Source organism: Plecotus auritus (assembly GCF_963455305.1).
Source record: "Plecotus auritus genome assembly, chromosome: 7".
Lineage (NCBI taxonomy): Eukaryota > Metazoa > Chordata > Mammalia > Chiroptera > Vespertilionidae > Plecotus > Plecotus auritus.
In genome coordinates this window covers 30,333,149-30,471,986 of record NC_137774.1, presented here as the reverse complement: position 1 = coordinate 30,471,986, position 138,838 = coordinate 30,333,149, and the positions used below count along the sequence as shown (strand labels likewise).

Below are 138,838 nucleotides of genomic sequence, written 5' to 3'. Positions count from 1 at the left end.
GGTTAACCTCTCCTCTAGAATGGACACTCCGCGAGGGCAATGCCTTGGTTTTGTTTGCTTACAGCAGTGTCTTTGACTCCTAGGACTGTTCTTGGCACATGAAGGTTCCCAAAAAGTGGTTGCTCAGTGAACAGACCTGTTCTATTTCTCCTCTCCAGGCCCAGAGGTCAGAATTCCGGAAGCCTCAGCATCTTGCCCGATAGGGCTTCCTTGGGACCGCCTTTTGGGGAAGAATGTCAGTTAATCCAGCACCTGCTCCGTGAGGGGCCACGGGGAAGAATGCCTGGGGGTCCCCGAGGCAGGCTTTCAGACGAGGAGGACACACAGCAGCAGCAGCAAGTATCCTGGAGCTCCATCTCCAGTGTGGCAAGTGGCAACCAGCGCCAGGGAGCCAGCCCTGAGCAGAAATGCGGCAGCAGGAGCAACAGCAGCAGAAGCTGCCTGGGAGCGCCAGGCAGAGGAGTGAGGCAGCGGGCACTCAAATCTGCTACTTCCACCTCCCAGCCACACAGCCCGAGCGAGGCTGTGAGAACTTCTGGGTGCACATTGTAAATACCATCTGTCACACCGCCTGCCCAGATGCGGCCTTCCTCCCTGGGAGGGAAACATGCTTTATTATTGATGCAGAAGGCACCCTACTTAAGTGCCACCAGGAAAGGGAAAGAGAAGCCTGGAAGAGCCAGGACTCCAGAGACCTGCTCCTCTGATAGCAGCTGGTCCGGAGGACATGGCCATCACCTTCCTGGGGAATGAGGAGGCCTCATTCTGCCCCCCGCTTGCTGTGTGACCTTGGGCAAAGTACCTCAACCCTCTGGACCTCCATTTTCTTATCTGCAAATGCAGAGGTTGGACTAGATGGCCGAGACATCTCCTCCAGCTCTAACACCCCCTTGGCATCGTTCTGACCCTTCTCCTTCCTGCCACTGGCCCAGAGCCCATTCGTTTCCCATCAGCCCTTCCACTGAGGCTGGATTGAGGAACCAGACCAGGATGTCAGACCTGGGTTCCTGTCCAAACTCGGCCACGATTTAGCCGTGTGATCCTGGGCAAGGCACTGTTTCCTAACCTCAGTCCTGTCTAGTATAAAACTAGGTGGGACTAGGAGATTTCAGTAGGAGACTAATCTCTAAATCCCACGATCTCCAATCTTCCCTTACAAAACACTGCCGATAAATATCTGTACGGACTGAGGTGAATGAGACACAGTCTCTGCCCTCAATGAGCTCAGGTGGAGACATGCTTTAAAAACCTGCAGGTAGCCCAGCCGGTGTGGCTCAGTGTTTGAGCATTGACCTATGAACCAGGAGGTCATGGTTCAATTCCTGGTCAGGGCACATGCCTGGGTTGTGGGCTCGATCCATAGTGTGGGGCGTGCAAGAGGCGCCGATCAATGATTCCCTCTCATCATTGATGTTTCTATCTCTCCCTCTCCCTTCCTCTCTGAAATCAATAAAAAATAAATTAAAAACACCTGCAGGTACAATATGATAGGCTCTGAGTTGAGTAGAGATGTATGCAAAGCATGTGGCAGAGAGGGGTGTCCAAGTAGTTGGTGCTGGAGCTGAACCCTAAAAGACCAAGTAGGAGTTCACCAGGTGGATGAGGCTTCATGTATTCAAGTCAGAGGGAGCTGCATGTACTTAGGCAGGGAAGTGGGAATTGTGTGAAGCTGCAGAGAAACTGCCCGTGCCTTATTAGGGCGATGGTGACATTTGGGGGTCTTTGCACTGACTGTTTCCTCTCCCACCCCTTAGGAGCAATCCAGTTCTCCCTGGATGGAGGTAAGGGAGCTGATGGTTGATGGCTCTTCCCGGCCTCCCTGTCCATAAAGCATATCACCAAGCAGATGAGAGACTAACAGGTGTCTCCCTTCCCATCTCCTGCTTTTATCTGTTCTCTGAGTTAATATCAGTGAAGCAGTCTGGAAATCGAGGGCTGTCTCAGGTCACCCCAAGGTGACCCCAAATTCTCCAGCCTTGTACATCATTAGGCTGAGTCAGAGGAGGAACGTGGCTTTGTGCAGGGTGGGGTCCAGCGGGCGGCTGGCTGGCGTGGGCAGTCTGGGTTTGCTGAGCATCCTCCTGTGTGTGGTCAGACACGTGGTCTCTCCTACAGCTGTGGCGGCCCGTGTGGCTCCTTGGGGAGCTGTCCAAGTCCTCTGCAGAGAAGTGGAGTTAACCTGTCCCTTCTCCGTGAAGGACATCCTGCAACGGAAATGTGCTTTCCCCCCGGCCTCTCGATGTGGTTGCTGCAGCTCTGGTCTGCAGCCCACACGCCTGCTCTGCATACTCCAGTATACACGTGAACAGCAGAGAGGAGAAACGCATACATCCAAGACATCCATTAGCTGAGAGCAGTCTCATAGGCTGAGAACCATGGGGTTAACCAGGCTTAGGGAAAGCCTGTGAAGGGCCGGTAGCTTTCTGCTGTCTTGGCTTGCTGCAACAATTTATATCCCGGAAAAAGGGGCTGCGAGTCAGGAAAATACCAGAAATGCTAAAAGGACGGTCACATTTGTCAGATGGCTCTCGGGGCATGACTGTATTTGCAGAGGGATGGCCTCTCACTGGAGAGTAAAGCCATCCCCTGAAGGCTAATTCATTATCCTGGGCTCGTTCGGAGGAGGGCGGCGGCTTGAAGCACACCCACCCACGCCTGTCCTCTTCCCAGAACCTTGACACTGTGATTGCCTGAGGTTGAAGTCGTGTTCAGGATTGGATCTCCCCAAACACTCCTAGCTTTGCTTCTTTAGACACCTGCCACCTGTGTCTTCTTTCCCAGCTGAAGCCGATTAGTCCATTCTCCCAGCTGCCAGCTGTCATTCTCTCCCCTGAATGTAACTGACCGCACTTAGTCAATTATACAGCGTGGGCTCTTATGTGCATGCTATTGTGTCCCCAGGGCTGAGCTAGGAGGCAATAGGAAGGAGGCTGGGAGTGGGTTCGAAAATATAAATAACTGGAAGGGCATTTAAAATTATTAGCTACAGAATTTTAAAAAACTCATTGTTTTTGCCTGACAACCAACGTGTCTGCCTTTGTCTTCCTCCTGGAAACCACAGATCGCGAGTGGTGGGGGCTACGTCTGGCTTGGCTTTGCCACGGACTCCAGGTGGATTGGTGGTCATAGCTTGAGCCACCCAGATGCCCCTAAAAGCCTTGGTCATAGGGCAGGTAGGCTGAGGGGGAGTGGACAGTCAACATAAAGATACCGCTCCTGCAGAGCCCCAGTGATGCCCTGTTACTAGTGGTCAGTGCCCCCTGCCCTTCCGAGGGACAGCATCCCAGCGGCAGCAGCAGGCTGTGTGTCCTGAGGGGGCGCACGCATTAGGGGCCTGTAATTATCTGTCCATTTGTTGAAACTTCCGTGTCAAGTCATGACCGCCATAAGGATAGGATGCCTCTGTAATCGCCTCACTTTCTCTATTTCCTAGGACCATGCTGTCAGTGTGGCAATGAGGGTTTAGTGGAAAACACACATATTTACTCATGCAGACCTCCATTTGCATCTGGCAAGATAACCTGCAGTCCACTTAGGCTCAACAAGACTCAGTTTCCTTGGATTTAAATGAGGCTAATTATGACACATCTTGCTAGGATGTAGGTGAAAGGATGGGACAGTGCCTGGCAGATAGTAGCTTTGGGTAATATCAGTTCCCCTCCCTTTTCCCCGGATACTCAGTACAGTGTTGAATAAATGAATAAATTATTTCAGAAATGAATACACTTTGGCATCTTTCTTGGATACATTTACATTCCAAAAGGCCCATATATTGCAGCTGTGTGTTTTTTTTTTTTTAATCTAACACCAAATAACCAAATTGGTCGTTTACAGCAGGAGGCTAACGTGGTTTCCAACAGCTGGAGGAGGACCTCTGTTGATTTTTAAAGGAAAATACAAAGAAACTCCCTTGGGAAGCAGTGGCGGCACAGGACTTTGTATCTGACCTGTTCCATCACTCCCCTCCATATAAGAGGCACACAGTTGGCGCCTTAATGCACAAGGAAGGCTTGGCCTTCAGAGTGGCCTTGGAGTTGCAGGACTGGCTGGGAACCACATGACGTCCTGGAGCCACAGTGTCCTCTAGTGGTCAATAACCACCACAACACCCCGCAGCGCTGCCAGATACACAAAGCCCAGGGGGCACTGGTTCCCTGAAGTGCCCTGGACCAGCCCAGGGTGCAGCCACCAGGGCAGACTTCCAGGGCTGTGGTCATGACTGGGAAACAACAAACAATACACTTTTCAAGAAATGCTTTTCTGAATGTGTTAGCCATTGCAGCCACATTTGTTTCTTAAAATTCATTAGGCATCAGTCAATTAATGGGGTCTAGGCAATGATCTCAGGCCGCTAACATCACAAAGAGAAACCAGGCATTCACCACCTCCGAGGGAAGTACACAGCACCAGTGATGAAGTATTTTTGTCAAAGACTTGAAACTGAGTCCGATTAAGTCTCTAGATCTAACCACCAATTTACAGGACACAAATTGGTACTGGTTAACAGAAATAAATTTATAGAGGAATATGTTGAACAACACTACAGGGATGCGATTAGAAAAATCCAGACTGTGGAAAACTCTACAAGACAAATGACCGGTTTCTTCAGCGATAAATTGCCAAGGAGAGAGGGGAAGAGATAAACTTTCTTTTGGATCCTGATTAAAATGAAGAGGGGGGAAAAAAAAAAACACTTGTTTAGTCAATTAGGAAAATCTGAACACTGTATATTTGACCTTAAGAATTTTTTTTTTTACTGTGAAGATGATATTATGCTTGTTAATTTTATAAAGATTCCCTCTATTTTAGAGGCATGCACTAAAATATTTTCAAATGAAATGATGTGCTAAGATTTCAAAATAATTTGAGTGGGCGGGGGAGCAGATGAAACAGGACTGACCATGTGGGTCACTGTTGAAGCTGGGTGATGGGCATATGAGGACTCATTATACTAAGGGCTTTACTTTTGCTTATATTTTAAATTTAATAGTTAAATGTAAAAAAAATCTACTAAAAAAAGAGAGCCCACAGCTGACTCCTTTGAAAGCTTTATTCTGCTCTGGCTGGTGTGCTCAATGGTTAGAGCATCAGCCCGTTAGCCAAAGGGTCTTGGGTTCCATTCCCATACCTGGGTTGCAAGTTCAATCCCCATCCCCAGTCGGGGGGCATGGGTGAGGCAACCAATCAATGTGTCTCTCTCACTTTGATGTTTCTCTGTCTCTCTCTGTCTCTCTATCCCCCAGTCTCTCTAAAAATCAGTGGGAAAAATATCCTCAAGTGAGGATTAACAAAAACAAATTCTGTTGCCTTTATGAGAAAACGGGATCCCATTATTTGACAACTTCTGTAGTACCGTAAGATGTGTCAGGGATTGCTTTCACTGGCACACCTGAGCAATATGGCCAAATCAGATGAATATGCTTTATAGCTGTACCCTTTGAATGAGCTTGTGTGCTATTCTTTTCTCCTTGGTAGTAGGGTGGGAAGAGGCCAAGAACTAGTGGGCAGATCTTCTAAGGGACCACTTTGACTCGGGGGATTCCGTTGCTCCCATGCTCTCTGCGATCTCCACACTATCTGCATGACCTCTCTCCTTAGCCATACCTGCTGACTCACAACTGCCCAACAGAAGGCTTTGGACATCAGAGCGCATCAGCAAGTGCATAGGTGGACTCAGCACCTCCTGCCTCCTTTCTAACCTCATGCTCTCCTCTGCCACCCGCTTACATAAGCACAGCTGTATCAGCAACCCGCCAGCTGCCAACTCTCCTAGAAGATATGCGGCGCTTTTCCCTTTCTGGCTAAAAATAAGTCCCAGGCTCTCCTGGGCATCTGCAGGTGGTGTGCTGCTAGAGTTTTCTTAGGATGCTCTAACTCAGAAATGTGGGGTTGCTTGCACCGAGTCCGTGGCAGAAGCTCTGCTCCGTCCCTTGGGAAATGGTCATAAGCAAAGTCAAAGCAGAAAGGAGCTTAAGGTCGGTCCCTTAAGGCCGTTGCTGACTGGGTACTAACCTCAATCATGGCATCTGGCAGAGGGCGTGGGTTCAAGTCTCACTCCTGCTACTTAGCTGGGTCTGTGGCTGGTTATTCAAACTCCTTTAGCCATAGATGTTATATTTAAAAATGGGAATGATGGTCATACCACACGTTTTGGTTATGATCATTAAATATGTGAACGGGACTTTGGAAATGGCTCTATAAAATGCGCTGATTTCCCCCTTTTTTATTACACTCTCCCACCCACCAACAGGCTCTTACTTATGCATTCCCTCAATAAATATCTGAGTGGTTACCATGTGCCAGGTACTCTGCTAAGAGCTAAGAGTAAAGCAGTGAAAAAGAACAGACCAAAATCCTGCCCTCATAGAGCTTACAGTGTTGAAGAGATGAAGGACAACAAAAGTAATTATATGAAAGAGTACAGTATGTAAGATGGTGAGAAGAGCTGTAGAGAAAATTAAAGCAAGGACGCAGGAGAGGAAGTACCTGTATGAGCAGAGATGGAAGTTTTAAATGCGGTAAAAGGGAAGACCTCGTTGAGAAGGTGACATTGGAGGAAGACCCTGAAGGAGATAAGGGGTAAGGCATGTGGAGATGTGGGAGATGAGCATTTCTGGCAGAGCTAAAAGCAAGTGGAAAGGCCCTGGGTGGAAGCATACCGCACACATTCCAGGAACAGAAGGGTATCACAGTAGATAGAGAGAAGTGAGGGTAGGAGATAAAACCAGAGAAGTAATGGATGAAGTCATGCAGGGCCTTGTCAGTCTTTTTTAAAACTATGGCTTTTTATCTAAATGAGATGAGAAGCCACTGGGAAGTTCTGAGCCAGGGAATATAGCAAGTGACATTTTAACAGAACCAGTCTGGCTGTGTTGAGAAAAGCCTCAACATGGGCAAGGTGAAAGAAGGGAGGCTTTGAAGATATAAAAAAAACAACACATCCTGAATTTAATTTCTAGAGATAAAAACTACAATGTCTAGATGAGCAATATACTGGGTAGCATTAACATAAGAAAAAGAAAAAAAGTGACTGAACTTGAAGACAGTAATAGGAGCTAAAATGTAATACAGAGGGGAAAATGAAAACATTAATAGAGTATCAGTGAGCAGTGGAAAGACATCAAGCATATATAGTCTCAGGAAAAGTGGGGAACAGAAAAAATATTGGAAGGAATAATGGTTAAAATTCTAAATTTGCTGAAAACTGTAAATGCACAAGAACCTCCATGAATCCCAAGTGCAAGAAATATGAAGAAAAAGACACAAAGGTACTTCCTAATCAGATAAATTAAAACCAGTTATAAAGAGAAAATCATAAAAGCAGCTTGTGGGAAAAGACACATTATGTACATTGAAATAAAAATAAGACGACAGCAGAGTTATAAACAGAAATAGTGCAAACCAGGAGGTGGTGGAGCAAGATCTTTACAATTCTGAAAAACAAACACACTGACACTAGAACAGAAGGCGACATAAAGACTTTCGAGATATACAAAAGCTGAAAGAATTCATCACCAGCAGACCTGCACCCTGGGACATGTTAAAAGAAGACATTCAGACAGAAGGAGAATGATATCAAATAGAAATATGGCTCTTATACAAAGGAACAGAGAACACCAGGAATAACAGATGGGCACTTAAGTATGGGTCTTTTTTCTTACTTAAATACCTTTAAAAGATAATCAATTTCTTAAAACAAAAATAATAATAATGAATCATGAGGCTTATTACATGTGAAAGTAAAATATATGATGACAATAGCCCAAAGGCCGGGAGGGGAGAAATGGAAGTATACAGTTGTAAGACTCTTATCCGATATAATAAAAGCCTAATATGCAAAGCGACTGAACGGAGGAACGACTGGTGCAACGACTGGTCCCTATGACGTGCACTGACCACCAGGGGGCAGACGCTCAATGCAGGAGCTGCCCCCAGCCCACAGGCCTCAGGCCAGCCAAAGCGGGTGCCAGCAGAGTTCCTCCCCCCTCCCCGCCCGCATCACCCTGTCGGTTGCCCCACAGAGGGAGGCGACCGGCAGTGGTGGCAGGGGGTGGGGCCAGCGAGTGGGCGATGCCAGGCCGGCCAAGGCAGGTGCCAGTGGAGGGGGGCCCCCGATTGCCCTGCCAGTCACCCCACAGATTGGCCCTGATCGCCAGCCAGGCCTAGGGACCCTACCCGTGCATGAATTTCGTGTACCGGGCCTCTAGTATAATATAATATGTGAAGTGGTATATAATATCACTTAAAGACAGATGCAGATAAGCTAAAGATATATACTATAAAGCCTAAAGCAACCAGTAAATTAAAGCAAAGAAATATTGTTAGATTTGATAAAAAAAACCTACAACCCAATTATATGCTATCTATAAGAAATTTACTTCAAATATAAAGGCAGGCTAAAAGTAAATATCAATTCTACATATTTTATTTTCAGATAATTGAAGAGGAAGGAACACTTTTCAACTAATTCTAAGAGCCCAGTATTACCCTGACCAAAACCAGAAAAATGAATTGTAAGAAAAAAATTATACCCCAATATCCTTCATGAATATAGGTTCGCACATTTTTGTTGTTGTTGTCAATCCTCACCAGAGAGAGTGGAAGGGAGGGAAGGAGAGAGAGAGAGAGAGAGAGAGAGAGAGAGAGAGAGAGAGAGAAACATTGATGTGAAAGAGACACATCAACTGGTTGCCTCATGTGCCCCAACCAGGGCCAGGGATCGAACCTGCAACCCTTCCGTGTGTAGATCAACGCTCTAACCACTGAATACACTGCCAGGGCAGGTTGGCTGATTCTTAAAATGTTGGCAAATCAACTCTAACATATATGAGAAGGATAATGCAACATGACCAAATGAGGTTAATCCCAGGAAGACAAAGCTGGTCTAACATTTGAAAATCAATGTCATTTTACCACATTACCAGACAAAAAAAGAAAAATAAATAATAATCTCAAATAGATGCAGAAAATCATCTGACAAAATTCAACATCTGTGCACGATAAAATTCTCAGGTGGTTGCTGCATTGAGAACACACCGAAGGAAGGCAAAGGGGGAGGCAGGGAGCTCAGTCAGAAGCTGTTACAACAATCCCAGCTGGAGAAAGGCCAGGGAATGGGGAGGGAGGGAGAGAAGGAAAGGAGCCAAGAAGGATGACTCCAAGATTTTTGGTCTGAACAACTGGAAGGATACAGTTGCAGTTAATGGTGATGGGGAAGATGGTGGGAGCAGCAGGTTTTGGTGGGACAGATCAAAAGTTGGCTTTTGGACATGTTAAGTCTGAGATGTGCATTCAACATCCACGTGACGTCCAGTAGACAGTAGACATATGAATCCAGAGATAAAGAGAGAGAATCCAAATTTGAAAGTCTTCAGCGTACAGCTGGTGTTTAAATTCAGGGAAGCAAATGATATCACCAAGAAGTCTGAGAAAAGATAGAAAAATATCAAGGATGCAACCCTGGCGCCCTCTGTTATTAAATGATTGGATAGAGGAGGAGAATCCAGCAAAGGAGAGAGTGGCCAGTGAGGCAGAAAGAAAATTAAAGAGTGTAGGAGCCATGAAGAGAGTGTGTTTCAAAAAGGAAGCAAATGTGCCAAATGCTCCTGATGAGTGGAAAATGATGGCCAAGTTGCCCCCGCTGGTGTGGCTCAGGTGGTTGAGCGTTGTCCTGTGCACTGAAGGGTTGCCGGTTCGATTCCAGTCGGGGCACGTGCCTGGGTTTTGGGCTCGATTCTGGGTGGGGGATGTTTGGGAGGCAGCCGATGGATGATTCACTCTCATCATTGATGTTCTATCTCTCTCCCTCTCCCTTCCTCTCTGAAATCAATAAAAATAAATAAATAAATATATATATATATATATATATATTTTTTTTTTTAAGAAAAAGAGGTGGAGTTTGATTCTCTCCCCCTTAAGTATGGGCTGGATTTAGTGACTCATTTTTCCCCCCCTTAATCTTCATCTGAGGATATGTTTTTATTGATTTTAGAGAGAAGGGAAGGGAAAAGTGAGAGAGAAAGAGAGAGAGAGAGAGAGAGAGAAAGAGAGAGAGAGAGAGAGAGAGAAAGAGAGAGAGAGAGAGAGAGAGAGAGAGAGAGAGAGAGAGAGAGAGAAACATCAACCAGGTGCCTCCCATAAGCTCCCTGACTCGGAACCGAACCCGCAAGCTTTTGGTGCATGGGACCACACTCCAACCAACTGAGCCACACGGCCCGGGCGTGACTCACTTCTAACCAGTAGAATATAGCAGAAGCAATGTGTGTCCTCTGAGACTAGGACATAAAAGACAATGCGGCTTCCTCCCTGTCCTCCATCTCTGGGGTGAAGGGAACTGCCATGCCCCTCAAGCAGCCTGATGGAGCGAGGCCCCTGTGGGGAGAACCGAGGCCTCTAGCCAACAGGCCATGTGAGCGAGACATCTTGGAGAGGGACCCTAAAGCCCTGGTCAAGTTTTCAGATGACTGTAGCCACGGCTGGCAGTTTGGCTGCAACCTCATGAGAGACCCTGAACCAGAACCACCCAACTAAACTGCCCCCAAATTTCTGACCCACTGAAACCATGAGATAATACACTTGTGTAAGACAAATGTGTCCTATCCCCCCATCTTCCCATTTCTTTTTTAAAAAATACATTTTTATTGATTTCAGAGAGGAAGAGAGAGATAGAAACATCAACGATGAGAGAGAATCATTGATCGGCTGCCTCCTGCAGGCCCCACACTGGGGATCGAGCCCGCAACCTGGGCATGTGCCCTGACCGGGAATTGAACCGTGACCTCCTGGTTCATAGGTCGATGCTCAACCACTGAGCCACACCCATTTCATTATAAAAAGTCCCCATCTTCCCATTACATTATGAAAAGTCCCCTGGCAAACACAACGCACACCATGAATATAAAATACAATGCCTCCCTGTCCCATTGTCTCTCCCTGCCTGCCAGAGGTGATCAGCGCATACATCTGAATTTGCTCGAACCGCGCGTTGCTCTGCAGTAAGAGTGCGGCATGCGGGCTCTGAACCGGCTGTGCTGGCCCAGCTCCTGGGACGATTCCTCCAGAGAAATCTTCGGTGCTCCCAGCTGGTCAATGTGAGAGTCCCGTCCTTTCACGTTTGTGAAATGTTCCCACTTTGGAAAGTAAGGTCAGCTAAGAAACAAACCTGGCTCTAGGAGCCTTCCCATCTCTGCTCCTGATCTGGGCAGGCCTCCTGCAGCGAGGAGAGGACCTGTCAACTGGTGAAGACTGAGAAACAAGTCTTTTCCCTGGAGTGGGGAGGCAGCTAATAGCATTCAGATATTTTGAGATGAAACTGTTACCATGGGAATGTTTCCATATCGCTCCCTTAATAATGATGGGTAGAAACAGTGAACAGCGCAGCTCTCAGGATTCTAGAAATAGAGGAAGGGAAGGAAAATGGAGCTGGAAGAACAGGTCCCAAAGGATTGATTTGTTTAATCAAAGCTGCATTCTGGGGGAATGGGTGTAGTTGTAGGTCAGCAGTTTTCCTCCGAGGGTCAGGATTCCCATAGAGGCTGCAGGTGGGTGATCCTGAGGCGCGTGTGTATTGGGGGTATTCTTCAGTATTGCTGATAGGGGTTAATTAAGTTGCTCTTTCCTTCTGGGGCTTTGTGTATGGGGCAGGGAAACCTGACACCTAACAAATCCTGGTGCTTCTAAACACTTCTCCATCGTCCTGGCAACAGGTCAAAAGGCTGGAGGTCCTTGGACTGCACCCTAAAGGCGGAAGCACACGGGCACACAGACCTTTCATCTTGCAAACCAGGATTTCCTGTGCTGTACTGCCCTCTGCAAGGCTTGGGAATCTTTTCTCTTCCCCCACCCTCCCTCTCTCCCTCCCTCCCTCCCTCCCTCCCTTCCTCCCTCCCTCCCCTTTCTTTCTCTTTTATTTTTACCTTTCTTTGAATTTATTGGTTAGTAAAATGATACAGGTTTCAGGTGTACAAGTCTATAACACATCATCAGTATATTGTATTATACAGTCACCACCCCAAGTCAAGTCTCCTTCCATCACCATTTATCCCCCTTTACCCTCCTCTACCAGGAATCATTTATTTCTTTCTTTCTTTCTTTCTTTCTTTCTTTCTTTCTTTCTTTCTTTCTTTCTTATTTTTTTTTTTTAAGATTTTGTTTATTTTAGAGAGGCATACTGGGGAAAACAGAGCTATGCTTATTTTCTTTTTTAACAAATATATTTTTATTGATTCCAGAGAGGAAGGGAGAGGGAGAGATAGAAACATCAATGATGAGAGAATCACTGATCGGCTGCTTCCTGTACTTCCCCTACTGGGAATCGAGCCTGCAACCCGGTGACTGGAATAAAACCTGGGACCCTTCAGTCCGCAGGCCAATGCTCTCTCTATCCACTGAGCCAAACCAGCTAGAGCAGGAATCATTTCTTAATCAAGGGATCACTACCTTGGTCTCCATTCCAAACTGCTCACTGCTTGAAGCACATGTAGGGCTCCCCCCAACCCCAGCTCACTGCCAGCCAGGCTTCTGTTACTCCAGGACCTTGAGAAGTCAAAGGATAGGTGACTCATTAATAAGCAAAATAGGTTATCTTTGTGACAAGCATTTTACCCTTGTCTGCTATAACCCCATGCCCTCTCTCGGAAGGATTTGTTGCCTTTTTTGTTGTTGCTATTTTTTGAGAAGGGGCACCCTAATAGAGCCATCCTGCCTACAAAATAAATGGGAATTCAAGCTGCTGGTTGGGAATTTAAGAACGAATATGGCTGAGTGGGTAAAGCACCTCTGAAATCTCATACAAAGAGGAAAGAAATGGCTACCACCCACCAAGCATCCCTGCACATGTGAACTGACGTGAGGTGAGTGCCTGCTCCCCTAAATCCTTATCTGTCAATGCCCCAGACCTAGATTTGCTTGGGTGTCAGAATCTAGGGATTTCTTTTATGTCCATTTTTTTTAATTTTTAAAAATTAATTTCAGAGAGGGAGGGTGGGAGGGAAGAGAGAAAGAAAACAGAGAAACATCAATTTGTTGTTCCACCCACTTATGCATTCATTGGTTGATTCTTGTATGTGCCTGGACCAGGGATCGAACCCACAACATTGGCGTATCGGTGTAACACTCTAACCAACTGACTTACCCAATCAGGGCTCCTTATGTTCTTGAGATCTTTAGTTAAAATACACTGTAAGCAGCACTTGGACTGTCCCCTGGACATAGCAGGTGAACACTAACCCTTCTAGGAATGCAGCTTCAAGACCAGAAACCAGCTTGGGTTGGTGACCAAAAGACAGTGTCTTCCTTCTCTAAAGCAGCACCCAGTGAAGCAACTGCAGCTGTCCCTGTCTCTCACGCCTTCCAGAACCACACATGTCCTGTCCTAAAAGGTATGATTCACAAAGAGAAACTACATTTAAAAATTTGATTCAGCACAAATATAAGCTCAGCCAAGACAGTGCAGCAGGGCGCTCTAAAGATAGGTGGCTCCCCTGGCAGAGAGAGAGACCAGCCAGAGACACCGGAGGGCAAGCGGCCTTGGCCGGCTTTCCAGGTCCCTTGTTGTGGGGTCTCCACTGCCCTGGCCACATAGAAAGGCTCTCTCTGGCCAGTGACATGCTTCTCTTCATTCTTTCTCACCAATTGCTGGGCAGGCAGAGCTGCTCAATTTGGGCTTTGAAAGTCACTTCTGGTAAATAGGAACTCCCACTCCCAAAATGTGAATCCCAAAATGTTGCAGGGTCCTAGATTGTGATGTAAGATGCTCCATCTGCCTTCAACTTATAATCGGGTACATGTTTCCACGGCCACTTCTACCTAACAGGTGAACACAGTTTTCATGATGCTTGAGGTGAACCCCTGTTCTAAGTCCATTTCAAATTCAGCTGCTATTTTGACATTAAAAAAAAATATTTTTATTGATTTCAGAGAGGAAGGGAGAGGGAGAGAGAGATAGAAACATCAATGATGAGAATCATTGATTGGCTGCCTCCTGCACGCCCCCTTCTGGGAACTGAACCCGCAACCTGGGCATGTGCCCTTGACCAGAATCGAATCCAGAACTCTTCAGTCCACAGGTCGATGCTCTATCCACTGAGCAAAACCAGCTAGGGCCTACTTTGACGTTTTTTTATGGAAGTGTGTGTCTAAGTTTTTACACACAACACTGGAGGAAATTTCTTCGAGGAAGTGATTGCTGATCTCCAGCCACAGTAGTACAAGGCACATAGGCACCTGAATTCCTTCAAGGGAAACTAACTAAATACTTATGTATGAATTGTTCAAGGTCCAAGTTGAACAGAACCTCTTCCATAAAGCTTTTTGGGAGTTCCTCAATCTGAGAACATTGCCCTTTGCTTGATTTCCCATTATATTTGATTTCATCTCTTATAGTTCTTATCCTTTTCCACCTAAATAGTAGACACTTATTTACATATTACCTCTTAGAAGATAAAAATCTTCCTATATAGCACACTCCCCCACCATAACTATTTCATTTTTATTTCTCATGACACCCAGCCCAGCACTTTATACACAGGAGCTTCCAAATATGCGTTTCTGAATGACCAAGCAGTATAGAATCCTCCTTAGTAGCAGTAGGAAAGAAATCATTGACTTCAGACCAAAGAGTCTTGTCGACCAGATAACTAGAAGAAAAGTTCAGAGGCCTATGATCACTGGATCAGAATTATCTTAGTCCCTGTCATTCTGCAGTTGATTTTGCTGAGGCCATAGCTCAGCTGTCAAGAGGTATCTCATTACAGAATATTTGGGTTTCACTTGAGTTTTACTAGTATATCCTCACTCAATCCAATAAGCTGCACTGATTTCCATAGAGTTTTAAGACAAATAGCCTTAAGTTCATTTATTTGCCTGTTCATTCATTCATTCATTCATTCATTCAGAAATATTTATTGAGCACCAACTATACACCAAGTATTGCTATAGGCACTAAGTACAGAGGAATCAGATACCTGACATTAGTCTTGGTGCGGATTTTTAAATCTGACACCAAAATCAAAGGCAACAAAGCAAAAATAAGCAAGTGGGACTACATCAAACTAAAAACTTTATGCAGAGCAACAACAAAAAAATCACCAAGAAAATGAAAAGGCAACCCACTGAATGGGGGAAAATCTTTGCAAATCATGTATCTGATAATGGGTTAATATCCAAAATATATAAAGAACTCATGTAATTCAATAGCAAAAACAAACAAAAACAAAAAACCCCACAAACACTAATTTAAAAATGAGCAGAAGAGCTGAACAAACATTTTTCCAAAGAAGACATACATATGGCCAACAGGTACATGAAAAGATGCTCAATTTCACTAATCATCAAGAAAATGCAAATCAAGACCTCAATGAGGTATCACCTCACACCTATTAAAATGGCTAATATAAAAAAGATAAGAAATAACAAATGTTGGCAAGGAAGTGGAGAAAAGGGAATCCTTGTACTAGTACATTGATGGTGGGACTGTAAGTGGTGCAGCTACTATGGAAAACAGTAAGGAGGTTCCTTAATAAATTCAAACTAGAACTACCACATGGTCTAGAAATTCCACTTATGGAGCCCTGGCTAATGTGGCTCAGTGGATAGAGCGTCAGCCTATGGACTGAGGAGTCCTGGGTTCGATTCTGGTCAAGCTCGATCCTCAGTAGGGGGCATGCATGAGGCAGCTGATCTAGGATTCTCTCTCATCATGTTTCTATCTCTCCCTCTCCCTTCCTCTCTGAAATCAATAATTATATATATATATATATATATATATATATATGTATATGTATATATATATATATATGTATATGTATATATATATATATTTCCACTTCTGGGTATTTATCCAAAGGAAAATGAAACCACTAACTTGAAAATATATATACACCCCTATGTTCACTGCATTATTTATAATAGCCAAGCCCTAACTGGTTTGGCTCAATGGACAGAGCGTTGGCCTGCGGACTGAAGCGTCCTGGATTCGATTTCAGTCAAGGGCACATGCCTGGGTTGTGGGCTCAATCCCCAGTAGGGGGCGTGCAGGAGGCAGCCAATCAGTGATTCTTTCTCATCATTGATGTTTCAATCTCTCTCTCCCTCTCTGAAATCAATAAAAATTAAAATAGAGGATAAGAAAACTCAGAACAGAACCCTGGGGTGTGCCGACACTTCATAGGTTGAGCAGAGGTAGAACAGCCAGGAAGAGACTGAGAAAGTAGGCAGCAGGATAGGAAATTCAGCGACTTGTGCTGCCTGCCAAGACAATGGGGTGAGGGACATTTTATTGGCCCCAATACTCAAGACAGCTTAATCAAGGCATTTTTTTCAAACACCTGGGGAAAAGAAAACCCTGGCTGTCACCCATGTCTCTCCAGCTTGCCCAGATGCAATGGTGCAGCTCTGCTCAAGTATAGAAGGGGTAGAAGCGTGCTACCCTGTGGTGTGTGCGGTGGGACAAAGTTCCTATTCTGGGGAAGGAGGAAGGTGAAATAACACCCTCCAAGGACAGAGCTCGGTGAATGTGCACAATAATCCTACTCTTCATTCTATAAAGAGAAAAACAGAGCCAGAAAAATCAAGTAATTTGCACAGCGAATGTGGCCAAGTTGGGATTCAAACTTGGGTTTTAGCTCAAGTCCACGTGTTTCTTCTCTACCTGTAACGCAGTGAATTCCCAATACCACTAAGAGATCACTTAGTTTTCAGGGCTGCTAGCCAGTGTTTCCACAATGGCTGCAGTGACTGAGTCTAGTTGCTTCTCAAGAAAGGGTTGCATAAATCAAGAAAATCAAGTTAGACACAAGCAAGATAGCTATGTAACCACCCCGCCCCCCGGTCCTTGAGGCAGGACTGTGGCAGGTGAGGCAAAGATCTGAGCCTCAGTAAGGCACAGCCAGGCAGGATGGAGACTGGTCGGCTACCCTAGGTTCAATTTTTTCAGGGCAGGGGAAAGGACAATTTGCCAAGACCTGCCTTGTATGTCATCCTTCTATTTACAAACCTTTAATGGAATCTCTAGAGTCAAGAAGATGGTCTCTGGACAAAGCACAGGTGAGGGCAGGAATGCCATGCTGAGAACAGGGGCATGAAGTGGACAGGTGCAGCCTAAACACCAAGATGCAGCTCCTGGAAACTGGCAGCCTGGCCTTGATCTCCTGAGACCCAGAGGAGAGGAGTTGGGAGGAGAGGGTTTAAGACCAAGGGAGCATCTACAAGGCGCTCAATAGAGTGAACAAGGTGCATCTTTAGGGCCGAAAGACTTGACTAGAGTGTAGTATATGGGAGAGTGCAGATTTGGCAACAAAGAAATTCTGGGGCTGGTCTGCAGGGTCCTGTAAACCACCTTAAGATTTAAGTTTTGGTGCTCGTTTTGACAGCACATATAATAAAATTGAAAGATTTATAAGTGGAAAGGGGAAGACATTAGTTTGTTCTTTTTTAAAAAAATAAAAATTATGCTTATGGTCCTGCCGTGTGACTCAGTGGTTAAGCGTTGACCTATGAACCAGGTCACAGTTCCATTCCTGGTCAGGGCACATGCCCGGGCTGTGGGATTGATCCCCAGTAGGGGGGTGCAGGAGGCAGCTGATCAATGATTCTCTCTCATCATTGATGTTTCTCTCTCTCCCTTCCTCTCTGAAATCAATAAAAAAATATTTCAACCCTCCGGTTCCCTTTCCCATCAGATCTGAACACCGATCTTGGTGGTCGCAGAGGAGGAAAAGTAATCGTGAAGCTGGCCTCACAGTGCTTGTCACCTGTGGGCTACTTTCAAACAAGGTTGAATTAAAAAAAAATAAAAAAAAATATTTCAAAAAAATCAAAATAAGACTATACTGTTACAAGTGGAAATTACATGACATTCAAAATTCAGTGCTTATAAGTAAAGTTTTATTGAAATGCAGTCAGGCGCTGGTATGGCTCAGTTGGCTGGGTGTCATCCTGTCCACTGAAATGTTGCCGGTTTGATTCCCAGTCAGGGTACATGCCCAGGATGCAGGGCATGCAGGAGGCAGCCGATCGACGTTTCACTCTCCCTCTCCCTTCCTCTCTCTCTAAAAATCAATTAAAAAGAGGGTGGGCTGGAGGAGGTCAATGGGGGGAAAAGAGAGACATATGTAATACTTTCAACAATAAAGAATTATTAAAAAAATAAAATTAAAAAAAATCAATTAAAAAAAAAGAATGCAGTCAAACTTATTTGCTTACATGGTGTCTTTCTCACGGACAGAATTGAGTAGCTGCAAGTCTCTAATGTTTACTCTCTGACCCTTTACAGAGAAAGTCCGCAACCCATAAGTTACTACATTACAGCATATATACCCATATCATTCCAATAAACATTTGCAAGGATTATTTGATTATAAAAGACTTACATGTAAACCAGGAATAGGAAAATGCTGAAAGAGGAAAACATGTTTTTGTGGCATTTGGGTTTTTCAGTGTATGAAGACAACACTGTCAATTCCTCTTGGGTGTGCATCAATAGGCAGCTTCCAAACCCAGAAGGAATGACAATGTCTGTTTCACTGTCTGACTTCTGCAAGTGTCTCTGCTAAAGGAGAAAATAAAATCAACAGACCAAACACTATCATTGGAAAATACAGCTAGGAACCAGACGGCCCTATACAGTTAGTGTTTCCTAAGGATGTCAACATCTCGCCTTCTCATAAGGTGCCCACACTTTCCAAATAAAAAATAACTGGAACAAATGGTCTGACAAGTGTGGGTGTGCCATGGAGGCTAAGGGGACAGTTTTTGAATTTGGGACGTACTAGAGAAATCGACATACACTACTGTGATACTCACAGGTGGAGACTTCCATAGAGCGGAGGGCCAGACAGGTTAACAGACATTTGCTCTCACTGATGGAGACTTTTGATAGCGTTATAAGAATTACTTGCAAGCTTATATGTTTAATAAGTGGGCTACTGGGGCTGTGAATCTGGGGGTCGAGGTTTTTGGAGTGAGGCTACCTGTGTGGAGCATTCTCATACTCTAAACATAAATAAATTTAGCCTCTTGACATGTGATATTTCTCAAAAAGTATCTAGCCTCCAATCAATTTCCTAAAAACACATGGGACTATTAAAAATTAAAGGATGAGCCCTAGCTGGTTTTGCTCGTTGGATAGAGCGTCAGCCTGCGGACTGAAGGGTCCTGGGTTCGATTTCAGTTAAGGGCACATGCCTGGGTTGTGGGCTTGATCCCGAGTAGAGGGCATGCAGGATATAGAAAATCAATGATTCTCTCTCATCATGGATGTTTCTAGCTTTCTCCCTTCCTCTCTGAAATCAATAAAAATAAAAATATACTTAAAAACATTTAAAGGATGAGAACCAACCAATGAATGCATTTATAAGTGGAACAAAAATCCAAGTTTCTCTCTTCCTAAAGTCAACCAATAAAAAAATGAAATAAAAATGAAAGAATGATGCCAAATAAATGTTACTGAAAACTAGGTCACATACTCATTTTGAAGAGTTGTGCATATTTTTTATATTGACTATTATTAGGTCAAATCAAACAAAAGGGCATCAAAGCTAACACCAGGTCAATTCTGAGGGCCTATTTAAGGAAGATTTATGCTCCATCCAGAGTCTGAGTCCTTATCCGTTTCCTCCCTGCTATTCATTGTTCGGTTGCCTTCCCTGAGGTCAGAAAACTGGCCCATCAGTCCATTGTCCATTTGGTGCCTGCCCCTGACAGGTGATGCACACACGTGCACAGAGAAACCCACAGCCCTCCTGCCGCTTCCTCCAGAGGCCATGTCAGAATGGTTATATGCTCCCCAAGCCCCTGACAGCAGAACCTACTCCCACTGCAGCATTTCTAAGCCCCACAATGTGGGCTATTGCTGTTTTTGGTCAAATGTGAAAGAGAAAGCTATATGAATGGAAAGAACGGGCAGACATTTGATGTCCTCAGTAAGGCTAAGCTATTCCATTATGCCACAGGACTGCAAACCTTCAAAGCGATGTTTCTTCACATGACTGCCTCACTATTCAGTAAAATGTTATGGCAAACAGCCTCAGAATTGTCCATTTAAAAGATAATGTAATTGGTGCAAAGTGAAAGATCTCCTATCTTCAAGTTTCCATTTCCTTAGTACTCCTACAGCTTGCATACTCTGAGTAAATGTTAAAGCTGGAAGAATCCTATTACTGTATTTATTCACGCAACTCCCTGCATTACCGAGTCTCTAAAGTGGATGTGAAATGAAAAATATCCGCATGAGCCTGTAGGTTAAAGAGGAGACACCGGTGAGCATTCCCTCTGCAAACCTGCCCCGTCTGGCCTAACTGAAGCAGAGGAGGCTGCCAGGCTGAGCGGGGAGACCTGTCAGGAGCAGCAGGGGAGACCTAGGGCACTGCCTGCCTGTCTTCTGTGAATCGGACATTTAAACTTGCAAATAAAAAGACTGAGAGAGAAAAATCTAAATGAGTAATACAACACTTCCTACCTCTTGGCAAACTACCTTTTTGACCCTGTTTCTCACAAATGCAATAATTTATAAGAAATATTCATAGTTTAGTCTGAACAGGGAAGAACTTGAAAGGGAAGAATTAACTGTCACTGGAAGCTGTGTAACTGACAAATTTATTTGGTAAATGGAATTCTCTCAGAAAATAATGCAAATGAGGAGTTGCCAGATTTTACTTAATTTTACTTTTCCTCAAGTTGGGAATAAAATGGGGGAGGGGAGACCGGGAAATACACAAGTACAGAGGGCACATATTATTTACAAGGTTACAGCCAGTAAATTATGCTGCTAGTAGCTGCTCAAGAAGTGTGTCCTTCAGAGGGAAGGCAGGAGAGGGTGAGATCAATGAACTTGTATGCATATATGCATAACCTGTGGACACAGACAAAGGGGTTGTGAGGGCCTGGGGGAGGTTAATGGGAGAAAAAGAAGGACCTAGACCTATGTGATACTTTCAATAATAAAGATTTAAAAAAAAAGAGAAGTGTGATCTTATAAGAAAACATTTCTCAGAAGAGCAAAGGGTGAAAGTCCATGCTAAAGGAGAAAATAAACATGTGAATCATAGGAGAAACAACACTAGTGAAGTATGTGCAGAGGAAAACAATCTAGTCTTTGATTTCCTATTATACATACAAACCATACTTGTCTTCTTTCCTAATGAGTATTATATTTTTGTATAAAAATAACTTTCAAGGTAAGAAGATAGAAAGCACAGGATTTCACTTACGTCTATACAGTAATATTTACTTTATAAGACACAAAACCCAGGATCACAGTACACAGTGGTTATTTATTTAAATATTTGAAAAGGTCAATGATGGAAAAAATAGGTTTATCATGAGAGTTTATATTCATTAGACTTATTTTACCATTTAAAAAAGTGCTGCTTCTAGGTTATCCCAGCCAGACATAGAACACTTCATGATACATGCAGCTGCTGAAATCACTAGGACAGACACAGCCCTTGTAGAATGATTTACACTTTGGGAGGAAATTCAATTGTTGTAGTGGTGACTGTTTATTTGAACTAAAAACATTGATAATATACAAATCTATTTTTTCTCATTTGATTGAAAGGGCTATAAAATTCAACATCCTGACAAAGGAGGCAACATAATCATGTAGGTAACACCTCTAATTGCCTTTAGCTCCTGCTTCCTTAAAGGTGAGCCTCACACTCAGCTATACAATTGTCTAGCTAGCACGGTGGCTTCAAGGCAGGCCTACCCAAGTGACTGAAAGAAGGTTGTGCTGGTAAGCTGACAATGACTTGTTTGTTTTTAGAAACGGAGAGAAAGTGGTAAATTGTGCCTTGGGTACCTGAAGGACCCAAAGATCATTCTGAGTAAATGTGAAATAAATAAGTGATCCATGAGTAAATACAATCTCTGAGCTGACTTAAGCCTAGGAGAGTGAGCCAACTGAGCACTAACAATACCATGTAGAAACATCTAGAAATATCATTTCTAGAACTCAGTTTGGGAGACCATATCTTGCCTGAATATGTACATTATTTACAAAACATTCCCTTTTGGCCTCTGGAATTTAGCCACTTTAGTCTGGCTGTTAAGCTGTTTCTTTCCATATGCTAGCCAATACTGCAGTTACAACTATCGTTAAAATACTCTTATGCACGACTTACAAATAATTAATAAAGTAACTCTGCATGTACAAATATGCCAATATTTCTAGCGGAATTTAAAGCATTCAGAATGTACATAAAAGTATTTGTTTTTGGTAGGGGCCAGTATTTTTTTGTTTTAAATCATCGCTGTTTCAATAATGCCTTGTACATGGCAAAGCCCAAAACGGCAAAAACAGTAGCACCAAAACTTGCTCGAAGCCAAAACGTGGAGCTCTTGAGGTCAGCTTGTGTCACGTGCCTGTAGTCAGAAAATATAATTAATGTTTAAAATATGACTAGTATGAAAACAACGGCATTAACAGTCTACTTTTAGGGAAGTATTAGCACACTTGTCAGGCTAATTGCATACAGTAATGCTTAACCAAAAACATTTATCAGTATAGCCACATGTACAATGCTTAGATGATCATTATCTTACAATGTGGACATCAATAAAAATAACTGTCTTTACAATGAACTACAATCTGAGAGTAAACAACATTTAAATTTTTATACATTTTCTTCACATGGGAAATGGAGAACTTAGACAAATCATGTACCACTTTTTAATACCACCATGGTCCTTCAAAATGAAAGGGAAGACTGGAATCTCACAATTTTGAGAGTCAATTTCAAGGAACTTAATGTGCAATCTTGAGTCCCCAGGAATTGAAAGCTATCTTGTAAGCAGTTAAGCGACAAGTGACAATACTTTTCTAAGAGCAATGCTTAAAGTCAACTTTGGAAATATTGAGCCCCATAAAAATTTACCCAAAAAATAGCAAAGGGGGTGGGGTGGGGAAGATTTACCAGTATGCATTAATTTGGTTAATGCTGATTTAAAGAAAGGAAAACAAACAAACAAACAAACAAACCTTGATATTAGTTAGACAGGCAGTGACAATGGTATCAACTAAAGGACATAGTGTAATATGATGGAATGAAAAGTAAATGATGTAAAAAAAAAAAAAAAGCCATATTATGCATGACAAGAACAGGGACAGCCTGTACCACAAACTGAGTTTGTGAGCATGCTCAGTTAATAACACTGCTAAGCACCCTCAAGAGTCTCAAGTATGACAGCTTACCATGAAGAGGATAAAGCTTTAAAGCAAAGGTTGGGACATTTTATTCAAGCAGCTCTGAAGTTTTAGTTAAGTGAACACAATTGAGGTGATGTAGAATTAAGAGCTTAGAGAGACTGTCTAGTTCAGGTTATTTTACAACTAAGTTAAACAAACAGATTTGAAGCAAAAATCACACATCATTAAAAGACCAAGACACTGACTGACACATGCAAAAGAGTTAAGAGCCAAGAATAGAAATTGTGTAAAACTACTGTGCCTCAGTAATAGTCAAAGAGTGATCAGATTAGTTATCACAAAATGCAATCTGTGCATTCCTGGAAACAAGACTATACTACAATCCAGAGTGCTCCATGCTTGGCACCCTGGAAAAACAACACTCAGCACTCCGGTTTCTTATCCTCCCCAGTTTCTATTAAAAAAAAAATCACTCCTTACATAATTATTATTTTACAAAGCAACGTGATAACACAGATTCATTCCACCTTTCGAATTAGTCCTTTCAACAGGCAATGTTTTATTTATTGATTTGTTTGTTTAAAGTTAGGGAGGAGACTACTTAGGTTTGAGTTTTTCCAGCTGGAAAAACTCCAACAAGGCCAACAACCCACTGCTTGTGGGAAATGTTACCTGGCTTCAAGAAAAAGTGGACCATGAGATGACTCCATGAAGATGGAATCTTCAACAGAGCTGACGGCGTGCACCTGGTGAGTAATACTGCCTTCGTCGTCTGCTAACAGCATGGCACCCCACTCAGCTACCCGGGCTCTTAACCTTTTATACACATGCACACAGTTTGCAATTCACAGCAGAGCTCACAGAAGAAGGGGACTGAAAATAACGTCTCTCAATTAAACAGCCCACACAGAAATTGAGTTGCCACCCTATATGATACATCTTATGCTTTCTATATTTAAAATAAATGTATTCTATAGCAAATTGCAAAACTTAAAAAAAATCTATATGTACTCTTTAAAACACTCGCATAATAGGCAAGGAAACCCAAGGCTGTAATATACATTCTTTACATATCCCTCAGAGGCTGGTCTTGGTATATCCAAAACACTAAGGGAAGAAGCTCTTGAAACCAATACCTAAGCCAGCGGTCACCAACCAGTGGTCCATGGACCACTGGTGGTCCGTGAGGTCCAAAGGTTGGCAACCGCTGCCCTAAGCAGTACCTGACAACATGTGGTGACCATAAGTATTCATTCAAAATGAGGCTAACAACTATTAATCAGAAGGTTTATAAATGTTTCTAATTTCAGACTACCAAAACCTACAAAACACATCTGTGAAAAACTGAGTCCAACACCCCAAATTCATAGACTGTTATGATCTTATGATGATGGTTTCAAAGTTTACAATTCCAAGTCAATAGAGATGTACAGAATTTAAAGTGAGAACACAGGTTAAACGTGCATTAGAGATTGCTTCGAGCTTTGGTGTCTGTGTGATTTTTGTGCATTTTCACTGATGGAGGATTTTTCTAAAAATTTTTACATTTATTTTTTAACTTAGGGAGAGAAAGGGACTAGGATTAAAGCTGGCTACAATCACATTAAAATCAGTCAAAATAATTTCTCATAAATATTCAAGTATGGAAGCTTATACACACAGCTCCTTTTATTGTATTTTAAGAAAGTAATACCATTAAAAAAATAATGTATTCTGACTAACTTTATTGCTTGGTTTTCTTTTGTATTTTCAGATAGTAATTATTTTCCCCAAGCTGTAGTATAACCTTCAATAGGCAAAACAGTTCATATTTATATACAAACAACATAGACACATGCTCAAGATATAGCTAGTTAAAAACTGAAGGCAACTATTAACTCCAAATATATTTTAATGATTCCATTAATGTTACAGTAGTTGTTTCAGGCACTTTTAGTCATGGAAAACCACACTTCTAGACACAGAAAGCTACTTGGAGAACTATTTCATGCCTTTGCCATGTGCATTTAAAAGCAGCACCAACTAGGCTCTATTTACAGAACAGAAAGCATTTCTAATGGATGGCACATTTGTTGTTGCTTAGGTAACTGAAACATCTGAATAAAGAATAGTGCCATCTTGTGCTAGATGGCGTGCTCAGTGGTTAGTGTCACCCTGTGAACCGAAGGGTCGCAGGTTCGATCCCTGGTTGAGGTGTGTATGTGAGGTAACTGATGGATGATTTTTCTCTCACATTGATGATTCTCTCTCTCTCTCTCTCTCTCTCTCTCTCTCTCTCTCTCTCTCTCTCTCTCATCAATGAAAAACAAATCCTTAGGTGAGGATTAACATATGAAAAAACAAACAAAAAAAGAAGAGTGCCATCTTAATTGTATTTCATAAGTATTAAGAACTGAGTCATGCTTCTCATTTTAGGTCTCAAGTAGAAGCAGAATAACAGTTTCATAAAGCTGCCTCCCAATTCATTTCTAAATTCAAGCAAAAATAATTCTTCCATAATTCCAAAGTATAATTCTTTCAAAATGACTCACATAAAATATCATCTTAGAATTATAACATATAGTATCTTATTGCATATTTTTTCTTTCTTCTTAAAGTATTTTAGTATTAAAAAGGTAATATATGCTCATTGTAAGATATGTGCAAAATAAAGTAGGGGAAAAAATCACCGACAGTCCTATCACCTAAGGCAACTAATTAAAATTTGGGGCATTTCTTTTTAGACTTTTTCTATGTATTTATTTAAAAAATATATTTTTATTGATTTCAGAGAGGAAGGGAGATGGGGAGAGAGAAACAACGATGAAAGAGAATCACTGATCAGCTGCCTCTTGCACACCCCACACTGGGGATCGAGCTTGCAACCTGGGCATATGCCCTGTCCAGGAATCGAACCGTGACCTCCTGGTTCATAGATCGAGACTCATCACTGGGCCACGCCGGTCAGGCTCTATGTATTTCTTACACAGCTGCAAACACAATGTGTGTAATTTATATAATTTTATATCCTTTTAAAAACTATTATGTAAGGACTTTCCCATACATTATAGAAACATAATTTTAAATAGCTACATTATATTCCATTATCCTAATGGTGGCTATTCTTGACTTACTGGTGACTATAACTAAAGTGATGAATAACTTTTTATATAAGATTTCTCTCTATATTTGGAATAGTTTCCTTAAGATAGTTTCCCAAGATGAATATTACAGGGTTAAAAAATGTGTGTGTGCAAGTGTGTGTATAATGGTTCTTTAAAAAAAAAAAAATCTATTGCTATGCCAGAATCATTACATTTTCCTACTCTATTTGGAATAAGATAATTTAGTTTAGCAGTATCTCTTTCATAACATAAGAAATGATGACTAACTGCTGAAATATAACCTTAATCAATCAACTGAACCTTATTAGAGCTTTTAAGTTTGTAGTTGGATGCTGGCTTTGTGTCTGAGAAGTGCTGAAGGCACATATGTCCATCAGATGACAAACACTTCTTGACACAGATGTGGGAGCCGATCACTATATTTGGGCTTGGGTATTATTAAGGCTGCTACTTAATAAGGCAGAGAGAAGGAAATGTTTCAAAATTCAGGCAATAAAGAGTTAAATTAAGAATTTTCTTTGTGGCCCTAGCTGGTTTGGCTCAGTGGACAGAGTGTCAGCCTGTGGACCAAAGGGTCCTGGGTTTGATTCCGGTCAAGGGCATGTACCTTGGTTGAAGGCTCCTCCCTAGCCCGGGCCCTGGTTGGGGCACGTGCAGGAGGCAACCAATTGATGTGTATCTCTCACATTGATGTTTCTCTCTGTCTTTCCCTCTCTCTCCCACTCTCTCTAAAAGATCAATGAAAAAAATATCCTTGAGTGAGGATTAAAAAAAAAAAAATAAAGAATTCTCTTTGTGAAGAGTCACACCAGGCATATAAAAGAGTGACCAAAATTCCCAAGTACCTCTGCACAGAATGCCTTAAAGCAGGCATACAAGATGCTTTTGATTAACTCTGCAATTTATGGTATATATAAGAACATGACTCAAAATCTTTATTGGTTAAATGTATTGAACAAATAATAAAAAAAGGGAATGTTATCAACTGCAATGTTTCAAAACATAAAATAATAAAAACCCAAAGGGTTCAATGGCATTAAACCCATTTTAGCTACTCTCAAATAGGATATGTTTAATTTTTTTATTAGGTGTCACAGGACTATATATCTGGGATATGGAAACTATATTAAAGAGATCTAGGAGAAACCAAGATGGCGGCATAGGTAAACACCTAAACTGCTGCCTTGTACAACAATTTCAAAACTACAACTAAAAGGCAAAACGGACACCATCCAGAACCACAGGGAAGGTGGCTGAGTGGAAATACTACAACTAGAAGGAAAGAGGAAAGCACATTGAGACTCAGAGGAGCTGCAAAAGGCTGAGGTACAGAGACGCGCGCGCGGAGAGGACGGGTGGCTGAATGCACAGGCGGATGAGTGCGCAGCTGGCTTTCTAAAGCGGGAGGGAGACGGAAGCTCCCAACTGCGCTGAACTCCAGTCCCGGGCGAGACTCTGGGAAACCAGATTCATTCGGGGGGAATCTAGACTGTCAGGAAAAGAGAAAGCACACTGAGACTTGGGAGCTGTGGAAGGCAGAGGTCTGGAGGCGCGTGCGCGCATAGAGGACTGACTGCTGAATGCATGGGCGGCTGAGTGCACAGCTGGCTTTCTAAAGCGGGAGGGAGACGGAAGTTCCCGACTGCGCTGAACTCCAGTTCTGGGCGAGACTCTGGGGACCCAGACTCATTCGGGGAGAAATTGGACTGTCTGGCTGCGGGTGAAACTCGAGGGTGGCTTTCTCTCAGAGGTGCTTGCAGCGATTACTGAGGGACACTGAGACCCAGGGGCCTCATAGGGCAGGGCTGACGGGAAGCTAAGGCTGTCGGCTCCTCCCTGAAACTCCGCCCCATCCAAGCTGAGCACAGAGGCTTTTGCAATTTTGCAAGTCTTGTCTCATAAGGGTGTCTCCAGCACAGAAGTTCTCCCATCGTAGACACAGCTGATCCTCACAGCCAATTGGCCTGGAGGTCAATTCCTCCCAGTGATACCAACAACAATCAAGGCTTAACTACAACAAGGCTGAGCACACAGTCCACAAAGGGTGCACCAAGAGTGTCCACCTCAGGTAACTGGGGAGGCTAAGCCACTGTGCCCTAGAGGACACCTACCACACAAAGCTACTCCACCAACTCAGGGAAGCAGTGAAAATGTGGAGACAAAGAAACAGATCACAAATAAAAGAAATGGAGGAAACAACTGGATATAGAGTTCAAAACCACGGTTATAAGGTTTTTCAAGAATTTCCTAGAAAAGGCCGATAAATTTAGTGAGACCCTCGAGGATATAAAAAAAGGACCAACTAGAAATTAAACATACACTGACTGAAATAAAAAATATTATACAGAGACCCAATAGCAGACTAGAGGACCGCAAGAATCAAGTCAAAGATTTGAAATACAAAGAAGCAAAAAACACTCAACTGGAAAAGCAAAAAGCAAAAAGAACCCAAAAATATGAAGACAGTGTAAGGAGCCTCTGGGACAACCTCAAGCGTACCAACATCAGAATTATGGGGGTGCCAGAAGAAGAGAGAGCAAGATACTGAAAACCTATTTGAAGAAATAATGACTGAAAACTTCCCCCACCTGGTGAAAGAAATAGACTTACAAGTCCAGGAAGCACAGAGAATCCCAAACAAAAGGAATCCAAAGAGGACCACACCAAGACACATCATAATTAATATGCCAAGAGCAAAAGACAAAGAGATATTAAAAGCAGCAAGAGAAAAACATTTAGTTACCTACAAGGGAGCACCCATATGATTGTCAGCTGATTTCTCAACAGAAACTATGCAGGCCAGACAGGAGTGGCAAGAAATATTCAAAGTGATGAACAGCAAGAACCTACAACCAAGATTACTCTACCCAGCAAAGCTATCATTCAGAATTGAAGGTCAGATAAAGAGCTTCACAGATAAGGAAAAGCTAAAGGAATTCATCACCACCAAACCAGTATTATATAAAATGCTGAAAGGTATTCTTTAAGAAGAGGAAGAAGAAGAAAAAGGTAAAGATAAAAATTATGAACAACAAATACATATCTATCAACAAGTGAATCTAAAAATCAAGTGAATAAAAAATCTGATGAACAGAATAAACTGGTGAATATAATAGAATCAGGGGCATAGAGAGTGGACTGACAATTCTCGGGGGGAAAAGGGTGTGGGGGGTGCGGGAAGAGACTGGACAAAAATTGTACACCTATGGATGAGGACAGTGCGGGGGAGGTAAGGGCAGAGGGTAGGGTGTGTACTGGGTGGAGGGGAGTATGGGGGAATAAAAGAGGAACAATTGTAATAATCTGAACAATAAAGATTTATTAAATTAAAAAAAATAAAGAGATCTAAAAATCTGCAAAAATTAGAATGTGTGGAAGGGGGAGTATTCAGTGAGATCCAGATAACGATTAACCATGTCTTAGGTTGCAAGCTATTATGCAGAGGACAGAAAAGTATAGTAGAACATACGGAAAAGCGACAAAGCTAAGAGACTGTAGGAAAAGTAGTTCTACCCAGACTTTTTATCAGGCCTCCCCTAAAGCTTGTCAGAAACAAATTTGAATTTCCTATTTTTAATTTTTGTCACTCATCATTTTATCCTTTCCAAACACAACTCAGAGGTGTACAAATGCACTAATGTGAATGATCTTCTAATTTTATAATTCTATCCATCTATGTATCTCAGGTATGAAGTTTTAAGTTAATACTTTGAAACAGCCTATATAATGGTCATGCATGTAACCTAAAGTTACTAGGGCTCATACGTATCATATATAGCTTTTTGCTATTTCAATTACCTAGCCCAAGTTAAAATCTGTATTGAGGTCACCAAAACTATAATTAAGTTTTGTTTTTAATAAGTCACATAAAAAAAATCCAAACCTCCTGCTTTTATTCCTCTAAATGCTTCTTCCTGGTGAAGTATTTTTTAAATATTTATTTCTAATAAAAATGCTTGTATTGTTAATAATAATTTTAATAATGACAATTTTCCTAATTGAATTAGTAGGCATGAATATTCTAATAAGATATTTCTCAAAATAGGTTAAAAAATCAAAATATAGTATGTATCCAACGAAGATGAAGTACAACACAAAAGTCATAAGAAAACTGTTAACTGAGCATGCCTAAATAATAACACACTTTGGAAAAGGACATAGGTGTGCATCAATGTAAAAAAAATGCTTTGCCAAGCATTAGAATAAAAATTTAGATGATCATAGGTACATGGGAATATGCCATGGGAAACATAATATATATGATAACTACTGATACTTAAAGATTAGATTAGGCAAACTCCACCTTGTATGCCCTTTAATATACTAACCAAATGGCAAAAATATTTTATATTATATGCAGTAGCAGCTTACTTCATGAGAATCTATAACACGATCTCCTGTATAATTTTAAACTATGCTAAGTATCCAAATCCAAAGAAAAGCCTTGTAAGGACTTTCATACAAAGGAATATGCAAGTTTCATATAAAACTAAATGCAGGACAGACTTCCTTTCATACAATATGTTACTATAACATAATATCCTAAGAATTCTTATAATCCCAACAGAATCTCTAAAATATTAAGATTTCTAGGAACCTATCCTTTTCATAAAGCAATCCTATGAAAAGGTAGTTCATTTTGGTATGACGAAAGTAAAATTATTTTTTAAAAAGGGGAGGCTATTACATTAAATAACATGATCTAAAACTATGTAAAAGAAGAAATTAGGTGATTATTAAAGCAATATGGGCAAATGAAGTAAGTCATTAACGAATGGCTTAAGTGTCATATACATCCAATTTTAAAAATATATTAAAAATAGGGCAAAAAATACAATGAATATGACTGTCCATCATATCTTTGAGTCTCTGGAAATACTCAGTGTGAACTATCCTCTTGGTTGCTAAAGTAAAATACTGCTACTGAGCTTAAAGTAAAATGCTGCTACTGAGCCCTAGCTGGTTTGGCTCAGTGAATAGAGTATTGGCCTGTGGACTGAAGGGTCCCTGGTTCGATTCCAGTCAAGGACACATGCCTGGATTTTGGGCTCGATCCCCAGTAGGGGGCGTGCAGGAGGAGGCAGCCGATCGATGATCCTCTCTCATCATTGATGTTTCTATCTCTTTCTCCCTCTCCCTTCCTCTCTGAAATCAATATATATTTTTTAAAAAAAGAAGTAACATGAATAAATAATTTAGATGGCTAGTGCAAATAATAAAATGGAATAAAAGAAATCCTAAATCCAAAGTAAATATCAAAGAAAATCTCATCAAAATAATAAATTGTAAAATAAACCATTTTGGTTGAATTATAGGGTAGGATGAGTGGGTATACACAGAAAACTAGCTGGGAAAAAGATTGAGAAGAGTTAAAAAAATGACTAAATGGCACCGACAAACAAATGAAAATGAACACCTAAAGGAAGGGACAAATTAAAGTTCAGAGCACTCTATAGTATAGGAGCGTCTGAAGTCAGAAAAATAATAAACTAAAATCCTGGGTAGTTCAAACCAACAATCAAGCTCACCCCTACATAATCATTTTAATACTTACAAAGGTATTTAAAAATAAAAATATAATCAAAAGACATTTTCCCCCAGTAACATGATTTACACTGATATGAAAGCATTACCAAAGATTAAAATAACATGACCACATTAATCATGCTCCAAATGTATTTAAATCAAAATAATTCTAGTTATTCATAAATTATTCTAAAGAAAAACATAAATTTATCCACATCTGAAGGGTGAGCCTGTAATTACCCAAGTTACATGTCAAACACATAGTTTAACACTTGTCTCAAATGTTGAAATCACTATACATTCAATTAAATTGGTAAAAAAAATTTTATTACTATTTTCTACTTCAAATCTGTATTGCCAGTTAATAAGGTCCAAAAAAGACAATCTTTACTGGTCAAAAACATATATATAGCTAGGGAAAAGATGGACAATTTCAGAAATGAATCTATTAAACTTGCTTAAGTATAAAATAATAGGCTTAAATCCTTTCATGGTGAGGTTCTAGCACTTCCTTTTTTGGCATGGGACTACGTAACCAAAGTTCAAAGAAAAAAAATTTGAACAACATAATATTTAGAAAGAAAGGTACTTAAAGGTAGGTCCATTATTTTCCTCATCTTCATATTTTGCCCCAGCTCACAGCAGATCCTATCCAAAGCAGGTACTTAAATTAACTATTTAAATAAATAAATCAAAAGGAGGGGTTTGAGATAAAGGGAGTATGTGGTCTCAAACATGCGTTATCTCTGGAAGTTATTTCTAGTTCAGGGATCAAAATTTTTATATGCACAATAAAACCGTGCTAACTTGAGATCAACCTATATGTACCAATATTTGTCTACCAATTTCTTTGCAGAAATTTGATGAAACTTTTTGATTAAATCAAAAATTTAAAACTGTTTTTTTCCAAGTTCTAAATAAAAAACTAGGCATGGCAGAGTTATAAAACCAAAGACTTAAGAGTTAGTATTAAGTGAGAATCCCTACTAAATTACAGTGAAAAATTCTTAAATGACTTGTATTCAATTAATCATTATGTAACATTAAGATATATCTAGCCTGGCAAACCAATGGTGACCAACCACCAAAGATGCCAAAACCTGAGAAATACTAGGATAAGGCGATTCCATTCTCACCCCATTGCCCTGCAACTTTTTCAATTTTTTCATGAGAAAGGAGTAAAATGGGGAAGGGGAAGAAGGGTTAAAAGACATTTTCATTTCTTAGGTGTACTTTGTTGTGTGTATACCTACATTTTTACAATTGTAAGCCCTATCTTAAGACTGAGGTTGCAAACTGGTGGCCTGTAAACAGGTTTTGTTTTTTCTGATTTGTACTTCTAAAATTTACTATTTAAATAACAGAAAATTTCACATAAAAACCCTGATTTCTAGTCTCATAGAATCAGAACACCTGGCAACACCAAGTCAGTGCAATAACAAAAGTCCAGAGCTGAGTTGTGGGGGCCTCTTTTAGACAGGGGCTCTCATAGTCCCCACCTCTCTTATTTCTTAAACTTAGCCACCTTCATTCATTTACATTTTCTATCCAGATCCTGTAGGCATTTAATTTGGGCCTCCATTCCCACCAACTTGATTTACATCCTTTTGTAAACTAGAAGAAACTTTAATATACAACTTTTAAATTTCCACTGTACTTCTATGAAATAAATTATTGAAATACTACCAGGGATCAGGAAGGAGTTCTTTAAAGGTTTTCCTCCTCTTCTTTTCCATTCCTTCCATTCTTGATTGTCAGATATCAGTGATGTATCTCAACATTACCATTAAGTTATTTCTAGTTTATAAATAAATATGACAAAATGTACTGATTTCTGCTTGAGGATCACTGTATAAAGTAATATACTATGAGCAGGCTTATCCAATAATGCACACCCAACCTATTTTATTTGGAAGCTGACTAAACTGATCTAAGAATAAAATTGTCATTAAGGTGCAGACAATAAATTAATCAGCAATTCTGGACAATCAAGGATTTCTAGAATAAATAAAATAGATGGTTTGTGATCAGCAGTTACTAGGTGCCAAGGTGGTTCACCAAGAATAAAACACCAAAAAGATGTCACTTCCTATTTAGATGAAATTACCATGCGGGTAGATGAGAGGAATGTGGTAGAGAGTGTATGTTTATTTTAAAAAAGCCCTCCATGAAATCTCTCATAAGATAAACTATAGATTGGATAATAAAATATTTTTAACTCCAAAATAATCTTTCCCCAAGAATTCTGAACCTATGTCACTGAGAAGAGTCCTCCAGTAGAGTGCTTTAGGCTTGCACGCTTTTTTTATTTTTTAGCTCTCTCTCTCTGGGTATTGGACATTATTTTTTATCAACAACTGGAAAGATAATGAAGACATATCTACAAAATTTGCAAATAACACAATGTTGAGAGATACATACAATGGGACAAATGACAAAATAATGTTTGAAATGACTGAGCTAGACCAAATGAATAAAAAAGAATATGACATTTAATAGAGATACATATGTATCTGCAATTAGATTCAAAGAGTCAACTAAAAATGGCAAATACACAATTAGAGAGTAGGGGACACTGCCTTAATAGCACGCTATATGAAAAAAAAAATCTGATTTCAATTAACCCCAAGATTAAAATGCATCAACAGTGGGATGGGGCTGCTAAAACGTTAATTCATGCCATAGACAGGTGCTGTCCTAACCATGGAACACGACTGACCACTGTTCCGGACTAGTCAGGTCACACCTGGAGCGCTGGTCTCCATTCCAGTGGCACCTTTTAAGAGGTACTCTAAAAAACCTAGGGGCTTTGAGATGAGGACAACCAGGAATGATGAAGTCACTAAACCATCTAATTTAAGAAAAGGCTGAAAGAAATGGGGATGTTCTACCTGGAGAAGAGAAAATTAGGGGAGACATGATGGTCGTCTTCAAATGTCTGAAGGATTGCTATGTTGAAGAGGGAGTAGAATAGTCGTATGTTGTTCTAAAGGGCAGAACTAAAACTAAAGGAAAGAAAGTTATAGGGAAATCATTTTAGTTTAAAATAAAATAAAATAAAAAGCAAAAAATCCTCTCCAACGAGGAAAGCCACCAGCAGACAAATAGCACTCTCTCAGGAAGACTTGCAGAAAGGCATCCTAATGGGAGGTTATGTCAGAAGAATATTAGAATCCCTTCCAACTCTACCATGTCCAAATCAGAGCTCCTGAACGTTGTGGTTTGAACTAGCCTGCAGTTTCTCAGACAGGCGCCATGAGAGGATCTGCACCGCTACTTTAGGAGGTGCCATTCACGGGACAGAGGCAGAACTTGACAACCAAATGGGTGTGGATCCCTTCAAAGCAGGCACCTGAGATGGCTGCATTCTTATTCCAGAGCTGCTAGTGCTCAAAGCCTCCCCAAAGCTCATTTTGAAAGATTTCAAAGTCCGTTTCTGGCTCACATAGGCTACAGTCTCCCTGTTTCACAGCCACACCTACTATATTGCTGGTAGACACAAACTATCCTGCTCATCTGGTACAGTCAGAGCCGAGCCCTCAGCAAGAGTCCAATGGTAAACAAAATAACTGACCCATTTCTCATCAAAGTCTACTGAGCTTGATCATCTGTCTTAATCAAGGCCAGTTCCCAATGACATCTGAATGAGTTCAAAATCCTAATTCATCCTCAGACACATAAAAATTTAACATTAGATACAAATTAATATTACATAGGCTCTTAAATGCTCACAAAATGTAAAATAAATCTGAACAAAGGTAGCATGACCAGAATAAGAATATAACCTTCCAAGTTTATTGCTTTGAGGGAATGTATATATCCTACTTTTCTTTCGTTTTTCAAAGTATATTACTTTCTAGGCATATGTCATGTTTTGGACTCAATTATAAAGACCTCAAAAACTAGTACTATAGATCTTTTTCTTTTCCATATTCCTTTGAATCCTTAAAGTTGGTTACTATCCTCATTTCCAAAAATGATGCTCTTTCAAATAAACATTCCAGGCATTTAAACTAGATAATTTGTTCAAACCCAAGGTATTGTTCACATTGGTATGGGTTTAATAAATTGTATTATTTGAATGTATGCTAAATACATTATAACACTTGGGATCAATGTGTCTTTTCCTTACTACGAATGTCCTAATCTATTTCTACAACTCTCAGCCAAAAGCTTTTAATCTCCTTGTACATATTATCCTCTAATATGAAAGATACTTTAGCTTCCTTAATAAAAAAAAAAAACACTAAAATTTTATAGTCCCCTAAATATATCTATGAATTTAGAGACATTACTAAGAATGATTCCAAATCTAAATATTGTCACCACGGTGAGAATTATAATGGAAGTTAGCTGGGCATCAGTCAGCTCATTGTCTTTGTAAGTAAGTATCAGTGTAATAAATAGTTATCCACTATTTCCTTTTGTATTTTAACAGAATGCCTGGTACCCAGTAAATAAAGTTAAGAACCTGTTAAGAACTGCAGTGAAGATTTTGTTCTTTATAGATTGCAGCAAGTCTGAGTTGAGGAAGTTCTGACAGATGCAAAACGTACACCTGTTGCAGGTGCACATACAGCGTAACCGGGCATGGCTGCGAAAACACACAGAAGGACAGGAGTTGAGTTCTTACTTACAAATATGGCACAAGTCAGGGTGTGCCAACTTAAAAAAAATTTAGGCATAAGCAACACTAAGGAAAAGGATAGTGTGGGGCATGCTAAAGTTGTGCAGAATTCCACGTATATAAAAAATATAGTAAACAGCTATAGCTCCCTCCTCCCTCCCTATAGAAAATCTAAGGACAAGGGAGATGGAATTATTATTACAGGAGTTTTAGTGGAATAAATATGCACAGCAATAGCTGGCACCCTCATCTAAATTAAAAAGAAAAACTGAGTAAGCCATAGCACCCACCAAACGGACAAAATTTACTAACATTTAAATAACCATTCCCTCCTCCTCCTCCTCTTCCCTCAGCATACACACATGCCTGAAAACCAGGAAGAAGAAGAGTGACAAATACACACAAAAATCAAAAGACGAGTAATTTCAAACCCTGAGGAGATATGAACATCATCTTTGAAATATTAAGCACCTTGATTCCCAAAGGAAATCAAAGAGCTTCATCTTGAACAAAATATAAGGTTAATTTCATCTGCTACTATGAAATTCTGGGTAAGGATATGAAAATCAACAATGATCCAACTGGTATTAGATATGAAATTTAGGGAGGCTTTCTGATTCCTTTCTGGTTGAGTGGAGTTATACTAGTTGGTACAGGCACATGGGGCAACCCATTTCACCTCCGCCCTAACAACCAAAGTAGGGGGTCTCCAATGACTGCTCAGTGGTCAGAGCCATCAGACACACAAAGCCTGAATCACACTACCCTGAAGAGGCACTGGTGCAGAACCCCACAGAAGAGCACCACCTGATGAATCAATGCCATCACTTCCTGTAACACCTGAACATTTTTGAAAGGCTTCTCAGTCAAAGGACTGGCCCAATCTGAGTTGGCTTAGCTTGTGAGATCGGATGAGACCACAAGGCACAGTGGCATGGTTGTGAAGATTTAGCAGCATCCCAATAATGCCTAATTCCCAACATGAAGAAAAACAAGAATTAATTCAAAACTTGACTTGTGATGATGAACATATCACTGCTACTAAGTCACTGCCAGCTGTCATACTGGAATCCATCTTTTATTTTATAAACTGAGTCAGACTGTTCAACATACACCGGCTCCACCCACCAAAAAGGAAGGGTGCAAAGTATGCTTAGCAACAGGGAGATGCTTCATGAGAAGGAGTTTGGGATTAACCATATAAACAAGTGTCCAAGTATGTACATTTATCATACACACACACACACACACAAAGTGCAGTAAAATATTAAAAGGTACAGATCTAAAAGGTGCAGTTATTTACAAGATTAAAATAGTGCATTTACACAGTAAACAAAGGACACCATAATACACAGTTAGGCAGTAAGCCTGACCAAGCAGTGCGTTTCTGGATAATTACTAAATCTTAATTATGGCAAGAAAGGAGACTTGCTCATCTATAAGAAAATGTCAACAAAATCCCACAGAAGCCATAAAGAAAAAGTAACTTACAAAGCAGTTTTTAGAAAGACCCAGACTTTTCTCAAATTCTCTATTCTATCAGTGTTGCCCATGTCTCGGGAGAGTCTGTCTCTGTAATGATCCTCTCTGTAGATACATATATGAGAGTTTTAAAGCAAAGGTAAAACATAAATAAGGCTGTGCTTATCTTATAGTAATAGAAATGACTTGTCTTCCAACATAAATAGAACTGCAAGGGTTTACTGCATTTTTTAGAAAGTATTAATTAGTTAATGGAATAGCAGTAAAGTTAACTCTGACTTGAAAAATCTGTAACAAATGAACAACTTTCTGAAAAAAAAAATCAGCTTATAGCAATGTTTGATTACTCTTTCATACTGTAGTTTTCATAAGAATAATTTAGATTAGAATAATTATAATAATTATAATTAGAATAAACTATAAAGTCCCGAGAAACGCACTGCCTGAAAACTATCTTGTTACAAAACAGAATTTATACATAGTGCTCGAGGAGAATGCCATTAAGAACCATGCAATTTTAAGGCAGTTAGTAAACTATGAAGATGACCACAGTTATGTGCTTGTGCATATGCATGTATAGATATACAATAAATGTACATAAATGTGGTATAACATAATGTAAAACATTTATATAGCAGGAATTCCAACTACTTTTTACAGCACTTAAAAAAGACATCATATCCTGAACTCAAACATACCCATAATTTAATTTCATAAAAGATTTTAGTATCCCTCACACACTCAAGGTCAATTAATCAACAGAAAAATATAAAAATGAACTTTCTGTTCATATGGAAATACCTTACAAGCATAAAGCAACATGTGCCAACCCCACGTTATTGCAGTAAGACTGTTGTTTTTTAATGCTGGGTGGGGAGCTTAGTTTTATTATACTACCCTAATTAAGATAGTTACAGCATGCTCAAATATATTCAAATACTGTCAGCACTGTTTATATAAATTTATTATGGCACCCAAACCAAACTTGCATTTTCTCAAATTTGAACCTTCTCATTATAATCTCTTTCTGTTGCTGAACAACTTCTATGGACAAAGGTTCCACCCTCATGGCTAATAATGGCATGCAATGTCGTTATGAACCATGCAACATGAAAATGATGGCAGAGTAAGTACTTACGGGTACATGGCCATTGTTGTCAATTTAACAAAGATATCTTTACTGGGTGCCTCAGTGGTATTGCAAGTGAAGGCTTGTGGTGGAGGCATTTTGTGTTTCCTGCAGAAATCAGCAGGTGAAATACTATACTCTTGTTTAACTTCATGCAGGTCTGACTTTGCAGCTATGATTAAGCAAGGTATTCTGCTGTCCATAAAGTGTTGCTATGGAATAAAAAATGAAACAAAAATCTGATGACAAGTTAAAAAATTACTCTGTTTAATTAAATGTATACTAAAATTTTTCTCTGGATAGGCAAAGCAACAATAGTGGTCCAGGTCAGTCTTGTAATACGACCAGGGCCACTTTTCTAATGCTGGTAACAATATAAACCTATAATGCTTCTTCAGATTCATCGAATTTGAATTTTTTTAAATGAAAAAGACGTATTTTGAAATAAAAGAAATCCACATAAAGTCCTCTATCCTAAAACACACTATTTTCTTTTTTCGTATTACCTTCAGTCCTTTTTTTAAAAAAAACCATATATTTTTATTGACTTCAAAGAGGAAGGGAGAGGGAAAGATAGAAACATCAATGATGAGAGAGAATCATGGATTGGTTGCCTCCTGCATGCCCCACACTGGGGATCGAGCCCGCAACCTGGGCATGTGCCCTTGGCCGGAATCAAACCCAGGACCCTTCAGTCCGAAGGTCGACGCTGTATCCACTGAGCCAAACTGGCTAGGGCTACCTTCAGTCCTTAAGCACATGCATTTATATACTACATGTTTATATAGTGGCCGTCATGCTGGATATAAACATTTAAAAATATATAATACCGAATCTCCCATGTTTTCAGAATTCAAAACCATTGTTTCTGTTTAATAGACCACTGGATTATTTTATCTTAATTTGGTAAAGTATCCTCTCCTATTCTTAGACATCTAAATTATTTCTAGTTTTTTGCTATTAAAAATAATGCTAGAATTCCTTTGTACCTATAGTTTTATGTACAAAAGAATTAAATCTTGTTAAAATCTCTGACTAATAACTTCTCAAGCCTCTGGTTTTCCCCCTTGCTCTGTTATTATTCATGATGGACATGGCAATATACAATCCATGTGCCTCCCTAACAGCCAAGAAGACCTTCGATTGATAAAGGGGGTCTTAACCAGGAATGCACATCAGAGTCATGCATGGAAAAAATGTTTTTAAAAATACGGATGTCTGGGACCTTACTACCTCAGAACAAAACCAGAACCTTTAAGGATAGGACACAGATGTATATACTTTTTAAAAGCTCCACAAATGATTTTCTTGGTTAGAAAACACCACATTACAATTCCATTAAACTCCATATAAAGTTAAACTTAGTTATACATCAAAAGAGTAACAAACCTTAAAAATCCTGGCACAGTATTCAAAGGATTTGGGATTACTGACATCATATACAAGGCATACAACATCACAAATGATCTCAGCCTCAGTTAGAAATTCCGATTCTGAGATATCATGCAACTTGTAAAAAGAAAAAAATGAGAAACATAAATATCATAATATCAATGAATAATTAAAGTCATGATGTTTTACTATTTGTTTAACTTAACTTCCTAAATAAAAGATACTAGTTAAGCATAAATTTTCAGACCATTTTTAGAAGTGGGAAGTGCGAATAAGTATCTTCTGATTTTGTGAATTAAAAATGGTGATTAGGATTTACAAAAGCTAACATTTACTGAGTGACTAAAGTACTGGGCAGACCCTTTACCTGCATTCTCTACATTCTATAGATAAGACGACAGGCTATGAGATTAAGTCAACTGCTTAAAATAACACTTCTAACAAATCATTACACCAAAATTTCAACATAGATATGATTCAAAGTCTATTTTCATTCTACCATACTACCTTTTCTCCCCACCAATCAAAAACACAAAGCAAAGAACTTTTCACACTATGCTCCACTTGTTCTACTTTATTGCCTGCACTTTTTTAATGTTAACTATAAAACTTCTAAAGCAATATCTATGATATGATAATAATCCAACAAAGTAAAATTCAGGACTGAGTTATAGAAGATAGTGCCTCTTTGTTGAGGAGTTGAAAGGGGAAGTGTAGAGTCACAAGTGACTCAATATACTCTAAATAAAACACTATGATAACATGAACATTCAGATGTGAAAGATGCTAATTTACAAATAATACTGTAAGAATAAAAACAGGAAAATTAACAGTCAGCAATATTTGCTGAGTACACAGTAGGTAAAGAATAGGAGATAAATAAGGTTTAATGAGAAACTGGCAAAAAACTTTTATCATAGAGTAAAATTCAAGTGATCATTCGTCTGGCAGAATCTGTTAGCAGTTTCTAATATTAGCTAACTTAAGAAATTCAGGCTCAGAGAGAGTAAGCCACTTGCCTGAGGTAACACAGCTAATCAATGGTCAACCAGCGTTCAAAATGAAATCTGACTGGGTCAAAAGAGAACATATAATCTCTTTCTACTGCATTTCATAGTATCTTTTCACTTATATCCTTCTTTCATTCATTTTTCTTAGGCTCACACATTTGTTAAATATACTCCTTCCCTGCTGAACAGATAAAACTCAATTCTGATTATAGATATACTATCAAGCACCTGCACTAAGGTTTTCATATTAATTTCTAATTAACAGTAGAGGATGGTATTTTAAAATAAAAGGGCAAGAAAAAGTAAAGAAGAGTTAATATTTTTACTTTCTTACTGTAATATAACATACAATTAAACACACAAATAGATGAATTTTTACTTATAGCTATACCCTTGTAATCACCATACATATCAAGGGAATTAAAATTAATTCCAATGAGTAAGCCAGGTGGGGAAAAAAAATCACATGAAAGTTCCACATACAGCCATTAAATTAAACCCAATTAGTTTCCAAAGTCTTTTAAAAATATATGTAATAATTAATAATCTTTATATACCAGAAAACTTCTTACCAATAAGTATTTCTCTTGTCCATATACATAAACAGTGTTAATCGCATAGTAGGATTTATGATCATCACGAATTTTCTTCTGCCTCTGAAAACAACCAAAAATTTTAATATTTATAGTAAGATATTACAGCAACTAGTTGTCATCAATACACATACCTGTGGGTCTGTCAAATAAAAGGGCATTCTTCCCTGCACTATGTATTATTTTTCAGTACAAAGGAGGTATTGACTTTATGTTTCTTAGTTCTTAAGGTCTAAAACAAAAGATGCATTTGCTCAGCACTAAGTGAAGGCAGTGCCTGAAAAGGAAGTAAACTACATTATTGAAACTGTATTCCAGGGCCGCCTGCTGGCACTTCTCATTATACTATAATTTTATCTGATATGAGACTCATCTGGAAATATGTCAATCTCCTTACTCAAAGCAGCAGTCAGAATGGGATTTCAGCATTCCATTCTAAGTCTTTATTGTATATTTACTTCATGCCAAGCACTGTTAGGACTTTCACAAGTACATTCATTTAATTCTCATCTAAACACTGGTTAAAAAGAAAAAGAAAAATGATAGCCAACATAAAAAACCAAAGATAGGTTGGTGAACAATAATACAATATACAGATAACGTATTAAATACAATTGTACACCTGAAACCTATATAATTGTATTAACCAATGTCACCCCAATAAATTCAATAAAAAAGAAAAAAGTATATTGAAAATAAATAAATGAACAAGCAAAAATAAAGCCAGTTCAACAGAATTATTGTTACAATTTATTTTTTAAAGAAAAAATTTTATTGATTTTTTACAGAGGAAGGGAGAGGGATAGAGAGTTAGAAACATCAATGAGAGGGAAACATCGATCAGCCGCCTCCTGCACACCCCCCACTGGGGATGTGCCCGCAACCAAGACACATGCCCTTGGCTGGAATTGAACCTGGGACCCTTCAGTCTGCAGGCTGACACTCTATCCACTGAGCCAAACCAGTTAGGGCTATTGTTACACTTTAGATTATACTAATATACTGTACATAGGTCACTGAGTTATATAATTATCTAAAAAGGTTAATACCTATAAAAATTATGTAAACTCATGACTATAAAAATTTGTAGGATAAAATTGTATTTTTCTCACCATTAAGTTTCTTCCAAGAAGGGCCTGAAGAACTCCACTTTTCCCACAGTTTTTCATCCCAATGACATTACATCTGAACACATTTCTTTGAGTCTGTTTTTTCTGAAGGTCTATCTTTTTATCTCTTGTTACTAAAAAGAAAAAAAAAACTAATTATGTACCACTTAGACTCACTGAAGTTCATTTACCTTCTGCAAAATAGGGTATTGCTACTTTTCCCTTATCAATAAATAAACATACTGTACAACAGTCAAGCTCTGTGTGAAATAAAGTACTAAATATGATACAGAAGGGCTTCACTTAGTAGAAAAGATGCATTTCTGAAAAGTTGGCTGCAAAGTGAACTTCTAGTAACCAAATGAAATTTATCCTATATAATGAAAGCCCAGCGACCAAATGGCAGAACGACCGAATGACCGGAACAACTGCAGCCCCCTGACCTGGCCAGCCCCGCCCTCAATCAGCCCCCACTGGGGCAGGCCGACTGGACCCCACCAGTGCACAAAGTCGTGCATTGGGCCTCTAGTTTAATAATAAAATAATACATTTCATAAGGAAAATGATATCTTAAAAATGAATTAAAATTACAATAAATATAGCCAACATTATATCTCACCTATCTTTTTTTCTGTGATAAGTTATTGTCATAACGAGTTGCAAGCTAAAAGATGCTCTCTGGAATCTGCACTCCCTTGGATCTATGAGTGGTAAAGGGATATGCACTCTGGGGTTAACTGGCCTTTCCAATGGAAATCTGTACAAGAGGCAGGCCAGGAAGCAATGCTGTATCAGCAGAGAAATGGGGCATCTCTTCTTGAGGTAAAGAGACCTTAAGCTATAGCTAAAGATTCAATTGCAACAAAGCTCACCAGAGGCAAAAAACTGAAAATGATAAAAAACACACATTAGTTATGGGTTAAATAAGTTATAGAATATCCATATGACACATTATTTAGCATCAAAGATATATAAAAGTCGATTAGTGATATAGAAAGATGTCCACAGTATTTTGTTGCATGAAAAAAACCTCATGCTGGTTAGCAATTAGTTCCTTACTCTTTGACGATGAACTAAACTACTGTTAATTGGTTAAGGATGATGTTAAAGGGCTCCGTCAATTTAAGATGGGCTGTCTTCTTGTGCTGGGGCTTCCTGTAAGATACGGCATTCCCCCCTCCCCCCCAATCCTATATAATAAAAAGGGAATATGCTAATTGACACTCATGCCATTGCAAAGATGGTGGTGCCCATAGCGAATAAGGAGGGGATATGCTAATTGACTGCCACACCCTCAAAGATGAAGGTGCCCACAGTCACAAGATGGCAGTGCCCAGTCTCCTCAGCCCTGCCGGGGCGGCAGGTGTGTGGCAAGGCCAGGCTGCTCTGTGCACCTGCCTCCAGAGTCCCCCAGTCCCCTCAGGCCCCCAGCCGCCCAGGGCCGGCCCGAGGTGCAGGCAAGCCTGGGATGGCGGCTGCCCAGCTGCCCAGGGCCGGCCCGAGGTGCAGTCAAGACTCGGATGGCGGCTGCTCAGCGGCCCAGGGCCGGCCTGAGGTGCAGGCAAGCCTCGGATGGCAGTTGCCCAGCTGCCCAGGCTGGCCCGAGGCATAGGCAAGCCTGGGATGGCAGCTGCCCAGCTGCCCAGGGCCGGCCCGAGGTGCAGTCAAGACTCGGATGGTGGCTGCTCAGCGGCCCAGGGCCGGCCTGAGGTGCAGGCAAGCCTCAGATGGCAGTTGCCCAGCTGCCCAGGCTGGCCCGAGGCATAGGCAAGCCTGGGATGGCAGCTGCCCAGCTGCCCAGGGCCGGCTCGAGGTGCAGTCAAGACTCGGATGGTGGCTGCTCAGCGGCCCAGGGCCGGCCCGAGGTGCAGGCAAGCCTCGGATGGCAGTTGCCCAGCTGCCCAGGCTGGCCCGAGGCATAGGCAAGCCTGGGATGGCAGCTGCCCAGCTGCCCAGGGCCGGCCCGAGGTGCAGTCAAGACTCGGATGGTGGCTGCTCAGCGGCCCAGGGCCGGCCCGAGGTGCAGGCAAGCCTCGGATGGCAGTTGCCCAGCTGCCCAGGCTGGCCCGAGGCATAGGCAAGCCTGGGATGGCAGCTGCCCAGCTGCCCAGGGCCGGCCCGAGGTGCAGTCAAGACTCGGATGGTGGCTGCTCAGCGGCCCAGGGCCGGCCTGAGGTGCAGGCAAGCCTCGGATGGCAGTTGCCCAGCTGCCCAGGCTGGCCCGAGGCATAGGCAAGCCTGGGATGGCAGCTGCCCAGCTGCCCAGGGCCGGCCCGAGGTGCAGGCAAGCCTCGGATGGTGGCTGCCTAGCCGCCCAGGGCTCAGGAAACCAGGGCCGGCCGAGGCTTGCGCTGCCGGCAGTGGCAGCAGCAGAGGTGTGATGGGGCATCACCTTCCCCTGATCGCCAGGTCGCCTCCTGCCCCTGAGGGCTCCTAGACTGTGAGAGGGGGCAGGCTGGGCTGAGGGACCCCTCCTCCAGTGCATGAATTTTCATGCACCAGGCCTCTAGTTGGGATATAAGAAACTCTTGAAATATCAGTGTCCTAATGTGTTATTTTCATTCCTATGGGTTTTCTTTAAGTGGAGGACATTGCTTGGCAAGAATTATAAGATCTGTGAAAAATTTATGAATGTGGAAAATGGTTACAAAGCTGAGAGCTGTACAATCAGTTCAATATCAGGTTCATGTATTAATATGCATTGTTTTAATGTTCGAAGAAAATTAAAACACAGGACAAACTATATTTTTAATGCCTGTGGCTCCCCCTGATTTTCATCAGTGGAGTAGCCTCAGGGGTAAACTAGAAGTAAAACCTATGCTTTCTCTTTTGATAAACAATAAAACCAAGCATCTTAACTCAAAAGGAATGATCAAATCACAGGGAAAAGAAATAAGAGTGTAGACATGGAAGACTAGCAAAGATATATTTATGTTCACTCTTTTTACATATGAAAGTGGAACCTTCAAAATATCTCTAACTTTTTTTACTAATTATATTTACTTACCTGTAATGGCTGAAGCTTGAGACTCTTGTTCAGTCAATATTGAATAGCCTAAGTAGCCCAAATACTCCAGGCACCGCTGTACATCTAAATAGGTCGTGAGCCTAAGAAACAGAAGTGTTTAAAATGTGAAAAGTTCCTCAATGAACATTTATAGGAAAAAAAATTCCAATAGCTCAAATAATTTTACCACCAGGTGCAGATGAGTTTTGTCAGGCTGCTTTAATTTCCCATGGGCCCAGCCATGGCTCTTTCTACAATGCATTCTTAAGACAGGGAAGGGAGGAGAATGCAAGGTGTGGGGGGATTCCATATCTCACCTGCCCACAGAGAGCAAGGCCACATAGATGAGCAGTGAGCTGCTGGTAAATCTAGAGCAGGGATTTTTGAAAACAATTTGCTTCCCAAGTTACATAGTACTCTGCAAATACTGGCTAGTTGAGCACTTAGTGATAATTAACCTGAAAAGGTTTGTGAATAGAGCAAAAATAACTAAAAGGTACAAGTCTTTTTGTGGGATAATACTACTCACACGACATCCTTACCTAATTACTTGAAATTAGGTAGTCTTTTTATGATTTGAAAAAAAAATAGATTCTGGTATTAAGAAAAGTTAGTCTCACCAAGATTAAAGTAATTATGTCCTCATATATGACCAGAAGATTTCCTTAGCACCCTAAATACAATGTCTACTAGGCTATACCCAGACTGTAGACAAACCCTCACTAAGAGTGCGTGACAAACAATGAAAACCCTTAAGTCTTCAGTGCCAAGTAAAATATGCTCTTCCCACATTCTTAAGGTGTAAAGAATTTTGCAATAGCAATGATGTTTCCAATTCTCTTAATAAAAAAGGATTAAAATTTAGCTCACTTTTGATATAAGATTTATTACTGTTTCCATGTACATCATTCAAAAGCAAACAGATCCCTTCACTATCAATCCTGCTTATTATGATTGAAACACCTAGTAAGATCTGAAAAACTTACAAAATGATTAACTTAATGCAACATAATTTTAAAGTAGTGATAATTCTAGAGCAAACAGGTGAGCTCTATACTCACGTCCACTGGGAAAGGAATCCCTGGTAGGTTATCCAACCTCTTTCATTTGTACAAACTGTGTTATTCACATCTGGCCCCCAAGGTATGTAAGGGAAAACTTTAAACAAATCTTTAAGCTCATCAGGTGACAAAGCACAGTCTCTATCCTGAAGATACACAAGGAAGTATACATAATGTTTAGATATCTAAGAGAATAATTCCCAAACACGAAAGCCCCTCATCTAGTAAAACTATGCTTCTAAAAAACTAACATATGAAAAGAAATTTTACATTTTATCAAGAAAATGTCTTACATGTTTATAAGAAAACTTATACAAGAGTCTATAAACTAGACTTTTTTATCTTGAGAAAACAATAAAAATAAGAGTATTTTTGCTAGTTTAACTTAAGAGAGTTTAAGCAATTTTTGGCTACGTGACATGAGTACCCCAAAGCTAAGGGAACAGAGTTAAATCACTTACTGAAAAATATTTTATCATGGAAAATTATAGCTAAGAGCTTACCAAATCATGTTTGTCAAAGGTGCTTTGGAGAAACAAATACGCATGATGATTTAATTCAGTAGTGCAATCAGGAGGTATTTTTAGCCTGTTGATGAAAAAATTTAAGAGTAAAACAAATCATTAATCAAATATTGAAATTTAACTTAAGAAATGAATATAAAACTGCAACAAGTCTTTTTGTGGGTAACACCACTCACACAATATCCTTGCCGGAGACAGGTGGACTTTCCCAGGGAAAGTCACTAGAGTGGCCTGGCAAGCCTCAGGGTCAAAATAATGCTCATTCCGAGTTGACATGTAAAGTATTCTTAAATATCTGAAGGGTAGGTTGAAATAAAAATTTTTATAAATAATACTGATTAAACCATAACAGGTTTGTTCCTCCTCTATAAACAAATTGTGAGTCATAATTGTGTCAACACGGTAATGAGCTGAAAATGATGTAAAGAGATGTTATTTCTGCCTGATTTGACCTTTTTGATTCACTCTAAATTTAGTTCAATAAACATTTATCAAATGCACTGAGCTAGGTACTAGGGATACAAAAACAAGACAGGCTTCTTCCCCTCTAAGTAACCGCATTCAAGTGGGAGATGGACCACAGATAACTTCACTATTGCAACAGAATGGGACAAGTATGGGCAAGCGAAGGATGCTCGGGAAGCCCGCGTGAATTGGAACGTCTCTGGCCTGGGGATGGGAAGGTGTCAGCGCTGCTGAGAGACACTGTCAAATGAATTGAGACTTGAAGGATAAGAGGAATTAATTAGGTTGAGGGGACAGAGAGGGAGAGAGTGGAAATACCATGGGTAGAAAATATGATTGGTGGACTATAAATAGTTTCGTATTTACTTCTAGAATGAAGGCAGGGAGTGAGCATGAGCGGATCAGGAATGACCTCATGTACCATGTTAAGAAGCTTGGGCTTTATTCTGTCTTGAAGGGAAGTGACAAGGTCACATCTGTATTTATATACCTATTCAATCTAGCAACAGTGTGAAGGACAGAGGCAGAGTTTAATAAGAAAGCTAGAAAAATTCAAGTGGTGGCTCTAAATTCAAGGCAGAGAAATAAAGACATTGAAAGAGATAATAGAGCCACAGAGCCATAAGAGATGGGAGTTTTCTCACTGTCATACTTAAGAAAGCAATAAGCAACCCCTTGTAGAATTTATCTACCCACATAAATGGTACAGAAATCTTGACGAAAACGTCATGTACAAATTCATTCATTCATTCAATATAGATTTATTGAAAAAGCTGGAAAATTACTGGAGCCAAAATTTAATTTAATAACTTTGACAAGAGAGGTTTCAAGTTAGAACTGATTAATGGACCAGGAATCCAACCAGAAAGAACTTTGCTTCCTTAATGATAGGGGAAGAAACAAATGACAAAGTCCTTCTGAACCCTTATATACTAGTTCTGCATATTTTATTTTAGCATGGGGTGCTATGCTAAAATGAAAAAGGACAACATGAAGATTACATGCTGCTGAAAAAGTGAAGAAGAAAGGCCAAAGCTTCGAAGGCCAGATCCTGGGAAGTCACTTCGCTGTTACAGGAGTGGCATCCTACAGCAAGGCAGTCTTCTGTTTTGGGGTGACACTGGGCCCATTTTTATTTATTTATCATTATTTTTAAGTCTCACCCAAGGACATGCTTAGAGAGAGGAAGAGTGGGAAGGAGAGAGAGAGAGAGAGAGAGAAACATTGATCGGTTGCCTTTCCATATATGCCCCAACTGGGGACCAAACCGCAACCCAGATATTTGCCCTGACCAGGAATCGAACTGGCAACCTTTTGGTGCATGGGACGATGCTCAACTGACTGAGCCACTCCAGATGGGCTGGGGTCCATTTTTAAACAAACAGAAGTAAACACAGCACTATTTAAAGAAAAATAACCACAAATAGACTGCTTGTTTAGGAAAAAATACTTATTTTATCCTGAGCTAAGAACAGGCTAAAAACCTTAGGAAGGAGAAGGACTAATGAATAAAAAAAAAGTTAACCAATATACCTCTCATCTATTGACTTCAAAAACAGTTTGTCTAGCATCTTTTATCTTTTTTTCTCAGTAGAATATATTTTTAAAAATACTTGTAGACTGGCCGGCGTGGCTCAGTGGTTGAGCGTCCATCTATGAACCAGGAGGTCACAGTTCGATTTCCGGTCAGGGCACATGCCCGGGTTGCAGGCTCGATCCCCAGTGTGTGGCATGCAGGAGGCAGGCAGCTGGTCAATTTCGCCATTGATGATATATATATATCTCCCCCTTTCCCTTCCCTTCCTCTCTGAAATCAATAAAGATATATTAAAGAAATAAAAAATAAAAACACTTGTATTCTCCACGAGAAGAAAAGGAAAGTCTGAGCCATTCTATAAATCAGTGGCTCTCCACTGGGGATAATTTCACTCCTGAGGGAACATTTGGCGACTTCTAGAGATGCTAGACATTTTCACTTGTTACAGTTGGGGGAGGAGGTGTTACTGGCATCTAAGGATGTGCTAAAAATCTTATAATGCATTGGACAGACTCTACAGCAAAGAATCATCCAGACCAAAATGTCAATAGAGCCGAGGTTGAGAATCTCTGTTTCAAATTTCTCTATAAATCTAAATTATTCCTGAGTACCCCAAAGCCTACCTATGTGCTAAATAAAATCAATTTTACTTTGGCAAGTAAAATCAATTAGAAAGCCAAAGGTACATACAAGGGGAATAAATACTCAGGTGTCAAATCCAGGTCATCATCATAACCAAATCGTCGAAGCACAGTCCAAGTAGTTTCATGTCTCCCTCTCTGGATAAAAAGTGTGTGTAAAAAAAGAAAACCTGAAATAAAATGAATTAGTAAGCACAGCTGATATGAAAAAGGGCACAGACTCACATGGGAGAAAAGCATACAACACATAATGGCTAGCACTACATTCATTAACCTAGGCTTAATAGTTTTGCATACTGAAGGTCAAATCGAAACAAAATCCACAAGTGTCTCAATAAAAACAGAGCTGACTTCAGAATCATTTCATATATATACCCAGGTCAGCAAGAGATGGCACAGAAGAAAGGGCCAAAACATAGCCCAAGGAATACACTGACATTCACAAAGTTAGGTGATAAAAACAAAGGAAATTGTGCTATGGATCTTTGCCTTTTATAATGAAAAGTTCTGGTTTTAAATTTCATTTCTTATTTTACTGTGGTTCTATCACACATTCTACAGGGAACATTGTATACTTGGTAAATCTGACTGATAGGCAAAATGTCTTCCCTAAAAATAATTTCTACTTAAAGGATGCTTATGAATCAGAAGAACTTTAAGATAAATTTGTTTGTTCCAGAAATCTTTTTCCTTCAGATGGACATCAGCATTCCTGAGATCCCACCAACTTCCCTTCCTCTAATTTATGCTGACAGTGAAGATAACTATCCCCACCAAATTGCCTGTCTATTCCAACTCCTACATGTCCAAGTTAGGTTTCAGATATATGAGTAAAACTAACATTTCCTTAAAGTATAAATAATGCTATAAAGACCTTATACCAAATTTTGAAATTAATTGAGTTCAAAAAGTGAAAGAACACCATTCACTCACCTTTCAGTGTCAATCCACTATCAGCCACACCATCACTTATATGTTTTCTGACTACATTCTTGACATCTTCTAGAGCTTGAGGAGCTAATGGAGTGTTGAAACAAATTCTCTAGCAAAACAAACAAACAAACAAAACACACAACAAAAATCAGCATTAAATATACAATATATAAAAACATTAGTCTAAAAAGCAATATTAAATCAATGAGTTGCAACCAAAAGAAACAAATTATAAATTAGGATGGTCTCTGCCTTGTATTATTTATGTAAAATATGTCACTTAGAAGGAAAGAAACCTCCCCTACTCTCCCCATCACATTTCTAAAACACAGGGCTCTTTGTGAAGCTATGTTATACAAAACCAAGAAAGAAAAATAACTCAAGAGTTCGTCATCCTTAATACACATCCATTGTGTAACATGAAATAACGCTATCAAAGATTATCCTTGATTCCTATGCATAAGAGAGTTTTATACCCTAAGCCAGTGGTCGGCAAACTCATTAGTCAGCAGAGCCAAATATCAACAGTACAACGATTGAAATTTCTTTTGAGAGCCAAATTTTTAAAACTTAAACTTCTTCTAACTCCACTTCTTCAAAATAGACTCGCCGAGGCCGTGGTATTTTGTGGAAGAGCCACACTCAAGGGGCCAAAGAGCCGCATGTGGCTCGTGAGCCGCAGTTGCTGACCACAGCCCTAAGCAAAGACTTAAATAGCTTGATATGAAAGATCCTTTTTACATGAAACAGACTCAAGTTTATCAACATATCACTGTTTAAACTAATAAATTCTGATAGCTTTTCTCAGCCACCCCCTCCCCGCAAACACACAAAGCAAGGTACACAAGCACCAGAAAAAGAGGAAGGTTACCTGAAAGAAGTTGAGTTCAGCATCATTGAGAGTGCCATCATTGTCTTGATCAGATATTTTAAATATACGAGTAAGGGCTTTTATACAGGCTGGCTTCATCTAGAAGTCAGTGAGAAAAGAAACAATTGTTTTAATTAAAATAGCTTGGATTTTTAAATATGATTTTCATAAGGAAGGCTAAGAATAATTCTGATTGTTCTCACCATCAAATACGTAACAGCAAATACAACCAGCGTGAAAAATGAACTAAAGCAAAGCCGTTTATTTTTATACTCAAACCTTTTTAAGTAAATGAGGACCAATATTTGGAATGATCAAATGCCCCCCCTCAATGACCACAAATCCTCCAAGGATAGGCAAGAGAAGTACATCTTTAGAGAATATTCATTCTTCCAGTCATATCTATATACTAGAGACCTGGTGCACGAATTCTTGCACGGGTGGGGTCTAGCTGGCCTGGCCAAGGGAAGGGGCCGAGGGAGGTTGGCTGGCCAGCCCCGCCCCCTTTGGGGTGAGGGTGGGGGGCTGATTGGGAGCAGGGCCGGCATGGGAGGTTGCCTCCCGTATGCGACTAGGATCAAACCTGCAATCTCTGTATGTGCCCTGACCAGGAATCCAGCTCATAACCCTTTGGGGTACCAACGATGCTCCAACCAACTGAGCCACCTGGCCAGGGGCAGGCTTAATTTTTATTTTTATTATTTTATTTTATTTTTTAAAATATATTTTATTGATATTTTACAGAGAGGAAGGGAGAGGGATAGAGAGCCAGAAACATCGATGAGAGAGAAACATCGATCAGCTGCCTCCTCCACACCTCCCACTGGGGATGTGCCCGCAACCAAGGTACATGCCCCCGACTGGAATCGAACCCAGGACCCTTCAATCCGCAGGCCAACACTCTATCCACTGAGCCAAACCGGCTTCGGCAGGCTTAATTTTTAATATGATCTTTTTGTTGATCCCAATCTGTGTTAAAGGTTGTTATTGTCTAAATAAAAGCTTCTGGTATAGCTTAGACTCAATGCTTGTTCTTGTGTAAAACAAGGGATAGTCTCCAAATTTGCAGATTTGACTTCAAGCAGATCCACCTATGAAATGAATAACAGATGGTGGTATTTTATTCAGGTAATTGGGGAAGGGGCAGGGGTGGGGGTGATTAGCAGGACTAATAGGCCTAAGTAAAAAGCAATTAAAGAACTGAGAACTAACAGAGGCGATTTAATGTACAAGTAGGCTAAGGGCTCAGAGATAAATCTCTATAGTATGAGACTGCTTTCCAAATTTCCTTGATCATAAGATCAAATTTCCTGGCTGAAACAATATGTAGTCTGTGTTTTTAACAAGTATGTCTAGTGACTACGATCAAGTGAATTTGGGAAATTCTGGATTACGAGTAAATTAGAAAGAAGCATTCCAATTAAGGAACAGTAAACCAGGATTAAGGAAAAGTAAATCAGGGTCAGATTAATGATAACTCAGATTAATTATTTATACCAGAGGTCAGCACTTTTTCTGTAAAGGGCTACAAAGCAAATAACCAACAGGAAAAATCAAGAATGTCATGGAAGTACTTATATAGCAAGAGAGAATAAAATTTCCACAACATTTTTATTGATGAAATTCAGAATATAATAGTAACAGTATAAATTTGCTATACAGGTCTACTAATGAGAAGAATGAAAATCTTCTAAAAGAGTTAACTTTTTGCTAAGCTGGGGTTCAAAATTAGTGTTCCCTATCATAAAAATTGATTGCAATGTTTATCTGTTAATGTTGATCTGTAAAATTTTTAAAAAATATATTTTATTGATTTTTTGCAGAGAGGAAGGAAGAGGGATAGAGAGTTAGAAACATTGATGAGAGAGAAACATCAATCAGCTGCCTCCTGCACACCCTCTACTGGGGATGTGCCCGCAACCAAGGTACATGCCCTTGACTGGAATCGAACCTGGGACCTTTCAGTCCACAGGCCGACGCTCTATCCACTGAGCCAAACCTGTTAGGGCCGTACACCTATAATTTTAATTGGGCACATGCATTGCTTGGAAAGTGCTTGTAGAATTATATTAGACTAGTGGCCCGGTGCACAAAATTCGTGCACAAAAGGGAATTATTTAGAGGAAATAATTTAATATTGCTATTTGCCCTTTCTCTATAATATAAGTGTCAGAGATGAAAGAAAATTAGTAAAATGTATATGAAAACCTTCCTCCTGTCAGAGTCTGGGGCGCACCATGGGACCCAGGGTCAAGTCCCTGCCCACCCACATGCACCTCAAAATCGCGTGAGACCCAGACCCAGCCGGCCCCGCCCCCATTGGGCTAGATCCAGACCTGGCCAGTCCCACCCTTGTCAAGCCCTGCCAGGCAGGGGACGTAGCCTCACATCCCTTGGCCCGGTGCCAGGACGGGGGGCACGGCATGAAGTTCCCCAGCCCAGACTGGGGCAGGAGGCATGCTTTGAGGTCCCCCGTCAAGCCCCGCCAGGTGGGGGACATGGCCTGAGATCCCCTGTCAAGCCCCACTGGGTGGGGGGCATGGCTTGAGGTCCCCTGCCAAGCCTCACCAGGCAGAAGGGGCACAGCCTCAGGTCCCCCAGCCCAGCACCGGGATGGGGGGACAGCCTCAGGTCCCCCCTCAAACCCCACCGGCAGGGGTGTGTGCAGCCTCAGGTCCCCCGTCAAGCCCCGCTGGGCGGGGTCCGTGGTCTGAGGTCCCCTGACCCAGCACTGGGGATGCACCTTGAGGTCCCCCGTCAAGCCCCGCTGGGTGGGGGGCACGGCCTGAGGTCCCCCAGCCTGCCGCTGGGGCGGGGGGAGCAGCCTGAGGTCCTCTAGCCCAGCACCAGGACGGGAAGCGCACCTTGAGGTCCCCCATCAAGCTCCGCTGGGCAGGGAGCATGGCCTCAGGTCCCCTGGCTTGGCGCCGGGGCGGGGGGCATGGCCTGAGGTCCCCCGGCCTGGTGCCAAGGCGGGAGGTGTGGCCTGAGGTCCCCTGTGAAGCCCAGCCAGGCAGAGGGGTGCAGCCTCAGGTCCCCTGGCCCAGTGCTGGGGCGGGGGGCATGGCCTGAGGTCCCCCGTCAAGCCCCACCAGGCAGGGGTTGCGGTCTGAGGTCCCCTGGCCTGGTGCTGGGGTGGGGGGCATGGCCTGAGGCCCCCCCTGTCAAGCCCCGCTGGGTGGGGGGTGTGGTCTGAGGTCCCCAGGCCTGGTGCTATGGTGGGGGGCATGGCTTGAGGTCCCCCAGCCTGGCACTGGGGCAGGGGGAGCAGCCTGAGGTCCCCTAGCCCAGCACCAGGACGGGAAGCGCATCTTGAGGTCCCCCGTCAAGCCCCGCCGGGCAGGGGCCATGGCTGCAGGTCCCCTGGCCTGGTGCCGGGGCAGGGGGCTTGGCCTGAGGTCCCCAAGCCTGACACCGGGGCGGGGGGGCGCAGCCTGAGGTCCCCTGTCAAGCCCTGCCAGGTGGGGGATGAGGCCTGAAGTCCCCTGTCAAGCCCTACAGGGCGGGGGAGGGCATAGCCTCAGGTCCCTGCTGATTGCTCGTTAAGGCTCCTTATGGGAACTTGGCTTCAGCTGTGGGTGCAGCCATCTTTGTGATGGAGTGATGGTCAATTAGCATATTCCCTCTTTATTAGATAGGATTCTCTTCTTGATTTTCACCTGCTAGCATGTCATTATACTGCAGCTTAGTGAGTCCCGATTGAAGACTGGGTGGAAGCTCCTCAACTGCAGAGTCAAATGAAGTATAAAATGTGGAAATTTCTTTCGTGCTTACACTGAGGTAACCACCCCCCCTCAAAAAAAGTAATGCTGGAACTGTAGTTTGAGCTTAGAACATACAACTGCTTTTCCAACTAAAAATTGACTTTTTTCTTTTCTTGTTTTGGCAGGATAGGTAAAGCACTGATAACAAAATAAAACACAGTACAGTGATACACGTGGTATTGAAACACTGTCAAGTTATAGCTGTGCCAGTGCAATTAGCAGTGCGCCAAGCAGCACTCGGCACTGAGAAGTGTGAGTACCACATACAAGCTCTGCTGCAACTACTCAACTCTGCCTTTGTGGCAGGAAAGTAGCCACAGACAAACATAAAGGAATGAGGAAGGCTGTGCTGCAATAAAACATTAGTCATGAAAATGAATAATGTCACATAATTTTCCCATGTCACAAAATATTACTCCTTTTGACTTTTTTTTTCAGTCATTTAAAAATGCAGCCCTGGCCCTGGCCCTGGCCAGTTGCTCAGTGGTTAGAGCATCGGCCTATGGACTAAAAGGGCACATATCTCCGTTGCAGGCTCAATCGCCGTCCAGGAAGGCAACCAATCAATGTGTCTCTCTCACATTGATGTTTCTCTCACTCTGTCTCTCCCCTTCCCTTCCACTCTCTCTAAAAACCAAAAAGAAAAAAAAAAAGAGATAATACTAGTGAAAATGTAAAATGTATTTAGCTCATAGGTTATACAAAAAACAAGGGGCAGACCAAATGTGGCTCACTGGTCAAAGCAGCCAACCACTCATCTATACTATAAACTTTTCCTGAAAATATCTACAACTTTTAATTTCTTAAATACTCAACAGTAAAAAGACAAATAACTCAAGAAATAGCCAAAAGACTTAAACAGATTTCTCCAAAGAAGATATACAAATGGCAAAATAACCACAAGAAAAGCTGAACAACATCATTACCCATCAGGGAAATGCAAATCAAAACAAGTGAGATACCACTCACATCCACTATGACTATCCTATATAATAAAAGGCTAATAAGCAAATCAACTGAACAGTGGAACAACCGGTTGCTATGATGTACACTGACCACCAGGGGGCAGATGCTCAATGCAGGAGCTGCCCCCTGGTGGTCAGTGTGCTCCCATAGGGGGAGCGCTGCTCAGCCAGAAGCCAGGCTCACGGCTGGCGAGTGCAGCGGCGGTGGCGGGGAGCGGGCCGAAACTGTCAGTTGGACATCTCCCAAGGGCTCCCGGACTGCAAGAGGGCACAGGCCAGGCTGAGGGACGCCCCCGCCCCTGAGTGCATGAATTTCATGCACCGGGCCTCTAGTAATAATATATAAAAAAAGTGGGTGGAGGGGAAGGAATAACAAGTGTTGGCAAAGAGGTGAAGAAACTAGAACCTTCATACAATTTAGTGGTTCCTCAAGAAGTTAAACATAGAATTACCATGTGATCTAGCAACTTCATTCCTAATTATACAAAGGAATTGAAAACAGATGTTCAAACTTGTGTGTTAATGTTATAGCAGATATATTCACAACTAGAGGCCCGGTGCACAGATTCGTGTATCGGTGGGATCCCTTGGCCTGGCCTGAGGGGATCAGTGGACTTCTGTGTTGCTGCAGCCTGGCCTTACCCGCCAGCTTGTCGGGCTTCAGCCCGCTGTCCCTGTCGATCCTGAACAGCACCAAGTAGTGCAAGAAGTGGCAGGTGGCCAGGGAGGAGCCTGAGCCGGGGCCGGGCACCGCGTTGCTCCCGCTCATCCTGGCCCCACTGCGCCTGCTGCCGCTGCCCAGTAGGCTCGCTGCTGCTTCGCTGCGGTCTCCACGCGCCCGTCTTAGGGTGATACTGGCACGCCCATGACTGCACAGTCACTGTTTGTCATCATAGCCTTGCTCCTCGCTCCTCGCGCCCAGTCAGTCCTGATGCCGGGACTGGGAGACATGAACCGCATGCCTGCTGGTCAGCTGAGCAGCCCTTCCATTGTGGGAGTGCACTGACCACCAGGGGGCAGCTCCTGCATTGAGCATCTGCCCCCTGGTGGTCAGTGCAAGTCATAGCTACTGGTTGAACAGTCGCTTAGGCTTTTATATATATAGATAGATAGCCATAAAATGTAAAACAACCCAAAAGTCCATCAACAGATAAGTGGATAAACAAAATGTGAAACATATCCATACAATACAGTATTGTTTAGCCATTAAAGAAATGAAATGCTAATACATGCTACAACATGGATGTACCCTGTAAACATTACTATGCTATGTGAAAGAAGTCAAACAGAAAGACCACATGCTGTATGAGTCCATTTATATGAAATGTCCACAAAAAGCAAATCCATACAGATAGAAAGTAGATTGCCCAGGGCTGGGTAACTACTAATGGGTACAGGGTTTCTTTTTGGGGTGATGAAATGTTCTGGAATTAGACAGTGGTAATGAACACACAACTGTGTGAATATAATAAAACCATTGAATTGCACACTTTAAAGGGGTAAATTTTATGGTATGTGAATTTTAAATAAAAAATGATTAATTTAAAAAGTACATGGCAAAATATTATTCAATTTTAGATATTTCATTAAGGAATTACTGAATTTCTTAGCTATGAAACAAAAGGGAGTATTCAAGTTTTATTACATGTTGTACCCATGTCAAATAACTACACAAGTTCTTTCTTTGTGTATGTTTTTAAGTTTATGGACTTTATAGTAGCAAAGCAACTAGACCATTAGCTAAGTCTTTGGACTTTTTGCTGTTATTATTGCCAATTCTCCTGTTTGTTCTAACGGCATTTCCTGAAATAGTATTTTATCTGGAATATTTTTCTGAGTATTTAATGTAAATATCTTTGAAGAAAAATACCTAGAAAATGTAAGTATAATAAACAATACATTTAAATCACAGAAGTTTACAACAATACTTAAGAGTTACTAAAAATCACTACCACATTAGAGTTAGTACCTACACATTCCAGCCCCTACTAACACAAACTGGGGAGTTGGGGGTGGGGGTGGAGAAAAAGGTTACCTCTTTCTCCTCTGGGCAGTACAAGGGCCCTGTAGGATGAAGAACAGCTTTCTGGGCATAATAAAAGAGCTCTGATATGTTCTTCAGATTTTTTGCTGAGCACTAAAAAAAAAAAGTTTGAAATTTTACAATCTGGAAGCAATTATGAGAGTTAAAACCACCAATATAAAGTAATAAAATTCCCTGAAGAAACTGAAAAAGCATTTTTCTTAGTGGATATTTAGTGGATATCACAAGATGGTTGTCTACAAAGAGCTAAGAGGCCAACTTCAAGTTCTCTGTTTTATTTGGTTTACATGACTTCACAAACAGCAGGAAATTTATTCCATCCCACATCTCCCCAGCCTCCTATTCCCAACCTCAATTTAGTGAGAATTCCCCAACAGTAAATTTCAAAATCAAACAAGGCATACCTCCACACAGGTTTCTATTTCGGTGTACTGGTTCATAATAGGAAGGATGGTCTCCATACTACTATATTCCACTAGATCAGATTTGTTCCCAACCAATATCAAAGGCAACCTGAAATAAACAGGGCACACTGTAATACTAAGGAAGACAACATACGTTAGATTTATATTTTAATGTACATTAACCCATTCTAACTAATAAGATTTACTTAAGCTCCCCAATATGAACCCTCTACTGTAGTCAGCTCAGCCCACTAGAAAGCATATTCAACAAATACTTATGGAGTACCTATGATAAGCCAGGTACTGTTGTAGGCATTAAGGACATAAGGCAAAGTCCATCCCCATTCTAATAGTGTAACTAGGAAATGGACAATAAGCAAATAAACAAACAAGACAATTTCCAATTCTGTTAAGTGCTATGAAGAAAATAAATAGGGGGATATGGGCTAGAGTAATGAAAGGGAACTAATTATATGTGATAATCAGGGAAAATCTTTCTGACAAGGTGGCAGTTGAGTCAAGGAGTGAAGGATGAAATGGAATCTGCCATATGAAGAGCCAGGGAAGAGCTGGGCGGTAAGAAGGGACAGCATGTACAAAGACCCCAAACTAAAAAAACATCTTGTTTAGTCCAAAAAACAAAAACAATGAGAGTGGCTGGAGAATCCCAAGCAAAAGAGGTATGAAATGGGGTTGGGGAGAGGAGTAAAGATCAGACACATAAGGACTTACAGATGTAGTGAGGAGAGTAGGTTTTATTGTAAATGTAAAATGGGAAGCTACTGGGGTAATGACATGATCTGATGGACCTTTTAAAATGCAGTCATTTGTTATCTTTAGAGATACATAGTGAAATATTTATAGGGTGATATGGTATGATTCTGCTGTTAGATTAGATATGGAGGTTGAGGAAAAGGCAAAAAATAAAAATAAAAATAAAAGACATAGGTGTTTAGCTAGATAAAATGGGTAGATCTCCTGAGACAGAAAAGACTGAAAGTATTCTTTAAGAAGCAGAGCCCTAGCTGGTTTGGTTTCCATAGACAGAGCATCAGCCTTAGGGTTCAATTCCAACCAAGGGCAAGTGCCTCGGTTGCAAGCTTGGTCCCCAGCCCTGGTCGGGGCACTTGAGGGAAGCAACCAATCAATGTGTCTCTCTCACATTGATGTTTCTCTCTCTTCCCCTCCTTTCCACTCTAAAAATCAATGGGAAAATACCTTCCAAAGAATTTCAAAGAAATCTCTCTGCAGAAATTATAAATGAAGATCCCTAGTTTTTCAGAGAACTTATAAAGCACTCACATATACATTATTTCATTGGATTCTTAAAATAACCACAAGTATTATCCTCATCTCTGCTTACAGTTTAGGAAACAGGCTCAATGAAGTCAAAGTCTTTTTTGTTTTGTTTTGTTAATCCTCACCCCAGGATATTTTCTCCACTGATTTTTAGAGAGAGTGGAAGGGAGAGAGAGAAACACCCATGTGAGAGAGACACATCAACTAGTTGCCTCCCGTAGGAGGCCAGGATCAAATCTGCAACCCAGGTATGTGCCCTTGACTGGGAATTGAACACAAGACCCTCTGGTGCACAGGCTGACGCTCTACCCACTGACCAATGCCAGCCAGGGCTGAAGTCAAAGTCTTAAAGCCCATAAGCAGCCAAACCAGATTTCAAAGGTCGTTCATTTTCAAAGGTCGTTTCCTCCAAGTCCCATGCTCTTACATACCCACGCAATGAGCAATCAATGACAAGGGAGAGTGTCATTCCTCATAAAATGGGCATCTAAGTGAGTGGCACATACAGTGCAGTTCAAGAGGAATTCTAAAGCTGAGACTTTTCAAGCATTGGTTTGAGAAAGAGAAATGCAAGATTAATTATCAAAATATTTAATGTCTGAAATTATGAATCAGAGCTCTATTCTGTACTTTGCTCTCAAATATTTGTGTTGCCTCAAATCATTTCTTCCAAAAAAGGAGTGTGTATGCAAACAGGTAGATAGACCTATAGATAAAACAAATGTGGCAAAATGTTAACAACTGGTGGATTTAAGTGAAGTGTTTATAGATGTTTATTATACTACTTCTTGCAACTTTTCTGTAAGTTTGAAATTTTTCAATATACAAAGTTGGAGAGAGAAAAAATACCTGCTGTCTTTGTCTGTTCTTTCATTTATGAGAGGAATCCATCGACTTGTTACCTAAAATGAAAATTAACAAGAGCTAAGCCATATGAGGATCTTCTTTGAAAAATACCCGACCCTTAGATCCCTAAAATTCTAAATTGGGGATCAATTTTGAAAGTGCCCCCACTGAAATTTAACTAAATATGGTGAAAAAAGTCATATAGTCATACCTTATCAATAGAATGCTTGTTGTTAACAGCATAAACTATGCAGATGACATTAGCCTACAAGAAAAATGAACAAATTAATAGTATTTTTGTAATAGTAAGAAAAACTTAGCACGCCTCTAAGAGGAAGAAGTTCCTAAGGACTTACAGCAAAAATACATACTCAAACTCAGCAATAACAACAAAATAAGTGAGAGAATAAAAAAATAAGACTTAGAATCGTAACTGTTTTCCCACAAAAATCTACTACTATTTTTTAACTCATCTGTGATTTTGGGTTTTTTTAATTAATCCTCACCTGAGGGTATTTTTTTCCATTGATTTTATTTTATTTATTTATTTTTTAAATATATTTTATTGATATTTTTACAGAGAGGAAGGGAGAGGGACAGAGAGCTAGAAACATCGATCAGCTGCCTCCTGCACACCTCCCACTGGAGATGTGCCCACAACCAAGGTACATGCCCCCGACCGGAATCGAACCCGGGACCCTCCAGTCCGCAGGTCGACGCTCTATCCACTGAGCCAAACCGGTTTCGGCTTTCCATTGATTTTTAGAGAGAGTGGAAGGGAGGGAGGGAGAGTGGGAGAAATAGACACATCGATTGGTTGCCTCCTGTGTGTGCCCCGATCAGGGCCGGGATCAAACCTACAACCCAGGTACATGCCCTTGACCGGAATCAAACCTGCAACCCTTCAGTACACGGGCCGACGTTCTAACCACTAACCACTGACCCACACAGGCCAGGGCACTCACCTGTGATATTTCTTGATGAAGTTGTTCATCACTCTGTTCTGCTTCTACAAATGACAATGTAAAAAATAGTTTCATATTTTACTCATATCCATAAAAACTAATGGCCAGGCTAAAATCTATGCAACACCCATCTAACATCCCCTTAAACGTCCCTTATTCCTTAAGTCATGGTATAGTGCCAGACTAGGGGGCAAAGACAAGGGCAGGCCAGGGGAAGGGAAGGGTGATGAGGAAGCTGGCTGTCACTGAAAGACAGGTTTACAAGAGGCTAACTCAGACACAGAAGAGCAAAAGGCACTGTGTTATAAATCTAGGCCGGCATCTGACCCAGAGTTGACAGGGTCAGGCAAAAGAGATCAGAAATCCAAGCTAGAAGACTGGGTGCTGAAAAGTCAGAAGCCCAGACAAAGCATCTATCCACACAGGTTAAAAGGCCATATGAGAATCTGGACAATACAAGCTTAAGGTCTAGATAGCAGATATGAGTAATATTAACCAGTCCCCAGAAGCAAAACTAGAGCATGATAATGATGAGTCAAGAATTCCCTCTCTAGTGCGTATCTCTGGCCAGAACTGGTCTTAATGGGTAGATGTGCCTATAACCCCAAGATACATGAGATATGCATGATACAGGTAGGAGGGGGAAGCACACGAATGAAGAGCAAAGCCATTATTGACATATTAGTTCAGAACATCTTACATTAAATGTTTTCCCCCAAAATGCCTGTTACTTCTGACATACAAACTAATATCATATGTAAGTTCAATTGCACTTTACACTATGCTAAAATAACTGGCCATTTTTAATATCTTTTCATATGTTGAATAATCAATGGGTTATGGCTCCAATTCTAATACTGAAGTGAATCTAATTATATGCCTACACTTACCTAAAAAAATTATTCTGTAAGTTAAGCTACAGTTATGAGACTGTAGCAGAAAGTATCCAACCCCCTCAGCTTCTAATATAGCACAGTGCTGTCCAGTAGAAATATAATGCAAGCATATATATGTAATTTTCAATTTGCTAGTAATCACCTTAAGAAAAGTAACAGGTAAAATTACTCTTTTACTTAACCCAAAATATCAAAAATATTAAAATTTCAATATATACTCAGAAAAAGTACTAATGAGCTATTTTATATTCTGGCTTCATACTAAATCTTCTAAATTCAGTGTATTGTACACTTAGAGCACACTTCAATTTAGACTAGCCAAACTTCAAGTGTTCAAATAGTCACATGTTTCTGACTGCACAGTACTAACATTTATTTTTTAGGCTATATGAGATACCAGTTTGGCAAAACAAAGTATTACAATGTAGTTATATCCATTTTAAAAAACAGACTTTATTGTTTAGACCAGTTTTAGGTTCACAGCAAAACTGAGTAAAGGGTACAGAGATTTCCCATCTACCTCCTGCCTCCATATAGCTTCCCCACTGTCAACATCACCCATCAGAGTGGTACATGTTACAACTGACTCTTTAAAAAAAAAAAAAAGTCCCAGAACAAAGCACAATAATTTAATGATTAAAAAGTAGTAGTGTATAGAAAAAAATTTAAATTATAAGAAGCAATACAGATGTGCTATCATATAATGTAAGCAACTTGACGACTATTTTAACTATTATTTTATTTAAGACAGAGGCTGAAAAATTAAAGAACAAATTTAGAAATCAACAAATTCTGAAATTTAGAACTTTTTCCAAATCATCAGAGCATGCCTGATAACAAATTATCCCAGACCTTCTCTCTGCAAACATGCCAATTCAAGGAGGGTAATGACTTATCTACTTCTTGTCATTTACCATTCCTCCTTCCTTTTCATCATTATGGAACCCACCTTAGTAAATTAGGGAAGAGAACTGCAAGATAGAGGCTGTAGGTGGGTCTGGGGTAGGAACTGACAGGAAGATATAAATGAAACAAGAATGATGAATGATCATTTACTGCTAGAGAAAAAGGACCACTCTTATTTAAACCTCAGTAAGTACCTTTTTTCGGATTACTGAACTAACCCTACATCTTTACCTACAATAGGTCATTCATTACCTGAGTAATCTACGATGTGTGTTGGAACTCTCTCAGGGGTGACATCAGCTGGAATAGTGATTTCTTCTGCCCGAGGAGGAACCTTAATTTGAAAACAAATATAGAAGAAAAATAAGCCACCTTTGGATAGGATTAAAATTGTTAACAGATAGTAAATGTATTTATTTATTAGCCCCTTTCATCCATACCTATTCTTACAGGTATTTGTTGTACTTTTAAATGCTTATTTTTGTGTTTTACTACAAATGCAAATATATATTAATGGTATATGATAAACCACTTTTTAAAAAAAGCACATTTCTTCCTGTGTGGGCACCGGACATATAAGATATACTTCAGATCTGATGTAGCCTAATGCAGTACTTAAATTAATTTGGTGTTTTAAACATTAGGTTTTTAAATGTTGAGGATAAAAAAGTTTTAGATGTAGAAAGTGATGTTGGCTACACAAAATTGTGAATGTATTTAATGCCCCTAAATTGTACATTGTAAAATCTAATGTTTTTATTCTATTTTGTTGAAAGCTTGACATAATGTACAAATGAAGAACTATGTTAATCTAAAATAATCCTCAAATAAAATAATGTTATCAAAATTAATTTCTTCTGGAAGATAACTAATTGGCAACAGAATAAGCCTATGTTTAATGATCCCATTTTTTAGAAATACTGATTTTTAATCAATTAAAAATCCCTTATGCACACTCAAGAGGACTATGCTAAAATGATAATTCTAAACTAAGTTAAACTATCATAGAAAACTTTTAGGTATTACATCCTGGGTGATCATAATTAATGTTGCTAATTCTGTAAACCACACAAGAAAATACACTTCACTTCATAAATTATGCAGTAGTTATTTAACCATGTTACTTAAGAGGGGAAAAAAGCAGAAGAAACAATGAATGGTCATATGGCCACTGTTGAAAACACTATTATATCATACATCATATTCCTGTCTAAATAATGAAATTATACAGATATTCCTACCTAAGTAAGAGTTAAAAAAAAGGGGGGGGGTAAATGTAAATTGTGGCACTAATAACACCTGCAATGTAAAGAAAGAAAATAAAAAGAAATAATTTTCATACCATATGCATTGATCCCATTCCCCATAACAATATCCTGATTTTACATAAGGCCTTAACCAGCAATCCCCCATACTGGAACTTCCAAAATGTAAACAAATATATTGCCAGTAATAATAAAACCAACTTTACTTTTAGTAGCACTCCCATTATTAAGCTTATCTCAATTGAGACCCACAATAATCCTTTTGAGGTAAGTAGGCAAAGGCAGAATGAATTAGTTTCTCTATTTGTAAAATGATGGAGGTGGGTAATATTAAAGGGTTTCAAATATGTGTGCCAGAATCCTAGTAGATCTAATGCCTCAAAGACTAGAAGGTGTCAGGTGGAAGGCAGGTGGGGATTCAGCCCTTTTGCCCTAACTTCAACGAAAGGAATATCCATCTGTTTTATGAGCAACATTTTATGTTTAAGAAACAATTTCTCTCTCTCTCTCTCTCTCTCTCTCTCTCTCTCTCTCTCTCTCTCTCTCTCTCTCTCTCACACACACACACACACACACACACAAATGAAAGGATTACACAGATTAGATGACTTCTATTATCCCTTTCAGCTCCCATTTTACATATGAGACTAATAAGGCACAGAGATGACAATATCCCAGCCAAGGTCAAAAGTATAGGAAATGCAAAGGACTGAGTTGAACTCAGATCTAGCGTGACTCTTTCTCCTACACCGTATTTCAGGGATGTCTTGTATAAAACAATATGAGCTTTTTCAAAAATCACAACTGTCAGAAAGGAAGCACATGCAAAAAAGGCAGAATTTGTTTCATTTTAGCTCAACTTTGAGAAATTTAAAACATTTTAAAAATAGCAAAGAAATAAAAATGTTTACCTCCTCTGGGAATTCTTCACTGACTAGAGACATAATCAGTGATGTCTTCCCAACTCTAGCTGTGGAAAGAAAAATCATTACTTTAATAGAGTGTTCAGGTTCATGAGCTCATAATTCAGCAACCACATAGAAAGTCTGTTATTTGTTAGCTAAAACCAGAGGCATCCAAATTACCACATTTTAGTACAATACTTCAAGTATATCTCTTTTTCTTCTGCTTAGGAAGTTACACATACTCATTGTTTAAAAGAAAAAGTTATCAAAGTTTATTATATAAAAGTAAAATTCTCCCATAATGTCCTCATTAATAGTTTAATATAGACAGTCTCCCAGATTTTTTCTACACTCATGTTAATATAATAATTTACCACAGTGGAATCATAATATTCCTACTATTTTACAACATTCTTTTTTTTTTTTAAATATATTTTATTGATATTTCAGAGAGAGGAAGGGAGAGGGATAGAGAGCTAGAAACATCGATGAGAGAGAAACATCGATCAGCTGCCTCCTGCACATCCCCCACTGGGAATGTGCCCGCAACCAAGGTACATGCCCTTGACCGGAATCGAACCTGGAACCCTTGAGTCCGCAGGCCGACGCTCTATCCACTGAGCCAAACCGGTTTCGGCACAACATTCTTTTTTTATTTAATTATGTATCTGGGCAGTATTCCATGATCTATATAAAAATCTCCTGGGAGAGGGAAGGAATTCTGTATTATTTAATGGATACAGAATTTTTGTTAAGGATGACAAAGTTTTAGATCTAGACAGTGGTGATGGTTACACAAAATTATGACTGTATTGAATGCTTCTAAATTGTACATTTACAAATGGTTAAAATATTAAATATTATGTTTTGTATATTTTATCATAATTTAAAAAAATAGCAATCATAAATCCATTTTATATTAACATTTAAAAAGCTTCTTACATTAGTTTTGGATAGTTGTATAAGAAGCAATTGTATGATGTGTCATAATTAATATAACAATGAACATTGTTGAGATTTTCACTTTTATAAACAATGCTACAATGATTATTTTTAAAGGATAAATTTCTAGAAGTGGAACTCAAGTTAGCATGCATAATCTTTTATGTTTTTAATAGATAGTGTTAAATTACCTCCAAAAAAAGAATAAACCAATTTACATCCTTACCAATAAACTGTCATCGAGTGCATATTTCTGTACACCCTTTCTTTTTTAGGGCATCATATTTAAAGGGTTAATAAAAGCAAAGAAACTTTCCTGTTACATTTTCTAACCTAGAAAAATTTTTTAACGCACAAGCTTAAAATCTTAATTTTCATTCTGAAATGTGCCTTGCATTCCCATCACTTTCTGATCATATAATTGCTACCATTAGACATCCAACTGCTTATCAACTAAATCCTTTTGTTATTCTCGAGGAAAACGGTCCACCTGCCTAATAATCTCTGCCATACTAGCAAATTACAGTTTCCAAAAGTAAAGTCTAAATATAAAATAACTGGAAAATTTTGAAGTTAAAAGAAGTCACATTCTTTTTTTTTAAACGACTAAAAGAAAGGATGAACTGAAAACCCAAGTCAAGTCTCTGGAAAAATAATGAATGGCTGGAGAGTACTGGTCAAAAACATAGAGGGTGTGCTGTGAACAAGTGAGGTCTACCGGGTGAGGGACAAATTAGATGGTCTAACAGGTGCCTTCTAGCTCTGATTTCCTCGGTTCAACTGACTTGTGTGAGAATGCTTGGACCTTTTCCAAGTGGCTGAGAGTAAACACTGTCACTGAGTTCTGACTGTGTCAGTGAACTCAGCCCAACATCACAGAACTGCTAGAACCTAGTCATCAATGTCAGCTGATCCAGCTCCCCCTAAATATGTTCTGATAAAGAAAGTAGGACCCAGAGACAGTGATTTTCTCAAGGTCTCACTAAAAGATTAGTTGCACACCTAAGAGCAGGCGTCCTCAAACTACAGCCTGCGGGCCACATGCGGCCCGCCAAGGACATTTATCTGGCCCGCCGGGTGCCGCTGCCTGTCCTGCTTAGTAGCCGACTCGTCCCGGGCCCGCAGTGCACATAGGAATTTGTTCATAGTTTTTTTTTTAAAACTATAGTCCGGCCCTCCAACGGTCTGAGGGACAGTGACCTGCCCCCCTGTTTAAAAAGTTTGAGGACGCCTGCCTAAGAGAATAACCCATCTTTTGATGGCTAAGTCAGTGTTCTTTCTTTCTTATGCCAAACATTAAAAAATGTTAACACAAGTTAAAAATACAGAAAAGGAATGGTGACCCCCTAAAGTCAGCAAACATTGCATACACAAATACTACATAAGTTAATTAAAATACTCACTGATTCATTGGTGACTAATTCAGCAGCTCTGGCTCAAATTTTTTTAAAACTTATTTTGAGAAAATCTCAGACTTACAAAAACTGCAAAAATAGTACAAAGGAGCCAAAACCGGTTTGGCTCAGTGGATAGAGCGTCGGCCTGCGGACTGAAGGGTCCCGGGTTCGATTCCGGTCAAGGGCATGTACCTGGGTTGCGGGCACATCCCCAGTGGGAGGTGTGTAGGAGGCAGCTGATCGATGTTTCTCTCTCATCGATGTTTCTAACTCTCTATCCCTCTCCCTTCCTCTCTGTAAAAAATCAATAAAATAAAAAAAAAAAAAATAGTACAAAGGAGCTAGGTCTGTCCTTTAACCAAATTCCATATATGTTAACATTTAACCACATTTGCATTATCATTCTCTCTAAATATATATACTTAAATTTTTTTTTAAACCAGTGAGAGTAAGTTGCAGACATGATGACCCCTTACGCTAAAGCAGTGGTCGGCAAACTCATTAGTCAACAGAGCCAAATATCAACAGTACAACGACTGAAATTTCTTTTGAGAGCCGAAAACCGACTTCTGCGCATGGGCCATGAAGTTTCAATCGCATTGTACGTGCGCGCCCGCACATGGTATTTTGTGGAAGAGCCACACTCAACGGGCCAAAGAGCCACATGTGGCTCGTGAGCCGCAGTTTGCGGACCACTGCGCAAAGCATCGTAGTATACATTTCCTAAAGACAAGATCAGCCCTAACCGGTTTGGCTCAGTGGATAGAGCGTCAGCCTGCGGACTGAAAGGTCCTAGGTTCGATTCCGGTCAAGGGCATGTACCTTGGTTGCGGGCACATCCCCAGTAGGAAGTGTGCAGGAGGCAGCTGATGGATGTTTCTCTCTCATCGATGTTTCCAACTCTCTATCCCTCTCCCTTCCTCTTTAAAAAAAATCAATAAAAAAAAAATATATAAAAAGACAAGATCATTCTCGTACATAACCACAGTGCATTGTCAAGATCAGGGAATTAACACAAATAAACACTATAATCTAATCTATAGACTTTATCAGACCTCACATTCATCCCACTATCATCTTTTATAGCAAAGAAAACTCTTTGTTTTTCTGACCAAGATTAAATATTGCATTTGGTGTCAGTCTCTTTAGTCCCCTTTAATCTTTAGTTCCTCAATCTATCATGACCTTAACTTTTTGAAGAATACAAGCCATTGAATTTGTAAACTATCCCTCAGTTGGGTTTGTATGATGTTATCTCATGATTAAGTTCAGGTTTTGCATTTTTGGTAGGAATATCCTAAAAGTGATATTGCACCCTCTTCAGTGCATCACAGCAGGAAGGAGATGGTGTCAATTTTGTCCCATTACTGGTGATGTTGGCTGTCATCACTTGGAGGAGGTGGTGTCTGCCACTATAATGTTATTTTTCCTATTGTAATTAATATGTATCTTAGGAGGAGATACTTTGGACTATGTTAATATCCTGTTTCTCATTAAACTTTTGCCCACTGGTTTTAGCAGCCATTCATGATGCTTAAATTTTGTTTCTATCAAACCTTCTACATTACTTTGCATTCTACTATAAGAAAAAAACTTCCCTTCTGATTCATATTAGCATGCTCTCATGGATTATTCTATGGTTTATAAGCTGTTATTGTCACTATTTGGAGGCTCCAATTGTTCCAATTTACTTATTTTTTTTGTTTTTAATAAATCTTTATTGTTCAGATTATTACAATTGTTCCTCTTTTTTCCCCCCCACAGCTCCCCTCCACCCGGTTCCCACCCCACCCTATGCCCTTACCCCCCTCCATTGTCCTCATCCATAGGTGTACGATTTTTATCCAGTCTCTTCCCCCCGCCGCCCTGAGAATTGTCAGTCCACTCCCTTTCTATGCCCCTGGTTCTATTATATTCACCAGTTTATTCTGTTCATCAGATTTTTTATTCACTTGATTTTCAGATTCATTTGTTGATAGATATGTATTTGTTGTTCATAATTTTTATCTTTACCTTTTTCTTCTTCTTTCTCTTCTTAAAGAATACCTTTCAGCATTTCATATAATAATGGTTTGGCGGTGATGAACTCCTTTAGCTTTTTCTTATCTGTGAAGCTCTTTATCAGACCTTCAATTCTGAATGATAGCTTTGCTGGGTAATCTTGGTTGTAGGTTCTTGCTATTCATCACTTTGAATATTTCTTGCCACTCCCGTCTGGCCTGCATAGTTTCTGTTGAGAAATCAGCTGACAATCCTATGGGTGCTCCCTTGTAGGTAACTGTTTTTCTCTTGCTGCTTTTAATATTCTCTTTGTCTTTTGCTCTTGGCATATTATGATGTGTGGTGGTGTGGTCCTCTTTGGATTCCTTTTGTTTGGGATTCTCTGTGCTTCCTGGACTTGTAAGTCTATTTCTTTCACCAGGTGGAGGAAGTTTTCGGTCATTATTTCTTCAAATAGGTTTTCAGTATCTTGCTCTCTCTCTTCTTCTGGCACCCCCATAATTCAGATGTTGGTATGCTTGAAGTTGTCCCAGAGGCTCCTTACACTATCTTCATATTTTGGGATTCTTTTTTCTTTTCCAGTTGGGTGTTTTTTGCTTCTTTGTATTTCAAAATCTTTGACTTGATTCTTGTGATCCTCTAGTCTGCTGTTAGATCTCTGTATATTATTTTTTATTTCAGTCAGTGTATGCTTAATTTCTAGTTGGTCCTTTTTCATATTCTCGAGGGTCTCGCTAAATTTATCGGCCTTTTCTAGAAAATTCTTGAAAAAAACTTATAACCGTGGTTTTGAACTCTATATCCAGTCATTTGCTTTCCTCCATTTCTTTCATTTGTGATCTGTTTCTTTGTCTCTGCATTCTGGCTGCTTCCCTGAGTTGATAGAGTGGCTTTGTGTGGTAGGTGTCCTATAGGGCCCAGTGGCTCAGCCTCCCCAGTTACCTGAGGTGGACACTCTTGGTGCACCCCTTTGTGCACAGTCTCGTTGCAGTTAAGCCTTGATTGCTGTTGGTATCACTGGGAGGAATTGACCTCCAGGCCAACTGGCTGTGAGGATCAGCTGTGTCTGCGATTGGAGAACTTCTGTGCTGGAGACACCCTTATGGGGCAAGACTTGCTTCAGTGGGGCTTTGGTCCTCACTGAGTCTGCCCCCTGAGTGCGTCCCTTATAGATCTGTGTTGTAATCTGGATGGTCCCACTCTGACCCTTGGGTACACTGGCTCTTGGATCTCCAAGGAGGTGCTAATTTAGCCTCTGCCTGAGGCCACCCAGCAGGAGCTACGGAGAGATCTGCAGATTCCTCTTCTTTGTTTGGGTTTTGGAGGTGCCCAAATGAGGTCCAGCTGTGAAGCAATGCAAGCTGCTGTGGGACCGTGGGCCTTCTTTTGGATGTTCTGGGTCTCACTGACTCAGCTGCAGTTTGTTAGGTAAGTTTAGAATTCAAAGGACCAGGCCATTCATATGCAAAAGCCTCTGTGCTCAGCTTGGATGGAGCGGAGTCTCAGGGCAGAGCAAAGAGCAATGGCTTCCCGTCAGCCCTGCCCTAAGAGGCCCCTGGATCCCAGTGTCCTGTGGTAATCGCTGCAAGCACCTCTGAGAAAGCCGCCCTCGAGTTTCACCCGCTGCCAGACAGTCCAATTTCTCCCCGTATGAGTCTGGGTCCCCAGAGTCTCGCCCGGAACTGGAGTTCAGAGCAGTCGGGAGCTTTTGTCTCCCTCCCGATTGAGAAAGCCAGTGCACGCACGCACGCCTTAGTACCTCTGCCTTCCACAGCTCCTGTGAGTCTCAGTGTGCTTTTCTCTTTCCTTCTAGTTGTAGAATTTCCACTCAGCCAGCCTTCCTGTGGTCCTGGATGGTGTCTGTTTTGTCTTTTAGTTGTAGTTTTGAAATTGTTGTGTGAGGCAGCAGTTCAGGTGTTTACCTATGTTGCCATCTTGGTTTCTTCCCAATTTACTTTTTAAATGACATTTATGTAAGTATAAATCAGCATGATCCCATTTTATTTTTAAAATATTTATTTGCATAGAAAAAAAACTACACCTGGAAGGATATATATACCAACAGTGGTTCACTCTGAAGTAAATGTGATTGTAACTTCCTTTGTGCTTTTCTATATTTTCCCAATTTTCTAAAATAAACATAACTTTTGCTACTAGAAAAAGGTCAACAAGTACTATTTTTGGTAGTCAAAATTGGCATATTTTAAATTTACAGATGGCAACTGAAATTTACCTAAAGGTTGACATGTAAAATGCATGCTTTCATCCCTTCAATAAATATTTTGAGCATTTCTCTCTGCCAGGCACTATTCCAGGTACTGCGGGTACCATTCATCGAGGTCTTCTCTACTTTTTAAACTTTCATGGAGATTATAATCCAACAGACTTATAAATTTTTCACCAATAAAGAACACTCTTTCTACAAATCAGCATAAAAAGCACAACTCAAAAACTGTGGCTATCTTGATTCACCCTTCCTCTGCACTTAGCCTTCAAATTATGTCAAATTTTTCTTTGAAATTTTTAATATTCATTTCTTCTTCTCAGTTCCTACTTTCCCTACGGTACTTTTACTGAAACGCCTCCCAGTTCCCAACTTTCTATCCCTTCCTCCTATCTCTCCTCTTATTAATTTATCAACAATACAAATCCCAGTCCATGTTTCTCACACATTCTTTTCACTTTCTAACTCACCTGATCAAAAAAAGCCTTCCATGACTCTCAATTACCTACCACATCAAGGTGAAACTATTCTACTTGCCTTTGAAAATCATACAAAATTTAACACAGCTCATCTATGTAATCTCATTTCCCACTATTCCCCACATACACGATTTGCTCAAATAGGCCATTCTGCTCTGTATAAGTACAAACAAGCCATGATGAATCCTGCTTCCCCACAGGGTTGTTTCTTATCTTCACCTAAAATGCCATTTCCCCTATCCCCTCTACAGCTCCAAATATTAACCATCGCTCAAGGACATCTCAAATTCTATCTAAACTCTAAAGACATCCCAGGGCTACTATAGTCCTCCCCATCCTCCTTTGAACTATAACTGTGACACATAACTTGCATCAAACTATTATGAATATAAAGTACATACCTAATATGCATGAATTTACACTAACACAATAACCATGTATTTGAAAACACTGGATAATGAATCAAATTTTCTTGATTTTATATGGAAGGACCTCTAGCATATCAACCAGACTGAATGCACTGTTTCACTTGACTTCACCTCCCCAAACACAGCAGTATTTGGAAGCTTCAGCACTGCCATTGGGGAGACTAGTCCCACCTCCTAGAGATTCTGAACTCTCCCTTTCAAAGCTTTTCTTAAGAGCAAATGAAGAGCTGGGAGTAGTATAGTAAATGGAATTTCATTTTTAAAATTACTTTGTTCAACTTGTTTCTAGTAAAAATTAAATAGTGTTGCAATTTCAAATAATATTAAAGGAGGGTATGATATAATAAAGAATACACCTGGCCTGGCCAGCGTGGCTAAGTGGTTGAGCATCGACCTATGAACCAGGAGGTCAGGGTTCGATTCCCAGTCAGGGCACATGCCCAGGTTGCAGGCTTGATCCCCACTAGGGGGTGCGCAGGAGGCAGCCGATCCATGATTCTCTCTCATCATTGAAGTTTCTCTCTCTCTCTTTCTCCTTTCCTCTGAAATCAATAAAAATATATTAAAAAGGAAAAAGAATACACCTGGTCTTTATCCGCAGTTCCTGGCACAGAACTTCAAAATCCCTTGGAATTGCCTCAATGATAGGAGTGTCTTTTGTTAGTCCCTTTCAACCATACTTGAGTTTATCCCCATGGAATGACGCACTGGGGCTAAGAGAGGGCTGAGATAGCTTCAGGATGGAGGTTGGCAGCCAGAAAAACCAACCATGTTATTACAGAGTTGGAACTTTCAGCCCTACCCCAAAACCTCCAGGGAAAGGGTAGGTGCTAGAGATCGAGTGCAGTCACATGGCCAATGATTTAATCAATCATGCCTACATAATGAAGCCTCATATAAAAACTCCGGACATTCAAGCTCAGGGGAGCTTCCTAGTTGGTGAATATTGATGTACCAGGAAGGTAGTGCACTCTGACTCCACAGGAACAAAAGCTTCTGTGCTCAGTACCCTTTCAGACTTTGTCCTGTGCACCTCACTTGGCTGCTCATTTGTGTAATCGTTAAGTATAGACTTTCCCTAAGTTCTGAGTCATTCTAGTGAATTATAGAACCCGAGGGGGTTTTGGGAAGCCCCAAATATGTAGTCATCCAGGAAGAAGTGTGGGTAGTCTGGGGACTCCACTTTGCAGCTGGTGTCCAAAGTAAGGGTAATCTTGGTGTTTGCACGCAAAGATGGCTGAGCAGGTACCGAAGTCGGTGCTGTTAGTGTGTCTGGGTAACATCTGTCGATCACCCATTGCTGAGGTGGTTCTCAGAAAACTTGTAACTGATCAAAACGTTTCAGATAAGTGGAGGATAGACAGTGCAGCGACCTCCACGTACGAAGTAGGAAACCCTCCTGATTATCGAGGGCAGAATTGCATGAAGAAGCATGGTGTCCCCATGAATCATGTTGCCTGGCAGGTTACTAAAGAAGACTTTGTCACATTCGATTATATGCTGTGTATGGATGAGAGCAATCTGAGATTTGACTCGAAAAAGTCATCAAGTCAATAACATCAAAGCTAAAATTGAACTGCTTGGGAACAGCTCATTATTGAGGACCCCTATTACGGGAATGAGTCCGACTTTGAGACCATGTACCAGCAGTGTCTGAGGTGCTGCAGGGCCTTCCTGGAGAAGGCCCACTAGTGCATCCATCCCTGAGCCCGCTGGTGCCCGGCCCCGCGTCCCAGCCGAGGGTCACGACCGTAGCTCAAGGCCAGTGCTGGTTCTTATGTCCACTTGCTGTTTCTTATTTTAAAAATAATTGTAGATGGAAATCAGTGGTTCTGTTTGGCAAAAGAATAAATATCTTTGACTCAGACAGTTTATGGGGCACATGAAGTGTTCTTACACCAGTGGGGCCTCCCACTTTGCTCCCGTTACAGATGAAATCGTAGAACAACCTAATCCCTCTGTCAGCATGTGAGCCTCGTAAGTCATGTGCCCTCCCTCTTCCCCGAGTCTGGACGACATGAGAAGGAGCGCCCTGTCCCCGGCACTCGCTTCCCCGGGCAGTAGGGCCCTCCCACGGGGCTCACAGCCGAGGAGTGTGTTCATTCACACCGGGTGTTTGTAGGAAAGAAAGGTTCATGGAATAACAATCCTTCCTAGTTTCTGTCTAGCTTGTAGCATAAGGGAGTCAGCTTATTTGTCCCATTTGAGCCACAATTATATCCAGAAAGGACACTTGTTAGCTGCTTTATCTGTGGTTGGTAAGAGTTGGAAAAATTTTATGTTGGAATGCTTAAATATTGATGTGGTGATACGTATTCTTCATTGGTTAATTTATAGGTAATTTCTATGTTCTTTCAGATAACTAATCTAAAATTCATATGGCTACATGTTAGAAAAGACTTCAAAATAAACTGGGGAAATTATAAAAATACAACTAAAAAAAAATAAATAAAGTAAGGGTAATCTTGCCCTGGCTGGTTGCTCAGTGGTTAGAGCAATGGCCCTCAGACCCAAGGATCGCAGGTTCGATTCCCCACCAAGGGCACGTACCTTGTTGCAGGTTTGATCCCCACTGGGTGGGGGCATTAACAGGAGGCAACCAATCAATGTGTCTCTCTCATTTTGATGTTTCTCTCTCATCCCCTCCCCTCCTGCCCTTCCTCTCTCTCTCTAAAAAAAAAAATCAATGGAAAAAATTCCTCGGGTGAGGATTTAAAAAAAATAATATAAAGGGTAATCTTATCAGAAACACTGACCTTTAACTTGTAGGATATGATGTTAGCTCAGGATAGTTAGTGTGAAAATTGAATTCAGCCCTAGCTGGTTTGGCTCAGTGGATAGAGCACCAGCCTGCAGACTGAAAGGTCCCAGGTTCGATTCCAGTCAAGGGCACATGCCCAGGTTGTGGGCTCAATTTCCAGTAGGGGGCATGCAGGAGGCAGCCGATCAATAATTCTGTCATCATGGATGTTTCTATCTCTCTCTTTCCCTCTCCCTTCCTCTCTGAAATTAATAAAAATATATTTTTTAAAAAATAAATTGAATTGTAGGAGACCCAGTTAGTGTCTGAAAATTGTTAGAATGCAGCGAGCATGAGAGTTTTGTATTTATAAAAGAAAGTGATGATGACTCAAAAAACCGAGAAGCACTGTAATAGATCTTCTATCCAAGAATGTGAGTTCTACTCAGATTTATTTGCCACCTACTTGGACCAAGTCTTAAGTGGGGATAATATGGAAAATATATTAAACAAGATAGACAAAATTGCCACATAAGAGGTATGGGTCAAGTGCCATGTTCAATCACTCTATTTAAAGAAAGGAAGTGGGGGCAGGAAAGCTCAGAAGAAGGGATTATCTACTTCTCCCAGAGGTCTGGAAACATAGCAGGAAATTTAAAATGAATAATCACTTAAGGCGCATGTGTTCTTAAGACAGTATTGTGCCTGTGTAATACCCAGGCAACCTTCCAGAATACCACCAATGGTTTCCCAAAGGACTCCCTAGCTGTGCTTGGTGAAAACCTGGTATTTCCTACCAGCTACTGAACATCTCCAGAAAGACTAAGGAACAAGTATTTCTCTGTCACCCACAGGAAATAACAGAAAACATGTCTTTCTTGTCCACTGAATCCCTAGCTCCTAGCAAATGTACTTAGTAAATGGACTGTATGGCTTAGTGGTTAAGGGTACAGATTTGAAATTCTGTGTTTGGCTACTTTTGAGGGAGAGAGGGAAATGCAATGGGGAGGGGCTTCACCTTATTGGTTATGTTTTATTTCTTAAGTCGGGTGATAGGCATTTGTTGTATTAGTCTTTATACCTTTTAAATAAATATTCCCCCCCCCCTCAAAAAAAATACAGCCTTTGGAATCAGACAGAATTGAACTGAAATCTTAGTTTCAGCACTTACTAATTGTGTTTCCTAAGGCAAGTCATCAAGCCTCAGTTTGTTCATCTATAAAATATGATGCTGAAAAGCTTCATTGAATTGGTTAGGAGAATTAAGATGACAGATGTATAATGGCTTAGACAATATCTGACACACATATGGTAGTTGTGGTGATGATGATGATGAGTGTGAATTAAAGGAGTTAAGGGAGCACAGGAATTGGGCCAGAAAATGTGGATTTGGGAACCAGCTTTGTCATTAACACTGTGACCCTGAGTTGTCACTGACTCTCTCTGGGCCTCAATTTCCTCATCAGTTAAAAAAAAAAAAAAAAAAAAGATTAGATGGTATCAATGCTTATATTCTATGATTAATATAAACTATCCTATAGTAGTACACTTAGAAAACAGGCCTATAATAGATGAAAAAAATACAAGTTATATTAGGTCACAGACCCATTAATAGCCTAAAAATGCAGACAGATCTCCAAATTGTATCTGTTATCTGGTTAATTGCGTATGGGAAAGTGATTGGCAGAAACATCTATATATATAAAAGGCTAATATGCTAAGTGTCTGACCATCCAGGTAAGGATGTCATGGAGCAACACCCGGCTTTCTCTCCCTAGCGACGACTAGCCTCCTTGCAGTTCTTCAGCCCAGGAACATGACTTGCTTTATAGCCAGGTGGAAATATTTCACACTTTAACCAAATGTCTGTGAAGTGTTTTCCCGTGCCTCATTTCATTTGATCCTCACAGAAGTCCTGGAGTAGGTAGATTGGAGATTCGGTGGAATCCTATTTTCTTTTCATTAGCCAGAAAATGGAGGTTTAGAAACTTGACCCGACTGAAAAGAAGTAAGAAATGGTGGACCTTGAAAATGACTTCAGGTTTTCTCACTGCACAGAATATAGTCAGACACTGCTGCAGTTAAGTATTTTACCCTTTGTTCTCCCTGCGTGATCTACAATAATAATCTGCTTCGTGTTGATATTTACTGCTGTGTTGCTGACAATTATCTGAAAGAGAAGTTGGGGTGCTTCATTGGGCTGGAAAAAGTTTAGCTAAATCAGAAAGCAGGTCTAATTAAGCAAGTTTATTCTATATCTATAAAAGGCTAAGTTGACTCGCGCATGCGCAATACATATAAAGCTCTCGCTGGCACCAATCACGTGTGTGTTTCCATCTATCATTGTCGATTGTGAGTTTGCTTGACACTTCTATTATAAAGAAAGTGTGCATAGCAATATTAAAATATTTCTTCTAATTAATTTCCTTTCAATATGCACGAATCCATGCAATGGGCCACTAGTTAATCTATAAAAACAAGTGGGACTCGCTAAGCCAACATGGGGTCCAGGAACTTCTAGAACTTGACTTATATTCAGCATTTCATAACTTTTTCCTTAAATAAGTCCTTTTAATCCTGGCCTTGTTTAGGGTCTTTGCAACCTCAAACCTTCAACTAGCTCAAGGTAATATTCACCTCAACATCCATAAGTCGTCTACCCTAATTCCACATCATTATGCACAATGGAGGCAAAAGTTACCTTATTTAAAATGAGCGATTATCCAGCATCAGGAAAACTAGAACTCGGACCACCTAACTATTTTTTTCTCTTAGCGAGTGATGCTGCAGAGCAAGAATATGTTTGGGAGAGAGCCCTAATAAGGCTCCTTGCAAAGAGTAATCACCACTCTGATTGCAGCGCTCCCTGTGGATCACCAGGCAGGAGAATGCCTCTGCTGTGAAGTCCAGTCAAGTCCATGGGGCCTTGTACTTCATGCAATTTCTTTTAGCAGGCAGTATAACTTCAGGTGCTTAAACCAAACATTTTAGAAGATCCAATGGCTGTACAATTCCTGGGACCTTTGAACGTCTGGGTTTTTCTGGCCGCAGTGGAGATGTCTGTTTTTCCCCTAGTGTCTCCGAAGTCACAAAACTCCCACCAACACTGATGTTCCCAGAAACATTTCCATTTCTGAAGAACTCTCCTGGATACCTTATATATCTCTATATTCTTATCCTTACCTTCCATGTTAGGAGCGGGAAAAATGAATTTGATACTCAATAACTCTGATGCTCCTTGGTAATCAAAAGGAAAACAAATCTCACTCTTGCTTGGTCCTTGAGAATTCTGTCTACCTTAATACCGTTAAGCCTTTGATCCTTCTCATAATCCCCTTTTTAGAATTACCATTTAAAAATTTCACTTACATCCCACCACTCCAAGGCCCTCACCAGAAGAACCCTACCTAACTTTTAACAATTCACAATGTTAAAACAAAATGATCGAAATTAAGTCAATCACCAACATCAAAAAGCCTATTAGTTTTCAGGAAAGTTAAGGACTTGTTCTCCTTAATTAGACTCACTGAGAATCCCTTAGCAAAATTCAGGCCTTTGACAAGTGTTCTGTGTTAACTTAAAGTCCCCTCCCTCACCATAACCCTTACAATTCTCCCTCATCTCACTTCTTAAAAGCTCAGAACAACCCTTTCCTGGCCATAGTCCCTTGTGCTTTTCCACAGATCCCCTACACCTCCAGAGATATTCTCAGAAGAGAAGGACCAACATTCAAAGGAAATTCAAATTTCTTCACAGCTCAGCTCAGCAGGCAATTCTGGCTGCCTACCCAGCAGCAGGCTCCTGCCAAAGTACAAACCTGCCAGTAGGTCTATTCCAACAGGGCAGGCCCCAGAGGCGGGAAAGGAAACACCTTGGCAAGACAGGAGGTTTTGTAAAGACTACAAGTAAAGGGCCTTACTTATGTTTGCTCGTATAGACGTACAAGACAGTGGTACCAAGATGGGAATACTTCAATTTATTTATTTGAATATTATCTTTTAGAGTGTCAATTTATTTATTTATCCATTCATATCTTCTCTCATTAGTTGGAGAATACGAGGCAGTTTAGCACTCACAACAATAAAACAATTCCATCTAGTTCCAGAGGTAAGACCTTCTAAAAATCAAAGAACATAAATCATTTCCTCATAAAAATCCGAGGGCAATTTCCTTTTTAAAAATAAGTTCAAAATCAGAGAAAGAGACAGATTAGTGAACTTGGGAGAAAATGAGCATGTTTTCATTAGTATCATTTTGGGTTTCCTTTCAGAAGAGCAGTGAGATGACAGATACTTTAACTAATAAAGGATTACATAGATGCGATTTAGTTAAGAAATGTTTAAGTGAAACTAATCTAGGGCTTTTTGCTCCCCTTGTGCCTGCCTACCTAATCTTGAGTGAGACTACCAAAAAATAACAATAATAATAATAAAGCAGGTTTAAAATTAAAATTTCAAGCTAATTGAGAAATGAATGAGTGCCTTGAAGATAAGGAAAACATTTTAAAAATATTTTATATTTTAAAAATATTTATATAAGCCTACATTCGAAAAGATCCCTTAAAAATGGCAGATATGAGTATAAACACTACACATTTTTACTGATAACAAAATAAAAATTATTTCCATAAAAGAAACAAAATCTCAAGCTCCTCTCTAATTACTGTATGAATTTAATTTTATATTTACTATAAAATAAAGTATAGATATTTTATATACTACTGTTTTATAACAAATAAACATCAATGACTTTCATTTAAAATTATATATGAAAAGATAAGTATACAGTATTTCATATAAATATTAATATGAAGGACAAAAATATCCTGTTAGCCAGCCATCTGATGATCTCTCTTCCCTCTATTCTGCCTGAGAAGTATTGAAGTATTCTATAAAAACAAAAAGCATGGCCACAATTATTCTGAAGGACAGAAGGCCTTCTGATTCACTTCAACACAACATGCCACAGGCTGAGACTCCATGCTTCTAAGTAGGTCATCCATGGGAACATCATTCATCACTATAGAACAAATTATCTAGATTTATAGATCCAGGCTAAAAATTTCTTTGTCTTCTCATCACATCTTTTGAACATCTAGTTCTAAATGACGGCAAATTCCTAATATTCATGAAGCGGAAATAATATGTTCTGGGTCCAATTACCGCCCTACCAGCCATATTGGCTATTTTTCTTGACAACAAACACTGTATGCTTCAAAGGGACCTACTCCTCATTTTTTGTGTCTATTAAGAAGCCGTGTTGGCTCTTCCTAAGTTATTGTAATTAGAATACACAGGGAGGGGAAGGGTGACTATGAAAGTATATCTTTAAGTGGAAAACTTGAGCATTTGGGAAAATAGCTGAGCATCATTCCAAAGGAAAATATTATTGACCATATGCAGACGATGCGGGCCCGCAGAAGGACCAATGCTGTGGTCTATCCCTCTCCTTCATACCTGATCCACACCAGGGCCCAATGGTGCCAGAAGAACAAGAGACAGTGGAGAAAGGACACTTCAACTTCCTTGATCAGAAAATCAGGTAGTAAACACAGTCTATTTGAAACTGAGCAGTTTAATCCTCAAATATCATTCTAACAAAGACCAGAATGGAAAGCTATATGGCTTTAAAAGGACCACAGAAAGTTTTTTGTTTTCCTAAAATAACTATTGGCTTAATTCTTGAAGTCTCTTTAACTCTTATCCCTAGCCTATACCTAAAGAACCGTTCCCCAACCCCTTCAAATCTCTAAGATGAAACTCTGGTGTCTCAAAGAGAAGCTGACTTCGTTTGGCGAGGACAATAATTCCTGGCAGCCAAGACATGGAACAGACATGCATTGTCAGTGTCAGTCACTGGTCTACTTTATTGCCAGAATACAGGAATCTCCCAGACAAAACAGAGCTAAGGACATGGGACAAGAGACGGGATGAATGCTGCCTTTTCAGATCCTACCAATCACCACAGCAGACTGGATTTAAGAAAGGAGAATGATCAAATTTTTATGACTGAGAGGAATGGTTTGGAAAACAAGTTAAGTCTAAATAAATGGAACTAACCCGAACTCATTCATTCTTTCAACAACTATCTGAGTGCCTACTTTGTGCCAAGTCTATTCTAGGCACCGGGGATATCTAAATAAACAAGACCAATTCCCTACCCTCATGAAGCTTACTTTCTAGCCCAAGGAAACAAGAAATAAACCAGAAAAAAAGAAACAAGAGTAAAGCAAGGGCCAGATTGTGAAGGACTTTCTAAGCCTCCATTAAAAAGTTTGGACTTTATTCTAAGTGAAAGCAGATATCATCTGGGAATTTTAAAAATGGGTAACAGGATCTGAGATACTTTTTAAAGATGAGGCTATCTGCTACATAGAGAATGAACAAAATTAGAAGCAGGGAGACCAGTTAAGGAGACACGGTATTACAAAGGCCTAGCCCTAGGCCAACCTTGAACTAGTTTGTCAAAGGTTCCGCTGATAAACTAATCAATTAGACAAATAGGGTAAGAGCTACTAGATTCATTTAAAAAAGAGAATAACAATTCTACTCTCTTAATAATCTGATCAGTAGAAAACAACTACATCTCAAGTTAATTTATAAGCAAGGCCTTAGTAAACTAAAACTACCTGGTATACTTTTAATGTAGCTACATAATTCAGATAAAGGGTAATAAGGCCCATGCTAATTTTATTGTAATAAGGACATTTGTTTAGCATGCAAATCTAGTTAAATACAAATTTTGGCCAACAAATCTGACCATGAAAAGCTATAACCTGAAGAACTAAGTTTTGTGTGGTTGCATTTTTAAAGATTTTTAACATTTTGTTTTGTTTAAAGATGGTAATTAACTTTTCCTTTGGCCTGAATGGTGTTTAATATGTTCAATAATTAAGATAAGGTGCAGGTGATATTTAAAAGACTTTGGCTTTCTCTGCAAATAAACACCTTAAAATTTATGTTCAGCCTAACTTCTCTGATCTAATCACCAAATAAATATGAAGCAATTAGTTAGCAATAAAGCCTGGATGGGTCAGAATCCAGATGGGCCAAGAAAAGGTCCATTTCACCTTCAGAGGACAGTATAAGTTTGGCAAGAGAGTGTTGAAACCATTCATAACTATTTAGGAGCTTCAATGAATGAAGCTGCTGCTGTGTGGTGCAGGGACACACACTAACATCAATAAAATGCACTGAAGTGATGGGAAAAAAAATAGGCTTTACAATACCAGATATGATGTCCCTTTTCCTTTGCTTTTTCCCATTTCCCTTAGTTAACATCTTAAAACTACAACTGAATTACTACCACTTTTTCCTAAAAAAAGTGGTTTTCCTGATAAATCCACATTTCAGAGCAGTACTTTTTAAAATAGTCTTGGTCACACTTATATGTACCTAGTATCTAAAGTGCTACAGCTAGGCCAGTGGTCGGCAAACCGCGGCTCGCGAGCCACATGCGGCTCTTTGGCCCCTTGAGTGTGGCCCGTCCACAAAATACCACAGCCCGGGCAAGTCTATTTTGAAGAAGTGGCGTTAGAAGAAGTTTAAGTTTAAAAAATTTGGCTCTCAAAAGAAATTTCAATCGTTGTAATGTTGATATTTGGCTCTGTTGACTAATGAGTTTGCCGACCACTGAGCTAGGCTAACAGCTATCAAGTATTTACATTAAATCTCAAAAGTAATGCTTCAAACATTCCCCCTCACCTCCAAAACACTACCCTTTAAAATAACTAAATGTTTCAAATAAATATACCTCTATCTAATATTTTTAAATGTGAAAAGAAAGTATATAATGGTATGGTAGCTGGCCTGAAGTTTTTGGTACCACACTTTTTAAGAAAAATGTCTTCCTCAAAACCTAAGGCTTTCTCGTGTCAGGTTTCTCCCTCTGACCAAAAAACTCTTGCACGTATACTTTTGTCAACTCTCTTATTTGCTTTCATTTTTGCAGAACTTAAATGTCTTTTTTAATTTCTGTTGTTTTGTTATTGTTTTTCCTTTAAATGTCTTAAGGCTGACAATATATTTTATATATGTATAGTATTCCTATTAGGTGTTTTACAGACTGATTAGATGTAACTTTTCCTATGTTTAAAACTAATTAAACCTGGGATTTTTGCTTTTTAAAAATCAGTGTTAAAGATGAATATATTAGAGAAAAGAAAAAAAGTGAATATACCCTAAAACCATTTGCTGATACAGTCAGGATCAGTTTCTAAGTAGATCATCTACGCTCTTTTCCTACCTTGTTTTTCCAAATACATCAGCATGAATCATGTTAAATAACACCTTCCTGAACTTTGTCAAGGAAGTCCATGCAAAATACAGATTAAGATATGGTTATAGCCCTGGCCAGTGTGGCTCAGTTGGTTTGAGCATCATCCCAATCACCAATGGGATGGATTCCCAGTCAGGACATATACCTCCGTTGCCGCTTCCATTCCCAGTCTGGGCCCTCGAGAGAGGCAACCGATCCATGTTTCTCTCTCTCACAGAAAAAAAAAAAAAAAAAAAAAAAAAAAAAGAAAAGAAAAGAAAGAAAGAAAGAAAGATATAGTTAAAGATTAAAATTCACAACTGCAAGTCAAAAAGTAAGCTGGCTAAGTTTACTTCCAACTTCTAATTCTAACGGAAGATTTCTCCAAACAGCAGGTGAACAGAGATTTCAATGAACAGCAAAACACACTACAGAAGAGGGTAGGTACTTTCTTCCTTGGGAGAATATCGCAGGGACCTGGAGGGGCTACTCTAGAAGCGAGTGGGGTTCAGAACAGAACGCTTCAAAACAGCAATGGCAACGCTTTAACCACTGTGCTTGAAAACGAGCAGCCCAGTCCCGCCAGCCCACTCTCTTATTTCAGTCCCACCACCTGAGTCATGGAACTTGTACAGTGTTATCAAGAAGTCTCTGCTGTCCTGTCCCCAAGGCCGGGAACAGAAGGCATTTCTCCTCCATTATATGTTCAAAAGGTGAAGGGTCTCGTGTGTATGTGTGTACGCTGGGTCTCCTGCGTGCCTGTCGTTATTTATAAATTAATTACCCAGTAGCTACGGAATAAAGAATGCCTAAAAAGACCGGGGAAAGTAGGTTTTCGGGTAACAATAATTCTCTCAACCAACGGACCCTCCCCAGAGAATTATTCATTCATTGAGCCCTTGTATAACTTGGAGAGTACATTTTTGAGGAATGAGCAAGTGTACCCAGAGTTATGCCAATGCAAAATACAAAGAATCACTAAAAACGCTCCATATCTTCATGTCAATGCTGAGAGAGAGATTGCGTGTGTGGGGGGAAAAGGCAGAAACCTGACCTTGTCCACCAGTCGAATAGTTCTGCACCCCTCCCCCTAGCTTTCCCGGGAGCCGCTCCCGCCATCCCAATTGGTCAGGCTGCCTGTCCCAGCACCTGCCTAGCGGTGAGGGAATCTCCGCGCAAGGCGAGAGGGTCTGAAGGGAGGCGGCCTGGAACCGCCGAGGCCCAGGAGGTGAGGATTCGCAGAGGAAAAGGCGGAGAGGACCTTCGGAGGGATGAGGCCGGGCGGCCAGAGACTAATGGGGACACGGCTTGGGAGGGCGAATGGGGGACAGGAAAGGGGGTCTTTGGAGGGCCCAGGGGAGAGAGGAGGTGGAGAGCCTCCTGCAGACAGCCCAAAGGGAAGCGTTAAGGTGCACGGAGCATTGGGGGCGCGCAGGGAGGAACGCGGGGCGGGGAGGGGCGAGAAGGCCCGGGGCAGCAGGGGCTGCGGTGGCCGCCGCCAGCCCGGGTGCGCGGACTCACGTTCTCCCACCAGCAGGATCCGCACGTCTTTCTTCATGTCGGCGGCTCGTAGGGGCCGGGCTCGGCCCGCATGCATGGAGCGGACTCCTCTCGCTGGGAGCGCCCACCCCAAGGCACCGCTCTCCCCGCGCTGCCTGCCAGCCTCCCCCGCTGCCCCGCCCGAGCCTGGGCCACCCGGGCCTGCCGCGCCGCCTTCTCCGCTGCTAACCCGCTCCAGAGCCGGGACACAGCCAGCTCCGCCTCCTCCGGCTCCGCGAGCAGCGGCGGCAGCGGCGGCGGCGGCGGGGTTGACGGGGCGCCGCGAGGGACAAGTGCTTTCAGAACGCGAAAGCGAACGCTGTGCCGATTTAAGCCGTGTTCCCGCCTCCCCGCGGCGGCGCAGAGCCGGGGAGCCGGGGAGCCACCCCTACACTCTGCTGGGCACAGATGCTTGCGTCACGTTTTGAGCTGCGAATTTGTGTGGCAAATCTGCTAGTCTGACCCCATTGATTTTACAAAATAGGGGCATAAGTTCCTTATCCAAAGTAACATAGCTGGAGGTTGGCAGTGACTCAAGATGGGAATATTCTCACCACACTATAAACTCCAGAAGGGCAGCGACCTGTTTGCCAAATTTTCGGCTGTATCCCCACTTTATGGGAGATAGGCCTCAGGTAATGCTTGATTGAGTAAAGGATGATGGCTTCCGGATCGAGCCCTTTCCACTTCCCAAAGCCCACCACCCTGGCTGCTTGCTTTTTGCATTATAAAATACCATTCTAAATAAGATGCTTTTCTTTTTCTTTTTCTTTTTTTTAAATATATTTTATTGATTTTTTACAGAGAGGAAGGGAGAGGGATAGAGAGCTAGAAACATCGATGAGAGAGAAACATCGATCAGCTGCCTCCTGCACACCTCCCACTGAGGATGTGCCCGCAACCAAGGTACATGCCCTTGACCAGAATCGAACCCGGGACCTTTCAGTCCGCAGGCCGACGCTCTATCCACTGAGCCAAACCGGTTTCGGCTAAATAAGATGCTTTTCGTCTGTGTGTTTAAACAGATTCATTTTTTTTTGGTAGTCAAACTAAGTGACTTCCTGTGGTTTACTTAGGTAGGGACTTCCGATATTTCTCTTTGTTGAGCTTGCCCAGCGTAGTGCTGCACACATAGGTGGCACTGGATAAAAACAAAACAACAACAAAAAACTCTGATTTTTCTAACACTGCCTTAATTTCCTCTTGACCCCCCCTTACATCTGAAGTAATTTGTTGCTATATCCCTAATGTTAGGACAGTGCTCAGTGGGACATGCACAGGGGAGGGGGTGGGGAGAATGAATAAAGCCTATCCATGCATAAGGTGCCTTTTTTTTCTATCTGAAATATTACATAATACATTTTTAAAGGAAATAAAATGTATGCAATACCAATTCCCCTTCTTCCTAGGAGAACCCGTGTGGTCTGCTGCAGCAGTTAAGAGCTACTGACAAATTGGGTTTGAATCCAGAGTCCATCACCTAATAGTTATGTGATCCTGAGTAAGATCTTTTACTTATCCAAGCCTGCCCCTTCTTCTGTAACATGGCAATGATATGAATGCCTACCTGTGGTTGGGAAGAATAAATAAAATAATGCATGCCCAGCATTTGGTACAGTGCCAGACTAACAGTATTTGCTCTACTGAACTCAGCTATCACTAAAGTGGGAGGGGTGTCCAACATGCCAGTGTGTACCTCCCAGGCAATGCAAGTTTCTTTTGACAGCCCCTCTCTATCTCCTGATCAGCTATATTTCTGAAGCTGTAACCTCCTATCTTGCTTTGAGCTTTATGCCTTTCTCATATGATAACAGACATCCATCAGGGGTCACTAGGAAGTTCTCCTGGAGATAGCATGGCTCCGTGGTTAGGAGTCAGGACTCTGGAGGTATGAACCTCAGCTTTGCCAATTACTAGCTGTATATCATCAGGCAAATTGCTTAGCTTCTCTGTAGCCTCAGCTGCCACATGGAAATAATGCCTCATGGAATTGTTATGAAGATTAAATGAGTTAATATAATAGGAAAACATATAATAGGAAATGGTGCCTGGTACATGATTAGTGATTATATAAATGTTGGATAAATACAGTAAGTTGCGAGGGAAGTGACTTTTGTACATCTCTCTGAGCCTAAGAATAGAGCCCATGATTACACACACTGCAGCAAAACATAAGCCAGAGAATGGAGTTGTTGGCAGTGGAACTTACTGTTGGAATATTATAGATTAGTTACTGTATATTAAGGAGACTGGGTAAAGCCAAGAGGACAGATTGGTACCTAAAAGGCACTGATGGAATTTTCCTCTAGAATGCTGCTAGGAAAGAGCTCTACCATCACAAGGCAGGCTTCATGCCTTTTTGACATGGGGACATGGGAAGGACATGGGGAGGTCTGAACAAAGGACTTTTGCCAGGAGATAAGAGGATCCATCTTTTATGCCCATCAAAGGAAGAACTTGCAACATAGCCACTCTGAGCCTCAGGACAGTGGAACACCCAGGGCCAGTGGGCAGGCCTGCTGGGTAGAAGATATGTCTATATTAAATGACTGACATTGGGTGGAGCAAGAGGCTGCCCTCTGATTGGTGAGTTAGACACAGTCCTGGGAAGAAGGCCAAATTAGACTTGGGTTGGCATAAGTCCATGTGTCAGATCCATCTATCTTTGGTCTCTCAGGTTAAACCCAAAGCAACATCCATCACCTGCCCATTCTTCCCTTTGGTCTCCCATTTACTCCAGGAAGACTTCTCTTTCCTGCCAAGCTCACTCTGGTGGACTAGAAAAGTTCGGTGCTTTGATACAGGGTAAATATTTTATCTTGCCTTTTAATGCACGTGTTCCTGGGTCACTGCTCAAACATCCACGTCCTCTGCAGAGTCACATGGCTTAGTCTCTAGAGGACACAGATTCTGTTCGCTTGGTTTGGCTGGAAGGCACATCACTCAGCACAATTACTTATTAAAAGGCATTTGATTATAAGCAACCATGTTGAAAGGAAATTTCTCCAGACCAGATCCTCATCTGTTGATAAGGTTGTATCCAGTTTTGTTTTTCTTTTTCTCAAGCTCTTTTCAGATATAGGTTGTAAAACAAATACCTTCCATTAAGAGATAATTGATATTGAGAAGACTCTCAGACCATCCTCCCCCCAAGTAGCCTGAATGGTTAAGAGCACAGGCTCTGGAGCCTGCATTTCATCTCCAATCCTTTGCTAGCTGTGCAACACTGAAAAAACTTCACTTCATCTGCAGAATGGAGCTATTTTATAGGGCTCTTTCAAGAATTAAGTAAAACAACGCAGGTAAAGCATTTATCACATTGCTTAACATGTAGTTCATGCTCACATATCACCCTTAACAGCTGAATTTTAAAATTTGGAATTCATTTGCTGACTTGCATTATCTTTCCAAGGGGAAATTGACTAGCATGCCCACCCAAATTATAAATTCTGAAAGGGAAAAATACATTTAATGTAATTTTTTAATTTATTGATTTGAGAGAAAGAGAGAGAGAGAGAGAGAGAGAGAGAGAGAGAGAGAGAGATCATTTTGTTGTTCCATCCATCCATGCATTCATTGGTTGATTCTTGTATGTGCCCTGACCAGGGATCGAACTTGCAACCTTGGTGTGTCGGGATGATGCTCTACCAGCTGAGCTACCTGGCCAGGGTGCATTTAATATAATTTTTAATCACTATAGAGACATTAACATTTTTGCTGAGCCCTGGCTGGTGTGGCTCAGTTGGTTGGGCATCATCCCATTCACCCAAGGGTCGCTGCTTTGATTCCAGGTTAGGGTACATGCCCGGGTTTCAGCCTCTATCCCTGGTAGGGAACATGCAGGAGGCAGTAGATCAGTGTTTTACTCTCTCCCTCTCCCTTCCTCCCTCTCTAAAAATCAGTTTAGAAAAATTTTTTCCTGAGTTATAAACCAATCAGTGATTTGCAAACATTTTTAGACCATATCTGCAAAACAATAAATTCCATAGAATGGTAAATTTATAATTTCTGTTCATCTCTGCAAAGAAATCACTACAATTAAATATATTCTAAAAATAATTCAAAAGAAGAAATATACATATACCTATACATATTCTATTTATAGCAATATTACACAATAGTTAAAAATGAAAAAACATACAATTAAAGGGGAATAGCTAAATTAGTATGACACAAAATAATTGGAACTTTTGCAGTCATTGAAACTAATGACTATTAAAGATAAGGAAAAGTACTTACAAAATAAGTGAAACAAATAGAAATATAAAGCCATATATACAATTGCAACTCTATAAAAACTAAGCATGTGTTCATCTATGTAACTTTTGCCTTCTATACTTTGCAATTTTGAGCTTTTACAAGCATGCACATGTGTTAATTGGGTAATTAAAAACTAATGCATGTACATAAATATTAGATGAGAGTACAAAGAAAGGAAAAATGTGTTAAAGATCATTAATTAATTTTTAGTACAAGCACTAGCCATACTGAACATCTGTGGTTGTTGGTGACACACTTATTTTGACTAAAACTCCCTCCTCTCCTCAATCAGCAGGCCAATGCCTGCTCCACAATAGATGAGATGTCACCTCTCTAGACCCCAACCTCTTGTTTGTCTTGTGTTCCCAGAGCATTCTGTGCCTACCCTTATCATAGCACTTATCTCAGTTCATTGTAGTTATCTATTTACTATCAGTTCCAGCCAGGGAGCCCCTGAGGGCAGGGACCTGGCCTTCCCTCGGCACCTCATCTGTGCTCCCATCACTCTAAGTATTAACTTAGTTTAAGATCTGTGTGACCAGATTTTCTAAATCTGTTTTCTGTATATAAGGATCAAAATTTTAGATGTACAATTCTATGACTAACACCTGGGTGCCTTCTCCATAATTTGGATCTTACCAAAAATATCACAGATAGAAAAAGATAGTAACACAGAAAGGGGTCTAGCTGGAAGACTCACCAGTTCTTTTTAATTCATTTCATTTCACTTAATTCATTCCCCCTGACCTGGAATTTCTTACATTTAATGGCTGAGGGCTGGGCTCTAGTGGTTCTTGAACTTGAGGGCAGCATACTTAAAAGTCATTGTAAAATACTGATGTACTAAGCTGATGATAAAAATGTTCTCAGCTAAATCTGATACTACCTTTTACTGGATCCTGACATGAGTGAGCAGTTGCAAATTCCAAAGATCTAAGAAAAAGTACAAGAGAAAAACTCATTTTGAGAAAATTCTACACACTGCTAAGCTTTGTCCTACAAACTGAGAAATTACCACTATTAATTTGTCAATGAAACCCATGTTCCCCAGGAGCCTCAACTTGAGAGCCAGTGTGTTAGCATACAATGCCTCCTGTGTAAAAGAGACCCCTGCAGTAGTCCCATGCTGTTCCTGCCAGGACTTTCACAACCTCCAGGACCAATAAGAACAATATGTTTAAAAATTTAAAAAAGCCAAATAAGCCTCCAGAATGTTTACCACAATGTAAAGCACGACTTTAGAAGCTGGTCCGAAGAATAAACACACCCTTAGCACAGCTACCTCCAAGGTTCCCTCATATTTGATGAGAACGCTGTGATTGATGGAGTCTGTCACTGGGCATCCCACAGGTTGTAGAAAGAAAGGAGGCAGTAGAACACCAGCATCCTCAGGTGATCCAGCATCCTAGACTGGGAGGCAGGAGCAAGAAAAGGCAGGAAAGTACCTCCAGAATTGCATCTTCGACCAATCTCCCAATATAGGAGCCCGAGGGCATAGATATCAGCACATTTAAAGGAGTCAAAGTGCTTCGTGTTAATGGTTTCATCAAGCACTTCAGGGGCCATGTATCTGCAACAGCAAAGGAAACGTGATCCCGCATAGGAAAAGATGACTTCTCTCCTTAAATCCAAGTACTGACTCGGGAGCCCTCAGAATGTGGGTACCATCCCAAAAAAGCTCCTTAGGAATGAGGAATTAATCAGCATTTTTATTGCAAACTCCCATGTTTTGGATTCGAATCTAAATTCTTTAACATAGCTTTGGGAAGTAGCATAGGCTACTCTTACTTGTACCTCTACTTTTTAACCATGAAGATTTATTTTTAGTATGTTTTGATTTCTTGGCAGAGGTATTTGTACCGTGGGTCACTAACAATATATAATATCTAGCTGAGACTGGGGTCTTGGACTTCATTAAATGTAGCCATAGTGATGGGCTGAGCTTAAATTTCATTCTGCAGATAATGTGAAAATTATTCTAGATAGTCATCAAAGTCCCTCTCAGCTAATTAATACGACTTGATACAAATCGGGGGATCACCTCAGGCCTTGACTTACAATTTGGGGCCTGGGTCATTCATTCATTCAGGTCAAAAGGGAGGGAAAAAGCAGAACAATTTAGTGAAATTCACTGAGATTCAACTGATAAACAGACCTTCTCTTACTTCCTTCTGCACAACAAGGAAGGACACACGTGGACTACTCAGTACAGGTATAGGGCAAAGGCTGAGGCCCAGGGCCTTCCTACCATTTGGTTCCCACCCTCTGATTTGGGGCAATGTCAGTTGGTGTCAGTGACTGCATCATGATGGACAGCCAGGCCCAGGTCTGCAATGGCGCACATGCCATTTTTCTTCACTAGATGTTCTTCAAGTTTAAGTCTTGATGAGCAATTCCAGGCTTCCCTGGCAGAGAAAAAAACAGGGTCCTTTAAAGAAAGGTAGTAAAAATGTTACAAGCAAGAGTCTACAGCCAGACTGAACGTTAGGAAGGTCGTGTGAGTTCGAGTCCTGGCTTTGCTTCCCACTAACCCAGTAACCCTGGAAAAGCGACTTAACCCAACTGTAAAGACTAACACCAGTACTGACTTCATGGAAATGTTGTGAGGAGTTAATGAATTAATGTAGGTGAGTGATTAGCTCAGAAGGGCATGTGTATTGGTTAATATTACTATGACTACTACTGCTATTCACCTTCCCTGAACTAATACGCTCCAGTATTGAAATGAGGAATTCAAAGAAAAACTGCTGTGTTGGCTAGGTTCTTAGAATCAAACAAAATTACCAGCCAATTAATAAGGACTACTGATACCCAACAGAGGCTAGGAACAGGATCAAACTTTTTTTTTTTTTAAATATATTTTATTGATATTTTACAGAGAGGAAGGGAGAGGGATAGAGAGTTAGAAACATCGATGAGAGAGAAACATCGATCAGCTGCCTCCTGCACACCTCCTACTGGGGATGTGCCCGCAACCAAGGTATGTGGAATCGAACCTGGGACCCTTCAGTCCGCAGGCTGACGCTCTATCCACTGAGCTAAACCGGTTTCGGCCAGGATCAAGCTTTTAATGGCTGGTTTTCTGTCATGGCCAGCAAGTGCATCAGGGAACACACCTTGCCACAGTGACAAGATCCAGGGTTTCCTAAAGAGCTCACATTACAGTCAACAAGCAGGGATGATCAAGGTCTTTCGCCTCCAGAAAAACCTTCCTAGATTAGGGAAGCCCAGGGTCTAACCACCAAGCAGTCTTGAAGCCAGCTGCCCCCAACAATGAACGTGTGAAATTACTAAACTGATGCTGCTGTCACAAGAGTCTACGAATCCAATCATCTTAGTTCCTCTGCATTGGGGAGCTGGGCTCAGGGCCCAGGTCTGGAGGGCGGGCAATCCCAGGCCACCTGTGGGAAGACAGGGGACAGAGGGGCCAATCTCCTCCCCCAAAGTACAAACTGTTTCAGGGACCAGCAGTGCCCAGCTCAACCTGACCTCTTGACATTGTCATACATTTGATGCTTTCTGGGACCAAAAAACCCCAAAACAACAACAACAACAAACTTAGCCCTTAAGTCTCATCATACTTAGGAGAGAGATTGGGAGTGATTTTTATTTTCCTTTTTTTGGGGGGTGGTGGTGGTGGTGGTGGTGGGGAGAAATGACAGAGTTCAGGGTTCTTGCCTCTTTAGGGCCATTGAGAAATTAAAGCAGTCTCTCTCTCTCCCTAAATTATTGATCCTTGGAAGAAGCCCTGTCCCAGACCGGCCATTGTCCCATGAGCCCAAGATCCTGCAGTTTTCCTGGTTGGTGCCCTTGTTAACTCTCCTCACAAGCCTCCCCAAGGCTAGGAAGATAAGGGGACCCTCTTTCTCCAGAACCAAAGATAGGCCTCAGGGATGGGGACACTTCCCAAATGGGCCAGGGAGGAAGCACTGGGCATCATTGGAGGGAGACCCCTTTGCCTTTCCACCCTATTTTCATAAAATGCAAATTCTCAACAAGCTGTTCATTGTGTGGGGGGAGCCAAGGGCCACGGGAGGAGGAGGGGACCGAGCAAGTAAAGACCATCAGCCCCCTCTCCTAACCTGGGTCTTGTGCCATGTCCTCCTCCTTTGCCCCACTCCTTTCTGGGAACTCGGGTTTCCCTCAGGCCAGAGTCTGAAGAACCCGCAGAGGAGGGGAGACTAAGAGGGCAGGTGCAGCCGCATCCTTCCTGCCCCACGGGCGCCCTGGGACGCCTCCCACCGCGTCCGGTCCAGCCAGTCGGGCCCAGCCAGGTCCGGGGAGCCGCCGTGACCTCGCACCCCGCACCTCAGACGCATGGCAGGGCGGCAGGCCCCAGCTTAGACGTCCAGGGTTCCCTCCGAGGGGTGAGAGCACGCCCGCCGCCCTTCCTCTCCACCCGGGACCCTCCAGGGGTCAGGGCGAGCGGCGGGACCCCAGCCTGGTCCCCGCTCCAACCGCAGGAGCCGGGCGAGGGGTCCTAGGGGTCTCGAGACACCTGGGCTCCGGGAGGCAGGGCGCGGAGAGTGCCAGCCAGATGGATGAGGAGAAAAAGGGGGTGCTGGGGGGTCAGGAGGGAGAGGAGCGAGACGGGCGGCTGCGAGGCAGAGCGGAATGGAGGGCCCCAAGATCGGGCGGCTTGGAGATGTGGGCTGCGGGGGCTTGGGGCGGGCACCTTCGGAGAGACTCGGCAGGTTCTGGACCTGGCATGGGGGTTGCTGGCTGGGGGACATAGCGGAGGGCTGGGGGAACCCTGAGCAGAATGTTGGGGTTCAGCGGCTAGCGTTGGGGTTCAGCAGCGGGTATTGGGCTCAGCGGCGGGTGTTGGGGCTCTGCGGGTTGTTGGGTGTCAGCAGGGGGTGCAGGGGTCAGGCACAGGTGGGGATGTTGCGGCCTTGAGATCAGGAGGAAGGGACCCTGGGGGTGGGGTAGAGGCACCGGAGCGGGGTCCTCGGAACTGGCGGAGGGAGCACGCACCTTCGGGCGGGGCAGGGTGCCCCCTGGACAGGGCGAGCGCGTGGTACAGCTCGGCGGGGTGGTAGTCCTCCAGCGCCGCGTACATCTCGTCCCCCGGGGGCCCAGCGCCGGCGCCGGAGGCCGGGGTTCGGGCCGGGGCGACTTCGGAGGCTGGAGCCCGGGCGGTGGCTGCCTCCTTCTCCTGCTGCAGCTTCCGGAGTCGGCGGAGGGTCATCGGTCCGCGCCGCGGCGGAGGCGGCTAGGGGATGCCAGCCAGGCGGGCCAGGCGGGCCAGGCGGGCAGCCGTCGGCTCCCTTTATAAGATCCGCTGGCGGACGGGGGGCTGGGGGGCGGGAACAGTCTCCCGGCGGCCTCGCCCCCAGAGCCGCAGGCCCCGCCTCCGGGGGGGGGGCGCTGCCCGGAGCCCCGCCCACGGCGTCCGAAGCCTGGCAGGGCCGGGGAGAGTCCGGGACCTGAGTGCTCAATGGGGGAAAACCTAGCCGCGGAGGAGTGGGGTGGGAAGCAGGGCATGCCTGGGCGGGTTCCAGGAGTTCTGTGAAGGGGCTCGTGTGAGAGATTGGAAAATTTGCGGATGGCCCCCTGGCGTGGCTCAGTGGTTGAGCGTGGACCTATGAACCAGGAGGTCATACACGGTTCCATGCCGGGGTTGTGGATTCACTCTCCAGTGGGGGGTGTGCAGAAGGCACTGTTTAGCGTCCTGGAGATAGTGGTCTGACTTGCTACTAGTCTGACTTGCAGACAGCCCGCCAGCTTCCTGAGTTGGTTGCTGCAACTGCTACTTTATATCTGGTCTGGCCATTGCCCATTTGTATATTTAGTCTCTTCCCTTCATGTTATTTGCCCGGGTATCCCGCAAAAGGGTAACAGGTTGGGGACCACCAATATCAAGGTGAAGAGTAGAATAGGGTGGAGGAGCCAGCCCTGTATTCCCAAACCCAAAGGTCCTACTGAAGACGGATGGCTCTCCCATCTAATCATCTAATGCATGGGCCACGAATGTCCTAAAATACCCGCCCCCCCCCATGGTGCCCTCCACTTACATGCTCAGCTCTAAAACAACTTTCTCCATATTCACCCTTCTTTAGTCTCCACCTTCTCCTTCCAAACTCCATCTCAAAACATGAGGTCTTGGTGGACATTTGCAAAAAAGCAAAGAGGTTAAGATGTAAGTGTGCCTGCAGAGCCTCCCTGGGTGAGTGAGAAGGAAGGGGGTATCCTGGGGCAGGTGATTCTTGTCCTGTGCAGTGGGAAGGCCTCTTTAACTTTGTTAGCTTGCTGAGTGAGGGGACAGCCACAGCCAGGGGCAGGCAGCAAAGTGAGGAGTGAACACGGGATTTGATGCCTCCTCGGGGCCCCGCAGGTCATAGGAATCATACCATTCACCTGGCCTCCCAGGTTGGCGATGGAATTGAAGATGGCATCAAAGCATGTGGACCATCAACAGCCCTCTCAGGTTACTTACAAAATTCTGTTCCCGTAGATTAAACCCCATAGATTCAAAGCCCACAGATAAAAAAGTCAGTGGCTAGGAATCTGGGAGAGAAGCCACAGAGAGCTGGGTCTGAACTGCCTTTGTTGGGTCTAAGAGAGGTTTCCCTGTCTTCCCGCTTGTCCTTGACATGAAGTTCATGTCCCTGATGCTGTACAAAGTGTGAGGGATATAACTGAAAACAAAATCCACACCTAACCCCCCAAATTTCTCCACAAAGATAGAAAAGCAAGAAAACAGTTACGTTACTGAACAAGCATTAAATCAGAGTGAGAGGAGTATCACAGGCAACCTGCTGAAGGGACTGCAAAGACAAAACAATCTCGCTGTTATGCTGCTACACGAATAAATCGATTACATTAGGTAGGTTTCCACAAGGTGGAGTCGGGTAACAATTTAGGCCATCGGGTCCCAGGAAACTGGGAGATAGAGTGTTCTTATCTTCCTCGATGATTACATTGCAACAAGGTGGCTCCCAGGTCCTTGAAGAAACAGTCCTGAGTTGTAAGACTGGCAAGTGACTTATATGGCCATGAAAAAGACTTAAGTACAGTTGGAAAGAACAAAGAAAGAAATTCTGAAAGAAAAGGGAGAAGAGGGGGAAGCCCTTTTCCCCTTCCTCTCACCTGGGAGAATTAAGCCTCTTATTTTAAAACTAGAGGTCTGGAGCACGAATGAATTTGTGCACCAGTGTGGTCCCTCAGCCTGGCCTGCAGGATCAGGACGAAACCAGCTCTCTGACATCCCCTGAGGGGTCCCGGATTGCAAGAGGGTGCAGGGCAGGCTGAGGGACCCCACCGGTGCATGATAGAGACTACGCATGATAGAGACTACCAGTCCAAGCGTTTGCCTCCTGGTGGTCAGTCCACGTCATAGCGACTGGTCGCTGTCTGCCCTCTGGTGGTCGGTGCATGTCATAGCGAGCAGTTGAGCATTTTAGCATATCATTAGCATATTACACTTGGATTGGTTGAACGGCTGATGGGTTGACTGGACACTTAGCATATTAGGATTTTATTATATAGGATTTACAGTTGCCCTTAGAACAGCCCACCTGATTCAGGATTCAAGGACTTGGGCAGGTTTAGAGGGACTCTAGGGACCTGTAGCCACCACGCCTGGCACAGGCACAGGGCTGTGTGGGCAGTTTCCCTCCCAGATGAGGTTCTGTCTTCCCTCTGCCCCTGCAGCCCACAGTGAGGCCAGAGGGCTCCATATTCCTGGCTAGCCAAGCCCTCTCGGGCAAAGGTGGGGGGTTTATAAGGGCTTATGTTCCCCTTTGCTTCTCCCCACTCAGCCTTAACCCTGACCAGGCCCCACTCATTCGATGCTCACGTTTTTATCTCTCGCCCTGACTCACAAGTTAAGGTTTCTATAATGGAAAAAGAGCAAAAACAAGCCTCAGGTGGTGAGTCAGAGTCATTCAACCAGCAACGCAAGAAGCCCTACTCCTAAGGCTGACGCTGGGCTGCAGCAAGAAGCGGAAGAGAGCAGGGACCTGCACACACTTTCCCCCATTTCTCTGCAAGGAGTCTTTTCCAAACTCATCCTCTCCATTGCTTCCTGGTGGAGTGGGCAGGTTCCTAGTGGCCTGGCCTTGCCTTGAGAGAGAAGTGTTCATGTTGGGGCAGATGGTGGGTGTCACCACAAACAGGGGCCAAGTTCCAGGTCTACGTCAGTGAGGGGGAGAGAAAAGAGAGATGGTGTAGGTGACGGGAGTGAAATCCAATTTTCATCTGACCCCAGAACTCAGAACCTCAATGAAGGGCAACTGTCAGGGACTGTCCTGGTTTTAGCACTGGAAGCCCATATCCCAGAAAATCCCTTAGTCCCTGACAATCCGAATAATAGGTCACCTTTGAGGTGGTACTTGAACAAAGAAGCTCAGGGTTTTCAGATATCTTGGGAAAGTCGTGGATAGAGGAATGAACCAGTTAAAAAAATCTCTGAGGGCAGGGTGACCTCTTGTTCGATACGTGTGTGCTTGAATGTGTGGGTTCATAAAAGCACTTGGTTGACGAGGGAGGCAGAAGAGAGCAGGGCATGGCGTTTGCTGGTTTCCCTGATGTTTATTATCTTTCACTAATGCTTGAATTTCTTAGGCTATTGGCTGCTTCAGTTCATCTTGGAAGAAGAAAATCTCCAGAGTGCTTAACATGCGAAATTCAGCGTAAGTGAAGCGCATAACTCTCTAAGCACTCATGAAAAAAACAACACGCCCCCCCTCATTTTATTTAGAAAGAGACTTCCAGAAAAGCTGCAAGAAATAGAATAGCACAAAGTTCACCAATATACTCTTTATCTAGGTTACCTACTATTAACATTTTACCCCATTTGTTTATTTTAAAAATTATTATTTTTAATTTTTAATTATAGTTGACATTCAATATTATATTAGTTTCAAGTGTACAGCATAGTTAGACATTTATATAACTTAAAAGGTGATCCCCTGGTAAGTCTAGTACCCATCTGGCACCATACATAGTTATGACAGTAGTATTTACGATATTCCCTATTCTGTACTTTACATCCCCATGACTATTTTGTAATTACCAATTTGTACTTCTTAATCCTTCACCTTTTCACCCAGCCCCCTAACCCCTTCCCATATGGCAACCCCATTTGCTTTATAATTTGTTTTCTCTTTCTCGCTTTCACACACACACACACACACACACACACACACACACACAATTTTTTTTTTCCTGAACTCTTCAACACTAGTTTGCACACATCATACCCCTTTATTCTTAAACAGTTCAATGTTAAGAATAGGAATATTCTCTTACATGTCAACTTCAGTAATTTAACATCAATACAATATTTTATCTAATCTACCATGAATATTCCAATTTTGTCAATTGACTCGATAATGTTCTTTATAGCATTTCTTTTTCTTCCTCCAGTACAGGAACACATGTAGGTTCAAGTATTTCATTTAGTTGTCACAACTCTTTAGTCTCCTTTCATCTGGAATATTTTGCAGCCTTTCTTTGTCATTTATGACACTTTTGAAGGTACAATCCTGTTTTTGTGTTTAATAGAAAGTTCCTCATTTCGGGGGTTTTCTGATGTTTCTTCATGGTTAGATTATGCACCCCAGCTTGAATACTAAGTGATGCTGTGTCCCTCTTCAGGTATCACATCTGGAGGCACCTGATATCTATCTGCTCCTCATGGATGATGTGAGTTGACTATCCAGTCAAGAGGTTGTCTGATCTCTCATATGCACACATTTTTATATATATATGTGTGTGTGTGTGTGTGTGTGTGTGTGTGTATATATATGTGTGTGTGTGTGTGTGTATATATATGTGTGTGTGTGTGTGTGTATATATATGTGTGTGTGTGTATATATGTGTGTGTATATATATATATATACACATATATGTATATTTATTTATTTTATTTAAGAGAGATAGGGAGAGGGAGAGAATCATTGATTGGTTGCCTCCTGCATGCGCCTTACTGGGGGGTTGAGCCCACATCCTGGGCATGTGCCCTGACTGGGAATAGAACTGTGACCTTCTGACCCAATTAAGTCAGGTTTGGTGATTTTGTAGAAGGAACCACAGGACTCAGTATGTAGTTGTCCTTATGGCTAAGAGTTGTTAGAGGGAAAGGATACAGAGCAAAATTGGCCTGGGGCAAAGTCCAGAGGAAACCAGGCCCAGGCTTCAACATCCTCTCCTGGTGGAATCACCAGACACGTGTAATTCCTCCAGTGAGGTGTGACAGCATATGTTAGGTGTTTTCTAGTGAAGCTCATTAGAGACTCAGTGCCTTATTGGGGTTGATCATATGTAGGGACCCTCTGCCCACCATGTACCAAAATTCTAGGCTCCTAGGAGTAAAGACAGGTGTTCAGCGTAGACCACATTGTATCTATGGTTTAGGCACAGTGCGCCACCCTGGTCACTTAGAGAAATTTCAGATCAGTGTAGGGGACTGTTTACCAGTCAAGTCCCCAGACACCATCTCAGGGCCACCCTTACCAGTAGTGGGCCTTTCTAAGGAGAGCAGCCTCACTCCTCTGTTAACTCTTTTCTGCCCAATCTCAGAGCTCAGCTTACATGTCCCTGCATGTCTGTGAAGTTTCTTTCCCCTTAAGCAGAATCCATTTCTTCACTCATTTAATGATTATTCGCTTTAGGCACTAGGCGTACAGATGGCACAGAACTTTGGATGGCGGTATTGCATTGTGCTGTTGTTATGTGTATGCTACCAGGTGGAAAGCACTTCACAGACTGTTATTTTTATCTTTCACTCAGCAAAGAGTCTGGCATGCTTCATCAGCTTTGTATAATAGTATATAGTTTACAAAGATTTACAGAGAATTCTACAAAGAACCTTGAGTCAAATAACAATTCTCAGAGGATTAACTTACTCAAAGTCACAGCTAGTGAAGGGCAGAACTGTGCCTTTAGATTCCATATTTTTTTCTAGCACTTTAGTTGTTTTTTGACTGAATTCTTCAAAGTCCTAGAATGTGTACAGGACTTCAGATGGCATGTAGGTCAAGAAGGAGGCCCAGCTCCCACCTGTATCACATAGAGCAGCTTCACTCTTATCTGGTACATACGGGCATTCTGTGTAACACTTTCTTTGAGGAGGAAAGGATTCTGCTAGAATAAAATGTTTGAAAAACACAGCATTGTTTTATTGCCTCTGTTGAATGAATCATTTGGTAAGTAAGAAGGTTCTAATTCAAGTCAGCTTTAAAATCTCCACTCCTCTAATGGGAGTGGTGGACTAGGACATATTAATCATTGATCATTTCAGTGGTAGTAAATTGTTTTATAAAACCATAGGGTCTATCTCATGTGGATATAATATATTCTGCAAGATGCCTAGTAAGTTCTGCCTAGTTTGCTTCAGTGATCATAAGAGCATTTATGGTGTTTTATTGTGGTAAAATCACACAAGGAATTCATTAGGAACAGCCAAATCTCATTTTTTAAATGTTAACCAACCATAATATCTAATGGAAAGAAGCCAGGCATAGCAACTTCAGAATATCTCAGTGAAACAATGTTAGCATCGTTAAATGCATTCTCATAATGATCCAAACAGTTCTGTTATCCCAACACAGCACAGTGAATATAAATCTAAAGCACTGTGCCATTAAGAGGCTGGGAAGTTAAATTGTTATTACATCTGTAGTCTTGGATGTAGTAGAAAGTTGGAGAACTTCTTATCTATTAAATTAAGGATGAGTGAGCTTTACTTGTTGACTTTTGATATTTGGGCCCTTAAATGTAATGACAGAAGTGTGTTTGGAGATAAAGGGAGCTTTCTAAAGTAAAGAAGTTTGGTTTGCCCTAATCGGTTTGGCTCAGTGGATAGAGCGTCGGCCTGCAGACTGAAGGGTCCCGGGTTTGATTCCGGTCAAGGGCATGTACCTTGGTTGCGGGCACATCCCCGGTGGGGGTTGTGCAGGAGGCAGCTGATCAATGTTTCTCTCTCATTGATGTTACTAACTCTTTATCCCTCTCTCTTCCACTCTATAAAAAACACAATAAAATAAAAAAAAGAAGTTTGGTTTTAATTAATTGTTCAATTATATATTTGAATAAAGGTAACCATAGAGGTTAGAGCACAGCCACATTCTAACAGGTAGGGCCATCGGTCTGAGGAAAGATGTGCTAAAGCAGTGAGAGATTACAATGGGGACTTTGCACATAGAAATTGCAAAAGGCAAAGAATGTGTTGCAGAGCTGAAAAGTAAAAGCAAGAAAATAAAATTACATGCTATTGGAACACGTGGTATGACTTTGCCTAGGCTTCAGTTATGTAAAATCAGACGCTTCATAATGTTTAAGGTAGCCATTCCCTGTATCAGATTTTTGTATTCTTTACTGTGGTCATTAAGTTAGAGCATTAACAGGTATTTCTATTTACTTAGTTTATTCATCTGTTTGGCAAGCATTTGAATCTCCCAGGCACCATGCTAGATGCAGCTTTAAAAACATCAAGAAAACGTTTTATTCTCTTCTTTCTCAAATTTGAAAATCAAATTTTAATTTGGGAATATTTGCTACATTAATGTGTACTTCAGTCAAAATGATTTTTGTTGTTGTTCCAGCTAAAAGATAGAGTGAAGATTAAAATTTTAGAAAGTTGAGTTCCCAGTTGTTGGAATTTAAAGGTTTTAATTATTTCCTGCAGGTTCCCCTTCCTTCCTGTACAGTATTTTCAAACTTCCCAGTCTATAAGCAGAAGAATATTTTTCTTGCTCATACTATGGATTTTTCTCCAAGAAGTGGATATTTTGCTTTGGGGAATGAAAAGGGCAGGGCCCTACTGTATAGGTAGGTATTATTTATGTGTAAAAGTCAGAAATATCTATAATCTTCCTTTGAAAGTGTGAAGAGATGCTAATAAATCTGTAATTTTTAATCAGTTACAATAAGTTATTAATTAATAAATTATAGAATGTAGAGCTTGACATCTCATCTCTATTATCTAACAAAATGTGCATTTTTCTACCATAAAACCATAAAATGGCTCTAGCAGAAAGGTTCCCCTGGGGATTTTTTCATTTTATTTTTGAGTAAGCTGTATTTTGAGAATGCCAAGTCGAGGAAAAGTAGCCACTTTAATAAGATTGCCATTGTCTTATGCAAATTGCCAAATTGTTGATTTGGCAATTTGCTATTTACTCCATTAGATTAAAAAAAAAAAAAAGCTTTCTTTTCCTGCAGCTTTAAGCTATAAATAAGGACGTTAACCACAAAGATATCCAAAAGTTATGCTCTGTCCAGGGTCTTTTCTGCACTCAATACGCTTGGCTATAGAGCAGGAACAAGTGAAATCTAATTGCATTGTTGCCAGGAGATTTAGGTGACAGGTGGCTCTTCAGGGAGAACCGCAGAGTTGGAGACCTGCGACTTAAATCACAGCCCCGCCGCCTTGCTCCCTTGTGTTGGGAGTGGGTGCTGCATAGAAGCCTGTGTTTATGTTTATATGCTTTGGGGAAGGTCTGTTTTCAAAATAAAATGAAATCTGGAGTGAAGAAAAGGAGGCATGTAAATTGATTTTGAGGATATAGCTGTGAAAAGAGAATATAGCAAACAATAATATGGCTTCAAGTTCAACTTACTTTGAAAGGAAAATGGGTTATACCTGGAAAATTGATATAGTCCATCATTCTCATGTCAGATCATTTTTGGTGGTTCTTTCAGTTTGGATGATATAAAAGAATACAGTCGTAACCGGTTTGACTCAGTGGATAAAGCGTCAGCCTGTGGACTGAAGGGTCCCAGGTTCGATTCCGGTCAAGGGCATGTACCTTGGTTGCGGGCACATCCCCAGTCGGGGGTGTGCAGGAGGCAGCTGATCGATGTTTCTCTCTCATCGATGTTTCTAACTCTCTATCCCTCTCCCTTCCTCTCTGTAAAAATCAACAAAATATATATATATAAAAAAATAAAAGAATACAGAGTCTTGTTGCATGTAGAAATTCTCTTCCAAAGCTTTGGTCTATTATAACAGAAATTTTCTTTTGTTTAAGTAAGCTCCAAAGGCCATTAGAGTTTTCACCAGAGCATTGCTCTCTAGTGAGAGTTTCTAACAAGTAGGTTGGACTGACAACATTTCTATGGGGTACGGCTGGTCAGGTATTTCTTACACCCCAATTTGATGCTTTGGGACAAGCTTAAGACTTTTATCTAAAATCTGAGGTATTAGTATTAGACTCCTTCAAAATGTCAGATTGAGAAGTCTTAACCTAGCTGCCTGGTGAGAATGATTGTGATTATACTCCACACACTTACCCCCCTTAAAATATCCCTAAGTGTCCTTCTGTGATCTGATTGACAATACTCTGGGTTATCACAAAGTTGTTTTAATGATTTGTCCTTTACTTTTTCAGGTTGCACCGTTACTCAGACTTCTAAAGAGATCATTTGAAGTGAGAAAATTCTTTAAATTGCTTCTTCAGGTTTTAAGGTTACACCCATTGCTGTCAGTGGCAGAGGGACCATATTAGCTGATCTTTGTTTCTTTGCCCCTGTGTTGTTATATATTCATTTAGGGGAGTGGGATGGAAGGTAGATCAGGAAGAGCCTGGTTGGACTTGAATCTTCCTTGGGAATTTCTTTTTTTTCTTAAAAAAATAATTTTATTGATTTCATAGAAACATCAATGATGAGAATCATTGATCAGCTGCCTTCTGCATGCCCCACCCTGGGGATTCAGTCTAAAACCCAGGTATGTCCCTTGACTGGGAATTGAACTGTGATCTTGGTTCATAGGTTGATTCTCAACCCCTGAGCTACCCTGGCAGAGCATTCTTTAGAATTTCTTATCCCAAATCACAACAATCTGGTTCTTTTCTTCTGAGGTCAGCTCTCTAATGTTGTAATTACTGAACATTTAATCTGCAAAGGAAAATAGACTGAACAGTGAGAGATAAGTATCTTCAGATAAAATGAAAGTTTCCCTGAGCTTCAAATCCTCTTATTTTATACTATACTAGAGGCCCAGTGCACAGATTTGTTCACTGGTGGGGTCCCTCAGCTTGGTCTGCGCAGGCCAGGCCAAGGGGCCCCACCGGTGCATGAATCTGTGCACTGGGCCTCTAGTATGCATATAAGATCTTTCGTTAATCTCTTCCCGCCCTCTCCTCTCCCCCTTCCCTCTGAGATTCATCAGTCTGTTCCATGTTTCCATGCCTGTGTGTTGAGCGTCTGTCCCCTGGTGGTCAGTGCACATCATAGCTACCAGTTGAATGGTTGTTTAGGCTTTTATATATATAGACTAGAGGCCCGGTGCATGAAATTTGTGCACGGGGGAGGGAGGTGTCCCTCAGCCCAGCCTGCACCCTCTCCAATCTGGGACCCTTCAAGGGATGTCCAGGCAGTTGGACATCCCTCTCACAATCCAGGACTGCTGGCTCCCAACTGCTTGCCTGCCTGCCTTCCTGATTGCCCCTAACTGCTTCTTCCTGCCAGCCTGATCACCTCCTAATCACTCCCCTGCCAGCCTGATTGATGCCTAACGCTCCCCTGCCAGCCTGTTTGCCCCTAACTGCCCTCCCCTGCAGGCCTGGTCACCCCTAACTGCCCTCCCCTGCAGGCCTGGTCCCTCCCAACTGCCCTCCCCTGCTGGCCATCTTGTGGCGGCCATCTTGTGTCCACATGGGGGCAGGATCTTTGACCACATGGGGGCAGCCATGTTGTGTGTTGGAGTGATGGTCAATCTGCATATTACTCTTTTATTAGATAGGATAGAGGCCTGGTACACGGGTGGGGGCCAGCTGGTTTGCCCTGAAGGGTGTCCTGGATCAGGGTGAGGGTTCCCTTGGGGCGTGGGGTGGCCTGGGCGAGGGGTCTGTGGTGGTTTGCAGGCCGGCCACGCCCCCTGGCGACCCAAGCAGAGGCCCTGGTATCTGGGGTTTATTTATCTTCTGTAATTGAAACTTTGTAGCCTGGAGCGGAACCAAGCCTTCTGCTTGCTCTGTGGCGGCAGCCATTTCTGTTGGGGTTTATTTATCTTCTATAATTGAAACTTTGTAGCCTTGAGTGGAGGCCTAGGCCGGCAAGGGCAGGCAGAAAGCTTGGCTTCCTCCATTGCCGGGGAAACCCAAGCCTCCCTCCTGCTCTCTGTGGCCGTAGCCATCTTGGTTGGGTTTATTTGCATATTTGCTCCTGATTGGCTGGTGGGCGTGGCTGGTGGGCGTAGCTGAGTGATGGCTAATTTGCATATTACTTTTTTATTATATAGGATGTTTCTTGAGAGATTATTAAGTGCTGCCCTGTAGCTAGTTAATAGTGGATTTTCACAGACCTAGTTAATGTCTGGTCATTAGTTTTGCTGCCCAGAATTTAAGACAGTAGGACATGCTGCTTCTCCCATGGCTTGACCTTTGACATGAGACATGGTGGTAGTTCTGAGGCTGAGCTTTGCAGTGGGCCTATTCATTGAAATTGACTGATTTGATCTTTGAGATTCAAACACGTTGAGGGGAGACTGGGAGTGCATATAGATTTAAATAGAGGAAAGAATTTTTGAAAGGAGAGTAATATTGAGCAAAACATTAGCCAGGGGGCAGGAGAAAAGGAAGCACTCCAGCTATCTTGCCACTGAAAATTACATTGTTAGTATATGTTGTTTCTTTGTTTTTTTACGTGTTTGTTGATGATCAGCAGTTATAAATCAGGTGTGTGATTTCTTCTGTTCTTTCCTCAGATTCAGTTGAGTCACAAGAGAAGCCTATCCTGATAGATCTGAAAAACTTTCCAGAATGTGTGATAATGTATGGATAATAATTTTTTGAGCCAGATGTTCATATTTAAGTTAATAGAAATGTATAATAAATACATGGCAACTTTTTAAAAAAATATATTTTATTGATTTCTTACAGAGAGGAAAGGGAGAGGATAGATAGTTAGAAACATCGATGAGAGAGAAACATGAATCAGCTGCCTCCTGCACACCTCTCACTGGGGATGTGCCTGCAACCCAGGTACATGCCCTTGACCGGAATCGAACCCAGGACCCTTCATTCCGCAGGCCGACGCTCTATCCACTGAGCCAAACCGGTCAGGGCTACATGGCAACTTTCGTTTGAAAATAAATGTATGTGGGAGAGCAGGGGCAGGTTAAAAGGGGTCAATGAGGGAAAAAAGGGGACATATGTAATACTTTCAAACAATAAAGATAAAAAAAAATGTATGTGGTTCTTCCCTCCCCACCTACACACAGACGCACTAACTTGGATGCGTTTCTTTTAAGACCAAACCTGAGAAATTGGAAACACCTTTCTGTAGCCAGAAGTCATATGTTCTCATATTTCACACTTAACCCTGATTTATAAGTCCTCTTTTCCCAGCATAGATCTCTCCATGTTTCAAGGTAGCAACTAACAGAGGCTCTGATTGGTTTGACATGAGAGGGATGAGATCTCATAGAATGAATTTCAAACTTCCAAGTCGTCCTGGAAAAGAGATTATGGGAATGGAAAGCCTTTTCTGGACTTAGCACTTCAAGTGGTTGTGATTGTTCATGGGAGAGGAGGCACATGGAAACGTGTTACACTTGTCCAACTCATTATTAGCCACTCCCCTCCCTGGAAATATTCATTACCCAGACTTAAGTGTTCCTCTGAGTTCCAAGGTTGACAATTGATTCCATAATTCTTTAATTGTAATATAGCTTTGCTTTAGACTAGTCCCTACATTTCTTAGGAAAAACTGACAAGTATTTATGAAGTATTGGTTGTGAGAAGTATCAAGTAGGTCTAAGCGCTTTCAACCCGCCTCCTTGCTAAAATGTGGAGAAGTCAGGGGAGAGGAGGAAGTTTTTCCAGGGACAAAACCCGGCTTTACCCAGGGAAGTAATAAATCCCACCTAACTGTGTTCAGACAGACAGGTCATGGTGGGTATCTTCAGTGTCTTCAGGCCTTTTCAGTGAGTAGAGAAGCCCAGTCGGTGCGGATTGTGTTAACATATCCCAGCATCTTTCTAAAAGGAAATTTTCTGTTGAGATGGGCTATTGCTGGACAATTGTGGAGACCCTTTCTCTTGTAGCAACGGTTTTCAAAGTAGATACTAATCCTAACCCTTTCAGATTCCTGACTCCTGTTGGCTTGCTAGTGTTATTTCTCTCTTGAGTCGCTAGAGGGCAGCATTGGATTATGAAGTAATGCAAAGAAGGCTTTTTGTAGATTTTACCACCTTGTCTTAGCTTCTGCCAAACGATGGTTTGTTTCAGAAATGGACACCAAGCCTTACATGTGCTTATTCTGCATATGGTTTTCAGAAGCTGAAAGACTTACATAGGAAGTTATTCTAGAGAAAACGATGGAAGCAGAGTTTAAGTTTTAACTCTAACATCCTGGATCATTTTTATACTCTCCTAGGGGCAGAGCCAAGTTCAATCTCCTGGATAGATAAACGTGCTGTTTGTTCTACAGACAGAGATGCTACCAATCCTGTGTCTTATCTTTTAGTGGTTTTCTTTTCCCACTCTCTGGGGGAGTTGGGAATTTGAGTCCGGTTCTTATTGCTTTTCTTTGTAACCAGTGCTCAGTTAACTCTTCAAAGAGATGAGAACCACAATCATGAACTCCTTTACACAATTCTCTGTTGGCAGTTGCTTAAGTTAACATGAATGTAGCTCATATCTGTGTGTGTGTGTGTGTGTGTGTGTGTGTGTGTGTGTATGTGTGTGTGTGTGTGTGACTGCCTTGAGCTGCGGGATGATATTTTGCTATCCAGAGCCACACAGTCTATACTCGGGTTTATTTGGAGTGATGAATTGGCAAGTTGAAGTCGGGCATATCCCACTCATTTCTCCTCCCATTCCCATTAATATTCATTAAACTAACGGATTATTAGTCTACGGACTTTCTTTGAACAAATTACAGGTGAGACGTCTCTTGCGTTCTTGCGTGTGTGTTTCTGATGGGGATATGCAAGCCTTTCTGAGCCTGCACAGGGTGAGGTGACCTGCTGTAGGGTTTGTGACCAGCATTTTTACACTTGAGCTTGGGAATGCGGTGGAGGCAGGCAAATGCCTGTGAAAATGAAGTGCTTTCTTACACCTGCAGCCAGCTCTTAAGCTACTTGGGATGTCACTTGAATTCATTTCCAAATTCGTCACACACAACAAAAAGCATTGTCTGTTCTGTTATTATCTGGAGGAAGCAGGGGCTGGGGTCAGAGGTGTGGGGAGGAGGCAGAATGTGGGGTTGGAACAGCATTTATGAGCCCCTGGTGCTGTACTTGTGCTGATATGACGATATAGGTATCTCAGGAAATTCTCATTGTTCTTTCCCCCTTTTTATAGGGAAGTAAATCGAAGTTCAGAGAGGTTGAACATCCCAACCTTAAAGTCATCATCTTTATGAAGATGAGTGGTCCTCACAGAAGGGTGTGTATACCCTTTTTAACTTTATTTTTCGATGCTTCCTCCCTGCCTTCCTTTTTGTGCCTTTCAAACTCTGCACATCTAGCAAGCCTGAGATGCACTTCTGTGATAGGGTTTATATCCTTTGTCTCATTGTTTGCTTATACTGTCTTTCCATGTAAGATTTGAAGTGGCTTTCCAAAACACAGTAAAAAGGGAAAATATCCGGGAACCAGGGCCTGGGGAAAATGGGAAATTAGAACCCAGATACGTAGGCCATATTCATGGTTGCTAAAGTTGAGCTGTATATTCTCCCCGCCACCCCTCCCCCCATTTTTGGCCTCAGCAATACTCAAATATAGTATTGGGGAAAATGTATTTTTTAGAAAGTAAAAGTCCTCTTTTCCCTCCTTCTCCATGGGATCTCTAGTAACAATTTTTTAAAAAATATATTTTATTGATATTTTACAGAGAGGAAGGGAGAGGGATAGAGAGCTAGAAACATCAATGAGAGAGAAACATCGATCAGTTGCCTCCTGCACACCTCCCACTGGGGATGTGCCCGCAACCAAGGTACATGCCCTTGACCGGAATCGAACCTGGGACCTTTCAGTCCGCAGGCCGACGCTCTATCCACTGAGCCAAACCGGCTAGGGCTCTAGTAACAATTTGATGTATATCTTGTTAGTAGTTTATTTTCTCTCCCATAGTTGTTGAGTCAATTATGTGTTCAGATGCAAGAAACAGAACCTGGAAAATAGTGACTTAAATCATAAGGACATTTATTGCTTAAGAAGTCTAGAGCAGCAGTTCTCAACCTGTGGGTCCTGACCCCTTTGGGGGTCAAACGACCCTTTCACAGGGGTTGCCTAAGACCATCGGAAAACACATATTTCTGATGGTCTTAGGAACCGAGACACCGCTCCTCTATCCATCTCCAGGCAGGTCCACCCTCATGCAGATATGCCCACATACAAGTACTCGGCGTGATGACATCGCGCCAACCCCATCACATACACCCGTACAAATACAGGTGTATGTGACAGGGTTGGCGCCATAATGTACTTATGCGGACCAGTCACACATGTGTAGAGAGCAGCTACTGTGTAGAGAGCAGCTACTGTGTAGAAAGCAGCTGCTGTGTTGAAAGCAGCTACTCTGTTAAAAGCAGCTACTGTGTTGAAAGCATCAGTATTGGAGGTAAAACGACACTTCATGAATTATAATTACTGGGTCAATGTAAAATCATGTACTGTAAAATCATCAACTACTGCAAAAAAAAAAATCTGTACCATGGGAACTTAATCTGGATGCTGATTGGTCTTTTTATATTCAGCTGTGGTTGATGTGAATACTGCCCCCTTGTGATAGTAACAGGTATGTAAAAAAACAACAACACAGAGAATGGTAAATCACTGGAAACTTTAATGAACTGTATTGACTGAACTATGCCATGTATCATCTTTTGTATTATTAAAGCTATTGTTATATATTATTTTCATTAGCAAACCATCCCATGACAATGGATCGTGTAGAGAAGAACGTTAAGAAAAGAAAACATAGTGAGGATTTTTTACAGTATGGTTTTACCTCAATAATTACAGCAGGAATTGAGAAACCGCAATGTGTTATTTGTTGTGAAGTTCTATCAGCCGAATCTATGAAGCCGAACAAACTAAATCGCCATTTTGATAGCAAGCATCCGAGCTTTGCCGACAAGGATACCAACTATTTTAGAAGCAAAGCTGATGGACTCAAGAAAGCCAGACTTGACACTGGTGGCAAGTACCACAAACAAAACGTAGCAGCCATTGAAGCTTCATATTTGGTGGCACTCAGAATCGCCAGAGCTATGAAACCTCACACCATTGCTGAGGATTTACTGTTGCCAGCGGCCAAAGACATTGTTCGAGTTATGATCGGAGACGAATTTGTTACGAAATTGAGTGCAATTTCCTTATCTAACAACACTGTCCGCAGAAGAATTGATGACATGTCTGCTGATATTCTTGATCAGGTAATTTAGGAAATTAAATATGCTCCACTTCCAATATTTAGTATCCAGCTTGATGAATCTACAGATGTTGCAAACTGTTCAGTTACTGGTTTACGTGAGGTATATTAATGATGGTGACTTTAAAGATGAGTTTCTTTTTTGCAAACCTCTTGAAACGACAACTACTGCACGTGATGTATTTGACACAGTTGGTTCATTTCTGAAAGAGGGTAAGATCTCTTGGGAAAAGGTTTGAGGTGTTTGCACAGATGGTGCTCCAGCTATGCTAGGATGTTGATATGGATTTCAACGTTTGGTACTGAATGAGTCACCAAAAGTCATCGGAACTCACTCTATGATTCATCGGCAAATATTAGCAATGAAGATGCTGCCACAAGAGTTACAAGAAGTAATGAAAAGCGTCATAAGTTCTGTCAGTTTTGTAAAGGTGAGCACTTTAAACAGTCGACTGTTTTCGCAACTGTGCAACGAGTTGGATGCGCCGAACAATGCTCTGCTATTTCACACTGAAGAGAGATGGTTGTCGAGAGGAAAAGTTTTAAAACATGTTTTTGAGCTTCGTGATGAAATCAAAACGTTTTTTAATCAGAAAGCAAGACCGCAGAGGAGAAACCAAGATGGCGGCATAGGTAAACACCTAAACTGCTGCCTCGCACAACAATTTCAAAACTACAACTAAAAGACAGAACGGACACCATCCAGAACCGCAGGAAAGCTGACTGAGTGAAAATTCTACAACTAGAAGGAAGGAGAAAAGCTCACAGAGAATTGGAGGTACGGCAAAGGGTCTTTGTGCGCGCAGAGAGGAAGGGCGGCGGAGTGCCTGGCTGGCTTTCTCTGGCGGAAGGGGGAAGGGAGCCCCCGACCGCACTGAACCCCAGTTCTGACTGCACTGAACACCTATTCCGGGCGAGCCCCTGGGGACCCACGCTCTTGTGGGGGGAGTCTGGACTCTCGGGCGGAGACTCGGGAGCCGGGGAAGGCGGAAGACTGAAAGTCCGCTCGCGCCAGTGCGCACAAAGGCTGCGGGAGGCTGCCACAGGCTTTCCCTAGCGGAAGGGAGTGAGAGGCTCCTGACGGCACAAAACCCCAGTTCTGACTGAAGTGAGCCCCAGTTCTGACTGCAGCGAACCCCAGTTCCAGGCGAACCCCCGGGGACCCACGCTCTAGTGGGGGGAGTCTGGACTCTCGGGCGGAGACTCGGGAGCCGGGGAAGGCGGAAGACTGAAAGTCCGCTCGCGCCAGTGCGCACAAAGGCTGCGGGAGGCTGCCACAGGCTTTCCCTAGCGGAAGGGAGTGAGAGGCTCCTGACGGGAGTGAGAGGCTCCTGACGGCACAAAACCCCAGTTCTGACTGAAGTGAGCCCCAGTTCTGACTGCAGCGAACCCCAGTTCCAGGCGAGCCCCCGGGGACCCACGCTCTTGTGGGGGGAGTCTGGACTCTCGGGCGGAGACTCGGGAGCCGGGGAAGGCGGAAGACTGAAAGTCCGCTCGCGCCAGTGCGCACAAAGGCTGCGGGAGGCTGCCACAGGCTTTCCCTAGCGGAAGGGAGTGAGAGGCTCCTGACGGCACCGAACACCAGTTCTGACTGAAGTGAGCCCCAGTTCTGACTGCAGTGAACCCCAGTTCCAGGCGAGCCCCCGGAGACCCACGCTCTTGTGGGGGGAGTCTGGACTCTCGGGCAGAGAATCGGGAGCCGGGAAGGCAGAGGACTGAAGGCACACACGTGCTAGCAAGGGCAAGGCTGATGGGAAGCCAAGACTGAGACTCCACCCCATCCAAGCAGAGCACAGAGGCTATTGCAATTTGGCAAGTCTAATCCTATAAGGCTGTCTCCAGCACCGGACTTCTCCCAGCATAGACACAGCTGATCCTTACAGCCAACTGGCCTGGAGGTCAATTCTTCCCAGTGATACCAACAACAATAAAGACTTAATTACAACAAGGCTGTACACACAGTCCACAAAGGGGTACACCAAGAGTGTCCACCCCAGGTTAACTGGGGAGGCAGACCCACTGGGCCAAATTGGAAACCTAGCACACAAATCTACCAACTCAGGGAAGCAGTGAAAATGCGGCGTCTAAGAATCAGATCACAAACGAAAGAAATGGAGGAAAACAAACGACTGGATATAGAATTCAAAACCACGGTTATAAGGCTTTTTAAGAATATCCTAGAAAAGGCCGATAAATATAACGAGACCCTCGAAGAGATGAAAAAGGACCAACTAGAAATTAAACATACACTGACTGAAATAAAAAATATTATACAGAGACCCAAAAACAGACAAGAGGAACACAAAAATCAAGTCAAAGAATTGAAATACAAAGAAGCAAAAAACACTCAACCGAAAAAGCAAAAAGCAAAAAAAAAAATCCAAAAAGTTGAAGATAATGTAAGAAGACTCTGGGACAACTTCAAGCGTACCAACATCAGAATTATGGGGGTGCCAGAAGAAGAGAGAGAGCAAAATACTGAAAACCTATTTGAAGAAATAATGACCGAAAACTTCCCCCACCTGGTGAAAGAAATAGACTTACAAGTCCAGGAAGCCCACAGAACCCCAAACAAAAGGAATCCAAAGAGGACTACACCAAGACACATCATAATTAAAATGCCAAGAGCAAAAGACAAAGAGAGAATATTAAAAGCAGCAAGAGAAAAACAGTTAGTTACCTACAGGGGAGCACCCATACGACTGTCAGCTGACTTTTCAACGGAAACTATGCAGGCCAGACGGGAGTGGCAAGAAATTTTCAATGTGATGAATAGCAAGAACCTACAACCAAGATTACTCTACCCAGCAAAGCTATCATTCAGAATTGAAGGGCAGATAAAGAGTTTCACAGACAAGAAAAAGCTAAAGGAGTTCATCACCACCAAACCAGTATTATATGAAATGCTGAAAGGTATTCTTAAAGAAGAGGAAGAAGAAAAAAGGAAAGATAAAAATTATGAACAACAAATACATATCTATCAACAAGTGAACCTAAAAATCAAGTGAATTAAAAACCTGAGGAACAGAATAATCTGGTGAATACAATAGAATCAGGGGCATAGAAAGGGAGTGGACTGATAATTCTCAGGGGGAAAGGGGTATGGGGGGGTTCATAAAGAGACTGGACAAAAATCATACACCTATGGATGAGGACAGTGGGGGGTAGGTAAGGGCAGAAGGTGGGGTGGGAAATGGCTGGAGGGGAAATATGGGGGAAAAAAGGAGAAATAATTGTAATAATCTGAATAAAGATTTATTTAAAAAAAAAAAAAAAAAAAAAAAAAAAAAAAAAAAAAAAAGAAAGCAAGACCGCAGTTCGAAGCACTTTTCAGTGATAAAAGTGAACTGCAGAAAATAGCTTACTTGGTTGACATCTTTGCCATCTTGAATGAGTTAAATTTATCACTGCAAGGACCAAAGGCAACATGCCTCCATTTGTCTGAAAAGATCCGATCATTGCAAATGAAACTTCAGCTTTGGCAAAAAAAATTGGATGAAAATAAAATGTACATGTTGCCTACCTTATCTGCTTTCTTTGAGGAACATGACATTGAACCAGACAAAAGGATTACGATGATAATTTCTGTGAAAGAACACTTGCACATGCTTGCAGACGAAATTTCACCGTACTTTCCAAATCCACCTGACACCCCATTTGCACTTTCCAGAAGCCCATTCACAGTCAAAGTTGAAGATGTTCCTGAGACAGCACAAGAGGAGTTCATTGAACTTATTAACAGCGATGCAGCAAGAACTGATTTCTCTACAATGCCAGTTACGAAATTCTGGATCAAGTGTTTGCAGTCATATCCTGTTCTGTCTGAGACTTCTTCTTCTGTTGCGCCTTCTTCTTCCATTTCCAACAACATATCTTTGTGAAACAGGGTTTTCCAGCTTGTTGGTTATCAAGTCTAAATACAGACGTAGACTTGTTGTGGAAGATGATCTTCGTTGTGCTCTTGCAAAGACTGCCCCAAGAATTTCTGATCTGGTGAGAAAGAAGCAATCTCAACCTTCCCACTGACGTTGGCTTTTTATGCATACTGTCGCAAAATGTAGCAATGCAGTTTACTGTTGTTATATTAAGACTGTTACCCATGCTACACCATGCTTCAAGACAAAATTTCATTTATTTGTAATTAGAAATAAATATGTCACAATATATAATTACATATTGTTTTTGGGATTAATCACTATGCTTTAATTATGTTCAATTTGTAACAATGAAAATACATCCTGCATATCAGATATTTACATTACGATTCATTAACAGTAGCAACATTACAGTTACAAAGTAGCAATGAAAATAATTTTATAGTTGGGGGTCACCACAACATGAAGAACTGTATTAAAGGGTTGCGGCATTAGGAAGGTTGAGAACCACTGGTCTAGAGGTAGCGGAGCGGCTTCTGAATCCATTTGGTGGCTCAACAATGCACCACCTCTGCGGTTCTCTTTGCCGGTGTCTCATGGTTACAGATGGCTGCTGCACCCCAAGTCCCACATGCTCACACTTCATGAGAGCATTCCTCACGGAAGGAAGGGGAAGGGGAAAAACAGCTTCTTTCCTGGCAGGGCTTTTCCTTTTTTTTTTTTTTTTTTTAAATTGCATTTTCTTTTAAATGTTTTTATGGATTTCAGAGAGAGGAAGGGAGAGAAGGAGAGAGACAGAAACATCCACGAGAGAGACATGGATTGGCTGCCTCTTGCACACCCCCTACTGGGGATCAAGCCCAAACTAGGGAATGTGCCCTGACGGAGAATCAAACCCGTGACCTTCTGGTTCATGGGTTGATGCTCAACCACTGAGCCACGCCTGCCAAGCAAGGCTTTTCCTTTTGATCAAAGGAGAAAGTCTGTCCTAGGAGTCACCCTGCAGACTTCCCCTCATGTTTCCTTGGCAAAAAGAACCAATTTTCCATAAAACCAATTACTCTTCATCCCAGGGGCCTGCTGGCCCTGAGCCCATAGCTATCTGGCTATTGCTCGAAAAAACTCTGGGCATTCTGTTTGCAAGGAGGAAGGGGGAGTGGGGAATGGCTGCGGGGAAAAACCAGCCGTGCTTACCACAGGTACATACGCGCATTAAAAAAATTTATCTTGGTCTCATTTTTTAACAGCAATGGGTTGAAATTGTATTATTCTCCAACTCGGTATTTTCACTTAATTTCACATATCCAGCAGATAGGGCAGTACATACAGATTTATCTCATCCTTTGTTACTATTGCATAGTATGTGGTGGTTTCCTGTCTTGTACTATTATAGAGGATGTGGCCAATAACACATACGTATTTCTCCGGGGGAGAAATCTGGAAGTAGAATTGCTGGATAAACACAATGAAAAATTTTATTAAAATACTTGATAAAAATTGTTCTTCAAAGAGGCCATGCCAGCTAAGCAGTGACAAAATGTCACCACTAGATACCACTATTTATAACCTAGGAGTGAAAAATGATATCTATTACTTTTTAGTTGGTTGTACTCGAGTTTTATTCCTTCCATTGAAAAAAGTACAACAAAAGTTATATGATTCACATTTTCCATAAGAGAAGTTAATACTCATTTTCCTGGGAAAGCAGCCTCCCATCACCCTCCCCCTCCCAATCTTGACAGTATTTGTTGACATTTTCTTTTCTTGCTAGTATTTTATTCATCTTTGTACCTCCAGCATCTAGTTTAATGCTTGCTCCACATACAAGATATAAAATTTTATGAGCTTAAAAAAATCTGACTTGCCCCACCAGCATGACTCAGTGGTTGAACGTTGACCTATGAGCCAGGAGGTCATGGTTCTATTCCTGGTCAGGGCACATGCTCGAGTTGGGGGCTCAATCCCCAGGGTGGGGCGTACAGGAGGCAGCTGATGAATGATTCTCTCTCATCATTGATTCTATCTCTCTATCCCTCTCCCTTTGTCTCTGAAATCAATAAAAATATATTTTAAAAGAACTGACTTGATAACAGAGAAAACAAAGGTTAAATATGGGGTAACAACTAAGAGCACATTTTCTGAATCCTTCATTAAAATACACAGGTTGACTAGATGTGTGAGGATGTGGGACTTCAGGTACATCATGAATGTAGAAATGACAGACTTCTGAGGTATTTTGATGGCTTATACAGGTCAGAATGTTTGGAATTGGGACTATTTTGGAGGTTAAATTGTAAAGAAGAGCCTGAGAGGGAACGCTGAGGGAGGCACAAGGAAAGATGAACAGTAGGCAGCCAGAGGCAAAACTCGAGTTAGTCGTTTTTAAAATAGATGATGAGTTGAAAATAAACCATGAAACTTTGAGTCAGCTAGCAGCCAGCAAATGCATTTTCTCATTGACAGCTAATCGGTGATAGAATTCTCTCATTGTAAGTCCTGATTTTCCTTCAGAAATCAGGCATGGTACAAGGAAATCAAATTCCCAGAAACTCCAGTAAGATGATATACTGATATTTTTATATGCTTCTGTTCTCTCTCAAACTCTTGCTTGCTTCCTCAAATGTAACACCTTCCTCCTACCGCCCTTATCTGGGTTTTCAAATCATCCATCCATTTATCTATCCATCCATCCACCTATCCATCCATCCATCCATCCACCTATCCATCCATCCATCCATCCATCCATCCACCCACCCACCCACCCACCCACTGAATATCAATTGAGTGCCTGAGTATGCCAGATACTATGTTGCTCATGCTGGATTCCCAGCACTCCTGAACAGGACCCAGTCCCTCCCCTCATGGAGGGGAAGTCACGCATTAGATAGTTCAACAAGTGTGGCATGGGGGAAGGGCAGAGTGCTTTGGGAACATGGAGCAGAGAAACTTGACCTGGCCCGGAGTGTCCTGGAAGGCTCCCCGAGGAAACCATCTTTCACTTGAGTTTAGAAGAGTGAGTAGGAGTTAGCCGGGAGCATCCCATCCCAGTCTGTCCTCCCACCTCGCCCGTTTCTCCCTGAGGCATGCCCTCCACCGAGCTGTCTGAAGTTACCCATCCTGTTATGCATATGCCTTGTGCCAATGCCCTGTGCATCTATCTGAGTGCTTCTCTTTATTTGGAACCCTGGGTCCTCTCTGAAGCTCCTGGGTCTCCAGTGGACCTCGCTCTTCTCGTGATGTCTCTGCCCCCTCCCCCCTCTCAGTTTGGGGAGAGAGAATGACACAGTGACACTTTCTTCTTCGGCAGTCCTCTAATATGACTTTGAAAGGGCCTGGAGAAATCATTTTACCTCATTTCCAAGATTTGGGTAAATTTTCTTACCATAATATTTATAAGGCACTTCAGCACTGGGTCCAGCACAGACTAAAGTCTTCACCTATGTTATGTTACTATTATTATTTTTAAAAGACCCTGACAGTATGTTGCACATAATAGGCACTTCACAAGTGCTGGGTCCCTTCCAGGGCCCCGGCCTGGGCTCGGCAGAGGAGGGAGAGCCATAGGAATCATGCTTGGTAGGAAACTTAGAGGCCATCCGGTCCCGACCGTGGAGAGATTTGTCCAAGGTCACACAGCTTGTCAGTGTCAGAGCTAGACTTGAAATCCAGCCTTGATACTCGAACCCAAATGTCCTGACTTGCACGTTAATACTCTTTCTACGACAGGACTGCATGCTCTCCACTTGCTGTGGGGACCCTCACTGTCTCTTATATCAGAAGGGTGACGAAGGCCTTGAGGCTGTGCTCTCAGGCCCTCTTACCTCCTCTGCAAAAAGTGGACTGTTCCCTGCAGCCCTGGCAACTCCCAGGAACTCTTTCCTCTCCAAGCAGCATCTCTGACTGTCTCTCAGAGAGGGGCTGGGGAAGAGCATACAACGCCGCCTCCTGCTAGCTCCCCGGCTGTCCTATCTTGAGGGGTTGGAGGATCTATATTCCTGAATCTCCCTACCTCCTTCAGTCTTTGCTTGGAGATGCCCGTGAAGTACCCCTTCTGCTTTGCTTGTGGAGACCTTGCCTTGTAGGTGCCAGTTGGTACCTACTGTGCATCTTCTGTTGTAGAGTTTTAAGGACATGGGGTCCTTTTAGCGACATGCTCCAGGAGGCAGTCCAGCATCCTCGTTCAGAGCACAGAACCCAGAGTCAATCTACTTGCTTTTATTTTTTAAATATATTCTATTGATTTTTTACAGAGAGGAAGGGAGAGGGATAGAGAGTTAGAAACACTGATGAGGGAGAAACATAGATCAGCTGCCTCCTGCACACTCCCTGCTGGTATGTGCCCGCAACCAAGGTACATGCCCTTGACCGGAATCGAACCTGGGACCCTTCAGTCTGCAGGCCAACGCTCTATCCACTGAGCCAAACTGGTTAGGGCTCAGTCTACTTGCTTTTAAACACTGGCCTTAACTTGGACAAATTCTGCTCTCTAAGTCTCAGCTTCTTCCCCGGTAAAAGAGGGACAATAGAGGCCACTGCAAAGGGCTGATGGAGAATTAAGAGGCACTACAGCATATAAAGCATGCAGCCCATTCCTGACACATGGCAAGCATTCGATAAATGCCAGCTGTTATTATTTTCTCATCCGATCCTACAGCGGCCTTGGCAGGTAGGCAGGGCAGGTGTTATTAACCCTTTTAAGCCCCTGGGAAGGCTGAGTTCAGAAATGTTAAATGACTTGATCTGAGGTCACAAATCCAGTAAATGGCAGTCAGAACCCCAGGTGTCCTGACTCTGAGTCCAGTGCTCCTTCCACTCTCGGAGTGCCCTCTGGAATGAGTGGTATTTCCCTTGGGAATCTATCTGCCCGATGGAGATTGACTTTCATGTCTGTAAATTCTCTCCTTCCTGCTGCTCCTCCTCCTCCTGTCAGAATTCTGCCTGGTGCTAGTCTCCTGAAACCCGTGGGCCAGACCTCTCCCTGTCGCTCAGAGGCCGCGGGGATGCAGGTCTGTCTCAGGAGGGATCAGGAAGCCGTAAGGTTCATCCATGCAGTGGGTGCCCCGAGCCTTCAGCTGGGGGTTCACTTAATTGTCCATTGAGTGGAATTAGTTTGAGTCCCTCTCATTTGAAATAAGATGTATCCTAAGTTTATACATTTGAAAAGGCAGAATCATTTAATGCTTATAACAGGGATTGTAATATACATATAGCACCGGACTCAGAGTCAGGACACCTGTGGTTCTGACTGCCTTTTACTGGATTTGTGACCTCAGATATATATATATATATCTTAGAGGCCCGATGCCCAAAATTCGTGAAAGAGTAGGCCTTCCTTCCCCCGGCTGCTGGCACCAGCTTCCTCTGGCACCTGGGACTCGGGCTTCCCTTGCAGCTCTGGCTTTGTCAGGAAGGTCATCCGGAAGATGTCTGGTCTAATTAGCATAGTACATTTTTATTATTGTAGATATGATATCACTGACAAGATACTAATGAGTTTTTACACTATTGCACTTTCTACAAAGGATAATTTCTCATGCAAGGAATTACCTTACGTATGACTATAGGTAAGTCTTAGGTATGACTATAGGAGGTATATGATGTCCGGTGGCTTTTCTTTTCATGGGATTGCAGAATGGTAAAATTCTAATTCTACCATTACTTTCCTATTTATTGGTTGGAATACTTTTATGAAGAGATACTCTCATTTATCATTTGACTACCCAGTGGTACAGTCTTATAGGAAAGGCAGGATAAATGCTGGATTATTTCTCTTTACCTACCAGTTTCCAAGATGACAAGTTAGCATTCTATCCTCCTCTGAGGGTGACCGATCTTTTTTAAAAAATATCATTACAAACCTATGGATTTACATATATTAGATGGGTTTTAATCTATTGCAGTTATTATCATTGAAGCTCAACTTGTCCCATCTTTGGCTAGTGGAAGCTTCTTCATGTTGGCTCCTGAGTCCTTTTGACATGACGCTGGTGGTGTTTTATTTTTTTTATTTTTATAAATATATTTTATTGATTTCAGAGAGGAAGGGAGAGGGAGAGACAGATAGAAACATCAATGATGATAGAATCATTGATCTGCTGCCTCCTGCACGCCCCACACTGGGGACTGAGCCTGCAACCTGGGCATGTGCCCTGACCGGGAATTGAACCGTGACCTCCTGGTTCATAGGTCAATGCTCAACCACTGAGCCACACCGCTGGCCCAGGATTCAGGGTTCTTCTTGAAATGCAAATCTAGCTGTCCTGGAACCATTCTAACCCCACCTTTAGATCTCATAGCAAACATCACTTTCTTCAACCAGGTCCTTGTGTTATTTGCTCTTAAAGCATCGTGGACTGTTCCTTATCATGGTTTTTAATTGTAAATATTTTTTTTGCATGTGATTAATTTCTTTCTCCTCCACTAGACTTTAAATTCTACAAGGAGAAGACCAGTGTTTTTTTTTTTGCTCATCCGTGACCTTGTTTCCCAAGCAACCAACACAATCTGTGACTTGGTGATTGTTAAATAAATACTAAGTAACAAATTTTAGTGAATGAAGGAATTAACAAACAAATGGATGGCTGCTGTGACGGGGGTCATGGCCTGAGGCAGCCTGCTGTGCACATATCCAGGGGAAAACAGGCCAGGACAGAAAGGTAGGCTGAGACCTCTTGCTTCTTGCAAGAAGATGAAGACTCATTTTGGAAACACTTACTTAGAAACGTGTTTCATCATCCTAAAGATGCTTCCCTATATAGATGTAGAGAACTGAAACTGGGAATCACAAAATACAATCTGACAAAAATTAAAGCAAATTGGTTCCTGTCTAGGCAAAACTAAACAGACTGGAGATTATAATACATCGTTCATGGATCTTTGAGAACAGAGAGGAGGGCGAGTGGAGTAGGACAGGCAAGTACAAAAGATGAACTTGTGAACTTGTACAGTCTAATGTGAACGTCCTTTGGCCACTTGGTGCTTGATGATTTTGGCTTTGGATTCAAAGTGCTTGCCTCACTGTGCTGCTCTCCCTAGAAGCCTTATCTTTTCCAACTTGAGCATCTCCTTCCAGGGTTAATTGCCTTCAGGGACTCTTGGTTGAGTTGACCACCCTTTCCAGATGGGACCACTGAAGCTAAGTGGCCACAATTACATGCTTTTTCCTTAGCCCAAGTGCCCCTTTCCTCCAGTGTGTATGTACCACGCCATAAATGAAAAGCGTTTTTGCTGTAGCTGGGAATCCATCACTTCTCACCACTGCTGGTGGAGACAATCACTCACCCTTGGACCCCTCTCTGTGTACCGGTGCCCCAATGACCAGTCTAGCTGCTGTCCCTGTTTCCTGCCTCCCTGGAGCAGTGTGTCAGGAGCCGGGTGAGAGGGATGGGATGAGAGCAGAGAGGTGGGGGTGGGGAGAAAGAGGGCCAGAGTGTGTCAATGAGTATTGATGGTGAGGTGCAAATTTCCCAGGACTTGGTATCAGACACAGCCTGGTTCAGATCGCCACTGATTTTGCAGCAATTTCTCATCCTTCTTTTATTTTTTTAAATCCTTGCCTGAGGATATGTTTTTATTGATTTTTAGAGAGAGAGGAAGGAAGAGAGAGAGAGAGAGAGAAAGAAACATCGGTGTGAGAGGGAAACATTGATCAGTTGCCTTCTGTACACACCCTGACTGGGAATCAAACCTGCAACCCAGGTATGTGCCCTGACCAGGAATCGGACCCAAGAGCCGTTGGTGTACAGCACGATGCTCCACTCAACTGAGCCACCTGGCCAGGGCACAATTTCTCGTTTTAATTCTCATCTGTGAAGTGAGTATAAGATCTGCCTTCAGGTACGCTATAAGCATCAATTGTGCCAAGTGGCCAGCATAGACACCGAGCCTGTGGCTGGGACCCTTAAGTGTTTGCTGCCTCCTCCTTTCCTTCCTCTCTGCTTTAGGAAGTAGCATGAGGCAGAGCATGAGCATAAGTTTGGAGCAAAGGTGAGATCCTGGCTTGGCCGTGGATGTGCTGTGTGGTCCTGCACAGGTAGCTTAACCTCTCAGAGTTTCCCTTTCCTCTGTAAACAGGTGAAGGCGGGTGGGTGAGGGCCCAGCTCTCAGGCTGAGCCTTACACAAGCTAATGTACTTGGTGCAAAGTTGAGGGGGTCATTCATTACATGCAAATTCCTCTTCCATGTTCTTTAGTGAATTGATGGAGTGATTTATAATTATTCGCCCTTCTAGGGGTGATTGAGTCTTACATAGCACACACACACATTCCGAAGGAAGTGTGAGCCTGGGAGCAGCCAGGCAGAATATCAGTGGATATGTCTGCTTTCCCAGCTTGTCTGCACAGCGGGCTGTTTGTGGCCCCCGTTCAGTTGGTATGCCAGTCGTGTACCAACATCATGCCTTGTACAAGGCAGAACCTGTGCCTCGGATGCTTTCGGTTCTGTGTGAGCCACGAGGCTTCCGAGACGTCCTGGTTACAAAATCCCCTCTCTGTTATCTCAGGAAGTTGAGCTCCTTTCGTTTTATTTATAAAAATGGCCATTAAAAGGAAACCTAAAACTCATTTCCTAGGCGAACTCCAAGAGTGCTTTTCTGCATTTGTCCACAGATGAGGCAAAATGTTTCTTTCTGTTGATACTTGTTTTACTAGGTGTACCGGGTAATAATGTGAATTTTTTTTCCATAGATGGAGTTGGGTATATGAACCCAGTAAATGAATAAAACATTTAGAAAAATGTTCCCTTTCTAGAAGTGTTCTCAGCACCCAGGTTTTCTGGAACATGGGAAGGGCTGAGTGTTTCCCATGCTGAAGAGATGAGAGTCTTCCACTCGCATTGCTAGTTCCCTGGAAGCTCCCAAACATCCATTTTTCATCACCTTCATGTAAAAGGCAAAGGGAAGCAAAAGGATTTCTATCCAACTTCTATGTCCTTACCTTGAGCAGATGCCTTATCTTTGTGAACCTCGGTTTTCTGTCCCGTGGACCGAGATGAGGTTGTTGGAGGATTAAGTGCTACAGTGTGTCCAGTCTGAGATGTAAAACCCCAGGGAGGTCAGGCCGAGTTTCCCCTGCTGTTCACTCCTCTGCCTCTTCTTCTGTGGCCCTTTGCCTCTCTCCCTCCTACAGCAATAGCAAATGCTTTTCTCAGTATAGTGGCTGGTATGGTGCCATGAGTGGTTAAATGCTTCGTAGGGGCTCTGGATGAGGCTGGCAATGACAATTAAGAGACCTTAAGCCCAGCCGGGGGTGGCTCAGTGGTTCAGTGTGGACCTATGAACCAGTAGGTCACCGGATTGATTCCTGGTCAGGGCACATGCCCAGGTTGCGGGCTCAATCCCCAGTGTGAGGCATGCTGGAGGTAGCCAATCAATGATCATTGATGTTTCCATCTATCCCTTCCTCTAAAATCAATTAAAAAAAAAAAGAGTCCTTGAGGGGTCTGAGCAGCAATGGGAATGAGGTGAATGGGGGATGGGGGGAAGAAACTCAAGGTCTAAAGAACTGGAAAAAAAAAGAGACAGAAAGGACCTTGGTGAAGAGCAATGCTGTTTTTCCTCAATGTACCTAAGAATTAGAGGTGTTTTAATATTCACTTTTAAAATCTTAAAGACCCTGTCCTGATTTCCCCTCCATTTTAGCTGTACTTAGTCACTAATTCAAAGCAGGTATTCCTTCCCAGTCCCTTCCTCCGATATGTCTGCGTGGCAACTACTTCTCGTGAATTAAAATGGATTTGCTTTGCAACCTTTGTGATTCTTCTTCTTCTTCTTCTTTTTTTTTAATATGTTTTATTGATTTTTAACAGAGATGAAGGGAGAAGGATAGAGAGTTAGAAACATTGATGAGAGAGAAACATTGATCAGCTGCCTCATGCACACTCCCTACTGGGTATGTGCCTGCAACCAAGGTACATGACCTTGACCGGAATCAAACCTGGGACCCTTGAGTCCGCAGGCCGACGCTCTATCCACTGAGCCAAACCGGTTAGGGCCTTTGTGATTCTTCTTGAGTGAAGAAAAACAACCCACATCTGCCCAGTGCTCTACATTGGCAAAGTGCTTCTATAAACATGATCCTCTTCGCACTTTGAACTTTGGAACAACCTGGCGAGGTGGGTGTTGCCATTGTTTTCATTTTCTGGTCGAGAGAAAACCAGGGTCCACGGAAGTGAAGCAACCTTGAGCAGATGTTAGCGTGGGAGCCTATCCCACAGCATCCAGCTCCAAGCCAGGCATTCCCCACCCCCGCCCCCACTCCCTGCTCTGCCCTCCATAGGGGAGGGTATCAATGGAGGTTATTGATAAATTGCAGGATATAGACTTGGGTCCTCGTATAGCAACAGCACCTGTGGTTGCCACTGGAGGAACACTGAGGAAATGTTCTTAAACACTACCAGCCTCTGAGTCTTACAAGATACCTTTCTATTTTTTAAAATAAATTTTTATTGATTTCAGAGATGAAGGGAGAGAGACAGAAACATCAATGATGAGAGAGAATCATTGATTGACTGCTTCCTGCACGCCCCACACTGAGGATTGAGCCCACAACCCAGCCATGTGCCCTTCCCGGGAATTGAACTGTGACCTTCTGCTTCATAGGTCGATGCTCAACCACTGAGCCACTCCAGACACCTTTCTATTTTAAGTCTGCTTCCTTCAAATAGCAGAGGAACAGTTGGGAGCCAGCAAGGGGAGGGGGAGAGGCTGTCTAGAAGCCTAAATGGATTCCTGGGCTTGTCGGGAAGGTTCCCCGATGTCTGTTGGCTTCTGCCCCCCCCCCCCCATATTGGTGTCCTCTGCAGGGCAGGCCCATCGCTGTGATGCCAGCCACTGGGCAGCAGGCCCAGGCACTCAGGCCACCCTGCTCCCTCAGTGCCCAGAAAAGGGTGACAGTAACAGCTTCTGAATGCATTCCCCTTTGCTCCCCGGGAGAGGCCAGGCCAGAGCAGTTCTCTCCTGGAGATGTACTGGGTCCAGGGGCCTGGTGGGACCTGTCCTCCATGCCCATTGTGCTTTAATCTGGTGGTTCTCAACCAGGAGTAATTTTGCCTCACTTCCTACCCCCTGGGCACCTTCGACAATGCCTGGAGATAGTTTCGATTGTCACAATTTGGGGGAGGAGAGGGGTTGGTACTGGCATCTAGTGGGTAGACAGAGGTCAGGGATGTGCTAAGCATCCTACAGGACAGCCCCCACAACAAAGAATTCCCCCCCACCCCCCGCCCCATGTCAGTAGTGGCGAGGGTGAGAAACCTTGCTTAGCACTATTCCTTTAGGAGGGCGGATGGAAATGGGGGTCCAGGTGAAAGAAGGCAGCTACAAGGCCGTAGCTACCTCCCCGTGTTCTCTTTAGGGATGGGGTTTGACTGCTAAGCAGGTACCTGTCCAGGGCACCCCATCAGTCCCCACCCCCTCCACTTATCTAGCCCTTCCTTGTCCTTTGAATTGTTTGAAACCAGTACTGTGAGACAGGGCAGAAACATCTTCCCGTGCGTGGCCTGCCTTTGGCCGTGGCCTTGATGGCTCTGGTTGGGAATTCATGTCACTGTTTGTAGAGAGTCATATTTTTTTACAGCAACACAAGCCATTTTACCTTTATAGTAATTGTTTTGGAATAAGAAGTAATCATCCAGGACTGACCAACTTGCTTTACTAAGCACTCCTTTCTCACTCCTGGCAAATTGCTTTGAGAATTGAACAAAGCCCGGCTCAATCATGCAGGATATCCATTCCAAAGGATGCCGGGGAAGTAAATCTCTGTTAAGCCAGCCCCAGTCATGCCTCCTCCCCCTTCTTCCCAGGGATCACACAGGAGCGTGCACTTCATTCCGCATGCCCCTCGTCTTGGGGATGGGAACCTTAAGCCTGCGGCTTCACCAAGGCGTTGGCGATGCTCATGGGGCTGCATAGGGAACGTGCAGCAATAGACTGATCTATTAAAGAGCTTTCAGTCCCTGGGGCTGATGTCAGAGTCAGCACTTTCCACGTGGCTGTTGAAATTAATTGATGGCCGTCTTTCCCTGACGTAGGTGCTGTGGAATACGAAACAGGTATTGCATGAAAAAGTAGTCAATGAGTGGAGAACCCAGGTTCCTCACCACAGGACTCCTCAAGACCTTTAAATTGTTAAAAAGCTGTGTGAACTGTCAAGAGGGGGAGGTAGCATGTAGCATTCCTCAAATTTATTTGTTCTGAGAGCTCTGTTTTTACGGTGTGTCTCTCATGATTAGTGATCTGCAGAACAGGATTTTGGAATGTTGGAAAGGGGAAGGATTAAATCTCCCCTCCTTTCCCCCCATTCCCTCTCCTTTTCCCTCCTCTTCTTTCTCTTCATTCCCTCCTCCTCCTCCTCCTCCTCCTCCTCCTCCTCCTCCTCCTCCTCCTCCTCCTCCTTCCTCTCTCTCTCTCTCTCTCTCTCTCTCTCTCTCTCTCTCTCTCTCTCTCTCTCTCTCTCTCTCTCTCTCTCGGAATACACCTCCAGGAAATGGAATGAGTCTTAGTCTTGTCTTGAGCTCCCTTAGATGGATATGGCCCAAGATCATTCATTGTTTTGGAAAAGTCCTCTTTTCATTCATGTAATGGGGGTTTGCGAGGCAAATGGCCACACCATAGGCTCTCTCACTTTAAGACTTGCAAAGTGCTTTCTTCTCCTGGGAAGGAACAATCACCAGCTCTTCCCCAAGTGAACTCCTGCTTACTCATCTTTCAGGGCTCAGCCTAAATATCCCCGCCTTGGAAAAGCTCTTTTCCACCCCCCACCCAGGGGGTCCTGGGACCACATCCCTTGTGGCTAAGCTACTTCCGAGTTGTATGAACTCATAGGTTCAGTTGGTAACATAAGATTGAGATGTGCTAATGATCTTCACCTTAGTAACCACTTCACAATGCAGATGTCTGAGTGTCTGCATTTCTAATCCCCCTCTACGTCTCAGTTCCCTCGTCTGGAGCAGGGTTAATAATGGTACCTTCCTCATGGTGTCTTGATGGGCATGAAAGGAGATGATCCACTTAAAGTGCATGCTAAGTGCTTGGCACAGAGTAGTTGCTCAATAAATATTACCTATCCTTATGTAATACCAAGTGAAACAATAACAAAGACTTCCAAGACAGAAAAATCTGTGCTGAGGAAAGGAAAACAGAATCCAGCCGCTGTAAAGTCCTAGATGAGGTGTTTTCCCAATGAACAGTGAGTGTGTCAGCTAAGCTTTTGAGGAACCTGGAATTCCCTAGGGTGTTGTTATTGTTCCCTGCTGGCCGTGTAGCCCAGGCTGAACGCTCTCAGTATATACATCTCGAACCCTACAGGCACTCATATCTAGGACTAGGGAGGAAGCCATAAACGAGAGTCATTAAGTTCTTACTGATTGCCGAAAAGTAAATTAGAAAAAATAAACAGAGCTGAACATTTGTGTAAACCTCAATCTTTTTGATGTTTTTCAATTAGCAGAGCCATTTTTCATGTGAAAAATTAATGGCTGTCATGTGCCACCTGGCTGTAGAATCAAGTGACAAATTTGTTTTAATGACCACTGGCATATCCTTGGCTTTAGCTAGTTAAGACTAGTTACAGGCCACCTGGGGTGGGAGGAGGCAGGAGGGAGGGAGCTGGCCCTTAGAAAGCATTCCGATGTGCCAGATACTGTGGTAGGCTCAGGATCCACACCATCCCTTAAATTTCCTCCATGGCTCGTGGAAGCTGTTATTCTCCTCATTTTATAGCCGAGGTTCAGAGAGGTTAAGGAACTTGCCTAAGGTCACACAGTAGATGTGTGGGGCAGTTGATTCTAAAGTCTGTGTCTATTCCACTAAGCCACACTCTGCAGAGGAGGAGACTTAGGAGGAAGATGACTGCTAAGCTCTGGCAGACAGCCCAAAGAGGGTGGGGCTGGAGTGAAGGGGTGGAGGTTGAAGTGGGCGGAGTCCAGCTGCAGGATTGGCACGGAGCTCTCTCTCTCTGAATTAGCAGAGCATCTGCCATCAAACAGGGGCTTCTGCCTCTGGGAGAGGGGCCAGCAGAGCCAGGCAGGAGCCAGGCAGGACGTCTGTGTGAGGAGGAACCTGGGTCATTAGGTCCCCGGTAAACTTTCAGTGAGAACACTGAGCGGTTTGTGAGGCATACATTAGGGTCAAGGTCCATCTCTGATGCTGTGATAACCCCAGGAGGGTGGGACAGCAGGAAGGGAGGCTTGGTGCTGAGCTGCATTCTCAACCTGGGGCTGCCTTTCGGGGGTGTGAGGGGGTTCAGAGCCTGCAGGGGGTTCAGAGCCGCAGCCTGGGCAGGGTTGAAACTGGGGTGTGGAGAAGGGGTGCAGCATCAGCATCCCGGCAGGGCCCCATGTCCATGAGGACAGCTTTCATTGATTGCGGCACAGGCCGCTTTACACACAGAATCTTTACTCCTTAAAGAACACCGGGGAGAAAGGCACCATGATCTTTCTGGGGAGGCGAGGAGGGAAGTTCAGAGACCGTGAGGTAACTTGCTTTTAAGAGCACACAAGTGCCAGCCAGCAGAACAGAGGTGCAAATCCAGACTTGTGTGTGTGTCTCACTCGCCCCATGCATGCTGCCTCCCTGCCATCCCGACTCAACGCAGACGATCACTTCCTCTGTCGGTTCCTTCCTCCCTGCCTGCATGTGCAGGAATGGCAGCTGCCCTGGCTCTGACTCCCTGGGCATTCTACCCCGGGCTGCAGGGAACCTCTTGGCGGCAGGGACAAATTTGCCGGTGATTGGTGCACACACGTAGACTTCCCGGACTGAGGGCGGGCCACTGGACCTGACCATTGCAGCTTAGCCTCCCTTCTGGCCAACGCAACCGCTAAACAAGAAAAGAAGGGACCTGCCAAAGTCATCCTTTAATTTTATTTTATTTTATTTTTTTTTTTTTTTTTATTCACTTGATTTTTATTATTTTTTTTTATTTTTTTATTTTTTCAAATTTTTATTAAGGTATTATATGTGTACATATCTTACCATTGCCCCCCACCCCCACCCCACTCCCATACATGCCCTCACCCCCCAATGTTTTGCATCCGTTGGTTACTCTTATATACATGCATATAAGTCCTTCAGTTGATCTCTTATTTCCCCCACCTCTCCCTAACCTTACCACTGTAATTTGACAGTCTGTTTGATGCTTTACTGCCTCTGTAACTATCATTTTGTTCATCAGTTTATAATGTTTTTCATTATCCCCAAATGAGTGGGATCATGTGGTATTTTTCTTTCATTGACTGGCTTATTTCACTTAGCATAATGTTCTCTAATTCCATCCAAGTGCCTACAAATGGTAGTAATTCCTTCTTTTTTACGGCAGCATAGTATTCCATTGTGTAGATGTACCATAGTTTTCTGATCCAGTCATCTGCTGATGGGCACCTAGGCTGTTTCCAAATCTTAGCTATTGTAAATTGTGCTGCTATGAACATAGGGGTGCATATATCCTTTCTGATTGGTGTTTCTGGTTTCTTAGGATATATTCCTAGGAGTGGGATTACTGGGTCAAATGGGAGTTCCATTTTCAGTTTTTTGAGGAAACTCCATACTGTTCTCCACAGTGGCTGCACCAGTCTGCATTTCCACCAGCAGTGCACGAGGGTTCCTTTTTCTCCGCATCCTCGCCAACACTTGTCGTTTGTTGATTTGTTGATGATAGCCATTCTGACAGGTGTGAGATGGTATCTCATTGTTGTTTTGATTTGCATCTCTCGGATAATTAGTGACTTTGAGCATGTTTTCATGTGTCTCTTGGCCTTCCTTCTGTCTTCTTTCGAAAAGCTTCTATTTAGGTCCGTTGCCCATTTTTTTATTGGATCATTTATCTTCCTTTTATTAAGTTGTATAAGCTGCCTGTAGATGTTGGAAATTAAACCTTTATCAGTGATACCATTTGCAAATATGTTCTCCCATACAGTGGGGTTTCTTGTTGTTTTGTTGATGGTTTCTTTTGCTGTGCAAAAGCTTTTTATTTTGATGTAGTCCCATTTGTTTATTTTCTGTTTGGCTTCCATTGCCCTAGGGGCAGTATCACTGAAAAAGTTCTTTTGGCATATGTCTGAGATTTTGCTGCCTGTGGATTCCTCTAGTATTTTTATGGTTTCCCGTCTTATATTTAAGTCCTGTACCCATTTTGAGTTTATTTTTGTGTATGGTGTAAGTTGGTGATCTAGTTTCATTTTTTTGCATGTATCTGTCCAATTTTCCCAACACCATTTATTAAAGAGACTGTCTTGACTCCATTGTATGCTCTTGCCTCCTTTGTCAAATATTAAATGTGCATATTGGTTTGGGTCGATATCTGGATTCTCTATTCTGTTCCATTGATCTATATGTCTGTTCTTGTGCCAGTACCAGGCTGTTTTGATGACAGTGGCTTTGTAATACAGCTTGAAATCTGGTATTGAGATCCCTCCTACTTTATTCTTCTTTCTCAGGATTGCTGTGGCTATTCGGGGTCTTTTTTTATTCCAGATGAATTTTTGGAGAGTTCTTTCTAGGTCTGTGAAATACGCCGTTGGTATTTTAATGGGGAGTGCATTGAATCTATAGATTGCTTTGGGTAGTATGGACATTTTAATGATGTTGATTCTACCAATCCATGAACATGGTATGTTCTTCCATCTGTTTATGTCTTCATCTATCTCTTTTTTCAGTGTCCTGTAGTTTTCCGCGTATAGGTCTTTTACCTCCTTGGTTAGGTTTATTCCTAAGTATCTTAATTTTTTTGGTGCGATGGAAAATGGGATTGCTTTTTTAGTCTCTCTTTCTGTAAGTTCATTGTTGGTGTATAGAAATGCCATAGATTTCTTGGTGTTAATTTTGTATCCTGCTACATTGCCGAATTCATTTATTAAGTCTGTTAGTTTTTTGATGGAGTCTTTCGGGTTTTTTATGTACAATATCATGTCATCTGCAAATAAGGACAGCTTTACTTCTTCTTTTCCAATTTGGATGCCTTTTATTTCTTCTTCTTGTCTAATTGCAATGGCTAATACTTCCAGTACTATGTCAAACAGGAGTGGTGAGAGTGGGCATCCCTGTCTTGTTCCTGTTCTTAGGGGAAATGGTTTTAGTTTTTGCCCATTGAGTATGATGTTAGCTGTGGGTTTATCATATATAGCTTTTATGATGTTGAGGTATGATCCTTCTATTCCCACCTTGTTGAGAGTTTTTATCAAGAAAGGGTGTTGGATTTTGTCAAATGCTTTTTCTGCATCAATTGATATGACTATGTGATTTTTATCTCTCAATTTGTTTATGTGATGTATCACATTTATTGATTTGCGGATATTGAACCATCCTTGCATTCCTGGGATAAATCCTACTTGGTCATGGTGTATGATCTTTCTGATGTACTGCTGGATCCTATTTGCTAGAATTTTATTGAGGATTTTGGCATCTACATTCATGAGGGATATTGGCCTGTAATTCTCCTTCATTGTGTTGTCTTTATCTGGTTTTGGTATTAGGGTGATGCTGGCTTCATAGAAGGAGCTGGGAAGTGTTCCTTCCTCTTGAATTTTTTGAAATAGTCTGAGGAGGATAGGTTTTAGTTCTTCCTTGAATGTTTGGTAGAACTCTCCTGTGAAGCCGTCTGGCCCCGGGCTTTTGTTTGCCGGAAGCTCTTTGATGACTGCTTCAATTTCTTCCATAGTTACTGGCATGTTGAGCTGTTTAGATTCTTCCTGATTGAGTTTTGGAAGGTTATATTTTTCTAGGAATATGTCCATTTCCTCCAGGTTGTCCAGTTTGTTGGAATAGAGTTGTTCGTAGTATTTTTTAACGATCCTTTGTATTTCGGCGGGATCTGTTGTTATTTCACCTCTTTCATTTCTGATCTTGTTTATTTGGGTCCTCTCCCTTTGCTTCTTGGTGAGCCTGGCTAGAGGTTCATCAATCTTGTTTATCCTTTCAAAGAACCAGCTCTTGGTTTTGTTGATCTTTTGTATTGTTTCTTTGGTCTCTATGTCGTTTATCTGTGCTCTGATCTTTATTATTTCCTTCCTTCTGCTTACACTGGGCTTTTCTTGTTGCTCTTTTTCTAACTCTTTGAGTTGTTGGGTTAGGTAATTTATTAACCCTGTTTCTTGTTTTTTGCAGTAGGCTTGTAGAGCTATGAACTTCCCTCTCAAGACTGCTTTCGCTGTGTCCCATAGATTTTGGATTGTAGTGTTTTCATTGTCATTTGTTGTCATGATGTTTTTTATTTCTTCTTTGATCTCTCTGGTAACCCAGTCATGGTTTAATAGCATGCTGTTTAGTCTCCATGTGTTTGATTTCTTTGGGTTGTTTTTATTGTAGTTGATTTCCAGTTTTATGCCACTGTGATCTGAGAAGATGCTTGATATGATTTCTATCTTCTTGAATTTGAAGAGACTTTGCCTATGTCCCAACATATGGTCTATCTTTGAAAATGACCCATGTGCGCTTGAGAAGAATGTATATTCTGTGGCTTTGGGGTGAAATGTTCTGAAGATGTCAATTAATTCCATCTGGTCTAGTGAGTCATTTAGGATTGATGTTTCTTTGCTGATGTTTTGTTTAGAGGATTTGTCCAATGGTGATAGTGGGGTATTAAAGTCTCCTACTATGATTGTATTGCTGTCAATGTCTCCCTTGATATCCTCCAGGAGTTTTTTTATGTATTTGGGTGCTCCTGTATTGGGTGCATATATGTTTACCAGAGTTATTTCTTCTTGTTGGATTGCTCCCTTTAGTATTATGAAATGGCCTTCCTTATCTCTTGTTATGTCCTTCAGTTTGAGATCTAATTTGTCAGAAATAAGTATTGCTACCCCAGCTTTTTTTTCAGTTCCATTTGCCTGGAAAACCTTTTTCCATCCCTTCACCCTCAGTCTGTGTGCGTCTTTTTTTCTGAGGTGGGTTTCTTGTAGACAGCAGATATATGGGTCGTGTTTTCTTATCCAATCTGTTACCCTATGTCTTTTGATTGGGGCATTTAATCCATTTACATTTAAAGTTATTATTGATAGGTACTTATTTGTCGCCATTCCTATTCTTTACCCCTGTGTTACTTCTTCGCTTCCTGTTTCTTTCTTTCTTTCTTTCTTTCTTTCTTTCTTTCTTTCTTTTTTTTTTTTTTACAGTAGACCCTTTAGCATTTCTTGCATTGCTGGTTTGGTGGTAATAAATTCCCTTAGTCCTTTTTTGTCTGTGAAGCTCCTGATTTCACCTTCAATTTTGATTGACAGCCTTGCTGGGTACAGTATTCTTGGATTCAGCCCCTTTCTTTGCATGACTTTGTATATTTCATTCCATTCTCTTCTGGCCTGATGAGTTTCTGTTGAGAAATCAGTTGCTAGTCTGATGGGGGTTCCTTTGTATGTAACTTTCTGTCTCTCTCTTGCTGCTTTTAAGATTCTTACTTTGTCGTTGGTGTTTGCCAATTTAATTATAATGTGCCTTGGCGTCGGTCTTTTGGGGTTCATTTTGCTTGGGACTCTGTGGGCTTCTTGGATTTGTGTGGGTTTTTTCTTTTCTATATCTGGGAAATTTTCTGTCATTATTTCTTCAAAGAGGTTTTCTATTCCTTGCTCAGCTTCCTTTCCTTCTGGAACCCCTATTATGCGGATGTTGTTTTGTTTCGTGTTGTCCCAAAGTTCCCTTAGACTCTCCTCCTGCCTTTTAATTTTTTTTTCTAGAAGTTGCTTTTCTTGGGTATTTTTTTCCATCTTGTCTTCTAGCTCACTGATGCGGTCCTCTGCTTCTTCTAGTCTACTCTTGATGCTTTCTATTGAGTTCTTTACAGCAGCGATGTCATTTTTCATTTCTTCTTGGTTCTTCTTCATTTCCTCTTGGTTCTTGCTCATATTGTCGAATTTGTCTTCCATTCTTTTCAGCCACCTTATGACCATTTCTCTGAATTCTTTTTCTGGAAGGTTGCTTGCCTCCATTTCGTTTACTTCCTTTTCTGGTGATGCCTGCTTTTCTTTCATATGTGGGCTGCTTCTTTGTCTCCCCATGGTCTCTCTTCTCTGGGTGTCTGGTTATGTAGTTCTCTCTCTCCTGGGTTGATTTAAAGGCACAAAATACAGCACTACCAGGTACAACTCACAAGGCACTGAACAGGAATGTATTCACGATATTAATAACCTCCAATAAAGGTGACCACCAGAGAAAGGCAAATTAGGTGATAGGAGAGAAAGAAGAAGAGGAAAAAAGAAGGAAAGAAAGAAAGAAAGAAAGAAAGAAAGAAAGAAAGAAAGAAAAAAGGAGTGTGAAAATGAAATTGGGAAAAGGGAAAGTAAAGAGAAAAAAAAAAAGTAAGAGAGACAAGAAAGTGACTAAGAGAGAAAGGGGAACAGACTATATATATTGGGGATAAAACTCCAATAGAACAATCACTAATCCCAGCAAATGCCAGCAACAAGTGCCTGGGGATTAGTACAAACTACAACACCAACTAATATGGAGTGAGGCAAGGGAAAGCTGAAGCACAAAACAAACAAAAAAATAAACAAAAGAAGAATAAGCAAAACAATCTCACAAAAAAAGCATAAAAATTGGATATAATCTACATTCAAGCAAACAACAACAAAAGGACAGAGAGAAGGACAAGTTTATGGATAGCTCAGACAGTGAAGGGAGAGGTGTATGTGGACTTGGAGCAGGGGATTGGAGATTAGATATGTAAGTAGGGTGAAATTTTAACAAGGGGTAAACAGAAAGAATAGGGAAAATCTAAAGCAGTAAAAGGGTAAGACAAACAGGACACTGAAAAGGGGGAGGTTAGGAAGAGAGTGATGGCCTAAAGGTAGAGTTGAGATAGAGTAAAACGATGCTAAAGGAAAGATAAAAAATAGAATGTAGAACCCTAATCCCAAAATAAAATGAAGAGAAAATAAAATGACACTTTAAAAAAAAAAAAAAAAAAAAGATAAAATAGCAGTAGTGATAATACGGATTGAAAATAAAAATGTAATCATTAAAAAGGTAAAATCAAGTGATGAAAAAAGAAAAAAAAGTTTCTTGATTAAAAGATGCAAAAAATGAAAATAAAAAAAAAATAAAAAAAATAAAAGGTAAAAATAAAATGTGAAGTAGTGAAGGTCATTCACTTCCTCTGTTTTTCTGTTTGGCACGCCTGTTTCTCAGTCCAGACAGTATTGCAGTTCCCTGCGATCCACTGCTCTTCGGTGTTGTAAGCCAGTCCTGATTTTAAGCAGGCGGTGTGTCTTAATTTCTCGTATTTCTTTATTTTTGATTACACAAGAGTCAATTTGTGATTCAGCCCCTGGGTGGCAGTGTTTCTGGATTGACTTCCGGGTCTATCTATGGCCTCTCTAGGCAGTGTTAGAGCCTTCTTTCCCTGTGGCTGCCTCAGAGCTGACTCTCTGATGGTCACTCCCCGCTCCGATCCCCAGGTTCCAGAAAAACAACCTTCCCCTGCAGTCTCCCAGGGTGTCCCCAACTGGGTGATCCTATGTATTGGGCTTAGTAATCAGAAGCAAGGATTTGAAGAGGAAAAAGCCCAAGTGTGCGTACTCCGGGACTCCGCGTAAGCCCAGGCACCCAGGGAGCGCACGGGCTGCGCGTAAGTCTGGACTGCCTGAAATTCTTAGGGTGTCCCTGCACTTCAGATCAAAATGGGTTGCTTTTTAGAGTGCCCTTCTCTTAGCAGCTCTGAGGACCCCTTTCCACAATCACAGATCACGCCAGCCCCTACAGCCACGGATTTTTCTAGGCACAGACTTCCCTGGTCCTCCAGCTCCCGCAAAACGCGCGTTCCTCTCTCCCGCCGGGACCAGAGACCTCACCTTATCCCAGGCGAAATCTGACCTTTCCGTGGTGGAGTGTAGAGCTCCTCTGAACCCGTGTGCTTGCGCCAGTTGGGGAGCGTTGTTCTGGGGCTCGCAGCTGTTCCTGGGGTGCCGTAGTTGTGGATTCTCAGGCTTCAGATAAGCTCCACTTTCCAGATCAAGATGGCGCAGACTCCGCGTCCAAGCCCGCAGCTCCGGGAGGGGACCCAGCCGCAGTTGGTGCTGCCAGGTCAGGGGAACCCTGTTCAGCAGTCCCCCACCTCCTTCTGGAATTCAGCTGTCTCCCAACCAGCCAACAAACACTCCTTGTGCGACCCTCAGCTGTTCTTTCTTTCTGCTCCGGGCCAAGGCTCGGAACACGTCTGTCTATTCCGCCGCCATTATTCCCTCCCGTCATCCTTTAATTTTAGAGAGTATTTCTGCAAGGCTCAGGGAGGCCCATGGATCCCGGCTGAGGCGAGCCTCTGCTCCGGGGAAGGTGAGGCAGGAGAAGGACTTGGTGACTCCAGCAGGGTTTCTTGCAGCCACAGGCTCTTCTCAGGAGTTTGATTGATGAGTTTGAACTTGATTTTGAACCTGGTGGTAGATAGAGGTGTAAAGGGTTTCCATCTCTCTTTCCATCTGGTTTCCTCTTCCATTTCTAGATCCCGAGGTTCATAATGATTCCGTTGGTGACTGTTTTTGCTATTTCTTTCGGCAATGTGGCTATGTTTCCGTGTACACCCCAGTGGGCTCTGGGGTGCCATAGTCTTCTTTCTGGCATCGCAAGAGAGACAGTGTTCCATCCAGCTCGGGCCAGGCTGGCCTCTGAGAACAAGGCTATGATGCCAGGGGCTGGGATGCCATCTAGGACAGGGATTCCAGATGGTAACCAGAGATGTGAAAAATGTGTTGGGTGAAGACACAATGACTCAATGAATTTGTAGAGGATCCTCTCCCCACCCCTTATTTCTCGGATCTGCTCTTGGGCTTCCCCGAGGCTGTCCTCCCAGCACCCGCCAAGGAACTGGGTTCAGACTTGTTGGGAGTGACTGGAGTGACAGCCTTGGGGAAGACAGCCTCTGTTACGCACTTACCTACACAGTTTCAGGGAGCGCTTCCTGGCGTTGGGCCTCAGTCCCCCATCCATAAAATGATTTCTGAGCTCTTTGCCTTCTCAGCACTGAAAAATG

The 138,838-nt window shown here is 42.1% G+C and overlaps 2 protein-coding genes and 1 pseudogene across 10 annotated transcripts; 1 reads left to right on the top strand and 2 right to left on the bottom strand.

Moving 5' to 3' along the window:
* Positions 1–21,202: 21,202 nt before the first annotated feature.
* RHOT1 (ras homolog family member T1) lies at positions 21,203–86,657 on the bottom strand. 8 transcript variants are annotated; one of them, XM_080677610.1, is made up of 22 exons: positions 86,405–86,657; positions 66,423–66,481; positions 64,499–64,580; positions 62,445–62,488; positions 61,691–61,744; positions 61,483–61,535; positions 59,335–59,443; positions 58,922–59,023; positions 52,158–52,256; positions 51,287–51,395; positions 50,403–50,523; positions 47,690–47,774; positions 47,187–47,332; positions 46,126–46,226; positions 43,122–43,252; positions 41,989–42,072; positions 40,404–40,523; positions 39,024–39,226; positions 37,895–37,990; positions 36,248–36,370; positions 23,819–23,962; positions 21,203–22,362 (listed from the first exon to the last, which is right to left on the bottom strand). In XM_080677610.1, the coding sequence occupies exons 1-22, from the start codon at positions 86,478–86,480 to the stop codon at positions 22,245–22,247; spliced, it is 2,259 nt and encodes a 752-aa protein (XP_080533736.1). In that variant the 5' UTR covers positions 86,481–86,657; the 3' UTR covers positions 21,203–22,244. The 8 variants fall into 8 exon arrangements, with proteins under 8 accessions (XP_080533736.1, XP_080533730.1, XP_080533729.1 ...); XM_080677604.1 differs by lacking the exon at positions 23,819–23,962 and having other exon boundaries at positions 86,405–86,642; XM_080677603.1 differs by lacking the exon at positions 37,895–37,990 and having other exon boundaries at positions 86,405–86,642.
* LOC308252843 (low molecular weight phosphotyrosine protein phosphatase-like) lies at positions 75,121–75,701 on the top strand (annotated as a pseudogene). Its single transcript has one exon. The product of its transcript is annotated as a low molecular weight phosphotyrosine protein phosphatase-like (transcript).
* Positions 86,658–89,926: 3,269 nt separating the features above from the next.
* On the bottom strand, positions 89,927–96,049 carry LOC308252841 (general receptor for phosphoinositides 1-associated scaffold protein-like). Its single transcript, XM_080677602.1, has 3 exons — positions 95,660–96,049; positions 92,931–93,087; positions 89,927–92,252 (listed from the first exon to the last, which is right to left on the bottom strand). Exons 1-2 carry the CDS (start codon positions 95,871–95,873, stop codon positions 93,041–93,043), a joined length of 261 nt encoding a protein of 86 aa, XP_080533728.1. The 5' UTR covers positions 95,874–96,049; the 3' UTR covers positions 89,927–92,252; positions 92,931–93,040.
* Positions 96,050–138,838: the final 42,789 nt, after the last annotated feature.

Bases quoted from the DNA above. Each gene is read 5' to 3' on its own strand.
- LOC308252841 (XM_080677602.1), bottom strand. From the start codon at position 95,873: ATGACCCTCCGCCGACTCCGGAAGCTGCAGCAGGAGAAGGAGGCAGCC. The intron at 93,088-95,659 runs GTGCGTGCTCCC...TTTCTCTGCCAG, and splicing joins GCACCCTGCCCCGCCCGAAG to GGAAGCCTGGAATTGCTCAT.
- RHOT1 (XM_080677610.1), bottom strand. From the start codon at position 86,480: ATGCATGCGGGCCGAGCCCGGCCCCTACGAGCCGCCGACATGAAGAAA. The intron at 61,536-61,690 runs GTATGACTATAT...TTTTCATTTTAG, and splicing joins ACAAGCATTCTATTGATAAG to GTAACAAGTCGATGGATTCC. The intron at 52,257-58,921 runs GTAACCTTTTTC...ACTGACTTCTAG, and splicing joins ACTGCCCAGAGGAGAAAGAG to ATGAAGCCAGCCTGTATAAA.